General features: G+C 43.1%; 2 protein-coding genes and 3 long non-coding RNA genes across 10 annotated transcripts; 2 read left to right on the forward strand and 3 right to left on the reverse strand.

Moving 5' to 3' along the window:
• Window positions 1–37665: 37665 nt before the first annotated feature.
• On the reverse strand, window positions 37666–48019 carry LOC307212274. 2 transcript variants are annotated; one of them, XR_013836927.1, is made up of 3 exons: window positions 47764–48019; window positions 47162–47304; window positions 37666–38033 (listed from the first exon to the last, which is right to left on the reverse strand). It is a non-coding gene; the product is annotated as an uncharacterized lncRNA (long non-coding RNA). The 2 variants fall into 2 exon arrangements; XR_013836928.1 differs by having other exon boundaries at window positions 37666–38041.
• Window positions 48020–48040: 21 nt separating this feature from the next.
• On the forward strand, window positions 48041–51280 carry LOC307212264. Its single transcript, XR_013836917.1, has 3 exons — window positions 48041–48243; window positions 48415–49067; window positions 51196–51280. It is a non-coding gene; the product is annotated as an uncharacterized lncRNA (long non-coding RNA).
• Window positions 51171–69951, reverse strand: LOC307212254. The gene is made up of 4 exons (XR_013836897.1): window positions 69850–69951; window positions 53443–53550; window positions 52417–52512; window positions 51171–51490 (listed from the first exon to the last, which is right to left on the reverse strand). It is a non-coding gene; the product is annotated as an uncharacterized lncRNA (long non-coding RNA).
• Window positions 69848–101704, forward strand: MRPS18A (mitochondrial ribosomal protein S18A). Of its 3 annotated transcripts, none has more exons than XM_079969367.1 (6): window positions 69848–69981; window positions 73300–73331; window positions 77745–77849; window positions 90081–90204; window positions 91262–91334; window positions 101287–101704. In XM_079969367.1, the coding sequence occupies exons 1-6, from the start codon at window positions 69882–69884 to the stop codon at window positions 101429–101431; spliced, it is 579 nt and encodes a 192-aa protein (XP_079825493.1). In that variant the 5' UTR covers window positions 69848–69881; the 3' UTR covers window positions 101432–101704. The 3 variants fall into 3 exon arrangements, with proteins under 3 accessions (XP_079825493.1, XP_079825491.1, XP_079825492.1); XM_079969365.1 differs by lacking the exon at window positions 69848–69981 and adding an exon at window positions 69982–70114; XM_079969366.1 differs by lacking the exon at window positions 69848–69981 and adding an exon at window positions 70993–71020.
• A 1567-nt stretch (window positions 101705–103271) lies between these two features.
• On the reverse strand, window positions 103272–121367 carry RSPH9 (radial spoke head component 9). 3 transcript variants are annotated; one of them, XR_013836873.1, is made up of 6 exons: window positions 121051–121367; window positions 119589–119748; window positions 118354–118483; window positions 117434–117580; window positions 105079–105187; window positions 103840–103947 (listed from the first exon to the last, which is right to left on the reverse strand). XR_013836873.1 is itself a non-coding variant. In XM_079969351.1 (5 exons), exons 1-5 carry the CDS (start codon window positions 121275–121277, stop codon window positions 103787–103789), a joined length of 825 nt encoding a protein of 274 aa, XP_079825477.1. In that variant the 5' UTR covers window positions 121278–121365; the 3' UTR covers window positions 103272–103786. The 3 variants fall into 3 exon arrangements, 2 of the variants coding, with proteins under 2 accessions (XP_079825477.1, XP_079825478.1); XM_079969351.1 differs by lacking the exon at window positions 105079–105187 and having other exon boundaries at window positions 103272–103947; window positions 121051–121365; XM_079969352.1 differs by lacking the exon at window positions 105079–105187 and having other exon boundaries at window positions 103840–103977.
• Between the last annotated feature and the right edge of the window lie 2941 nt (window positions 121368–124308).

Genomic DNA, 124308 nt, shown 5'->3' on the forward strand with positions numbered 1-124308 from the left:
CAACAAAGGCACAAGCAACTCCAGATAAGATCAGATTAGTAGTACTGAGGGTGTTTTACTCTTCTACCTGCACTGTTTCCCCAACCAATTTGCCCCCTGGAAGCTGCTATTTGCCTGGTAAGGGATAGGTGGAAAATACAACTATGCTGCCTTCCGTGTAGTTTGGCCCTCATTGCACACATCACTGACTCTTCCTAGAACAGGAGGTTTGTTTATTACTTAATCCAAGTTTTCCATATCTGCCTCTGCAATTGCATGGTAGCCTTACCTCAGTGAAAAGGAGGTGGGGAAGCCAGCTGTTATTCTTAGTGACAATGTTCAATAGTGTAAGGCCGTTATTACCATGTTCCCTAAGAAGGACACACATTTTCTTCAGCTTTTCCTAATATGGTTTACGGTGCTTTTAAACTCACATAATATTATATGGTATAGCACTGTTCTAAGGACCAGCTTGTACATGAGGATAGTCCCAAACAGCTTCAGGACCTCTGAAGGAGTCCAGTTGTGCTTCAGTGGCCGTACAATATTGGTGAAAAGGCAACTCCATGTGTGTGCTGTGTAATGTGCAGCCACAGTGATCTCCCTAAAAACAGCAGCTCCACAGTGCCACTGCCATTGCCGAAATGTTGGCAGCTTTGTGTGCAGAGCCCATGTGGAAGGGCCGCTCACACGGATGGTGCCTTGACATAATAATGGCCTAGCCTTGAGTCCAACAGCAGCCCTGCATGCTTGTGAGAGTGTCGTATGGAGTGCCCTAGATGTAGTCATGACTATGGGTGAAATGGTCTGATCTAGAACCCTCTTGCACCACTTCTTCACAGACACACTGTTCAGCTTGGTGAAAGGGCTCTTTTCACTTCTTTGCCTGCCTTGTTTAAAAAGGTAAAGGCTAAAGGGACCCCGACCATTAGGTCCAGTCGTGGCCGACTCTGGAGTTGCAGCGCTCATCTCGCTTTATTGGCCGAGGGAGCCGGCGTACAGCTTCTGGCTCATGTGACCAGCATGACTAAGCCGCTTCTGGCAAACCAGAGCAGCACACGGAAACGCCGTTTACCTTCCCGCCGGAGCGGTACCTATTTATCTACTTGCACTTTGACGTGCTTTCAAACTACTAGGTTGGCAGGAGCTCGGACCAAACAACAGGAGCTCACCCTGTCACAGGGATTCGAACCGCTGACTTTCTGACCGGCAAGCCCTAGGCTCTGTGGTTTAACCCACAGCGCCACCCACGTCCCCTTCTCTTGTTTACATCTTTCATATATTGTACTTGTCCGCAGTGGGTGCTACATTCATCCATGCTGTTTCCCCTCCGGTAACAGATACCGAAGTCTGCCATTCCAGGTAAGTACTTTCATCTTTAGATAATATTCCCCATTCCTGGCTGCCTGTGATTTCCTTGGGTTCTCCGTGTTCATCTGACATCTCTGAAATTTCATCAGCCAATTCCTTAAGTACCTCAGGGTGTATGGCATCAGCTCCAAAGTGGCATGTCATCAGCTGCCACCGACTCCTGAATTACTCACATTAATATTCATTTCATTCTTCTTTTCTTCTGACTTGCATCATATCCTTCTTTTTGTTTGTACTAATTATGGTAACAGTGTGGTTACCATTAAATGCATTAAGAATGCAGGGCTGAGAGATTCCACCTTTGTGTTTTTGCCCTTGGGATGTCTCATAGAAATGGAGAAAAATCGTTTTCTTTTGCCTCAGAGCAAGGGGCTTGCCAGACGTTGTTGGAATACAACTCTCATCTCTCTGACCATTGGCCATGCTGGCTGGGGCTGATGGGAGTTGTAGTTTAACACCTAGAGGGCATCAGATTGGCTGCCCCTGCCCCAAAGGGTAGATCTTGAATCCATTGATTCCAAAATTACCCTCCAAAAAACAAATCTTGATTAAATATTAGGAGGAACAGGGGGTTATCAATCTTTTCGGGGGCCTTTGCAAACTAGAGAGACTGTGTGGGAACTGCACAAACACCAAGCATAGAGCGCAACCTTACTCTGATGGCTACAATAACATACTTATTTGAAGCTTAATTTCAATGGGGGAAGGAGACCCCATGGGCTCCAGGGCAGGTCTCTAAAAACAAATGCATGCCCACGGGTGCCTCACTAGCGCCTCCTGGTGTACAGGATCAGGAACCCTGATGTTCTAGAATCCTGGTATGAGGGAGCTTCCTATGCCATATACCCACTATTTTCCCTGGTCCTTCACACATAGCAGCTAAAAAAAGTGTAGGGTTCTGTGAGTTTTACATGAAAATGAAAATAAAATTTGTACCAAGGTAACCCAGTCTTTATGAAGGCATAAGTATTATGTGCGCCATGTGCATAACTTATTCTTACTGTAGAAAAATGGACTTGCTGGTCTCAAATTTTATGATTTGATGGAGTCCTCCTGTCTCGCTGCAGAGCCGGTACTGAACAGGTACCCTCACCAGGTCCTGAATCAGCTACACTAAAGCATTCACAACTCTTTTTTCCTCCCCTCCTTTTAGAAAAGGAAAGTAACACAAGGACAGCTAGAAGGAAAGGGTTGATTGACTCATGGCGTCTGTGTGAACTATCTAGGAAGTGATTTGGAAGCCAGTCAAACAGTGGCAAGATGTTTAGCATATACTGGGCAGCACTAGCTTGCAAAGATGGCATGGGATTGTCATGACCTCTACTGGCAGACTGAAAAGTGCTATTGAAATATACTCGGAGTCGAGAGTGGATTTCATGCTCTTTATTCAGCTCATAGTGGTGAGGAGGAATGGAAGTTCCCCCACAATATCTGCTTTATATACACTATTTACACAATCGCCTGCATGTGATTGGCTAATTCTGGGATTCTCCTGTAGGCCAATCAGGTTGTGGATTCACTTCCACCTGGAGCTGGATTGGGTTGCTCCTGCGGACCAATCATACTGCTGCATTGTTCTAGGACCAATCAGACTGCTGCATTCTGAATCCTATTGTTCTAGGACCAATCAGACTGCTGCATTTTGGCTCCTATTCAACTCAGTACATAACAGCTATTATTGGTCATTTGCTACAGTATCTACAAGGAAAATAGTTAGCTGCTGCTGACCTCCCAAGAGTGCCCAAAGTGTGTTCTGGAACATGTCTTTGGGAAGGAACTACTACCTTAAGGGCAGATGTCAGTTTCATTTGTGAAAACAATGCAATGCAATGAATTCACATCTTCTTTTCCCATCTATTGTGACCAAGAAAGGCTCCTCCAATGTCCCACTATATCTCTTTATAGGGCTTGTTAATCATTGCGGTTTAAACTAACATTTTGAAAAAGATATGACTTCCTGGAAAGAGATGCTATTTGAACAGGAGACCTTCAAAACCTGATGACTTACTGTGGGAAATGATTTGGGATCAATAGTTCTACCACAACTGATGGCAGATTAATCCAGTGTCCTCACAAATAAATCCAAAGGGCACTTTTCTGCAATTGGCTTCTGTAATTTTGGGATGTCCCACTTATATCAGCTAGGGTCAGTCTGATTCCATGACAATCCTCCACACTTAGACTGGGAACTGATAACAATAGATGACATTCTTTAAATCAACATTGTGTTCTCCAGATATCCTTGGACTACAATTTCTATTAGCCGCTGGTCAAGAGGATGATAGTTGCTGTAGTCAAGCAATGTTTGGAGGACCATCAAGTTGGTTATCACTGCTCTAAAGAAATAGGAGCTGTCTGGATTCATCCTGAGATTGTATGGTTCGCTTACAAAAATCTGGACTGAAATGAAAGCCTAGAAGAAAACCCGGGAGGGAGGGAGTGGGAGAGAGATGATGACAATGATTGATTGTGACACTAAGAAAACAAATCAATAGTGCTCTCCATGTAAAGCCCTGGGAGTGGGAAAGGAACATGAAAGAACCAGTGATAGGATTGTGTGAAGAGGCTCAAGGACAAATTGAAGAGAGACGGAACAAGGAAAGGAGCCACTGCCTTTAGAGAGGCCTACATGATTGATTCCCCGGGGCCTCCGATCCTGGCTGGAAATGACCCTCTGGTGTCCCGAAAAATATTTTGGAAACTTATTTTTAAACCTGTGCTTTTCTACTCATAATATATTTAGCTTTGACTGATGAAAGTGTGGCTTACACAGAAATTTCCCACACCAAGAAGTCTGCTATGCTATTCTATAAAGGGCATTTGAAGGGCTGCTTTTTTCTGATCGCAGACTTCCTGCCAGCAGAGATTTTCTCTTTTCTGTGTTCCCCTGCGGCTGCTGGGGCCAGGGCCTTTTCTCTAGTTGCACCTCGTTTTATGGAACTCCCTAATAGAGGCAAGATCACACACAATAGCCTGAACATATCATAAGCTATGTTTCCAAATCAGGTGAGATGCTAGGGCCATCCCAGAAGGGATTGTGCCACAACTGTGAAGGGATCTCCAAAAATCAGCTCTTTTAAAATAAAATAAAATAAAAGCAATGGGGTAACAAAACTGGCCTTCAACAATTTGAGAGACTGGAATGGTATTTCACCTGGCAAAATCATACGAGAAACAAATGAGTGGAGGGAATAGTGCCCATATCAGAGGGGAAAGCCTAGGGCCCCTCCAGGCTGGAATTTTATTGTGGGTAGATTCTGCAACATATTTGTGACCTAATAATGGTACATTAGTGGTGGGTTTAGTTTCTACTGCAATGCTTCTCCAAATGCTACCACTTTATTGCAGGGTTGTAGAGCAACAAAAAGGTAAAGGTAAAGGTACCCCTGACCGTTAGGTCCAGTGGTGAACCAGAGCAGTGCATGGGAACACCATTTACCTTCCCGCCGGAGTCGTACCTATTTATCTACTTGAACTTTGACGTGCTTTCGAACTGCTAGGTTGGCAGGAGCAGGGACCGAGCAATGGGAGCTCACCCCGTTGAAGGGATTCAAACCACCGACCTTCTGATCAGCAAGTCCTAGGCTCTGTGGTTTAGACCACAGTGCCACCCACATCCCTAGACCAACAAAGGTGGGACCAAAAATAAACCAGGACACTAGTGGTATGAAGTGATGGGATTTCAGCAGAAAGTTGCCGGTTATGCATTGTCTGGGAATGAAGCAGTGTGGCCACCCTCAGACTTTTGTAGGCACAAACAGTACTCAAAACTGAGTTCCGTGTGACTGCTCCAACAGTATCATGAGCATGATTCATCATGAATGCATAATAAAAAGACTGTCTGGAAGAGCCCCTAGAAGGGAAGCAAATAATGTTGAGATGGGATTAATTTTTACCCTGTGGACTGCAGTCCCAGCAAAAATACCTCCTCAGAAATTGTTATTAGCCTCGGGAAAGGGAAAGAATTTAAACTCCTCCACATGCATCACAATCCTGAACACACACCTCACCCTACAGACACACACACACAGTGTGGCTACTATTTTAAGAAGATGACACAAAAAGAATGGATGTTTCAATGCTTATTTAACATCACCAGGCCCTCACTCAGCCCACTATCTTTGTCTTTCTAATCCCACTACCAGCTCTTTGGGGCTACAAAATAGTAAACTAGTGCCAGTGTTCTACACACATTCTAAATATAGTTCCTGTATGCTGCAGCCGGGACGCAGGTGGCGCTGTGGGTTAAAGCCTCAGCGCCTAGGGCTTGCCGATCGAAAGGTCAGCGGTTCGAATCCCTGCGGCGGGGTGCGCTCCCGCTGCTCGGTCCCAGCGCCTGCCAACCTAGCAGTTTGAAAGCACCTCCGGGTGCAAGTAGATAAATAGGGACCGCTTACCAGCGGGAAGGTAAACGGCGTTTCCGTGTGCGGCTCTGGCTCTGGCTCTGGCCAGAGCAGCGATGTCACGCTGGCCACGTGACCCGGAAGTGTCTCTGCCCAGCGCTGGCCCCTGGCCTCTTAAGTGAGATGGGCGCACAACCCCAGAGTCTGTCAAGACTGGCCCGTACGGGCAGGGGTACCTTTACCTTTACCTTTACTATGCTGCAGCCATGATGACAATTCATAAATCCTAGATTCTAATGCCAGAAGTGACGGCTTTCATCATCTTATCTCTTACATAGCCCAGGCCAATAGGCTTCAGCCAATATTATTTACTGATATGTCCTTGAAGCAAGGTTCCTCTTTCCCGTTGGGCTTCAGCTGGCTAGAAAAGCTTGTGGAAGGATTTTTGAAGGCTTTCCACTGCTGTCAGAGGAGTTGAATTGATTTTCTGTTCAGTTCTAAGAAAAAGATATCTGGCGAAATCCCTTTCCAGGTCGCTGAATGTCTCTGTTCCCACTCCCGCCTCACTTCGGCAGAGGCTCCAGCTGGATCCACAGAACTGTATATGTTAGTTTAGAAATATGACCCAGTTCCCTTAATCCTTGCTGCCCACAGGAGTTCTCAGAGGGTCTGAAGTTAGTTTAAGATGCCAGCAGGACATCTGAAGATGTGGCTTTAAGAAGGCACTCTTGTAGGAAGGGAACCTTTTTTTTTAACCACTATTGCATTAAAAAGGGAAACGTGAGAGATAATATAGCTTAGCTTGCATCTTCAGTTTCTCAGGCAAGTGAATGGGAGCTTCATCCCCTATGACCCTGCCTGCATCATCAGCCTAAGCCTCCTACAGGGGACAACCAAAAGTGTTTGGGAAAGTTGTTTTTGTGTTTATAGAATGATGTGATACAGTACTTGCAGCAACCAAAAAGTTCACGAAGCATCCAGACTGTGGTCAAGAAAAGTCTCTATGCTGAGTGTAAGTTCAGCGGGACGGTACTTTCACCAGCCTTTTTACCAGGAAGAGGACTGATTCAAATGAACAAAAAGAGTAATGTTGCAATGGCTTCAGGATGCCCTACATGAAGATATTAGCCAAAAAATACCACACTAGAGAAAAGCACCCACCCAAAGATGGTGGTTTTCAGTGGCATGACTCCAATGGCGTAGTGTGCAGGGCACAGAAACTTGGGGCCATCCAATAAGCTGTATGACAGAGGACAAACAAAAGAAAATCCTTTTTTGCACAGTACATTCTTTAAATTTGATTTCATAAGTGATTGTGATGGTCACCGACTTGGATAGTAGTCAAAGTTGGGGAGGACTAGCCACAATGGTGCTAGCCACATAACTGGTGCTGGAGGAGACTCTGGAGAGTCCCATGGACTGCAAGAAGATCAAACCTATCCATTCTTAAGGAAATCAGCCCTGAGTGCTCACTGGAAGGACAGATCCTGAAGCTGAGACTCCAATACTTCGGCCACCTCATGAGAAGAGAAGACTCCCTGGAAAAGACCCTGATGTTGGGAAAGATGGAGGGCACAAGGAGAAGGGGACGACAGAGGACAAGATGGTTGGATAGTGTTCTCGAAGCTACCAGCATGAGTTTGACCAAACTGCGGGAGGCGGTGGAAGACAGGAGTGCCTGGCGTGCTCTGGTCCATGGGGTCACGAAGAGTCAGACATGGCTAAACGACTAAACAACAACAACAGCTACAATGGCTAAGTTCTGTCTCCACTTCAGAGACAATAAGCTTCTCAATATCAGCTGCTAGGCCCCATGCGTTGAGGGAGCACAGTTGCACTGAGATCATGCTTGCAGCCTTCCTGTAAGTATCTGCTTGCCACTGGGAGAACAAAATGCTGGACTAGGTGAGTCTGCGGTCAGATGCAAGGACTCTCCTTATGCATGGCATTGTCTGCGATTTCCGAGGTACGACATATTTCTGGTGAAGCCTTCCTTTTTCTGAGCAGCAAGGGGAGAAACAACATTACTTTGTTTGCCTCACCTTGTTTGAAAGTGCAAAGAGCGAAACCAGGGCAATCGACTGCCGTGAAGGGGAAGTGCTGTTCACAACTCGCACTGGGCAGCTTGTCTCTGCGTCCGTGTGCCGCCTCATCCTCCCATCCTTGTCTGCCTCGCTCACCCTTTCAAACAGCTTTCTTTGTTCTCTCCACCTCGAAAAGTCACTCCCATTCAGAGCAAATATTTCTCTAATCCCTAATGAGATCCTCGGCAGCCCCCACTCTTTTATTGGGGAGCCATCGCAGCAAGCCAAGCAAACATTACCTCAGGGACCCTTTGAATTAGGACTGGGGTGTGAATAGGTCCCATGCATTCCCCCCAGCTCCTGCCCTTTCCTATAGCAACCCTGTTGGGAGCGAGTGTGCCACACAGACCCTCCGTTGTACAGCGGACCTTGTCACCTGTCTCTGTTGGAGGGGGGAGGAGGAGCAAGCCATTGCTTCGCTGTCTCCCGGGGACAAAGCTAATTGCTCTGGGCAGGCAGAACAGAGGAATACCATGGAGTTTGGTGCTCCCAACTTTCCCTGGGTGGTGTGGAGTTCAAGGAAACAGGGCATACTTGCCTGGATTTGGTTTCCTTAATGATTTGCATTTATTTGGAAATATGCACGTTGAGCATAGGAGGATGTGGCCAAACATGCTATCAGCAAACAAACTGTCCCCCATCAGATCTCTGGAATGAGGCATCCTTGCAACCGCAGATGCAGAGAGTAATGTTGTGCTCAGGTCCTGTTTACAGGTTTCGCATGGGCATCTGGTTGGTCCCTGTGAGAGCAAAATGCTGGACCAGATGGGCCTTTGGCTGGACCCAGCAGCGTTCTTCTTATGTTCTTATGCTTTCAGTTTGCCGAAGCCAAAAACTCAACTCAGCCTCCTCTCCAACTAACTTAAAAGCGGCCGTCCCTTTGTTCCTTTTCACACAAAAAAGGGCTAGATTACATCATCCTTAGCTAGAGTGTGGGGGAGAAAGTTATCACCCCATCCAGAACAGAACAGTTCAGGGCCTTCCAGCTGTTTTCTACAATCTCCACAATTTTCCAGCATCTCCCTTGTTAGATCTGGCCAATAGCTCTGACCAATTTTAAGCATCCCCTCTGGCGCCACTAACTCCCTCCTGTCCAAACCCCAAACTCTTGATCCAGCATCACTTCAAGGCAAACCCAACAATCAGATGGCAAACCCATAACAATATACAGATAGGTAGCCGTGTTGGTCTGCCATAGTGAAAACAAAATAAAAAAATTCCTTCCAGTAGCACCTTAAAGACCAACTAAGTTAGTTCTTGGTATGAGCTTTCGTGTGTATCTGAAGAAGTGTGCATGCACACGAAAGCTCATACCAAGAACTAACTTAGTTGGTCTTTAAGGTGCTACTGGAAGGAATTTTTTTATTTTGCTTTGACCATAACAATATAGTTAATGCTTACAATCATTAGTATTAATAATATTTCTAAGAGGTTCAACTAAGGGTTCCTGTGTGGGACAAAGTATATAGCTCTGGGGTCTGTGGAAGGTCTGCTTCAGAGGGCAGGAAGAAGTTGAGGTCTGATAGGAAGAGGGAGAGACTTGGAGGGAAAGGCACCCACTCCATCCTTCTCCTGCAATAGAAGCTGGCCAATAGGTCCTTCCTATTCACCGCTTCTCTTCTCTCACACCTGCCTCTGCTTCCTGTCTGCCCCCTGGCAGCCCCAGGGAGCTCGGGGGCTCTCAACCTGACTGCAGCAATCCAGGGGTGTCTCAACCCAACTCAACCCAGGCCCTAATTCCCCTGATTAAGCCCAATTTGGCTTTGGGTGTTGCCAAATCTGGTGCACAGCCCTACTGATTTCTGTCTTCTTCCCTACAGTCCCTATGACACAACAGGAGCCTTTTTCTAATGCTAGGTGCCACATGGGGAGTGGTTTTAATTAGGATCGCTGGGAAAGGAAGAGTTAAACCTCCACACATTGTAGCCCTGATGAAAACTACTGAAAGCTTTGTTTTGTTTGCTAACCATGCAATTAAAGTAACATCTAGTTTGGCTCTCAAGAGAGGGAAGAGATCCTATTGGTTATAGGGACTTGATGGGGATAGCTTTTTCATTGACAGGTCCTGACCCCATATGCATCTGAAGGAACTTATAATTGCTGCGACATCACTGGAGGATAGCTATATGCCGCTGTCGTGTTTCCTGAGATTCTGTTTCTCAGAAAGCAACAGAATTCGGTAAGCTAATATTACAGTGTACCCTGGCACAAATGTTATAAAAGGGGGATATGCTACAGCTCTAGTGTCCTGAAATATGGAGCTCACTGTGGTTTCGAAAAACACATTCCTTGCAATACAAGTTATTTGGCAACTACACAGAAACAGAAAAGCTTTTACTGGAAGGACTTGCCAAAAGGTCTATGAAACCTAAGGGCTTCTCCAGACAATGTATTTGTTGAGGATTCATCTTGATTCTCTAATGTGGTAGGATTGTAGCGGGTCTTTATTGAGCAGTCATTCTGATTTGTTTGTGTGGAGGTTGTACAACGACGAGTCTGCATTTATCCTGATTTGCTTGTGGTGTGTTTATATGTCTTTCTGTTCAGCACTGGATCATTCCACATTTTTCAAGGCATTTCTCCATCACTTTCCTAACTGCAAAAAGGCAGTGTCTTTCTTTTTTTAATGATTTGTTGCACCAAGGCGACTGAGTGCTTTAATCTACTTTAATTGCGCCAAACCTTTCCCAGTATGCACTTGAGTCCCTCCTACAAAATACTGATAGTCTGGAGGCACCCTGAGTATAGGCATTGTAGAGACCCAGGCAGGATTCCAAATGCCTGTTGGACAGCATTGCAAATTGTGAATTGAAAAAGCTTTTAGGCAAGCAGATTTCTGAGGAAAGGGTAAATGGGATGATTATACCCGATACCTGAGCTAATCAGCATGCAGGTAATGAAGTGGATAAGCACAAGCTTCTCAAACTGAAATTATTGCTATTAAAATTTATATCCTGCCCTTCCTCTCAAAGAAGTAGATGCAAAGAGCAGTATTGTATCAAGGAGCACAAAGGCCATGTTAGAAGTTGATCACTGAATTATTCTGGTACAAAGAAAATGAGCATAAGAACATCTATAAGACAAATGGTACTGTAACCCAGGATTAAATGTGACTGCAGTGAATTCTGGTTATTTCTTTGGAAGCATATGAGGGCATAGGGTATTAATCTTTAGCCTTATGTGCCAAAATAAGTACAGAAAGTATTTGAATAGTGGACTCTTTCTGCAATTTATAATTCTCTGCTGAGATTTCTGCCTCATTTCTTTGGCATTTGTTAGACCTGATGAAAGCTGCTTCTCAGTTTGGGAAGGCTTCTTGATGTTAACATCTCTAACTGAGGATTCCCCTTCCAAGACAAACCGTGTCTCTCAAATATTAACTTAGTCATGACATAACCATCCAAACTGTGGTTCTTTAGCATGTCAAAGGCCTGCTAGAGAGGTTTCCTTCCTAACCTAGCAGGAGATCACTGTCTGTGGATGTGGGCTATAGAGATACATAAATGTTAGCATGGCAGCAAGACAAAAGAATGGGTACGAGAAGGGAGATCTTGTCATGACAGAGGGTCCATCATGGGCCCTTAAATTGAGAAAGAACTTCACACAAATCTCTATAGAGGTGGAATCTACACACATATAAAAAACATAGTGAAAATGCTTTTTTAAAAAATGTTTTGAAAAATACATTGAATTTTGCATAGCTCACTGTCACCATCTAATATCGTATTTGTATATTGCACTTTACAACACATTTAAAACATCCTGTTTGCAGCTGTGCAAATGAGTCCAGAGTGACTGGTAGTGTTGGGTTTCTTAAAGCTGTTCTTGGTAGATTCCAGTAATGGCTGGCAAAGTGGCCCAAGTGGGGCAGCATTGCTCTCCTAGCTTCCCAACACAGTTGGTCACTGACACTTACCAGGAAGTGTGCAGCAGGAGCCTCAGCTTGGCTCTGCCGCCATGCATGGCACTGCACCAAGTTCCTGTGCCTCACCCTTCCCTCCTGGTAAGCACAATGCCATCTCATCTAGTAGATTCTCAGAAAACAAAATGCAGATAGAAGAACTTCCAGTGGCCAGCAATGCACTTGTCGGAAATTGGTGTTCAGTCAGTGCCCCTTGTCACTCCCCCATGTTGAATAATTATGCAAATAATCACATTGCCTAACTTATTCAAGTCAAGGAACTTACATTACTTAGTGCATAATGAGTTCCAATTCTCAGGAGCCCAATTTTTTTCAATTATGGATAGAACAGAGAGTGTGCTTGTTTGTATTGCTCCCATGTCCACTCCCAACAGATTCAGCTCTAAAACAATCTCATCCAACAATATGCTTGCCAGGTATCAAAGTTTGACTGCTCCAGTTTAGACAATTCATCCATTTTGCCAGGAATGGATTTCTGTCTGTTACAGGACTTTGAACTCAGTTCTGGTACTAAAACTAATTCCTGAGCTAAGCATTAATTCTAAAAGTATGTGTTCTTTCTATCTGTTTCACACCCGTCTCCAGTTAGTAGAACTTGGAATTCTAGTTTAAAAAACACGCGTGCACACGCACACAATGTAGGTGCCACAAGCTTAAAGTTTGCCTGCGACTGTTTTAAAATTTACTTTCATAGTAACACAGATTAGTTACACCTGTTGAACTATCCTGCTGATCTGTATTCTCAGTTGGAGTTCTTGAAAAGTTATGAAAGGACAGCTATTGCTGAACTTCTCTATAAAGGTGTGTGCCTGAAGTGGCTGTGAATATGAAACTCGAAGGTTAAAGCCAGGGATAAGGAACCTATTGCTGGACATCAACTCCCATCATCTGCAGCCAGCATAGCCAGTGGTTAGGGGAGACAGGAGTTGGAAATACAACAGCAACTGAAGAACCACAGCTAGGTTTCCCATCTTGTCATGGACTGGGTGGATGCAGTGGAGTGCAGGGAGGCACCAGCTGGGGAACCCCCAAGGGAAGAAGGCTCAGAATTAAGAGTTAACTTCCCTGACACCTTGTGAGTTATTGCTGACCTGCTCCCAACACCCACCCTGACACATCTCCGGTTTAAGGATGGATCTTAAACCAGATCTTTTGCAAGCAGCGTAGGATCTGCTGTCATAATTAGGCTAGCTGAAAACTACCTGCCCGTTTGAGACCATCCTTCACTCTCAATTGTCATTGATACATGAACTTCTCTGACCTATAAGAGGCAGACCCCATACCAAAAAGTGCATACTTTCCCATCAATCCAAGAGGAGCCAGGGGCCAGAGATTTCACTGCCCAGCAACCGGCCGTATAATTTGCAGTTAGGCTCTAAGCCAAGATGGGTGACTCTGCATGTCTACCATGCAGCAGTTTATAATGCCCATTTTCACTGAATGGAAAACATGCTCCTAATCTCCTTTATAGTCAGGGTAAAAGGGGGGAAGGAAGTGAGAATATAATTTGGAGAGTGACTGTTCTGCCTATCCATGTCACTAAACATGGGCCATAGTAGGACTTCTTTCATCACCAAACTCACTGCTGTTTGGTTAGAGGCAGCTAGGTTCTTCACTTGCTTTCATCCTTCCACTGCCCCAAAATGCAGCCTGAGAGCACTCAGGCCTGGAATGAGGCTCTGGTAAACTTCCCTGTTTTTTACACCCGTTAGCTCAGGTGTCAACTTTGAAGTCCCCTCCAAACCTGGTGCAACTTCCAGCACCAGAGGAACCCTCAACTCTCAGGAATGAATTTTCAGAGGTGCGACGGGTTGCCGGGGGTGGGGTGGGGATGGCTGACTATTGCCCTCCTCCCTGCCTTCTGTTCCTGCAAACAGAAGGGGGGTAGCAAAGACAATATTTTTCAATTCCCCGCTCCCTTGTTTACAGCAGCATTCTGTGAACAGAGTTCAGCTCACAGATCTCTGGATTCGACCCTTAGAAAATAGCAAAATTTCCACTGTTTGTTTTCTAAATCTTTGAACAGTACACCAAATTCAGGGCTAAAACTATAGTCCTCCCTTCCTTTCCATTGTGCCCAGAGGAAGGACATGAGTATTATTTGGGAACTGGTATCTTAAGCGTTCCCTGCAATGTATCTATTTTGATGTTAATAAATACTATTTAAAATTCTTTTTCGTGTGTTGCTATTGAGGAAAAGATAGACGAATACACTGTGTTGTTAAATTAAATTAAACTCCCTGTAGGAGAACAATAAGGGCACCTTTGTTAAAAGGTCCCCTTTCCCTGTGGCTACCTGTGCCAAGGTGAGTTCCAAGCAACACACCTCTTGAAGAAGAAGACAGCCTGTTATTGTGTGGTGGTTTGAAACCCAGTCATTTCAAATAGCTTCCTGACCCGGACACCATTATTACCTGTATCTGTGAAGCAAAGCAACCCCATCTCTCCTTTAAGGCCAGTTCCCTTTTTTTGTTAACATCCAGAGATTTCTGTTTTTGCCAAGAGGTCCATCGATACAAGTGTCTTGGGAACAGAGAGATCACTTAGTCCTCCTCCAGGGATTTTATTTTCCAGTCTCTGCCCTCAGTTCACTCCCACCATTGGCCAAAGTGGGGAATTTCCAAACAACTTCCATCCCAGAAGGATGAGTCCTGTGATCTGTCAGCCAAGTCTCATTTTAACCTTTTTGGCCTTGATGAGATCCAGGCCTTAATTTGAAGTGCTTTATATCCAGTAATTCAAGAGCACTGGGTATTCTAGTAGAAATAATGAATCTGTCTGTCCTTTTTCCCTATAGGCCTTTCCCTTTCCAGCTTAGTTTCTCTTTTAAATTACTGAAAATATCTTTTCTGGTTGCTTTTTCTTTCAACTTACTAGCAAAGCCAAGAAGGCAACTGACCCAAGATGCCAAAGTGATCCAGTACTAGTCCGTACCCTCCAACATTTCTCTGATAAAAACAGGGGTGTCCCATTCCATAATGATAATTTTTCTATTTATACCCCACACATCTTATTGGGTTGCCCCAGCACTCTGGGCAGCTTCCAACATATATACAGTAGTACCTCGGGTTACATACGCTTCAGGTTACAGACTCCACTAACCCAGAAATAGTACCTCGGGTTAAGAACTTTGCTTCAGGATGAGAACAGAAATCGTGCGGCAGCGGGGTGACCCCATTAGCTAAAGTGGTGCTTCAGGTTAAGAACAGTTGCAGGTTAAGAACGGACCTCCGGAACGAATTAAGTACTTTACCTGAGGTACCACTGTAAAATCATAATAAAATATTAAACTTTTTTTTAAAAAAACTTCCCTATACAGGATTGTCTTCAGATGACTCTGGGGTTGGAGAACTCCATACCCTCCAACATTTCTCCAATGAAAATAGGGACATCCTAAGGAATAGCGGGACATTCCGGGATCAAATCAGAAACCGGGACAGCTTCTCCAAATCACGGACGTCCCAGGAAAATAGGGACACTTAGAGGGTCTGCTAGTCAGAAGCAGGCCATGATAAAATTATTGTGAGGTCCTTTTTCGGACATGAAATCATACAATCCTATTTTACTCAGAAGCAGAAAGTTCTCTGTTTACCATGGCAGGTTTGAAGTATATGATTGGATGGAGCAGGCACAGAGGGTCAGCCTGTATGTCGGTCTGTGAGACTACAAACTGAACAATATGGTTTGTGGATCAGAGAAATGCAGGGCCCCAGAATGTGCCTTTGCAGCAGGGCCCCCCGTTCTTTAATCCAGCCTGGCTGGTGTCCTGACCCTAACCCCCTCTCCTGAGAAGTTGTTCTCCATTCCCCTCTGTCCTTTCGCAGATCTGAGTGGTCTTGGAATTCACTCAGAATGACAGAGAAGAGGAAATGAATTCCCAGACCCCTCAGACTACACAAAGCCTTAGAAGCTAATGAGGAAACTTTATTAAAAAATAATAATGTTGATAAAAAGAAACACTTGGAGCCTGTTCAAACTGTGTGCGTGACGCAGCCGCAGGAGACCCTTTCAAAAGCAAATGAGAATAAGCCTCATCTGAAGTCCGCCTCACAACGCCTCAGGCAGCAGGTCACATTAACCACGACTGCTAGTGTTGAGAGCCAGGTCCAAATCATTTCTCAACAAAGCCAGCTGCAAGCTTCTCATCCCCATAGCCTGCAAAGTGTGCACCCCCCCCCCCACTGCCAACAGCCTTCTTTCTCATCAGGACTGGTTCTTCCCTAGATGAAAACGAAAGTTTCACAGCATTTGGCCATGTTTCTTCCCAGCAATTCCTCTTCAAGGAAATTCCCTGATGCTATAATTAGGGTTTCCCCTTATCCTCTTGCACCATCCTGCATAGATAGGGAGGGAATCTCATAAATCTTATTTCAGTCACAGTTTACAAAAACAGATACTCTTCCTTAGAGTCACACTGATGAGTGCATAGCTGGTTCAAAGGGATTCGAGTCTGTGCCACTCTTTAAACCTCCCATGGCCCTCCAGATGTTATTGGAATACAGCTGCCAGTATCTCTGGCCGTAGGCTATGATGGCTGAGGCTGACTGGAGTTGGGGGTCCAGCAATACCTGGAGGGCTATAGGTACCCCATCCCTGCCCCCTCGTGTCCTCATCATGCCATACTCCCTGTACCTTTTGTCATGACCCACAGTTCCTTCATCTGCACTCTTGTATACACTGCATGTGAGAGCAAAATTGAATATATTTTCTCTGGACTTTCTACCCATCTCACCTGCCTAGTTTTAAATGTAGCAGACAAGTGGCCTTCTCACTGTCATATCACCTGACTCAAGAATTTTCTGAGATTCTCTGCTCCACACGTGAATGCTTGCTGGCATTCCCTTTGTGTACGGAGATAATGAAATCTTATTCGGCAATAAATCTGCTAAGTCTTTAAAGGTACCGCAGGACTCCTTGCTGTTTTTGCTGCAAGAAACTAACACGGCTACCCCTCTAGAAATGGATACGGCCCTGTTATTAAAGAAAGACCGTGTGCCTCATGCAACGGGAACTACGTACACACCCCTAAGGTAATAAGAACTATGACTACATTTGGTCTTCTGGCATCCTGCCAAAAGTAAGAAAAATAAAACAAAATTCCAGCTGAGTTCCCTGGTATTGAGGGTTTATTGATCTTCTAATGAAATGCCTGTCACCATAATGCAGGGAGGAAAGACCTGTATATCGTAGAGACCCCAAACAAGTGCAATACATCTCTATGTACTTTACACATAGAAATGCGCTGCATCCATGCCCCTGTCAGGTCTTTGTCAACAAAGGCTGAAGCCTGCATCCCAATCATCTCCCTGAGTGTTGCCCTTTATTTTATATTCCATATACATGAATTGCTCCCTATATTGTCTGGGTGCCTCTGTGAATATGCAGAGCAAAACGTCTGGCTTCTTTGTCTGGCTGCTTTGTTTACCATGTCTAGTCCCACTAACACTATGCTGTCTTACCTTCACAGAGCAAATATGTCACCCCCCCCCCCCGGGTAAAATGCACCTGCAATCTGTGCTACCACTTTGGTCCATTGCAAAGTCTAGGGGAAGACATTTGCACTAATGCATGTTCAACCACGCTTTAGGTTTCTAGACGTCATACTAGAACAATTATGTAACTGCTCCCTTCCTCCCCGCTTGACTTTTTCAAAATGAAAAAGGCTGACCAACTTCATGGGCTTGGAGAGTCTTTGGGAACCTTCAGTTTGTTGGTTTCTGCCTTGTGGGAGTTCCACAGTATCCCCATATATTACATCACATATGTGAAAAGAGCATAAATCCCAGGAGTGGAAAACAAACAGCCCCAGGGTGCATCAGGAAGCGGGACTGCTGTAGCTAGGGATGGGCCAATTTGGCCATTTTTGTTTAACTCAGTTTCTTATTTTCCTATCTTAAATTTAGTTCTCCATATTTCCACATCAATTTGCAATTAAGAAAAGTCCACCTGAAAATTCATCAGCATATGTCAGGGCTGCCCTAGGTCCCAGCTCATAAAGGACCAACGCCAGTCCGTTGTTATATACAAAAGTCTTTATTGAAACGCAGTTTCGATTTCAAAGCCGCGGCGTGCAGTCCTACGTCTTAAACCCTAGACCGCTGAAGCTCCGTCTGAATCTTCACCCCCCAGACACCAGTTTAAGACTCTAGCCTTGCTCCACCTCCTCCTCTGCTCTTTCCTCCTCTGGGTCCGCCTGTCCGCTGGGGTGTTGCCCTTTCTGGACTCTTCTGATGCTGAGTCCCCGGATTCTTCCCCCTGCCTCCGGCGTGCTTTAGGACCTGGCTCCCAATCCGTGCTTCCTGCTGTCCCGCGCGCCTGTACATTTGAACTTGGCGCGCGCGCCCAGCCAGCAACCTTTCTCCTGACCGTTACACTGCTCCTGTCACTGCTTCCCCCCTCGGGGGGGCTAGCTGGACCTGACTTCCCCTCCGTTCCCTCACTCTGCGATGGAGGCGTGGCCAGCTCTGACTCATCTTCTCTCCCTACTGGAGGAGACATTGGCCCTGATTCATGGGACTCTTCCCCCCCACTCCGCTCTGGTGGGGGAACTGGTCCTGATCTCCCGCTGCTGCTTTGGGAGTCCCCGCTGGCCCCTTGCTTCTGGTGTGTCCCCCCTGGGACCCCCCTTGCCCTGGCCATTGGCGCCCCCCTCTGGGAATCTTCTGAATCGCTGGAGAAGCTCATGGAATCTCTCGGGCCACTGTCATACTCCCCTACGCTGCCCTCAGATTCTTCCCCTTCGCTCTCCGTTTCCTCTCTCCCCTGTGTCTCTGCTCCTGAACCCCTGACAGCATATTATTCTGAATTTCTCTGAATAGACACACTATTGCATCCAATTTTGCCCAATACACACATTTTTCCAAAGCAATTTCTCCTGATATAATTCATTTTTGTATGCCATTTCACTGTTTCTATGCATACTTCGCTGTATATATTTTTCTACACATTTATTGAATGGAGAAGTGAATTGCAAAATTCAGAGAAAAGTGACTTCTGAAGGATGGTTGTGTTTTGGTTTGCATCTTGTTTCTGAAAGGGCATATTAGGTAGATTCGTCTTTTAATGAGAACTGAATTTCTTCCCCACCCCCTGCTAGTCAATGACTAGGGGAAAAACAATGCAAGCAAGCAAATGAATTGGAGCCCAATGCCTCAGGCTCCCACAGTATGATAGTATTCCATGCCACAACTGAATCACATAAAGGAGAATAGCACCATTTCTCGCATATATGTAAAACAGGATAGAGAACCTCACCCGCCAAAAGTCAACTCCCTCCATATGTACTACCATACATTTGTTTAATTCTTCCCAAAAGCTGCTGAAACTAGCATGAGAGAAGAATTTCAGATTATTCTGAGGCTTTCTCAACTGAGGCTTGTTTTAAGTATCACTTGAATCTAGTGCTGGGTTAAAAGAGATGAGCAATCTTGTGCCGAATCTCTACCTTATACTTTTTGAATTGACCCTGACCCTGTCAGGGTCAGCCTGAGGTACAGCAGCAACTAGTCTTCCACCACCCTCAAGTCAAGACGCATAAAGCTGGCCAAGTTCTATGGGCAAAGTTCCACAAATACCTCTCTCCCTCCTAAAAATCTAACAATAATTAAAGTAACTTAACCATTTGCTGTCCTTTCATGGCACCTAAAATCAGTCGCCTGGGATCAAGCTGCCTCACTCTGTTGAACAGTAGGGCTGTCCATGGTGCCTGTGCAGAGGGCCACACGCTGGCAGAATGGCAGCTTCCGGGTGCCCTGCCAATCCCACCAAGATTCTGTTGCAACATGAAAAGGTACCATTGTTCCACTTCTCCTGCTCGGCAGGCAACTAGTGCTCTAAATTTTGACACAGCTAGGGACGTGGCTATTGATCCTCTTGTCATGTAAATGGTGGCATTGTTCTCTACTGTCATCTCAGCCAGACAGAACAGGGAACTCTCCCCTGAGGTAATCACCCAAAGGCATGGTGAGCACCCACATTAACTGAGAAAGGCATTGTGCCATATACCTGTCACAATGGTTCGTTCCCTCTGGAAAGGATGTAAACCCTCTGTTCTTCCTACAGTAATGTTTTTTGCCCAAGCGTTCCAATTCTTGCTACTTCCACTGACAGAAGTTCTAGTGATATAGGTGACCAGCGCTGAATCTCTACAAGGTGCAAATTTGCATTTTATTCACAATAAGGTACAGAGCACAGAAAAGGGTTCTCTGTCCTCCCCAAATATTACACTATGAAACTACATCAGATGGAGAGTTTTATTATAGGTTTTGTGTTGTTGTTTTTCAATCATAGCAGAAACTGGGGTTAGAATCATTGATAGCTATTTTTTTTTCATAAAATGTATAAGCCACTTGACTGTAAAAAAAACACACAATAAAATCATTTGTAAAAAAAAGTTAAAACAAGTATTTAAAACCTAAAAAATAATTAAAATCGACAATAAACTAAAACTCAGATTAAAACACGTGTCAATATTCCAAATGTCTACTAAAATGTTTTTAGTAGGTGCCAACAAAAAAGTACAGTGAAAGCATCTTTCCGGTGTCAATAGGCAGGGAGTTCCAAAGAACAAAAATATCGTTTTCTTATATATGGTTTTAGTATACAGTATTGTAAATCACTTCAAAATGCCACATGGGATACAATTCATTAATGAAATAAGAAGAGTAAAAAGAATGTCACTCCTCTGGGCTTGCACTTTGGAAACTTTAGTAAGGTTTTTAATGTCTTTTCCCCCTGACTATTTAAAAAGCTGAATTACCATGTCACCAACATCGTAAATGTTAAATCAATCCCTGGCAAAGCAACTTCATAACTTCAGGAAACCCCCGTTATTTTATTTCCTGCTTCTGCCCTCCACTATTAGGTCTGTCTCAGCTGGGTTATCCCCTTTCCCCAGCCCTAGAATTCACATCTGCTTTGTTTAGTTTTATTAAAAATGTCATGTGGGTGATTCGCCCTCAGTGTGTCTGCACACTTCTATGGAAATAATCTTGTGGGTGGCCTAGATATCGTGCAACTAACCCTGGGTCTGGGCTAGCACGACTTCATCACCAAAAATATCAATAAATAACAGGTTCTGCATCATCGTCTGGAATGGTTCTGACTCTGCCATTAATACAGGACATGATGAAAAGTGGGCTGAGCCTACCCCTGCATCACCGCTGCTAGACGCAGACCAGCATCTGATTCGTCAGAGGGTCCAGATGATGGTGGAGCCACTGTGCTTAGTCAATGGTGTGCTGAGAACCAGACCCAGCTGCAATTTGTTCAGGGATATATATCAGCCTGAGTCACATCCTGGGTTGAACCTATCAGCTTCTTGTCATCTTCTCTGGTCCAATCAGCCCATTGGCAGAGAAAGGCAAGAGATTGCATCTACACTGCACTCATATTTGACAGGGGCAGGAAGGATATCCGGGGAATGTGGTGCTGCTGACGGGGTTTCCACAGCCCTCACTCTCTTCTTTCTCTGCATTTCTCTGTTTGTCATGTGTTCCAATTATTGGTATTCGATAGCCACAATGACATCACCCACCCCACCTTCTTTTACGCCTGTTTGCTCTCCACCTTCCGCCGGCTGCAGTCTTTACACGCAACCAAACAAGCTGCCAACTCAGGCTCTGGTGTTTGTTCCAATCTTCCTCTGACTGGAGCAGCTCATGTCAGGCGGGGCTAACCTCTCCCTCTCCTGACAGGAAGAACAGCTGTGCATTCAACTTTCTTACAGTTAAGGAGCATTATGAATCTATTTTACAATTAGTAAATTGTTTGTTTGTTTGTTTGTTTGTTTGTTTGTTTGTTTGTTTGTTTGTTTAAAAGAACACTAAATAGACAAGCAAGAAGGCTGTGAGGCCTGGGTAGTGCTCCCCTTCAGAAAACTACAGTGGTACCTCGGGTTACATACGCTTCAGGTTACAGACACTTCAGGTTACAGACGCTTCAGGTTACATACGCTTCAGGTTACAGACTCCGCTAACCCAGAAATAGTGCTTCAGGTTAAGAACTTTGCCTCAGGATGAGAACAGAAATCATGCACTGGCGGCACGGCAGCAGCGGGAGGCCCCATTAGCTAAAGTGGTGCTTCAGGTTAAGAACAGTTTCAGGTTAAGTACGGACCTCCGGAATGAATTAAGTTCTTAACCCGAGGTACCACTGTACTGTGATATTTACCAGTGTTGTGACAAGAGTTACATAAGCCCAATAAGGAAACCCAGAGCAATCTTTCACATGACACAAAATGAAATTGGTATATTTCATGCTGCACATACTAAGTAACCACAAAAAGCATTGGTGGGGGAGAGGGGTTGAAAAGAACGCTGGACCAGCCTGAGCATGCATATGTTTGATACCTAAAATCATGTGCACATCACCAGGTGGGAACAGCGCAATGCTTACTTATTTGTTGTTTGCTTATCTGAAGCATTTTTGCCCTACTCTTCACCCAAAGAAGGCTCCCAGAACACCTTACAAGACTGTTTCTGTATATCAGGGGTGGGCAAACTGTGACCCAAAGACTCATGCTTCCCTTCATCTAATTCCATGCAGGGGGGGACCCCAGAGGTGCCTTCAGACCCGGGGATAATGCTAGAATTAGCTGACTCTCTCTTGTCGTTGGCTTTGGCTCCCTTTACTGCCTCCCAGCTTACCATTCCCAAGAGGCAGCAGGCACCACCACATATATAGGTTTTTCACAGTATCTAATCCAGTGGTGTTCCCTTTTCCAGAGAGGCCCACCTGGCATCAACATTCTTGTTTTCGTATTCTTATTTTCTCAGCCTTTCTTTTTCTCTGGCTTTACTTCCTGCCCTAATTCACATTATAATTATTATAAACAAACTCAAAAGTTACACAAAGCACAGTGTTCAATCATCATCAGATACACTCCTCTCGACAAGTCACAAGTTTCTATATTCAACAAAATATTTCAATTTTTCAGCAACCATTATTGCTATGTATTATAGCAGTTAACTTCTCCAGCCCTGCGAGTGCTAGGCATTTCAGGAACTACTGTATACCCATACTGTTGGGAGTTGTGGGCTCTTCCACTTCCAGTGATACAGTTTTTGCCACTTTCTAATGTATTTTTAATGTATAAATATTTTTTTATGCCATGTTTATGTTTTATCTTGTTTCGTAAGCTGCTCCGGAAGCTCTGCTGATGGATGGTAAAAGAGTCTCTTAACATACATAAAGTAAGCACTTGCTGCTCATAGAAACCAATATGCTGAGAGAGAGAGAGAGAGAGAGATAGAGAGAGAGAGAGAGAAAGAGAGAGATTTTCTGAGCAGACTTGCCACATGGTATACGGTTCCTACAGATCTTTGTACCGTGTGAAGCTGAGATCTGTTTGAATTAGACCTCCCTTCCCCCCAAAAGAAGTTCCTGCTTTGCAAAAAGTCCTTTGGCCCTCATTTTTGCCGTGTTAATACACATTCCTGTTGCCTCCCTCTTGAGTGGGAGTCCCTTTTCAGTCTTTTTATTTGTATTAATCTCTTCTGCTCATAAGCTACATTTATAGCACGAACATGTCACTGTTTAAGTTCTTTCTACAATCCTAGTTATTACACAGCTGGACATTTCAATGATAAAAAGCATTTCCTGCAGATAATTCGAACAAACTGTCACATAGCTTCATTAAGCTTTTGCACTTTTCAGTTTGAGGACTGGAAGAGAATTACTGCCCTCTGAACATGAAATGGCAGCTCATTTTAATTATTTAGAGAACTTTTCTAGAAAAGTCTAATTTTTGGGTTCTCCTAGTTGTTACAGGCCGGATTGTCACAGCAAGACAAGGAAATAATCTCTTTGGAAGGAAACATGAAAAATTACTACATTGCTAAATCTGGAGAAAGAAGGTGGCCCTCAACAGGAACACTCCATTCTAATGCAAAACTGAAAGCAAGGAAGAAGTGGGGGGAGGGGAACAAGCATGACATGATCCCAAAGTGCAGGACTAGTGTCACTCCAGCTAAATATGTAGACAGTACCTGCCTATCAATGCCCTTATGCTAACTCCACAATTTCCTACATCTGGGAACTTCATTTGCAATGGGTGCCATGTGACTTGCTTAGGTGTGTACTATGTACTTTAAAAGGGACACGGGTGGTGCTGTGGGTTAAACCACAGAGCCTAGGACTTGCCGATCAGAAGGTCGGCGGTTCAAATCCCCGCGACGGGGTAGCTCCTGTTGCTCGGTCCCTGCTCCTGCAAACCTAGCAGTTCGAAAGCATGTCAAAGTGCAAGTAGATAAATAGGCGGGAAGGTAAACAGCGTTTCCGTGCGCTGCTCTGGTTTGCCAGAAGTGCCTTAGTCATGCTGGCCACATGACCTGGAAGCTTTACGCCGGCTCCCTCAGCCAATAAAGCGAGATGAGCGCCGCAACCCCAGAGTCGGTCACGACTGGACCTAATGGTCAGGGGTCCCTTTACCTTTTGTACTTTAAAGAAAAGAAAAGAAATCAAAATTAGACTGAGCTGTGGTCTATGGCAGGTGTCCAGTGATACTAACCTTTGGTGCCAGCCCTGCCTCTGCCTTGTACACGTGGCTGTCTGTCCACGCCCATTTTACACCAATGTTGCCTTTCTTCTTGTGAGCTCACCCTTTCTCACAATCAGGCTATTAATTGTGAGGAGGCTTCTCTATACCTTTGTGCACACCATAAATTTAAAACACCCTCCCTAAAGAATCCTGGGAACAGTAGTTTGTTAAGGGTGCTGGGCACTGTAGCTCTGTGAGGGATAAACTACAGTTCCCAGGATTCTTTGGGTGGCTGCTTTAAATGTATGGTGTGTATATGTATGCAGCCTAAGGTTGACGGGAACTGGCTGTAATGTTCTCCGTCTAAATGGTGAGCAGGCAGAGGAGTTCTGTTAAAGAACTATGTACAACAGGTCTTCTCTCCTTTAGCTACTTTCCCACTCTGCTTCTAGCCTTGCCTCCTGCTTGGGCCCAGTCTTCTAAACTAGATATGTGAGGTGCCCTTGAAGGCATCTATCCTTACACTGCCCAACTAGGGGAGCTGACTGGCTGCATCTCTCATGACTCCTCCTTCACTTATGCCTCCATCTCCTATGCCTCCATCAATCATGGGCCCACCTCCTGCATTTTATTACTTTTACAAGGTGATGTGTCCTCCCCAACTCCCTGACCTGATCAACCATACGGGAGCACAACATACAATCAGAAGGGGGAAATGTACAAAAAATGTCTTTTGAATCTGGGAGAGACCAAGATCTTATCTACACTTCTTCTTGTCCTGCTGCTTCCCCCAACCCCACCCAAGGAAAACCACTCATTAGCACTCATACAGAGCAAACAGCTATCTGTATTTTCCCTGGATTACCATTTGTTCCCATTTATCTCCAAAGAGCGGGTTTTCCCTTGGAAAGGAGTGGGGCAGGGGAAACCACTCGGATCTGGGTCAAGTGGAAAACAGCTCAGCCCCATGCAAGGGGAAGTGTGGATGAGCCCTAAATTGCTTCCTATGCAAGAATATACACAGCTTGCCGACTTAACATATAGAATAACAGAACGAGAAGAACATACGTTTAGAGAAGATTGGAAAATGTTTGTTGAATATGGGGGGGGGGGAATTGTGTACACTTGAAAATGTTGGCAGCATTGCGATAAATTCCACAGTGTAAATAAGTTTTGATGGATGTAATAATGGAATACTGAATGGTTTAGTTTATGTAAAATATGCAGGAATTTATGATATGCAAAATGAACCATGGAAGGAGGCAAAGGGAAGCAAGCAGGATGCATGTTGCATAATCCTCCAGGCTTGCAATCAATGGAGATTGCCCGGTCAGCCTTGTGTTATCTGTTTGTTTATTTTCCTTTTTTAACTAGCCTCCCCCAGGTCGCGTTAAAATTTACAAAGCAAAAAAAATGTAGATAATTTAGCATCTCAAAGCAGTTCCGTATTCATTCATTCGCTCACCACTCCTTCACACGCTCTGCTTGTGGTTGGCCCTCTGCTTCCGGTTGCCAGAGCATCCACAGTGTGTTCCGAGGAGAAGCAGGAAACAGCTGGTTGGATCAGCCCTGGTTAGAACATTTGGAGGCAGGCGGGGGGCGGGGCATGGAAGGCAATCTTTTGGCAGCCAGATCAACGGTAAAATTGGTAGCAGCAGGGGGTGTTCGGGAGGCTGCAGGGGTCCAACGAGGGATGCATGCAGTTGACAGGCTGCCAATGTGTTATTTAAGCCATAACTAATCTGTACTAAGTGATCCTGAGTATACTTTCATCCTTAAGAACATAAGAAGGTCCTTACTGAATCCAAACCAAGGCGCATCTAATCCAGCATTGTTTTCAAGAAACCCAGCAACTGACAGGTACTACCTGGTGACCAGAAATTGTCCAGTGGAACAGCAGTGAGCCAGGTGGTACCTTCTGTGAACACCTTCAATTAATAAAGTAACAAGGATAGCCATGTCTTTACTAAACTTTACTGGTGTATATCGCTTGCAACATGCTATATCAGATATAGTAACCTTTATTCTTCTGTTAACATGGATAAATATGTTGCTTTTGATATTCTGGCTGTCTTGGATGGATCCTCAGGGCTGCAGTTTGGCCTGGATGGCTTTTGTGTTTGCTTCCAACCCTTCAGTTCCCTGCTTCATCATCTTACTTTTGCGTGCAATTATCCACTGGAGTATTAGAAATAACCTCTGTTTCTTCCCACCTCTCCCTTTCCTCTCATTGTTTGGCCTTCATCTGGCTTCGAGATTGTAAACTTGGGTCTGTTTTAATTTATTTCATACAGTCTTGGTCCTTCATAAAAAAAAAATGATTAAAGTGTCCCTATTGTTTTCTCCCACCCTGCAAGAGGCATGTCAGGCAGAAATTCAACAGCTAGAGCCTTAGCCCATCTGATCATTTTCATGCACAGAAAAGCTACCTCTTGTGCCAGTCCCTCTGTGGCAACCCTGTGTTCTGAGACCCCACCACATAAGTGTCTTGCAATGACGCCCACAGGAAAACAAAGCTTGGGCTCCCTCTCAAGCCCATTATGCCTGGAATGTGATAAGAGAAAATACGTCTGGCTATACTGAGAAGGCCACTGGAATTTTAAATGTTCCCACATCCAGGGAATGTGGTCACAATAACCCTGTCCCATGTGACTACCGGCCTCTACCATGTCCTCTAGGGTGTGCCTAATTGCAGAGAGGGCAAGACAGAAAGGCTCTTGGGCACCGTGGGTCTCTCAGCCCCTTTTACCATGGTGTCATGCCACAGGCTCATTTAATTCACTTGATAGCAAGCCCCAATAACTTCCGTCCAATGCTGTGAAAGTATGTGCTCATTGGAGCCATACACCATGCACCAATTAAACTTCCTTCATCACTCGTGGCAGCAGCTAGAGTTAAACTGGCTCCAGCGGAGGCAGACAGTCAAAGAGACCTTCCCCAGTGAATCACCTCACCGTAAGAGTTGAATCTGACAATGACAACAGTTCCAAGACAGTGGATGTCATTTATCCATCTGTAAGCCCATCCTGGGGGAATCCTCCATTAACACCACATGTATGAAACTCTAGCATGTGACCCCACATCTGGAATGCATTAGGCAATGAGAATGCTTCCAGCTGTGTTAGCCTTATTCTGCTTTAGAAGGACTGAGTGAAGTGAAGTTTCTCTGACTGAAATGAAGCAGGGGTTTCCTTCGAGGGGTTTCCACACAGGGTGGTAACCGGTATATTTCATCTCATGAGCGGCTAGGACGTTGAATGCGTATGGTTAAATAGCAATGCCTGCTGTGCCCCCGTATATATTTAGGAGACATATGGCATAGTCAGTGGCTAATTTTCTTCATGTGAGAACATGGCAGCCTCAACTGAGATGCTGTCTGGGGGAAGCAAGTTAATGTGATTTTGGCAACACGAGCAAAAATGACAGCCCTTGGTTCTTTCTTTATTATTAGCCCCCAATGAGAGGGTGAAATAAATGTACAGAGAAATGAAGAAAACAGAAAAATATGAAACCTGCTTTTTACCTGAGGGGACATCCCTACCATACATTTAAAGCACTATTATATCATTTTAACAGTCACAGCTTCCTGCAAAGAATCCTGGGAAATGTAGTTTGTTAAGGACGCTGAGAATTGCTATTAGACGTCTGTTCCCCTCATAAAGCTATAATTACCAGAGCGGTTTAACAATCAATCTCTCCTCCCAGGAAACTCTAGGGATTCTGGCTCTATAAGGGGAATAGGGGTGTCCTAACAGCTCTCAGCACCCTTAACAACTACAGTCCCCAAAAATGGGAGTGGGGGGAGAGAACCACGATTTTTAAAGTGGTATAGTTTCGCTTTAAAGGTATAGTGCTGAAGGGGCCTCAATTGGTGTTCATAACTAAACTCCAGCAAACTACACTCCTTAATGGTGTTCTAAAATGGGATAAATAAAAATATGATGTCCAGTTTTAGTAAAGGTAATCCTTCAGTGTACCCCATCTTCAGGCTTCCCCAATCTGGTGCCCTCCACATGCTTTGCATTACCATTTTGCATCAGCTCCTGTCAGAATGACTAAATTTAAATACAATTTCTCTGTTGTTGTTTTTACTGACTTCACCCATATGTGCCCCTCTGTGATACTCAGATGCAAAAAGATTTTGTGTACCTGCCCCCAAATTGCCCAGTGAAATAACAACAATTATACTTTTTAACAAAAAATACCGACCACTCTCAAAGAGTCCCCTGCTGTGTTCCATAACTTACCCCCCAAAATTTTACCTTTGCTCAAGATAGAAAAATGTGTCCCTTTTAACAAAAAACCAAAAAACTGACCATGACCACTTTGACCTGCAGCTCCCAGAACGTTGGGTTTGAGTTAATGCAGCCATCAGCCCTGAAAGGTTTAGGTACTCCTGCTCGAAACCTACTTGGGTTTTAGAGGAAAATGTAGGCATTTTGAGAGAGTGTGGAATTCAGTTCCTTGAAAGAACTGAATCAGAGTTGCCACTAAGGAAGAGTTATTACTACTTGAAATGCACTGGGCAGTAAATTGTCTTCTGTGTACCTGTGAGGTCTTCTGTTTTCATTCTTTTAGGATGAAGCATTCACATAGTTTCAGCTTACAAAAACGGTGTGTTGCAACTATCAGTGGTTTGGCAATGGGAGGCCTTAAGTTTGTATATATTTTACTAAATTAGCACATGCTAATGAGGAGTGGCTGCCCTCTAGAGGATGCCATGTAAAATCCCCATCAAAATGTGTCAATGGAGCTTCTTGATGAACCTAGGAAACTCAGAAAATAATGGGTCTAACTACACAATACACATCAATGCAGTGCTTTTCTTCTTAAAAAAAATGTTTAGGGGTACTCTCATTTTCCTACTCATGTTGAAATACTGCCCTTCAATGAGGCCAAACTTAGATTCACAAAATGTTTAGGCCGGGGTATTCATACCCCTGCGTCCCCTCCCCCCCGAAAAAAGCACTGCATCAATGTATCTAACAATACCCTGACAAGCCATATTGGGAGGGGGTAAATTGGAGTTGAGAAGCAGGTGTGGAGAAGATATCCCTAACATTTTACCCACCCATAGCTTTTCCACTCCAAGTTGCCTCCAAAGTGGTTTTCCACATTGTTGTTGTTTAGTCATTTAGTCGTGTCCGACTCTTCGTGACCCCATGGACCAGAGAACGCCAGGCACTCCCTGCCTCTTCCACTGCCTCCCGCAGTTTGGTCAAACTCATGCTGGTAACTTCAAGAACACTGTCCAACCATCTCGTCCTCTGTCGTCCCCTTCTCCTTGTGCCCTCCATCTTTACCAACATCAGGGTCTTTTCCAGGGAGTCTTCTCTTCTCATGAGGTGGCCAAAGTATTGGAGCCTCAACTTCACGATCTGTCCTTCTAGTGAGTACTCAGCACTGATTTCCTTCAGAATAGATAGGTTTGATTTTCTTGCAGTCCATGGGACTCTCAAGAGTCTCCTCCAGCACCATAATTCAAAAGCATCAATTCTTTGGCCATCAGCCTTCTTTATGGTCCAGCTCTCACTTCCATACATCACTACTGGGAAAACCATAGCTTTAACTATACGGACCTTTGTTGGCAAGGTGATGTTTCTGCTTTTTAAGATGCTGTCTAGGTTTGTCATTGCTTTTCTCCCAAGAAGCAGGTGTCTTTTAATTTCGTGGCTTCATGGTTTTCCACATTACAGGATTCCAAATGATGGGGTGGCATTACAGTGGTGCCCCGCAAGACGAATGCCTCGCAAGACGGAAAACCCGCTAGACGAAAGGGTTTTCCATTTTGGAGGTGCTTCGCAAAACGAATTTCCTATGGGTTTGCTTCGCAAGACGAAAATGTCTTGCAAGTTCCTGCGGGGTTTTTTTCCTTCCCCCCCTTTTTCTAAGCCGCTAAGCCGCTTATCAGCTGATCCGCTAAGCCGCTTATCAGCTGATCCGCTAAGCCGCTTATCAGCTGATCCGCTAAGCCGCTTATCAGCTGATCCGCTAAGCCGCTAAGCCGCTAATAGCGCTAATCCGCTAAGCCGCTAATGGGCTTGCTTTGCAAGACGAAAAAACCGCAAGACGAAGAGACTCGCGGAACGGATTCTTTTCGTCTTGTGGGGCACCACTGTATTGATGTTGTTTGACTCTGGCTCACAGCAGCCTCATCTGGCACAGACAGCAATCCGAGATAATAGGAATTCCACTGAAACAATATCTGGGGGGCCAAAGGTTAGCCAGCCCTGAAAACAGGGGAACTACTTGTTGCTAGCCTGGATGTAGGAACTCTTAACATTTCATCCAAATTCATGGATTCCTGAATGATGATCCAAGAGTGTTTACCAGGTTTTTGATTCTAAACTGCCTTTCTGACTTGGAAAACATTTTGGGTTGGTTGGGAAGGGATGGAATGGAATGTGCTCCTATGCACATTTACTCGGGAGTAAAGTTCAGCAGAACTCAGTGGGATTTATGTTTGAGTAAATATACAGTAATGAAGATGGGGGCTGGATTAGATGGGGTTTTGCCCCACCAACCCAGCGCTACTACTCTGGTTGAAGAAAGTTATAAAAGAGTTCAAATCAGGAGGACAAGCTTTACATGGCAGAGATCTTGGTGTAGGGAGAATGGGTCTTTAGATAACTAAAGAGATCACCAAGTATAGATTATGTGTTGCTACAAAAACTAAATAGCCAGAGATCTTTCTGTTTTGTTACCACTATTGTGTAAGTATTTTGTTTCTCTTTTGCCTGCCTTGTTTATTTGCCTTCCCTTTTTACTCTTTATCTGTTTCCCCCATTCCTTTTTTTCTTTCTTTTTATTCTCCCAACTTCCACCATTCACTCAGTATAGCCTTTTCATAAACTGGTAACTAGAGTGCAGTTCAATGCAAGCCTAATCAAAAATCACCCCAGTTGATTTCAATGGAAGTTATGCCCTGAGTAAACATGCACAGGACTGCAGCTTTAGCTTCCTCATGTTACAGCTTCTTCTCCTGAGAACTCACTCTTTGTGATTCAGAGCACAAGTGGTGTGGCCAGAAAGCACGTTTACACCGGCCCAGACAGCATGACTCAGCTCCGCCTCACCCCTTGTGGAACCATTGTTACAGCAAAAGGAAGATGCAGCTTGTGACACTACAGCTTTTGGAAATAGCAGGGTGTCTGGCCAAACCACACAGGGGAGCGTACAGTGATCCAAGAAATGCCACAACCAACGCAGTAGACTTCCTTCACCTGTCATGCTCATACATACGAAAAACAAACATTTCAGAGAAGCAGTAGGCAGAGAGATGCTATAAACATAAAAACAAAAGAGATTTGATTTCTGCAGCAAACTCCCCAATTAGACAATTGCAAATAAACAAGCAGGAGCTGGAGCAAAATGTTGCAGTAGAGCTGAGCATTATATAAAGTTCTGGAGAAAAGGAAAAGACCTCAAGTTTACTTTTCTCCTTTCTGAAACATCCCTTCCTGGTGCACAGAAAGGAGTTTTTAACCTCATAACATGTATCCGTCCCCCAACCCTAATCTATTTAGGGTTTGAGCAGGCCAACTGCCACTCCACTCCTGTCCTCCATCAGTGGCAGAACCTGGGGACTCAAATTTCAGCAGTGCCCTGTGCAACACCAAAATTTGGTGCTCCATGCCTCTCACACTCCATTCTAAAGGATAGTTGTGGCATCCCCTAAGGTGCTCCTGAGGCTCCACACCCAGTGCGGCCAAACTGGTTGTGCTCCCCTAAATCCACCTCAGCCTCCATGCTCCTTTGGGGAGTGGCTGTTTTTCAACCAATATAATTCTGCATCTCAATGAATCTCAACCACCCTCAACCATAAGCTCAATTCACCAAGCCCTATTCAGGCATGCTTTTTTAAAAAAGAATTCATTAAATGTGTGAGGAGAGGCCTATGGGGACTAGCTTTGTCCTCATCTCTGTTGTGGAGAGTGATCTTATGACACTGGGAGTGACATGTATTCATGGAGACCCCTCACATAGCTCTTAAACATGCAGAGAGCCTCCCTGAGCACATGCTGCTTCCCTGCTCATGGATGGTGGGAAGTTAGTCTGTGTCCATCGCCACAGCCCGACCCACCCACATTCATTGAACTCTTAAAGAGAGCATCTGAAAGGGCCTACAAGCTGTCTACCTGACTCTTGGTTTCTGTAGACACCTTTTCCTTTCTATCTCTCTCTAGGATAAACAGCCATCAGCATGATCTAAGCTCCCATTGTCCAAATGGTGGTCCTTTGTATGTCCAATTACATAGGGAGTGGTGTGCTGCTTCTTGCATCGTTTTTAAAAAGCAGTTCTACCCAGCGTGGTGGAAGCGCCACACTTTGAAGTAGTTCCAAACTGTTTCTAAAACAAGAAAATGAAAGGAAGTGGCCTTTGCTCCACCACATAAAGTACGAGTACAATGGTGAAACCAGTGCTCGAACACCGGTATTGGGGATCTGTGGTTTGTTCCAAGTAATGGTTTGATGGGTGATTAAGAGCAGGGTCAGGCCACCTCTGAGGCGGGCTGAGGCAGCTGCCTCGGCCAGCAGCACCTCCGCAGGAAACTGCCGCCCCACCACCACCAACTCTGCAACCAGTGGAGAAGCAGCGCCAGCTTGCAATGGTATCTCGCCAGAACCCACAGATGATGCCGCTTCACAGATGTCACCACACAACCCAGGTAAGGAAGGCTTCCATGGAACTATGACAGCTTGGGGCAGCACCTTCTCGTTTCACCTTAGGTGGAAAAACGGGATGTGCCACCCCTGATTAAGAGGATATCGCAACAAATTGTGGTCCAAACCCAAATCCTCTACCATCCCTAGATCAAGCCCAGCCTACGCAAGTCAGCCTATCCAGATCTAGGGCTCTATGACTAAGACATCTGCCTCTACCTAACTTGAAGCATGTTCCCTGAACAACACAGAAAGGAGCCAGAAGTGTCATCACTGACTTCATTTGAATGCATCACAGTGCTCCAGAACTATGGCTTACGCTTGATTCACATCTGTGACAAAATCATCCTGCGTTGTGTTGTTTTTGGCAAAGTAAAGGCTGGAGCAGTCAGCAGGCAGGGAACATAGTGCGCTTGAGAAATCTGAGACTGCAGTTACATCTTCTTTCCACTCAAGCCGCACGAGCACTCATGAGTTAAATGTGTCTTCCATGACCTTCCAGAGCTTCAAAGTGTATTGGCTGGCTTGAATTTTTTCATTTAAAAGTGTAGAAATAAATGGAAGATTTAAAAGACAAAATAAACCACTGAACACATATATACTGTGTATATATATATATACAGAGAGAGAGTGAGACATATCTCTCTCTCTCTCTCTCTCTCCAAATATGATTACCACACAGCTCAGGGTTTTTTCTTTTTCTAGAAATGAGTTTTGTTTTTTACTGCCATAGCCTCAGTGGCAGAGCATATGCCCGTGCTGCCCAGGGCAGGCTCACTCCCGAGGGGGGTGGGGTGCATAGTTCAGGGTAGGAGAGGGGTGAGGAAGCTGCTGCTCACTCTCCTCCTGCTCTCCGCAGCCGGGTCAAACATGACCCGGCAATGGAGCTGCAGCGGCTGGGTGCGCTTCTCCATGGCTGAGGAGGGCTGCTCTCTGCCACTGGGTCAGAAGAGCTGCTTCCGCCGGGCGTGAGGTGTGCTGCCCACTCACCTGCCATTTTGTCACCCCCCTCAGTCATGACATCCAGGGTGCACCTTTCCTATGCCACTGCATAGCCTCTAACATTTCTGTATCCCTGAATTTATTCATGCTTACTTGGAAGGACCATTTTGCTTAATGAGGCTTATTCCATTTTTAGGAAGCCTTATTCCAAAATTAGGAAGCCCTAACTCATAAACACCTGAAGTCTGAGAATAGATACATTTCCCCACCTCCTATGATCATCCCTTCTGCCAAAGGAAAAGGAAAACCAAAAACATGTGTATTTGAACTTTTCATTAACTCAACCAAAGTTCACTGAATAATAGCTGAATGAGCAAGCTGACTTCATTAATTTTGGTGGCATGCCCAAAGACAATTTCAAAATATACATCTATCTAGGCTCCCAAAGCAGGTTTTTGCTTTCCTTAGACATATTGTATTTATACAATTTAAATGCAATAATACATTGCCAGACTACTACCATGTTTCAGAATACAGTACACACTACCAAGATTGAGAAATCCAGTAAAGTAATGTGAGGGAGATTGTATTGTGACTGCCAAAGACAGTAAACTAACTGGTAAGCTCTAGTGTTGGGTATGCATTGAGCATGCATCAGCAACCAGAACTAACCAGGAGAAACAGATACTATTATACTATGTAACTGAAGGGATGGAGGACACAGAGGAATGTGAGGGTTGAAGCGTCAAGATGCTACCAAACGACTATCCCTGTGTTGAACATCAACATAAGCTTCAGTCCCAAGAGCTTGCATGGTAAGCATAGGGAGGTCACTTGCGTATAACACCAACAACTGGGAAACACTGGCCTGCAAGCGCACCTTTACCAAAGGTGTCATGGGTTTTGAAGACACTCGAACTCAGGACAAAAGGGGGAAATGCACAAAGAGGAAGGCACGCTTGGCAAACCCTCATCATGATCAACTTCTGCCTGGAAACCTATGTCCCCAATGTGGAAGGACAGTCACTTACGGACTCACTGTTAAGACCGTGCTCATGGAAGACAAACTTACTCAGCTACGAGTGATTGCCAAAGAAGAAGAAGAAGCCAAAATGTAGAAAGTGCATCACCAAAAAAGAGGCAGGTGAGGATGCAATTTGCATGCAATTTGCATATGTTGATTCATATGCATAGATGCAAACTTAGAAATAACCACAATGGTTTAAATAGAAATACAATGCACCTCGCTGTAGCTGTGGCCAGGTGATCTATTTGCCTTCTCAGGCTGCTGCCCAGGTGCCCAGATGTTGATGAGCAACTTCAAGGCTCCTGCTTTCCATTCTTATGACTCTTTATCATTAACCCAGACTTGGACTGGGCAGTGCTTCAGACAGATGACCCCTTAAAATAGATTCCTGTGCACTGTAAAATAGGACTCAAGCCATCCTAGCTAAGGAGGACTTATGAGACACTTCCTCCTAAACCGCAACATCCCACCCATCAAAAAAACCTCATAGGCCAGCTTCAGAAACATCCTCTGGCACAGTCCAAAGAGCACCCACTGGAGGTTTGGAGCAAGATGCCCTTTTGCAGAACCACCTTCTGCCCATGCCTATTGAAACTATTCTCAGCTGCTACTTCGGCTGGATGGGTAGGTAAAGTGTTGAGCAAGGCCTAGCAGCTGTAAGCGCAAGGACAGCTGGAATATTTAACAGACCTAGAGGCTGTCTGCGAAAGCTGCACATAACCAATCTGGGTTGTAGCTCAGTCTATAGCAACCAGACATGTGGGAGAGGAAGGAGGCTGTCTGGAGACATGGTGTGCTTGTAAGCAGAGACTGGACCTGAGTAGTTTCCAGGGCAGCAAGATCAACCTCCAGCCCCAGAGGATGGAAATTCACAGTTGCTCCGCATTTGACACAGCAGTTGTGTTACTTGCATGCTACAGCTGAGACAACAGAAAACTTGTTTCTGGGAATCTTAGTTTTGGGGCAGCCTCTGAACTGCTGGATAATTCCCGCCCCCCAATTTTCACTGTCTGAATATAGGAGGTAGGGAATTTCCAGTGCAATTCCAGCCCAATTTAGTACTACTCCATCCAGTCCACATTGCCTAGCCCATTGCTTATTTCATCCCACCAGTATAAACTGACAACATAATTTCATTTGGCATTAACTGAGCTGGAATATATCAGTTCTCCAGCGAAACAATGTGCAAGAATAGCACATACAAATGCATTATGGTTGGAAAAATGGCTTTGTAAAAATGTGTCGATTGTGCAAAATTGCACGCAAACCTATCTGCATTAGGATAAATTTACATTTAAACGCTGATGAATTTTCATGAGGACTTTTGATTTTTTTAAAAAAATGACAAACTGATGTGGAAATGTGGAGAGAACTGAATTTAACATTGGAAAAATGAGAAACAGATTAACAGATTTTCCCATCCCTATCTTTCATGTAGGCATCCTGTACTATGGACCTGCTCTAGGTGTTAGAAAAAAAGTATGCCAGAGAAACTGGATTGATGTACTCTAGGAATGTTTGGGAGTTTCCTAATTAAAACATGTGAACTATTACAACGCCCTCCAGTCCGCCTGCCACCACTTCTGGAGCTGAATCTGGAGGTTGTGCCAGTGCAGCCTTTGCCACCTTGATGTCCTCCAGATGTTCTGCAGCCTGGTCCCAGTCATTCCTAGCCTGCATGCTGTCTTGTATGCCACAAACTGTCCGGAGCAAAATTCTTGGTACGCAGTCAACACCTATCCTTTGGGCACCTCCTTCAACAGCCAAAGCACCATAAGGCAACTCATACCATTCCCCATGCAGCAGTCTCCAAAGACCCATAGCTCACCTCTTTTACAGTGTGTTGCATGCAAGGACTGTTGAGAAGGGTATGAAGTGGTCTACGGGTCAACCCAGGGTGGATCAACCTGATGCCCTCTAGATTGGAGCCACGGGGCAGGTGGAAGGGGCTGTCATTTGGCTATTGTGAGTGCATCTCCCTTGCAGCCATCTGCTCACAGGAGAACTGGAAGCAATAACAGCTGCCTCGATAGTTAGGTTTTGAAAACTTCTAGGAAAGCTTTGGGTGGAATTATTATTTCCCAGTGAATGTTACTTTCTCTCTAGTGAGTCAATAATGACTATCTGGGATTTATGACTTTTCTGCATCTACTCACGCAAGTCTGTAGGAGCAATTGGTTTAGGTCATCATCTGACCTCATTGGAAAGTAGACACCACCACCGTCTCAAACTACATTTGCTGGTTCATCAGAGTCCTATTTCAAGTGCTAGACCAGAAACCACAAGACAGTCAGTACTTACTAGTCTCAAGTGCAGAACAGATCCTGTCGGAAGTGACACCTGAACTTTGCCCAGGAATTGTCAATCCGGTATTAACAGGAAATCTGAAGCGAAGCAGATCAAATGAAGTCTTGAGGTTAGATTTATGGGTCAACTAAATAAATGTAATTCAGAAATGTGACTTGTTCAGGCCCTGAACCAAGGGGATGCCACAGTACATTATATTGATTAGACTTGGACTGTACCCCCTGTGACCTAGTTTTTGAAGCCTAGGGATGGAAATATGAGAACTGCTGACTTCGTCCTCCCAAGAAATATATGTATGGCAGCATTATTGGGGGTGGGTCCTTCTTGTTGGAATATCCACGGTTTTAGTAGGAAGCCAATTTCTCCACCCATCTTTTACGGTATTGTTATTGAATATTTTTGGTCCCTAGAACAGAGAGCCAGATATCTAACTAGTCCTACAGACCACTATTCCCCAAACATCTGCAACCAAGGAAATCATTTTTGAGGCTCAATTCTCCTTCCATATCAACTACCTGGCCAGATGCAAAGTGTGAGCAGATGCCAGCATGAATTAATCATGTTTCTCTCTATGGGCTTTAGTTACACATTTCCTCCTTTATCCTGGAGCCAGCAATGCAGCTGTCTCCTCCCTGCAGATGAGTGCACTTGGCTCTTTCCTCAAACTTATGTCTCTTCTTTGTCTCACTGAGTCTTGCGTACAGCTGATCCAACTGTTTAGATGCTGAAGATGACTGATAAGAAGCTTGCCTTCCCCTTACCACCCTTCTATGGTCATGATGCACTCTAAAGATTGCAGAATCTTTGAAATGTCAGGCAGTGCCCCCTCTGGTGCGCTTATTCTATTCTGTTACACTGGGTTTCTCTTCAGACTCTTCATTGCTTCATTTTCCTTGTTTAGTTTGGCTCTGAGCATCTTTAGAACTAAACATTACAGGGAATAAGGAGAGAGCAGTTTATTCCAGAAAGCAATGAAGAAAGTCTAACTTACATCTGTACTGGAGAGGGTAATGAGCTGGTTAAAATTAATTACAGGCAAGACTGTAAGTACAGTGAGTTCAGTTTGGTCAATATATTCCCTTGGATGAATTCTCTGAGCCACTTCACCCAGCAGCCTTCTAGCTTTGTAGTAAGAATAACTCCATCACGTTGATTCTTTTATCTACAATCTCTTTGCAAAGTATAAGCATCTATCAGCCAGAGCCGTAGCTATGTGATCTTGAGTCCCTGGCAGAACCATCGAGGTTGCACCCCCTAGCCACAAAAAATATGGAAAAACAGGGCCCCCGCATATCATACAAAGACCCTATACAGTGGTACCTCGGGTTAAGAACTTAATTTGTTCTGGAGGTCCGTTCTTAACCTGAAACTGTTCTTAACCTGAGGTACCACTTTAGCTAATGGGGCCTCCAGCTGCTGCTGTGCCACTGCCGCGCAATTTCTGTTCTCACCCTGAAGCAAAGTTCTTAACCCGAGGTACTATTTCTGGGTTAGGGGCGTCTGTAACCTGAAGCGTATGTAACCTGAAGCGTTTTTGGTTCTATTTTTTCAGGTCTGTAACCTGAAGTGTCTGTAACCTGAGGTACCACTGTATTTAAAACCTTTTTTATGAGGCAATAGTCAATATTTTTATTTATAGACATATTTATGGACATATTTTTTAGCTGGTTTTGCACCCCACCCCCTGCCTGCGCCCCTAATGGGGCCTTCCTCGCCACCCCCTAGCTACTGTCCTGTCTATCAGTCAACTACTACAGCACACCCAGAAAGAATATACAGGCCATATAGCATAAATGAACAACACTTCAGGCCCAACCACAAGTTACATGCAAGCACTCATAATATGTATTTGAAAGCTAATACAGAAAAAGCAAGTAGAAAGGGTTAAGCAGTTTCAGCCTGTCTATCCCTTCTCTGCTACCAGTCACCTTTTTAGAAGGTGGCTCTTCAAAAAGGAGCCATGGTACACTTACCCTCGTTTGATATATTATTGAGCTGAGCCCTTGTTAGCCCCTGTCTCAAATTAACTGGTGTTGTGAGTTAGGACTGTTCTGATTAATCTGAACAGTTTTGCAAAAAAAACAAACACAAAAAAACACACAAGTTCTTCTGATAGGGGCCAGGGATTTCACAAGATTATACTAATGTTCCTGGATAGCTTTTCCAGTTTTTGGAATGCAGTTTCCATCTAACCGGAATTGACAGGGCTAGGGCTGGAAACACACAGCTCTATGTACAAGGGCTACAGGGTGGGGTAGTTTTCTAGAAAATAACAAGATCCTGGATACTGGAGTAGCTCTGTCCAGTCAGGCTGGCCATTGGTTGATCTTACCAGGAAGGAGTCTTGGAGTCAGACTTGAAGTCTGCCTGGGCAATGACAATGTTCACTAGCTCAGGAGCAGCTTGTTCTCTCACCCATCTCCAGTCTCACTTTTCATGGCTGCCTTTGGCTCAGCTATGACACAATCAAGAGTCCAAGGAAGGTGACACTATCCAGCTAATGCAGGGGGTAACCTCAGGCCTGGGGGCCAAATATGGTTGGTTGAGCTCCTCTCCCTGACTCCCAGGACTTTCCACAGGCTGTGCCTCATCCCCTGTCCATACCCCTCACTGTGCTTCCTTCACACCTTCCTCTAAATTTTGCTTTTTGGCATGGCTAGAATGTGTCCTTGCACGGTAATAATGCCCTTGCTTGCCCAGTTGGACATAGATATAATAATAATTAATAATATTTTTTTTAATACCCCGCTCTTCCCCGGGCTCAGGGCGGCTAACAACAAATTTAAGACATTGATACAACAAAAACAGCATAAAATACAGTATAAAACATGAATAACAATAAATTGTATAGAAACTATACATAAATATGTATAGAAACCTCTGGTTTCTTTATGGCTGGGCTGTAACCTACTGTACAGTCACATCCATTGGGCCACCCCGTCAATGGCATGCACAATTATATTTCAAAAAGCAAACAAGAGACTTGAAGTTATATTCCTTTAACTAAGTGTGCAGGCAGAGAGTCCTGAGCAGCTGCAGCGCTGATGTATTCACAGCAACATGTTACTAAGCACACAGTGAAGCCATTTCGTTTTCTTTTGGCTTCCCCCCCCCCCCCCCGCAGCTGCAGTGAGTTGCCTGGAGGACATGATTTCACACATTGCACTCAGAGACCCACGTCTGATAAAGTGAGGTCAAAGCCTGGTCCTTAAAACTGTGATCCTCAGTGGGGTCTGGAAGGATCGTCACCAACTTCCCCCTTGCGTGTGTCAGAGATCTTTAGAATCTGAGTGAGCCGTTGAGCCTGACATCATTCTCCATGTGTAACTTGGCAGAAAGGCCCAGGGTGAGGCCTGGAGACGCTTTTGGGCTGAGGATAAACAGCCCTTGGAGAGTCTATAGGCTTCTGCATCATTTATCTGCTGGACGGGCTCTCTAGTCTGCTCTGGGAAAATCTCATATTTACACTGATCTGTTGAATCGGGTCAATCCAAGAACTCTGCACTAAGCATCCCTTCAATTATGTGACAAAGAAAGTTATATCTTTCAGCACTTTGGAATAAGCCCCTCACTGCTTCAGATAAAATATATTAAGTAATTTGACATGGGGATTCTTATGCTTTAATTGCTTAATTACTCGTTGGAGTAGCTGCATTTTAGGAACCGCCCAGCTGTCAGCATTCTCCAGTGAACAGGGTCCTTTTCTGGGTACCAGAACGGTAACTTGCTGGCATGCTTGGCACCCACAATTGTTAGTTGTGCCAGCTTCATGCTGACTGCAGCTAGTTCCAACAAACAAGCAAGATCAGCAGGTGAGAATAGCAACCGTCACAGAAAGCTTGCAATGGTAGAACCAATTCCTCTGATAACTTCTTTCATGAATGATCCCTGTGTCACCTCCAGTTTTGTTGCAACCATCAGTGGTCAAACGCAGTGTAAGGAAGCATCCTTACACTGCCTCTTGCCTCTTAGCTTCATCGATAATCATGTACTGACAGGCTTCATTGCATTTCCAATGCAAGGGTGAAGTGGATATTCAATTGCTTAACCATGCATCCAGATAGAGTGTCACCCTGTGAAGAGCAGAGTGTCAGGAGTGTGTCCAGGAGCCAGGCCCTGTGACTGGTAGGGCTTCGCAGGACTGGGGCTTTCCTAAGTTTGTTCTGAAGAGGCAAGAGGCACAAGTGAGGCCAATTGGTAACTCATAGCACTTGGTGGCAAGAGCCGGGAAGGGATATAAGGTCAGCATTTCCCTTTGGCTCTTTGCCACAGCAACACGCTTTCTGTCTCCTTGTGTTTGGGTTCTTGACTCCTTGTTCCTGACCCTCGGACCCTTGATTCCTTGACTCCCGGACCCTTGGCTTCCTGACTCCCATTCCTGCTCCCACCCCACTGTCTTGCCCCCAGTCCTGACATCCTCCGCGAGGACTTCGACCGCCCGTAAGCCGGACCGTGACACAGAGTAAAAGAAATGTACTCAGTTTGTTGCCAACTGACCATAAGAACGTAAGAAGAGCTTTCTGCGTCAGGCCAATGGTCCATCTAGTCCAGCATCCTGTTCTCACAGTGGCCAACCAGGTCCCTGTGGGAAACCCGCAAGCTGGACTTGAGCACAAGAGTTCCCTCCCCTCCTGTGGTTTCCAGCAACTGGTTTTCAGAAGCTTTTCTGCCTCCAACTGTGGAGATAGAGCACAACTATCATGGCAAGTAGCTGCTGATAGTCCTTCCCTCCATGAATTTGTTGAATCCTCCTTTAAAGCCATCCAAATTTGTGGCCATCACTACCTTCAGTGGGAGAGAGTTCCATAAGTTTAACTATGCACTGCATGAAGAAGTACAATGGTACCTCGGGTTACATACGCTTCAGGTTACAGACTCCGCTAACCCAGAAATAGTACCTCGGGTTAAGAACTTTACCTCAGGATGAGAACAGAAATTGTGCTGCGGCGGCAGCGGGAGGCCCCATTAGCTAAAGTGGTGCTTCAGGTTAAGAACAGTTTCAGGTTAAGAATGCACCTCCAGAACGAATTAAGCTCTTAACCCAAGGTACCACTGTACTTTATTTTATCTCTCCTGACTCTTCCATCATTCCACTGCACTGGATATCCACAAGTTTCTAGTGTGGAAGAAAAAGGTTTCTCTATTCTCTTTCTCTATGCTATATATAATTTTATAAAACTTCTATCATGTCACCTCTTACTCACCATTTCTCTAAACTAAAACATTTTCAAACACCGCAATCTTTCTTCATAGAGGAGTCACAGAGGGGGAAACCAAGCATTTTGGCTGATGTAATAATCAGCTGACAGTTTAACCACAATCTGGTGGTTGGTGTATAATCAGATAGCGGTTTAACCACAATCCGGTAAGCCTGCATGCCACTGTCAGCTCTTAAAGAAAACAACAAATACAGCAGCATTATTTGGGGCCACCATTTACAACATGGGTAGGCAAACTAAGGCCCAGGGGCCGGATCCGGCCCAATCGCCTTCTAAATCCGGCCTGCAGACAGTCCGGGAATCAGTGTGTTTTTACATGAGTAGAATGTGTGCTTTTATTTAAAATGCATCTCTGGGTTATTTGTGGGACATAGAAATTCATTCATTATTATTTTTTCAAATTACAGTCTAGCCCCCCACAAGGTCTGAGGGACAGTGGCCCCAACAGTCTAGCCCCCTGCTGAAAAAGTTTGCTGACCCCTGATTTACAATATTATATAGTGATATTGAAGGGGCTGAGAAACTTATTTAACTGAGAAATTTTGGCATATTGGATGAAATTTTAAGATGGAGGATATTTTTAAAACATTACACTTCCACAATGATATTCTGCTATGCTATAACCAGCATTATCTTACTCAGCATATGCCTTCAAACACCACGTTCAATATTTATATCCTGATTTCTGTAGGTGCTGTAGTAACATAGCAGTGAAGATCGAAGAGAATAAAGCAAAAGAAAACAGGCCCAATTTTAGAGAATAAAGGTAAATCTCACATGCAACTGAAAACTACAGAAGGGAAGCAATTAAAATAAACGTTGCCCAGGTTCCACACAGCACTGTCTAAACGCTACTTGGAATTTTACAACCAAATTTAAAAAAAAAGTAATGGCAATTCATCCCATTCAGAAGATGGTACCTCTTGTGCTTGGGTGCCCTCTATCTTGTTATGCCATTCTAGATGGATTCAGCAAGGGAAAGTACAAACTGTTGAATCACTAACTTCTCGTAACATGGAATCAAAGTTCAAAAATGATTCAGGAAAAAAAGTCTTAGTGGTTCATACCCATGAAAACCACCTACACCCCTCCTTTTGAAATCTCACTTTTCTCTGGAAATGTTAATTGACCAAGCAAATTTCTCAATTTTTCCATAATGTTGCGGTTTTTATGGAAGTAGGAAGGAATCTGCATCATTCTCTTGCTATAATCTGAATAACTGCTCCACCGATCTATCTTGGTATTTCCAGACTTGCATTCATTTGGTTCGGAAATTCCATTAAAAAAATATATCCCCCATCAATGGAACAGAAATCACATACTGAATTCACACCTGCACATTTCTTCTGTCAGCAATCTGACATGTAATTAAGATACAACAGAAATTCCCATGTCAAACTGCATACAGAAACAAAGGTGTCTTCCTGAGGTTTATGCACACTTATCCACATTTAGCTTTCCTCTGCTCTTTCCAGGCATGGTCCACACTTTAAACTTCTGTGTCTAAGCTCTTTTTTCCTTCTTCTGGAGCTTTCCCTGTGAAAAATCCACTCTTTGAAGCTGAATTGGAACAAATGGCAATCCTCTGAAAACCCTGACTGACGTTTGCTCTTCTTGAGCACTAAAGAGTAGGTTTCATGTATCAATAAGGTAAACTTACCACCTTGCTTCCAGAGCTACATGTGCTGTTGGGGAATAAGGAACACGCGGCTCTCTAGATGCTGCATGTATCCACCAATGTATTCACCACTTGTTCCCTGTTAAGTGGTGAATACATTGGTGGATACATACAGCATCTGGAGAGCCACGTGTTCCCTATTCCCCAACAGCACAAGTTCAGTAAAACCCAGTGTTACTTACTTCTGAGTAGACATGCAGTGGATAGCGGCCTAAACAATGTGTTTCTAGAGTAATTATTCCCCTCCCAGCACTATTCGACTGCAGCAAAATGTTTTTGTTTGAGAAACATCCATCTTTCCCAATGCTGACCCAGAAATGAAATCCATTCAGCTGCCTTTAGCTGCATGTTTCTTCAACAATCTTCCCTTATTTCCAGGCAACATGTCCACAGCGGCCTTTGACGTAGTGATATTCCCAAACAAAAGCCTGGGGATTGACTGAATTGGTGAATGACTTCCAGCTAGATGTGTCTCCCCACAAAGTTGCCCTGTGGACAGTCTGAACCCCCCAAGAGAGTCTGAGCAGCTAGAATGAATGAAGAGAATAAGAACCACACCACAGTGGTTTGGTCTTTGTTAGACAGAATCATAGTCAGCCCACAAGCCACATCCTTGCATTTCAGCCTTAGCGATTCTGGTTGGATCATCCTGTGTTCTGCCACAGATGGAGAAGGAGGACAGTACAACTCTGACATCAGACATAGCACAGTCAACGCAAAGAGATAGTTAACCTGATGAAATAAAAGATCACAAATCAGGCCTAAATCTTTCTGTTGCTTGTATTCCTGTTAAGTCATGTGCAAATCATGCCCATTTTGCCTCGTTTGTTAAGCCCATGGTGGCAAGTTTCCATAATGTGCATTCCTCTCAAATGACTTTGGAAAAGTGATAGTGTAGGACCTTTGCTATGCAATAAAGCAGTCCTCAATCTATTAATAATTTTATCCATTTTACACTGACTGCTCAGACAGCACTGCTTCCCAAATACAGGAAGTAAAGAGTTTTCTGCTTGGCAGTAGCCAGGGCTCTGCTGATGTTTTGTGGCCTTTTGTGGGCATTATGATCTAGGAATATTATGGATACTTCAAAGAAGAACAACCAATATGATAATGTTTTATTCCAAGTGAATGTGTATATCTAACACAGGTGGAAAGGCTGGACACAACATGAGTAATACCCTTTTAAACAAATAAAATGGTGCAAAAACCATAGATATGAATAGGGAGAATCAAGACTAGGTGTTGGTATTAGTTAGATGGTGTATGTTAGAAGTAATGGAGGAAGCAGCCAAGGGAATTTTGGAGTCTCATTTACTAGAGCGTACATAGAGAGTCCGAGACCTAGGAATTATTCCCTCTCCCAGAGCTACAATTCTCAGAGTGATTCAATAATCAATCCCTGTTCACAGGGAACTCTTAAAATTGTAGTTCTGTGAGCAAAATAGAGATCTTCTAACGACCCTGCTTGGCAGGGGGTTGGACTCGATGGCCCTTGTGGTCTCTTCCAACTCTATGATTCTATGATTCTATGACCCTTAGAACCCTTAACAAATTACAGTTCCCAGTATACTTTGAGGGGAAGCCATGACAGTAAAAGTGGTATATAAGAGTGCTTTAAATGTAAGCTGCTGGTGTGCCCTGAGAGGGTTTGGATTTCCCTCAGTAAATAACTAGGGATTTAATGGCACTACTCTAGCATTAATATTCTGTATTCCTCTCAGCATTTATCCCGCTCGTAAAATAACCTATTGGCCATGATTATATATGTATTACTGTACAGCAAGCCCACCTTACTGTTAGCTACTGGATCAAATTGTCCTGCTTATAATTTAAATTGAAAGAAGAATGTATCATTTTTCCCTCCAGGTCTTGGTATACTTGCCTCACTGCTATTAAACTCCAGGGCAGCCCAAGCTCTTTCGACTTTCAGAGACACAAGGGAGGAGGTTAGAAGGGCAAGCTGTCTTTGGGGAGCAGTTTTCACCACATCTGCCCTTCTCAGCCAGCCCAGATCCAACTCAAAATGTACCTCTGGCAAATTGCCCTCAGGCCACACAAAAAAAATTCCTTTGGGGCTACTCCTAATTGGTGGTTTCCTCCCTGCTTAACTGGATTGCTTCATCTTGTTCCTTCACTCCTAGTTTACGGGCTTCTTTTTTATGGGCCCTTGAGGATGTTGGGCTTGCCCCACATCTCTCATTTATTTAGAGGGCGGGGAGACACTCCACAATGCAGGTCCTGGTGTTTTCTCTCTCCCTCTTTCTCCACCTTAATTGGTACCCAGAGCATTGGAGCAACATAAACTCAATTATAAAAAGGAATCCAGGAGGAAACTGCAGACCGAATAGGAGGGATTATGCTTCTGAATACTAGCCGGTAGGGCAGGGATGGGGAATCTGTGGCCCTACAGATGTTGATGACCATGATCAATGGGCAGGGATGATGAGAGTTGCAGCTCAACAACCTCTGGAGAACCACCAGTTTCCCATCCCTTTGCTAGTTGAAGGGCAAACAATGGAGACAAGCCTCACTTGTTAGCTTCCCTGAAATAGCTGGCTGGTCACTCTTAGAAACAGGATGCTGGACTAGGTGGTTTATCTCTTAGCTAATGTTCTCATTTTAAAGCTGAAAATTAAATCATGGTGGCTGGAAGTGGTAGCAAAGTTGCAAGTATTCCATTATGCCATTTACAATGATGGGAACAATATTAAAAATTATAAGAACGGAATGTAACATTTTTGCCAGTATTTATTTGTGCAGCAGTTGCAAATTTGTGCTTCATGTGTGCGGAAGAAGTAATATACTTTAGATAATGGTTTTGGGTAAAGCAAGCCACAATTTTATTTGGTTATACATGAGGGAAATGGCATGGCAGAAGTGTAAAGGTTGGGTCAGCATTCAGGCAGCCTTTGTTATTGGAATGTTTGGGAAGCACCCAAAACACCCATGGGTATCGGATTTTGCCAAAAAGGTGTCTGTGCCACAGCTCTGCATGAGTTCCACCACCTTGCTGAAAGAGGTACATCTGATGGAGCAGTGCTCAAGATCGTTAATTGAAGAACCCTTTGGGTATGAATCAGTCAGATTCAAGTGCTACAAGATCCTTAATTGAAGAACCCTTTGGGTTGTGAATCAGTCAGAACCCACCTGGTGCCTCTTTGGATACTGTCTGGGATGATAGAGGTAGGAATCCTCAAGTCCAGAAAAGGGGCAGGGGAGTGAGAAGGGGCCAGTGATTCTGCCCATTGTGACTTCCTTTGCTATCATTTTGTCTGTGATATGAAGCATACCTGTCAGAGAACTGCCATCAGCTCAGGGGCGAGAGGGGAATAGCCGGATGGATTGCAGAGAGCCCCCAAAGATCGTGGGAAGCAGCACCTCCTAGCGGAGGACAGTAACCACGCCTCCAGTGGAGAGGAGCTGCAGGGCTTGGAGGAGCCGAGGCGGGGCCAGAACACCTTGCCTGAGCAAAGAGGGGAGGAGAGAGGTCCTCCGTTACCCATGGCCTCCTTGCGCAGTAGGCTTCCGCAGAGAGAGGGGAAGCGCAGACTGGGCGTCAAGAAACTACTCTGCTGGGGAAGGTTTAAGGACCGCCCACTCTCAGATTCTGCCAGTGAATGAGCGAGCCACGGAACAGTGGTGCTCTGCATGGTGAAGGTTTTTTTGGCACCAATAACAAGGCTTTACAACAGACCAGGGAGGCATTTGCCTGATTGCTCTCGAGCAACCCCCTGATACCCTTACAATACCCCTTCCTGATATTGGATTGGGAGCATCAATGGTGCAATGCTGACACATGGCTAGAATCTGGAAATCATGGGTGAAGCCTTCCCAGAGACAAACTGCTGTTTGACAGTGGATGTGAGCATCAAGGAGAGATCAATGGGTCCTTGGGATGTGGGCCAAGCCCAGGGAGCTCACACCATCCTGAAATGAGTCGTTTCTTGGTGGCAAAGGCAGAAGAGGGGCTGTCTTTTTTGTTACCTGGGAGTTGAGACTGCCCATAGTTATACGACTGGGGTGTGAGTCACAGTCATGACCATACTAGCAGCTAACTCTATGACACTTGCCCTGGTTGTACTCCCAGCGAACTATCTTGGAAGGGTTATGAAGTAGGGTCCTTCCATTTGGGGCAACCATGCTTTTATCCAACCTGCCTGGACTGAACAATTCAAGTCAAAGCCTGTCATTAATGAGATCCCAACATTCCAGTTCCAGAACCCTCTGAGGTAAAATGCATGTTTCTTATGACTACTCCAGCAGGAGGACCCGGCCCTGATCTCACAGCTCGTGGGAGCACATGGGGCAAAATAGCCCAGGTTTCTGTGCAGCTGAGACTTTTAAGCGCACAGCTGCTCAATTTCTTGCAAAATCCCGTGAAAGTTTCCATCCTCCCATAGGATTTGGCAAGGGTGCCGCAAGAAGCAGGAAGGCTGAAATTCCACCCACCACTATCCTGGTGCTGTCAGACGATGGTGCCCCTACTCACAGGACACGTTGAGTGGTGACTTCTCACTTGTTGAATTCTATTGAATCAGTAAAAGGAGGTGATTTCAAACACCATATTTCCTGCTAGGCGATAAATCAGCCTGCTAGAATACCAATATCATTGCTTATTCAAGATCAAAATGCCAAAGAGCAAAAAAATAAAAATAAAAATCATTCCCTCAGGATAGTCCCCCCCCCCCTTCTACTTGACATCAGCGTTTGTTGGGTGTGGATAGGCAATGGCGTCAAAACAGCACACAAAAACTTGGGGAAAACAATTGCGGAGGAGAGAAATGTAGATATTTGTGGCCAAGGAAACAGAATCATCTCTGAGCTTTTTCTGGGAAGGTCCTCAAACCTCACACCCTTCCAGGAGGTCAGATGCAACCAAATAATTCCCTCAGCCATGAGGCAAGCATGTAGGCACAAGGCTGGTGGGAGCTGATAGAGATTCCTGGTTAACCAGAATTTATTTGAAGCACTGGCTGAACTCTGTGGTCTTAGTTGCTGCCTCAGTCCCTGGAAGCAATTTGTAGTGAGAAGGGAGATGGAGCCTCAAACAAAGGTAAGAAATGTTTCCACACGGCTTCTGTTTTTCTAGGAACGTGGCCACGCTGCCATCAGCTGCTTCTTTTTTAAAACCTTGATTGGTCTCCATCAATCTGAACTAGGGATTCCTGAGGATTTTGTTCAGTTCTCATTTTTAAAATGAATGCAGTATTTCTGCAGCATCCACACAACATCATCGGCATTTAAATTCTAGCCTGTATCCCCACCCCACATTTAATCCAGATTTACGTTTCTCAGGGGAAATCCAAGAACGTAAACAATCTTGTTGCCAATTACCCACTGGCAATATCTGAATGGCCCATTTTCAAATTCTTTTGCTTTTAGTTTTTTAAACATTCTGTATTGATTTTTCAAACTTAAACAGAAATATTCTTATCGTATAATTCTGTTTAAGTTGGAAAAATCAAACCTATTTACAATACTTAGCCACCATTTGGTAGCACCCTAAGTCTGGCTAAAGCGATAGGGTCTTTCCCCCCCCCCCCCCAAGACTCTTCTTAGATTCTTACATGCCGGTAGGATCTCTTTCATGGTGTCAGCATTTCTGCAGTGGAATTCTTCCGGACCAAGCCTGAGGGAAGCCCCACCTAGAGTGAGTTGCTGTCACTGGCGGAGGAAGGGGGGTGCACTGGGTGTGGTCCACCCTGGGAGTCATCCTGGGGGGGGTGACATCTCCGCACTGCCCCCCTGGGATGCTCACCCCTCCCCCCAGGTGCCGGAGCAGCTAGCTCCGCCTCTGGTTGCAGTAATCCAGTTGAAGTTGAAGCTGAAGCTGAAGTTGAAGTTAATGTTACCAATGCCTGGACTACTAAGATCAAAGTATCCTAGTACAAGAACAGCCACATTTGTCATACCGGCTGAAGTTGGGGGAAAGCACCAAGGCCACCTGAGCCTCAGGTGTATCCAGGATCAGACTGTATACTTTCTCCTTCAGAGGAAGCAAAACCCAATCCAAAGATTTAAATTCTTCCCCCCCAAAAATTAATGTTAGATATTTTACTATGTTTTTATATGTACTGTAAGCTGCCCAGAGTGGCTGGGAAAACCCAGCCAGATGGAAGGGGTTGTAGTAATAATAATAATGATGATGATGATGATGATGATTCTCTGATGTCTCAAACACACAAACCTGATTCAGCTGTTATAGAGAAACAGAGATCCAGTTTGACCCTAAGTTAGGCTTGTCATATATCAGGAAAATTCCTGACATGTCCTGGTTTTCGGGTATAAAAATGGCGTCGGAGGGAATTTTGCCAAATTGGCAAAATGTCAGGGAAAAGCTGGATGTATGACAATGTGATGGGAAGAGCAGCGGAAACAGTTCCAAAAGCTTAAAATCACTATTTGGGGGGGAGGTTCCCCCCCCCAAAAGCTCAAGAACTTTGTGTGTTTCAGGAATTTTACTTTTTGAAATATGACAACCCCACCTAAGTAGAAACATCACAAACAAAATGAAGATGCAAACTGGACCTTCTACTACACAGTTTGCATTTGCTAATGTGTACAGGTGGCACTGTGGGTTAAAGCCTCAGCGCCTAGGGCTTGCCGATCGAAAGGTCGGCGGTTCGAATCCCTGCGGCGGGGTGCGCTCCCGCTGCTCGGTCCCAGCGCCTGCCAACCTAGCAGTTCGAAAGCACCTCTGGGTGCAAGTAGATAAATAGGGACCGCTTACCAGCGGGAAGGTAAACGGCGTTTCCGTGTGCGGCTCTGGCTCGCCAGAGCTGCGATGTCACGCTGGCCACGTGACCCGGAAGTGTCTCCGGACAGCGCTGGCCCTTGGCCTCTTAAGTGAGATGGGCGCACAACCCCAGAGTCTGTCAAGACTGGCCCGTACGGGCAGGGGTACCTTTACCTTTACCTTTTACATGGAACTATAAAGCTACATATTTGCAAAACTATGGAGAGAGAGAGAGAGAGAGAGAGAGAGAGAGAGAGAGAAGTGAATATTTTCGTGCTGTGCATGTTTCTGTGTGTATGCATACCCCTTTTGTGCTGTGTGTGTGTATGTATATATATGCATAATTTCATTGTGCATGTGTGTGTTTCTGTTTCTAATAGGCTTTTTGTTTAACCAGAGGAGATGAAGAGGAAATCCGCATGTAATGAATCTGTTTATTTTATAGAGCTCCCCTAGAGAAGGACGGTGGAGCAAGAGTTATGCAAAGCTCTGGTGGTGGCGAGGCAGCTGCTGCGAAGGGCATATCTGGTTTTCATTTCCATTAGTAAGTGGAAGTGGCTACATAAGGCAAGACCTTGTAAATTCCCTGCTGGGAGAGTAGCCCACTTGTGTGGACCTGTCAGACTTCATCTTGGCCATTAGTTCTGAGCAAATGAGTCTTCTTGCTCTGAGTAATCATAGCTTCATTCTCCTGCGTGGTTTGGACCTGTTCCTGGTCACTGCAGCTCGCGCCTTTACATCTCTTCAAAGTAGTTTTTATGTTACTACATAACAAAAATAGTGCAGGAACCATCATTAAGTGATGCTGAGCTCTGTTGGGGACTGAAGCCAAAACCATTAAAAATCTTCTAATTATGTGTTGGGCTTCATGAATGATAATGCTGTACTATCCCTGGCAAACCACAGATATGCATATACTAGGGCAAAGTTTGCACAAAATGCATATACAGTGGTGCCTCGCAAGACGAAAATAATCCGTTCCGCGAGTCTCTTCGTCTAGCGGTTTTTTCGTCTTGCGAAGCATCCCTATTAGCGGATTAGCGCTATTAGTGTCTTAGCAGCTTAGCGGCTATTAGCAGTTTAGTGGCTTAGCGGCTATTAGCGACTTAGCGGCTTAGAAAAAGGGGAAAAAAGGGGGAAAACTCGCAAGACGTTTTCGTCTTGCGAAGCAAGCCCATAGGGAAATTCGTCTTGCGAAGCGCCTCGAAAAACGGAAAACCCTTTTGTCTAGCGGGTTTTTCGTCTTGCGAGGCATTCGTCTTGTGGGGCACCACTGTACTATCAAAAATAACACACAAAATGCATTACATTATTCATTTTCACAGCTTTTTATGGGCCTTGATCATAGCTAAAAAGGAGCAGTGATTTGGTGCCCCGGTAGTTATGTTACTAGCACCGTGCTTCATTTCCCCCCCCCCCCTCAAAAAAAAATCCCCTGCAAGATTACAGAAATTATTTCCCCCCAAATTAGTGGAAGAAACAAAGGATGTCCCCTGAAACATAAAAGCCAAGAATGCATTGGCATAAAATTTGAAAATAGGACGTGGTGCTCAAAGCAGGTAGCCTTGTCCCAAATTCTGGAGGAGAATTCTGTGTCCTTTTTCTCACAAGACAAATGAGGACCTCACAGGTTCTGCTGAGCCAGCATGTTCTCAAATACACTCACATCTCAAAGCTGCTAGTCTCAAAGGAAGTTTGATGAGGGGAAATCCATACAAAGTACTCAAATGCAAGGAGCAGATTCTGGCTGGAAACCTCTTTTCTAGTGAAGTGTTTAGGAAGAAAGTATTCAACTGAAACAGGAACTTGTGTTTTAAAACATGATGAACAGAACAATCCATTGCATGTATATTCAGTAAGTACGATTAAGTTAAATGGGGCTTATTACTAGGTAAGTGTGCACAGGATTGCAGTCTAAGAGATTTCACAAGGCTCTACCGTTCCTTGAAAAGAATCCAGGAAAGTATATATTAGGGGTTTTTTGTATATATGTGCTAAATAGTTCAGAGTCTACAGAGGAGGGTGTTAACTTCCTTTCATGGAAGCAATTTCAAGTAACACTAGAGACAAATAATAGATTTTAAATGGTCCAACAGGATATTTAATTGTATAGAATATAAAAGCTAGGCTGCCTGTGCCATCCCACATCATAGGAATCTTTGCAGTTTCCAATGAGCTGGAGCAAAGCATAGGCTTCTCCTATCAGAGATGAGATCAACAGCCAAGTTTTTTTAAGTCTCGACGTCACTGATTTTAAAAGTTGCCACTCTGTCTGGCTCTCCCTTCCTTGATCTCCCAATAATCAACCCCATTCTGTTTTGCTTTGCTTTAAAAAATAAATAAATTTAAATTTTACTGTAAGGGTTCTGCCAAAATTTTGTAAAGGATTCCAACACTATAAAAACTTTGAGAACCACTGCATTGGTCCATGGGTAAACTTAAGCCATTCTTCAGCCCCTTATCTGCTGTACAGAGGTGATAATATTTTATCTTGCAGAGTTGTTGCAAAAGATTACATAAATTGATGGTCCAAGTCTACAGAAACAGATCCTTACAAACTATCAATAGCAAAAAATATTGAGAAGGTTAAGTAGGACTTTACAAACTGGATTTCATCTATCCATATGGTAGCTTATCGTGCCATTTTACGAATGGGGAACTAAGGCTGAGAGAAAGTGATGTTAAGTCAGACCTTTTGGCATTTGTTCCTACAGCTCCTTTGCCATGGAATACATATTTTCTGCAGCTTCTTCCCCATCCTAGGCCTACTCTTGCCAATGCTTTTTGGTGCTAGGAATGCCTGCAGAAAAAAATGCTTTCTGAAAGAGCTTTCCTTTCCTAAAACCATTTCATCTCTATTGTTAATGATACAGATGCAAGAAGGACACTCAAGAGAAAAGGCCACTGCTAAAACACCACTTTCAAACTCTCCAAGCATTTCCTTACAACCACTTCACTTTTAGCTTTTGTTTAGAATCTCAGTGACATGAACACAAAAAACCGAGTGGCCAACAAGAGTCTAAGTCTTAGACATATGTTCTTGCCCCCATTTCACAAGCCATGCATGAACTCAGACCAAGCTCATAATAATAATAAACTATGACGGCTGTGCATCTCTCCACCTACGTAAGCTTCAGCATCATGCTGATAGAGCCGCCCAGAGGTTGTTTATCTAACCTGTCCTCTTTTAAGAAAACTTTCCCAAGCTTGTTACTCTCTACTATGGCCAATTAACTTGGGAAAAAGCAGAAGAAATAAACAGTTATCAGACTGTTGCATTTGAGGGCCCCTGCAGACGTACTTTTTATCGAGCATTCATCATGGCCTGTGCTCACGTAATCAGGGCAGTTATATGCAATCACAATTCCAACACCGTTGGCACCTGCAAAAGTTTTCGGTTGGTCGTAATACTTCGTTTGCAGTAGGTGCATGTCCTTTTCATACCACTAATGTCCCAGGGGGTGGGGAGTGTTGTCCCACTTCTGCTGTGCACAAGAGTAGCCCTCCAGATGGCAATAATATGGTTACACTGGGGACTTCGGGGGATAAGCTCAGGGTCTCAGAACCTGGAGCAGACAATCCTTTAGATGCCCTGATCCAAAATCTTTTATAATCTTTAAAAGTTAATGATCAGCACTTTGAACTATGCCCAGAAATGAACCAGAAGTCATTGTGGCTCTTTTAATGAGACTTGCAAGCTTCCAAGGTGTAGTTCATATCAGCATCCTGACTGCCACACTATGGGCCTGCCACACCTCAGGCGTAGCTGCACATAGAGCACACTGCAGTCATCCAGTCTTGATGTAACTAAGACGTGTGTAGCCCCAACCAGACTGGACCACTCCAGGAATAGACACACTGACGTACCAGCCTAAGCTGGACAAAGTCACTCCTTAGCCACCACCTGAGCATCAAGGAATGAGGAGGCAGGATCCAGGAATACCTCACAAGTGCAAACCTGAGTCTTCAAGGAAGTGTTACCCCATCCAAGATGTGTTGGTTTCCTCTTTCCATATCAGCAGTCCTGACATTTGGGCACTTTCAGACAACCTGTTTATTGAGCATCCATCCTAGTTTGTTTCTGAGGTTAGGCAGCATTGCACCAAGAAAGGGCCGATATGTGATTGAATCCTACTGTAAAATAGTAATAGTCTAGCAGCCCCCATTGTCTTCTCTGGGTTAAATTTCAATTTATTAACATCCATCCAGTACATTACTACTTTCAGACAATGGCTCAGAACATTTACATGAACCAGATACCCTATGCCAGAGAAAGCAGGAAGAGTGGAAATGAGAAATGAGTTAGACAGGTGTAAAATGAGATAAACTGTGGTGGAGCAGTCCCCCGAGACTTAGAACCAGCAATAAACTTTGCTACGGGTCTCCAAGATCTGGGTTAAAAGATGACTATCCTTCCCTAGGATAGTCAATATTTCAAACATATTCTCATGAAACTTTGCTGGGAGATTAAACCCACCTGACTAAAAGGCGTATGATTTCTTGAGCAGAGAAGAACCAAAGAGTGCTGTATTTCATAGCAGTTCCCACCTCTCACAGGCCACAGGTCTCTGAGTAATGAAAATGTCTCCATCACAGTATCAACAAACATTCATTGGGAAATGTGTAATGCAGAGCAAAGGGTACACACATTGATTAGAAATGAAGTAAACTGGCTTGGATGACATAACTGTCAACATGAACCTTCACCTAAAATTTCTAATCCAACCAATTTGAATCTTTGTTTAAATCTCACATCCACCCATTAAGATTTTATAAAATCAAAAACATCAATATTTTTCTTCCAATTTTCTCTTTACTCAGTGCTTTATCCTTCCAGAGGTCACCCAAAAGTCACCTGCTCTGGCCAATTTAGAAGGATCAGAATAACATTGGGGAATTAATATCGGATCTTTTCCAAGCTGGCAACTATCAGTAACTGCCTGAAAACTTGAATCAAACTCTGTAAAGTGTGCAAAGGGAAGGCATCAGTAAAAAGATGTGCAATCGGTGAAGACACCCAAAACAGTGAAGTGAAAATTGTACATTGATTTCAGAAACTGGAAAGAGATCCAATTGGCCTGTTTTTGTTATTATTTGTTACTCAGTTTGCCAAATAATGTATACTGGTTTTCTTTTTTCAAAGAAACTAATAAATAAAATACTGTTGCTTCTTCCAGGCTTGAAAGGAAGGAAGAAGAAAGTGATAGTTCATTAGCAAGACAAGATGGTGAAAGGAGAAAGGGGAATCATAGAATCATAGAATCATAGAATCATAGAGTTGGAAGAGACCACAAGGGCCATCGAGTCCAACCCCCTGCCAAGCAGGAAACACCATCAGAGCACTCCTGACATATGGTTGTCAAGCCTCTGCTTAAAGACCTCCAAAGAAGGAGACTCCACCACACTCCTTGGCAGCAAATTCCACTGCCGAACAGCTCTTACTGTCAGGAAGTTCTTCCTAATCTTTAGGTGGAATCCTCTTTCTTGTAGTTTGGAACCATTGCTCCGTATCCGCTTCTCTGGAGCAGCAGAAAACAACCTTTCTCCCTCCTCTATGTGGCATCCTTTTATATATTTGAACATGGCTATCATATCACCCCTTAACCTCCTCTTCTCCAGGCTAAACATGCCCAGCTCCCTTAGCCGTTCCTCATAAGGCATCGTTTCCAGGCCTTTGACCATTTTGGTTGCCCTCCTCTGGGCACGTTCCAGTTTGTCAGTGTCCTTCTTGAACTGTGGTACCCAGAACTGGACACAGTACTCCAGGTGAGGTCTCTCTCTTCAGAGAGTGGGCTTGGCCATAAGCCACACACAAAGCACAAGAACTGGATAGAAGATTAAAGCCATCCAGCTGAAGCAGTCATAAGAAGGCCTAAAGAAGATCGTCGTGATGGTACTCACTGAAAAGTTGGGGGGGTGGACCCAGGGAGGGTCAGATTGGGTTGGGATAAGGGAAAGTCATACCCTGAGCAATCCTAGTCCAGGGATGAAGCTTGTTGGAGGAACTGCAGAGCTTCCCTAAACCTCCTTCATGAAGCATGGCTGAGAGAAGGCTGATTTCCTTACCCAACTCCTTAAGGAAATTGTACTTCTTGAATCCAGTCCCTATCTGTGGGGAAGTGGCTTTCTGAGCTCACTTTCCCCAGGGAGCTTTTCCAAACTGTCTCCAACTAAGAATTAGTCTAAGAATTAGTTCCCATGGTAACGTATCACCTATATTTCCTCAGGTGAAGACGTGCTGAGCCAGACCTGTCCTCAGGTTTCAGGCCCATTTTCCCTCTCTTGCCCACTCACACCAAGAATTCGATATTTTTAAATGCCTGTTTTCAACTGTCATTTACTGATACTTTTAATGTTGGGTTTTTGTAAAACACTTATTCTGACACTTATTACAAGCCATATATAATTGTTAAATAAGCAGATAAAAATAAGAAAATTTCCCAATGCTTAGTGGCAATCTTCATTTGAATGTCAATTTTTTTTCCCTTTTCCCTTCTTCCAAATATTCTGTTTTCATAGAGGAAGGACAGTTGAGGAACCAAGTTTTGTTGGCTGAAGGGATAGTGGTGAAGAATAGTGCTGAGGGGCTGCAAATGCCAGTTCTGGGCTTGCATATGAATGTAGGCATAAGGCTATGTCCTCCTGAGGAAAATGTGCTGCTACACAGTGAGAAGGAAATGAGATTTGTAGTAAGGCAGAAACTGTTGAAGGGAAAGGGGAGGTGACGGGAGGTTTCAGAGAGTTAAGGAATGTCTCAAAATAAAGGCAAGTACTAGCACAGTTGCTTTCTATTTAGGAGCAAATATCAGATATATTTAACTGCAGGATACTCTTGTTAGCTATCTGGCGTACCAAGTACACAAATAATTGCAATGCCAAAAATCATAATTGCAAAGATAGCTGCCAAAAAGCAAAAGAACTGAAAACTGAACCATTCCTGCCACCGTCCTACCCCACCCAAGTGGCCAGTGCAATAGCATTAAATCTGCACCAGTAAATGAGGTAAGCACAAAAGGAATAAGCAGAGGAAAGTGCAAAATAAGGAAGGTATACCTAATATACAGTGGTACCTCGGGTTACATACATTTCAGGTTACAGACTCCCCTAACCCAGAAATATTACCTCAGGTTAAGAACTTTGCTTCATGATGAGAACAGAAATCGTGCAGCGGCAACAGTGGGAGGCCCCATTAGCTGAAGTGATGCTTCAGGTTAAGAACAGTTTCATGTTAAGAACGGACCTCCGGAACGAATTACCGTAAGTACTTAACCCGAGGTACCACTGTATTCACAATCCATAAATTAATACTTTGTGGGAAATGTGAATAAATGAAACAACGTAACAACCGTTATTTTATTTGATATTTGTGAACTTCATTTAAAGTGTCCAATTATTTTGGTTTAAGTTGCTGTTTGTTTTAACACCTCTTTCACAATGCAAAGGAAAGGACATGTGCTAGCCCCCGAGGGAAGGAACTGTTTAATTTTGGATTTCTTTGCTTTCAAATGTTTGCTTTCTTAACCTTATTCTTTAAATCTTCACTTACTTTTCCTTTATTGAACAAACGTTGTAGTAGAATAAATCATTTTAGACTAGAATGTTGTTGCAAAATACATTTCAATTAATTTCCCCACTGGATTTGACTTGTTTACACTTAGCCTGAAGGAAATCTAATAAAATTATGACTTGGTTGTTTTACTATGAAAAATAGCCATGTCCACTGGGAAAACCAAGAAACCTTAGCGATATAAACATGTTGTTTTCAAGTCCACTTTTTCATCTTGAGGCCAGTTCCCCCTTTTCCCTATTCAGTGTGCCATCATCCTCTATTATTCATATTTTCCCACCGTTATGCCTTTTTGTGGGCTTTAAGGTCTTATCCTAAATCAAAGTGGCAGCAAAGATTCCCATTATATATTCTAAATGCATCATTTCCAGGAGAATGTTCTAATGGTCCATCCGGGCAAAACTACATATGCTGATTCCACCATGTGCCTTTAAATGCTGGCTGTTGCTTCACCTTTGCAAAGAAGTATCAGGAAGGTACAATTTCGAGCAAGAGGCAGGAAGCAGGAGGAGGGCACTCCCAGCACTTTCCTCATCCAACTTTAGCCTCATTGCACAAACTGCTTTTTACCAGCAAGGGTTCAAGATCCATGCTTACGAAGGAAATATACCCGAGTGGGTGAGCCTACTCCCATGTTGATAACATAATCTGATGACAATGAAATGTCATCAAGAACTCTACCTCCAAATCAGAATTCAAGGGTAATCTCCCAGATTGCATGCTGCTGAGTTTCCCCATGACCACAGAGGAGCAATAATTTTTTATGGGCATCACCAACCAACCGCCTCGCACATATGCACACACCTCCTCTGGCACACACAGAGGACTTGGGGAAGTCAGAGGTCTCCCACATTGCACTGGGCTTGGAGGAGGCAGGAGCAGCAGGGATGTCTCTGTTTCTGCCTGCTCCACCCCTTAAAAGGGCACAAGACATCAGCCCCCAAGTTCCCTAGCATGCAGAGGATTCAGGAGGAGGTCTCATATTGTGGTGGACTGTGCAACACATGTCAGCTCTTTCAGACGTCTTCTGAAAACTGTATAGTTTAGACAGGGCTTCACAACAGGAATTTATCTTTTACGCAACCAGTATTTCCTGATTTTTTGAATTATGTTTTAATGGATGCCTTTTTTTATTATATTTTGTGTGATGTGTCCCGCCTTTATATGCTGTTATCAAAGTGTGGATTATAAATATTCCAGTAAGTAAAGAGACAGGTGGAAACACCTCCGAAGCTCAGCAGGAATTGAGAGATCCCCACCTATCCCCCACGTTCACGCCAGAGAACTCAAAAGGGAGCTATTCTGCCTGTCCTAAAGGTGTGCATGAGACCTGCAAATTCTCTCCAATTTGCAAAATCGTGAAGGATCTGCGTGCTGCTCAGTATTCTTGTCAGGGCAGGTGCAGTTGATAGAAGCAGTTGCCAACGGCAATCAGATTTGTCAAGGCTTTTCAATGCAGGGAATAGAGTTTGTGCCAGAAAGTTGGTTTAGGATTATAGCCATGTCTTCCAGTTTCATTCTGTGAGAGGCTGTAGATCTATCTATAATGTGGGTGGTTTTTTTGCCCCAAGGTATCTCCCAGTGCCACAAAGAATTAATAGTTATGACTTCAAAAATGTAGACTATAATAACCCAGCAGCCAACTTCCTGCTGAAATTTCCTGAGGTTTCTTAAATCTGGGAGGACTGTTTAATAAAAATAGCACTGAGTCTGACCTGTAGTGCCCCCTCTGGAAAGAAGAAGAAAATGTCCTGTGGGGAGCAAACCTGAATAGGGCATTACTGTGTGGGAACTGGATGACCTAATAGGTTTTTCCATCTCCTTTCTCTAGTTCTTTAATTAGGAATTGTCTAAAACGCTACCAGCCCACCAGTGAAATAGATCTGCAGTTTGGATGGAGGTACCCTGCAAGGCAGACACATGCCATTCATTAGCATTGGCAGGCCACGGACAGGGAGGGGAATGGGAGCCTGAACATTTCATCTGTGACTGGAAGCAGGCAGGCATAACATGAAGTGACGAACAAGGAAAAGAGTAAGTCAGATGGAGAGAAAGCCCCTTTTCTTGAATATTCAAATCACAGTAATAATCGCTCCACTTTCCTTCTTCCAAAACAGGAGCCTGCCTACTCTATTATACCGGGGGGGGGGGGGGCGTATTGCAAGCAAGTGCTGCCTGTTTCCTTCAAGACACAGCCCCTATTTCCAAAGTTTCAGTTTGGCTTATAAAGCTAAAAATTGACCATCGTATATCAAGTGTTACATGAATCATGGTCAACCCTCACATTGAAATATCTTTGAACCATCTACAGTGGTACCTCGGGTTAAGAACTTAATTCGTTCTGGAGGTCCGTTCTTAACCTGAAACTGTTCTTAACCTGAGGTACCACTTTAGCTAATGGGGCCTCCTGCTGCCGCCGTGCGATTTCTGTTCTCATCCTAAAGCAAAGTTCTTAACCCGAGGTACTATTTCTGGGTTAGCGAAGTCTGTAACCTGAAGCATCTGTAACCTGAAGCGTCTGTAACCCGAGGTACCACTGTATTCTGCAATGGTCTGAGGGCCTCACAGCCCTTCTTACATTTGAAACCATTCTTTGTGTGGATGTATGAGAGTGTATCTTTCCTTTTTCTCTCTCTCCATCTCTCATATTCTCTTTATTCTTTTTTATTTAAATTTATTTAAAAATCAATATTAAAAATTCCCTTATGTCAAACTTTGCATGTCCAAAGTGTAAAAGTGAGTGTAGCCATTTCTGAAAAACACTTTGGGGGGGGGCGGTTACAAAAACTCTTTGGCAGCACATAATCGCAGCAGCGAACCCACAAGAGCGGTCAGCAGAAAGAGAGCAAAAAATCAAAGCAAATGAGGCACAAGAGGCCTTGGTGGATACAAAAACTATTTTGGCATCACAGTGGGGGAGCTATGGGAGCAATCAAGAAAAAATGTATTTTTTTTGAAACTTTTTTAAAAATTGGGGTGCTCTTGAGGGTCTACAAAAAAAACCTTTTGACATCATAGCATCACATCAAGGGATGAGAAATGACACATTTTGGAGGGGTCCTGGGGAAGCACCACAAAACCTATGGGGGGTCATATGCAGCCCATGGAACATGGGTTGTCCACCCCTTCCGTAGAGAGATGAACACTCTTTTCTTGCAACACACAAGTAGTTTCTAGCATTATTTTTCTCCCCTTTCTCCTTCAACGAAAAACTTTTGGACTAAATCTTATAATCTTTCCCAATACAGAAGAACAGGGAAGAATCAAAGATATGGTTGGCCTGCAAAAAAATATTAAGGCTTTCTGTCCAAGCTGGCACACAATTTGTAGCCTTGGGATTGAATTAGCTACACTTAACAATCACGACAGAAAATACTGTCCTATCAGATAAGAAAATAAAACATGAGAAACAAATGTTCAGGAAGTTCTCTGATTCCAATTTGCTTTGAGAACAGTTAATTTGCATTAAATCAGGTGGCATTACATAAGATATGGATCTAGATTAATTAATGCATCTTTAGGAGGGAAATGTTAATTATGTATAAAAGAAAAGAAATTACATTTTTGCATAGACTAGCCTGACAGGTTGCCATTTGCCTGGTCACCTCTGGAAAGTATGAATTGCCACTAGATGTCATTAAATCAAGAAGATTGGTGCTATTTTTTGGATTAGATCACAGGCCAATTTAGTTCATTGTCCTTTCTCCAAAGTGCCCAGCAAAGAATACTTCAGAGGAAACTTTACATTGCTCGAGTATTTGTAATATATGGACCTACCTTTGGTCCAAAGTCCTTCATGCTGGCTCACTAACAAGAGTTTAAACAATCTAGATTATTTCATTTCAGTGGATTGGTCATACTTAATGACAGAATAACTGCAGCTAAATAAAAACATTTAGCAACATAGATAGTAGGCGATTGTGAGGAGCTGGAAGGAAAGGAATGCACTGACATTTTGGTTGTGGACAGAAAGCTGAAAACTGTCCAACAGTCAGATGGCATTTTCTGGTGTGTACATTTATCCCACATTTCCATTTCATAAACTGGTTTTTGTATTGTTTTAAAAACCTGTTTGACTAGGGCAAAAGAACATGTGTTCAAATGGAGCATGAGGCCCTTTCTCAAACAGCTTTCAGCTATGTCAAAAACTGTTTTTTGTCTTCCTGTCCATGCCAGTCCACTGAGATAAAGATGCATTTGCCTTCTGTTCAAATATTTAATTTCATGATTTTCTGAGATGAAGGCTAGACCCTGAAGAATAGCCATTTTAATACTTCACACAGATAACTTTTTTTAAGTACAGTGGTACCTTGGGTTACAAACGCTTCGGGTTACAAACACTTCGGGTTACAAACTCCACTAACCCGGAAGTAGTACCTCGGGTTGAGAACTCTGCCCCAGGATGAGAACAGAAATCGCGCACCAACAGTACGCCGGCAGGAGTAAGCCCCGTTAGCAAAAGCGCGCCTCAGGTTAAGAACGGTTTCGGGTTAAGAACGGACCTCCGGAACGAATTGAGTTCGTAACCTGAGGTACCACTGTATTACAAAAGACAAAATAGAAGCAATGATCTGCTAGGTCCCAGATGCACTTCTAGTAGATGCATGGGGTGGTGTGTGTGTGTCCAGTGCTGATCTGCTTGTCTCCTATGAGCTGATGCTCCTCCTGTCGGAAAAGGTGGGGAGGTCCACTTTTCAGGACTAGTGTCATACAGCTGAGGTAGGGGTTAGGGGAAAGAAGGAAGTCACAGCATGGCACGGATGGGCTAAGTAGGGTGGATCCTGCAGCTGTGCTGAGATCAGGTGCTCTTCACAGCCTCCTGTCTTCCACCCACAGCTGCCATGACAGCTACAGCTGCATGCCTCACCAACTCCGCAGCAGGAAGGGGTCAAACTTGTCTGCACCGTCCAGAGCAATCTCACTGCAGTTGGTGAGCAGCAGCAGCAAACCTGCTTCACTGCAGGCCCCTTTCTCTACAAGGATGGCAGCAGTGGAAGATGCCACCACTGCCACTGCAGCAGCCACAGCAGTGGCACTTCCCTGTGCTATAGAGTAGCAACATCTACACTTCGGAACTTCCTGCCTATTGACATCAGGTCATCACCTTCTCTGTATTCCTTTTGGCGCCTGCTTGGAACATTTTTGTTTAGGCAAGGTGGCGCTGTGGTCTAAACCACTGAGCCTCTTGGGCTTGCCAATCAGGAGGGTCAGCGGTTTGAATCCCCGCGACAGGGTGAGCTCCCGTTGCTTGGTCCCAGCTCCTGCCAACCCAACAGTTCGAAAGCATGATCCAAGGAGAAAAAATTTTGATATTTGGAATATATGCACCAAATGAAGGGAAGGCAGAATTTTATAAGAAATTACATGAGACATTAACAAATTATCTGGATTACAAGGTGATTTTATTAGGCGATATGAACGGGGTTGTCTCTACAAACATGGACAAAGCGCAAAGACAGGTGATCTCCAAGGACGGGAGACTACCTAAGACTTTTTTTGAAATGACTGACAACTTGGACTTGATTGACATTTGGAGAATAAGAAATCCTCTCGAGAGGGAGGGAACATTCTTTTCAGAATCACAGATGACCTGGACAAGAATAGATCAAATATGGATTACTAGTGGGATGGCTCCTAAGATAAAGAAAGTGGAAATCTGCCCAAAGACATGCTCCGACCACAATGCAGTAAAGATGGAAATGAGAACAACAACAGCTGGCTCTTTCAGATGGAGAATGAATGACACCCTATTTAAAGATCCAGAGGTGTACCAAAAGGCCCAAAAGACTTTGAAGGACTATTTCGAGATAAATCTAAGGACAGAAGTGGAGAAACGAGTGATCTGGGACGCAAGCAAGGCCGTGATGAGGGGTTTCTTGATACAGCAGAACTCCTTGAAAAGGAGGAAACAACAGGAGAAGAAAGATAAAATTTTGGAAAGGATAAAAGACAGTGAAAAGAAACTGAGATCCAACCCAAAGTCATATGAGATCTTGAGACAAATCAAACTGTATCAGAAGCAATATATGGAATTGATGAATCAGGAGATTGAATGGAAAATTAAACGAATGAGACAAAAGACATTTGAATCGGCAGATAAATGTGGGAAACTCCTGTCATGGCAATTGAAGAAGAGATTGAAATTGAACACAGTTACAAGTTTGGAGGTAGATGGAAAGAATATTTCGAAACCAAATGAGATCAGCAACTGTTTTCAGAGCTATTTCAGAAGACTGTATGCACAAGGGCCGGAAAACGAAAGAGATATTGAAGAATTTCTTAAGAAATATGGATTACAAAAAATTTCGCAACAAAGTACAGCGTTTTTAAATGAGAAAATAACTGAACAAGAAATCGAGGGTGCCATTCAAAACATGCAATTGGGGAAATCTCCAGGGCCAGATGGACTAACCTCCAGATATTACAAAGTTTTGAAAGACTGGATAATTCAGCCACTTAAGGAGGTTTGCAACGAGATATTAGAGGGGAAAAGGGCACCTGAGACGTGGAAAGAAGCCTTCATCACACTTATACCAAAGACTGAGGTTGATAAAAAACAGATCAAGAACTACCGCCCTATATCACTACTTAATGTGGATTACAAAATCTTTGCAGACATTTTGGCAAAAAGACTAAAGAAGGTGCTGGTGGAGGAGATTCATAAAGACCAGGCAGGCTTTCTCCCGGGTAGGCATATATCTACTAATGTAAGGAACATAATTGACATTATAGAAATGCTGACAGTGAACATTAATACGAAGGCAGTTTTAATTTTTGTGGACGCGGAGAAAGCCTTTGACAATATATCTTGGAAATTTATGAAAAAGAATCTCCATGGGATGGGGGTAGGCCAAAGGTTTGAAAATGGTATAAGTGCAATTTATTCTGAGCAAAAGGCGAAGTTAATTGTAAATAATGTGGTTATGGATGAACTACCTATAGAAAAAGGGACACGTCAGGGGTGCCCAATATCCCCATTACTTTTTATATCGGTCCTGGAGGTCCTGTTAAATATGATTAGGGGAGATCAGCTGGTAAAAGGGATTCAGGTCGGAGCCAGACATTACAAATTAAAGGCTTTTGCAGATGACTTAGTACTGACCTTGCAAGAGCCAGACACTAGTACCAAAAGAGCTTTGGAATTAATTCAAGTATTTGGCCAGGTCGCAGGATTTAAGTTGAATAAACAAAAAACCAAGGTATTGGAAAAGAACTTAACAAATGTTGAAAGGGAAAGATTCCAAGAGGAAACTGGGTTAGTGGTGGCAAAGAGTGTAAAATACCTGGGGATTAACATGACATCTAAGAATGTGAACTTATTTAAGGACAACTATGACAAGTGCTGGACTGAGATAAAGAAAGATTTAGAAATATGGTCAAACCTGAAGCTTTCCTTGTTAGGTCGAATTGCTGTGATCAAAATGAATGTATTGCCTAGAATGTTATTTTTGTTTCAGACATTACAAATTGTTGATAAACTGGACTGTTTCAAGAAGTGGCAGAAAGACATATCTAAATTTGTCTGGCAGGGCAAAAAGCCCAGAATTAAGTTTAAGATACTTACCGACTCTAAAGAAAGAGGGGGGTTTGCCCTGCCGGACTTAAGACTTTACTATGAATCGGCAGCTTTCTGCTGGTTAAAAGATTGGCTACTTCTTGAAAATGCAGATATTCTAGATTTGGAAGGATTTGACAATAATTTTGGTTGGCATGCATATATCTGGTATGACAAGGTTAAAGTGTATAAGGGTTTCAAAAATCATATTGTCAGGAAAGCACTATATAATGTTTGGATACGGTATAAAGATTTACTGGAAAACAGAACTCCCAGGTGGCTTTCACCTATGGAGGCTAAGGAAGTAAAGAAACTTAATATGACAACCAATTGGCCGAAATACTCTGAGATTTTAGAACAAGAAGGTGGTGAATTTAAATTACAAAGTTATGAGAAAATAAAGTCCAAGGTACGAGATTGGCTCCATTATTTTCAAATAATGGAGGCTTTCAAACAAGACAGGAAAATTGGTTTCCAGGTGGAGAAATCGAAATTGGAAACAGAATTGTTAGAACCCAATACTAAGAATTTATCAAGAATGTACAACTTGCTGTTGAAGTGGAATACAATAGATGAGACAGTGAAGTCTGCTATGGTTAAATGGGCACAGGACATAGGTCATGACATTATGTTTGCTGACTGGGAGCAGTTATGGACCACAGGTATTAAATTTACGGCATGCAATGCCTTACGAGAAAACATTATGAAAATGATTTATAGGTGGTACATGACCCCAGTCAAGCTTGCGAAGATTTACCATTTGCCCAATAACAAATGCTGGAAATGTAAAGAGACTGAGGGTACCTTTTTCCACCTTTGGTGGACCTGCCCAAAGATTAAGGCCTTCTGGGAAATGATTTATAATGAAATTAAGAAAGTGCTTAAGTGCACCTTTAACAAGAAACCAGAGGCATTTCTCTTGGGTATGGTCGGCCAGTTGGTGTCGAAGAAGGATAAGAATTTCTTTTTGTACGCTACTACGGCAGCAAGGATTCTTCTAGCAAAGTATTGGAAGACGCAAGAGTTACCCACGCTGGAGGAATGGCAGGCGAAAGTGATTGACTTTATGGGACTGGCAGAAATGACCGGCAGAATCCGCGACCAAGAGAAAGAGACTGTGGAAGAAGATTGGAAGAAATTTAAGATGTATCTTAAGAATTATTATAAAACTGAGGAGTGTTAAAATGCTGAGGGAAAAGAAGACGTAGAATTGCAGCGATAATTGGGTTTAAAATTTAGGGTGGAATAGAGAAAGAGGACAAATTTTTATTTAATTGGGTAAGATAGGTTGCTGAATAATGGTACTAAACTAAGGATGCAAAAAGGGAAAGGTATGGGGAAGTCCGGGAAAAGAGGGTTATGAAAATAAGGTTATGAAAATATGAGTTTTTTGTTTGTTTGTTTTCTCTGTTGTTTTTTGTTTCTGTTAAAAATTGGAAATTAATAAAAATATTTAAAAAAAAAAAAAAACAGTTCGAAAGCATGCCAAAAGTGCAAGTAGATAAATAGGTACTGCTCTGGCAGGAAGGTAAATGCTGTTTCCGTGCACTGCTCTGGTTTCGTCAGAAGCGGCTTAGTCATGCTGGCCACATGACCCGGAAAAACTGTCACGGACAAACACTGGCTCCCTCGGCCTTTAAAAGCGAGATGAACTCCGCAACCCCAGAGTCGTCTGCGACTGGACTTAACTGTCAGGAGTCCTTTAACTATACCTTTTATACAGACATGTATTAATCTCTTTTTAGTTTACTGATTTTGTTTTTAAATGTTCTTCATTATTTGTTTTTAACTGTTTTCCTGATGATTTAATATTTCTTGTAAACTGCTTGGAGGTTTTGTTACAATCAAGCGGTGTATACATTTTGCTAAATAAACATGTATGTTCCAAGTAACAGCCTGTAAAAGGTTAGTGGTTGACAGTTCAATGAACTGTGTATTTGTATATGAATTTATGACAGTTCAGGGAACTCTGTATGAGTTCAATGGGACTTACTTCCTGCACTTAAGAGAAATTACACCGCAGCCTAAAAGGGTAAATGCCACAAGGTTGTTGCGGTAACGTCCGTGCAACATGAAACAAGTTCACTTGAGATACTTCATTCACAAATAGCAATGCAAATAACTTTGCACTCGTATTTTTCTACAAGGTTAGCTATTTCAGAGTGTCATTTCTTATGTGATTCATTAATTTATGAATCACTTCCCATAAAACCCCCCAGGATGATTTACAATAAAATCATCTGCAATAAAAACATTTTAAAAAATACAATAAAGAAAAAGGCTGGGATAAAAATCTTCTTTAAAGTCTTGTTGGAAGAGGAAGGTCTTCAATGAGCACCAAAAAGATAAAAGAGACAGCATCGGTCTGATGTGAAGCAAAAGGGAGTCCCAAAGGGCAGGTGCCACCACATTGCAGGCCTGATTCGTACATCATAGAGCTCTTGTTGTGGCAATACCTGTAAGAAGCTACAGCTCAGTTGGATATACAATGGCTGAAACAATATTTTAGGTATTCTGTTCCCAAGTTGCCCAGGGCTTTGCACACCCCTACCAACCCCCTGAATGCAGCAAAGTAGCTAACCAGCACAACTCAGATATTAGCTTTTTTTGATGTTGAACTTCAGACCATATTTTGTGCTCTCCTCTTTAAAAGGTTCTTTAATTTCTCCTCACTTTCTGCCATCAAGGTTGTGTCATCTGCACATCTGAGGTTGTTCATATTTCTTCCGGCAATCTTAATTCTGGCTTGGGATTCATCCAGCCCAGCCTTTCGCATGATGAATTCTGCATATAAGTTAAATAAACCAATCAGTTGTTCCATATCCAGTTCTAACTGTAGCTTCTTGTCCCACATAGAGATTTCTCAGGAGACAGATGAGGTGATCAGGCACTCCCATTTCTTTAAGAACTTGCCATAGTTTGCTGTGGTCGACATAGTCAAAGGCTTTTGCATAGTCAATGAAGCAGAAGTAGATGTTTTCTGGAACTCTCTAGCTTTCTCCATAATCTAGCGCATGTTTGCAATTTTGGTCTCTGGTTCCTCTGCTGCTTCAAAATCCAGCTTGCACTTCTGGGAGTTCTTGGTCCACATACTGCTTAAGCCTGCCTTGTAGAATTTTAAGCATAACCTTGCTAGCATGTGAAATGAGTGCAATTGTGCGGTAGTTGGAGCATTCTTTGGCACTGCCATTCTTTGGGATTGGGGTGTAGACTGATCCTTCACAAATCACTGCCTTGCCGTGGCGAAGGGACTTGAATAACTCAGAGAAGCTATGAGCCAAGCTGTGCAGGGCCACCCAAGATGGACAGGTTATAGTGGAGAGTTTTGACCAAACATGATCCACCTGGAGGAGGAACGGGCAAGCCACTCCAGTATCCCTGCCAAGAAAACTCCATGGACAAAGACAGCAGGCATATTAAAGCATTAGAAACCAGTATTAAAAACAGCTTATATAGCTCAGTGTATAAAATGACTTTTTTTAAAATCGGAAGAAAAATGCCAACCTAGCAGTTCAAAAGCACGTCCAAGTGCAAGTAGATAAATAGGTACTGCTCCGGCGGGAAGGTAAACGGCGTTTCCGTGCGCTGCTCTGGTTTGTCAGAAGCGAAGCTGTACGCCAGCTCCCTCAGCCAGTAAAGCAAGATGAGCACCGCAACCCCAGAGTTGGCCACGACTGGACCTAATGGCCAGCTGACAATGTCGGGTTTTTTCACAAGAAAAGTAATTACATTTATTACTAAAAGACAAAAGGAAAAATGAAGTTTCAAATCTGCCATAACAACCAATAACAAGTGTGTACCAGGCGTGGCGCAAGCATATCCCATCCTCGCGCCCCGGTCCCCCTCCCTCGCTTTGGATACCAAAATGGCGGCACTTCAACGCCTTTCGCTTTTTCCCGCCACAGGAGGCGAGGAAAGAAAGCGGCCTCCTCCCCCCCCCCCGCTCCCCCGCGCGCTCTCGCGGCAGCCAATGAAACCTGGAAGCGGAAGCCGTCGGAGGGCTGCCAAGATGGCTGCGTCCATGTCGCTATTCTCCGGCTGCAGGCGGCTGGTGTCTGGGTTCTTGTGGGGAGGCTGGGCTCGCGCCCCGTCTCGCGGATTGAGGCAGGGTGAGTGCCAACGGCTCCTGCTCTCTCTCTCCCGGCTGCAGCGGGGAGGGGAGCCGAGGGGCTGAGGTAGGGAGACGGCGAGAGGGGCGCCTTCCCGTCAGCTCCTGGATGGCCGGAGCCGGCTCGTTTTCCGGTAACCGCCGAGGAGGGGAAGAGTGAACAACTTGCGCCGCGGTGTTTCCCCCATCCGCATCCCCCGTTCCTCTCGCTCAAGTCGGGGCTACGAGGCCGGCTGGGAGTATAATAGCACGACAATAATAAAGGACTGTTACTTGGTTAGTCATCCTTTCGGAGGAGGTGGCCACGGTCCCTTGCCAGGTAGCAGGCGCTAAGGCTTGAAAGGGCAGCTCCTTCGGGCAAGCCTCCTTTGGACGTGGAAGGGGCAGAGTGAGGATCCACCTGTACCGTGCCGCTCTGTGCATGTTTGTTTGGAAGTAAGCCCCGCTTAAGTTCATAGAGTAAGAGTTGGAAGAGGGACCACGAGGGTCGTCTAGTCCAGCCCCCTGCAATGCATGAATCTTGCCCAACCTGGGGCTCGAACCCACAACCCTGAGATTAAGGGTCTAATGGTCTGGGTCTTACTCCCAGGTGGGTGCATTAGATGGCAGCTTTAGTCAAGCATCCTGTTTTTAGTTACTGTGGGTATCCTGTTTTTAGTTACTGTGGGTATCTGTTACTGTTATTGGTATCTGAAGAAGTGTGCATGCACACGAAAGTTCATACCTAGAACTAACTTAGTTGGTCTTTAAGGTGCTACTGGAAGGAATTTTTTTCTTTTATTTTGTTTTGATCCTGTTTTTAGTTTATCAACTCGGAATCCTTTCAGAGTCCCAAAATTCTAGTTTGCTGTTCAGAATTCTTATGTCCTGCACCCCTCATCTTTATCACAAGCACCAGTGACCCCAGGTAGATCATTTGTTAGTCTAGTGTTTCCCCTTTTTGTATCATTTTCTGCCCTTTGCTTTGGGGGGTTGGGAAAACCATTATTCTTCACTCCAGGTTTCATTTCAGGCTTATTCACCAGTTATGCCAAATACAGGTACAAACTGTCTACACATCTACAGGTATTTGTGTGAAAAAATGTACACTTGTTGATTTCTATAGTTCAGCTATTGTGTATGCAAGACTGTATGCTTCTTGTATACAGATTGCATATTTGTTGATTGTAGTGTGTATAGTATAATCCTTTCTGCCTAGGATGAGACAGAGGCAAGGGAGTCCCATTCTTCGCTGCTATGGGGCAGTTGCTGATGGTGCAATCAGAACTCTGTCTCTAGTTGGGGCAACAGCTAAACAGAAGCAAAATAATCCTTCTCCAGGTATCTCTCAGGAACTTGTTGGTTGCAGCAGGAACTATTACTATGTTGCACTGAGCAACACTGAATTGTTGTGTTCAAGAGTGCCAAGAGTCCTGTAAAAGAATAAAAGGCATATGAGAATATCTGTCACTTCTGTTAATCCTGGTTACTTGGTAGTAGTGTTTTCTAGCCTTGAATGAGAAATTTAGAGCCAGAGGTATGGTGGATTTGAGGGTGGGCTCCAGCATTTATTTTTATGGTGGGTCTATAAATGTAATGTAATACAAAACTATCTATTTGGTTAAAAGTGTACACCTTTTCTTTAAAAAAAAGAAAATAAAACAAGTGAGATAAAAGCAGCCTTGACCCTTACTTTTTGGCAATTAGCCTGGAAAAGTTGAAAGAATAATGAACTTGTTTTTCCCCCTGGTTAATAAGCAACCACACCTGCCAGATGATCTGGGAATCTCAAAAGCAAGACTTAAAGGCAATAGCTCTCCCACCACCAGAATTATTTGTCCCAGCTTCTGGTATTCAGTTGATTATTGCCTCTAAACCTGGAGGTTCTGTTTTAATATTGTGGCTATACTTAAAACCTGCATGACAAGCAACAGATTCCAAAAGGCCCTGAACAACCCAGCACTGTGAGGATGCAGTGGTTATGGAAAAGACCTGTTGCATTGCTGACATCACATCTACCATGCAGGCTCAAATATGAGCACTCAGTTAGTGTTCAGCCAGATTCCCAGTGAATCGCTTCCTGCTTGCACTATAGATACCTTCCTATTTGATTCAGTGTCCTCAACTCCCCAGAACCTTAACAAGTTGACATGGATCTGCTCAGCAGAAAATGGCACTTAGGTGTGATTGTATCAGCTCCTGGCCCAAGTCATCTCTACTTTCCACAGAGTGACCAAAGCATTGACAGGAAAGTCAGTTATGCCAACAGAAAATACAGAAGCATCCTTGAGAATTATGTTTATTTCATTAACCTTTTGGAGTGGGCCACCAACTCCCTCATCCCTGCAGAGGGGAGTAGCTACTGTGAGTGAACCTTGATAGGAAGTGGTCCAAGCAAGACCAGGAAAGTTAGAATAAAAAGGTTAGGAAAAGCTAGGATATCTAGCAGTCAAGAGCACATGAACCATATTCGAAAAAGGCTCCAACTCTAGTATTAGGTTGCTTTTAGCTTCCTTGTCAGGGGGTATTTAGGGAGTTATGCACTAGAAGGTCCTCTGAAAGGAAGAGGTAAGGCCCTCTGATATTCGAGAGAGCACAAATACTAATGCTATCTCTGTGGTCCAAAGCCTTACAGAAGGACAACAGGGCTAGGCTGCTTTTTGCCATAAGCAGTTCTGAAATGGTTCCTGGTGAGAAGTTATAATGCATATGAAAACGTTATTTCAATAATCTGTAAAACAAGGCAGAATAATCCCTCAATACAGGCTAGTGTTATTTTTTATTGCACCATCCTTAAGAGTTAATAAGGTTTTCTGTAGTTTTTGGGAGCAGTATTAGGGAGATGATTTTATGACGACAGACAGTAAAAACAATTACCATATTTTTTGCTCTATAAGACTCACTTTTTCCTTCCTAAAAAGTAAGGGGAAATGTGTGTGCGTCTTATGGAGCAAATGCAGGCTGCGCAGCTATCCCAGAAGCCAGAACAGCAAGAGGGATTGCTGCTTTCACTGCGCAGCGATCCCTCTTGCTGTCCTGGCTTCTGAGATTCAGAATATTTTTTTCTTGTTTTCCTCCTCCAAAAACTAGGTGCGTCTTGTGGTCTGGTGCATCTTATAGAGCGAAAAATACGGTACTTCATGTCATCTGTCTCTACCTGCACTAAGTGAAATACCTCTATCTCAGTTTTGGTGAAATGCTTATTTGCTGTCAGTGTCATAGCAGTTTTTAAACAGCATTCCTCTCACTGTTTAATAGGTACAATTTCTGTACTGAACAAGAATGCATATAATTGTATTTGAATGAATCTGACATCCTGTCTTTTTTTCTGTACCTGCAGTTGTAGAAACTACTGAAGGAAACACCACTATTGTAAGTACAATAACTGACTTATTTTCTAAGTCTCAAATCCTTGTCTTTGTAACGCAGCAACTGTGTTTGTACAGAAAAATGCAATTGAATAATTTCCATCATGTAACCAATGTAAGTTTAGGCCTCTTTACTTGAATACAGTGATTCTCCTGAAGAGAGTGAACCTGAACCCTGAACCCTATTCAAAATTTTCTAGTGCCCATTGCATCAGTGAAAGAAATTTATGAGAAATTAGAGGTGTATGCAGAGGTTAGGAATGCCTGTAGTTATGCATACTCAAAAGAGCCCAAAGTTACCATAACAGTACGTGGAAGCTACTGCTTCAGCTTTTGACTTCATGGTGCAGGAAGAAGTCATGCCGCAGTGGCTCCCACACCATGAAGTAATATGAAAAGGGTTTAAGAAATCTCTCCATTCATTGATATTTTTGAAACTTTTCTTTTTATTCTGAATGGAAATTAAGCACTCACAATATAGTGTCTATATGTGCCCATATAAGTCTTACTGTGCTTTAATTTATTGGAATTTCCTTTAATTTTTTTTCCCAAAGAGACAAGTTGCACCCGACTTGAATATCAACCAAATGTGATATGAATAAAAGCCAAAACGTAGGAGTTTAGTTTAATAAGCACAGTGGCATCAAATTTTTAATTCTGAAAGCTATATGAGACTATAAATATGGTATTCACTAGGCTGAGCCTTACTGCTTAATAAACACTGTCTTGGAAGAGTGAACAAGTGTGTTAGAAGGCCTACCATAGTGACTATTAGTAGGAGAAATATTAATAACAAAAGCAACAGCCTTGTACCCAGCATTGCTCAGGAATTGTAACAAACGAACAAACAAATTAGTGTAGCTTTGAAAGTTTTAGTCCATTATCTTGATTCAAAATGGCATTCAGTTGTATCCAAACATAGGTGAAAACCTGCTTCTTGATTTCAGGAACCTTAATGCAAAAATTGGTTACGATACCTTCAGAGGTGTACAAATGCATAGCAAACAAATAGACAACCTTCCAAAATATGTAGTAGATTATCAAGTTGTATTTTACTTCTCCCCAAAAATGTGCCCAAAGCTCAAAAATGACTTACGTACTAGTGCTGTGGCCTCTCTTCCTAGTCGCCTCTTCTGTTTCATTTCTTCATCTGGTCTCATCCCAGATCTCTTTCCAAAAGTTAAATACCAGGTTATCCCTACAGTGATTATATTGCCCAAAGTATGTTATCTCTATAGATTATTTTTACTCCTCTGGTAGTATATATTATCCGGTTGGAATTTGAATGGTCTACCAGATGTTTGTCATGATTAGGCCCCAAGAAAGCAATGGAATGGAGCTTGGTTTGGTTCCATTGCTTTCAAGGGACTAAGTCAGAACAAATGTTTGCTGAACTGTGGTTTTTATTATTAAATATAAAGATACTAATAGGAGAATACAGGCTTCTAGCGTTAGCATACCACAGCCTTGAGAGTTCTTTAGGCATCAGGAAAACCTCCTTTTATTTTCCCAGACACTTACAGATTTTTAAATCTCAGTCTGCTGCTTTTCATTAGTGTTTTGATTTTTTTTAATGCTGATTTGTACTTTAGGTTTTTATTGATTCTTTTCTACAAATCACAGAATCTTTTTCTGGTGAAGGGCAATGTATAAAATTCTTCACAAGTAAATTGGTGGAGGAATGCTAGTTGAACTTGGAAATTTTAGGTTAATCCTAGCCCATGAGAATTCCTCAAACAAGTGAAAGTGGGAGGAATAACTTATGAAACTCTGCCTGTGATAATACAGCCAAGAAAAACCTAATCATTAGCTTTCCAGAATATCTTTGTAAGTTACAAGCAGAAATTAGACAGCCTTAAGTATCTTGTATACTTTGAGGTTTTGGGTGGGAGACATTTCCCTACATTCTCTGTCAGTAAACAGAAGGAATGAATTTCCCCACTTGAGGTGCACTTGGGGGAAAACACATCTTAAAATGTTTATGATATTATGATAATACTGCTTCATATGCTGACATCATTCCTGGGTATAGGGAGATTTTCTAACAGAGACATCTTCTCTGGGAAGAAACGGAGACCTCACAGCACTACAGAATAAAAATGCATCATGTGGTGCTTTGGGTGTTGGAATTTTGCTTAAAATGCAATGTTCTCTGCAAGCAAAGGTTATTTTGGGAGAAGGCAAGCAAAAACACTCTAGATATGAAGAATTCCCAAGACTGCTATAATTGATAGACCATCAATATTCAGTACTAAATGGTGAAGATTTCCCTAGCATCCTCAAGAATAATGAGGGATAGTTCACTGAAAAGCCCCATCTGTGCTTTGATGAAGGGTGAATGTTCTCATGGGGAAAAGAATACTCTGCGATGTTAAAGATGTAGCACAGATGAAATTAAATATGCTCAAAAAGTGAGGTCATTCGTTTGATTTTAATTTTCTCTTGATTTTATAAGTGTGATCTGAATATGCTTTCTGGAACATTTTGCTTTTCTCTTTAGCATCATAAATGTCTGGTTGGGGGAATAAATAAAGCCAAAATCTTGGGGGAGAAAGGTGCATGTACCTCTAGCCAGCACTTAGTGAAGCTCTGTGAAGATACTCATGGTGGGGGCATGAACATTAGCTTTGATCTTTGGGCCTTTCCAGAATAACTCATGTTACATTTTGAGTGGTGTAATAAAACATTTTGCTATCTGAATTGCTAGGCTGTTTTTGAGCCAGGTGATGTTAATATACATCTTTAATACACTTCTTGTGTACTACTAACCATGTTAAATCAATTTGGTGTACTTGTGACCCAGCTATATTCATTTCAAAATAATAAGTTACAGTAAAAGGATACAGGTTTTAACATCTCCAAAAAAGAATTATTCTTTTCCTTCACCGTAAATGATTTCAAGATGGCCATCCTTCTATAGAAGACTGAATTTGTTTGAGTATTGTTGATTCCCAAACTATGTACTTTTTTTGCTTTAAACATAGATATAAACAAGCTTTAGATTTATCATTACAAAAAATGACAGTTAACACGAGGAAATATTCCAAAAGGTGCTGTTGAAGAAAGACTTGCTCTGGTGTCACAGGTTTCAAGCTTTACCGTTCTCATTCAAAGAGACTCTAGAAAGAGTTGCAAATGGAAAATATTGAGATGTAACTGTCAGGCTAGTATCTAAAAGCCCATTTTTAAAGCATCTTCTGATATTTCTTTTGCCATAGATTGATGCAGCTCTCTGAATCGTTTCACATAATATACATGCTGCTCTTCAAATCTATGTAGATTTCTGTTGCGTGAATAATGATCTTATAGGAAAAACATTTAGTCGTGTTCCTTCCCTGACTGAAGGAGGAACGTCTATTCTGTCCCCCGCCCCAAATCACAATTATTTGAAACAGCATATACCATTTAGTGCTTTTACTGGTTGAGAATACTACCATAAATTGTGAATATGAATAATGGCTTTATATCATAGCATGTAAACATGAATAGTAAAGCCTGAACATTTACAAAATTGGCCATTTGGAATATGTATAGCCTACCCAAGTTTGTAGCTGTCAGGCCTACTGCATCTAAATTGAGTTTTCTTCAGGATAGTTTTAAATTGATGAGTTCTGACTGCAGCTGAATACTTACAAGAGAACTCCCTGGTTCTGGCTGTATCAGATGAGAGAGGTCTGGGGTTGGTTGGTTTTTAAAAACTTGCCGGGGTCTGCTTAAAGAAAAGGAATACATGAGCTGCTTGGCAGGAAATGCTTCTTGTCAGATAGGCTAAGTTGTTAAATACTTCCCCAAGGGAAATGCTATCAATTTCATCAGTTTGAGCAATTTAAAGCTAAATTCAGACTACACTTTAGGAAAGTGTGCTGTGGAGAGCCACCCCAGTTTTTATAAACATTCCTGCAGTTTTGACCAATGGAAGAAGTGTCTCTGTCCTGCAGCCAATTTTTAAAAAAGAGTCTACTCCAGGCTTATGCAACTTAAGAGCCCATGTTTGCTGATATCCTCAAAGTGGCAATTTCAAAAGTATGTCTTATTATTCATGGCCAGGGAGGTGCAGTTTGTGTCTTTTAGAGGGAGCCATGCCCATTTATGAATTTATTGCTACACAGTAAATTGGAATCTTCCTTGTAAGTAGTTGACTAATATTCTTGAGTTTGTTAACATTTGCAAAAGTGCTGAAATCTCGTGTGTGTGTGTGTGTGCTTGCTTAAACTGCGCTCTCTGCTGCGTTTGTCATCAAGTCCATTCTTTGTCGTATTCTGGATTGCCAGTAGCTAATACCAGTTAACCCTTTCCTTAAGTTTCCTTAAGGTTTTTTTTGGGGGGTGGGGGTGCACTTGTTGGAAATTAAGTAGTACAGTATATATTGGAAGTCTGAAATCTAAATCTTCCCCTCCATCTGCCCTCTCTTTGCTAGATTGAAGGTAAAATGCTGGAAGTTGAGGAAGCCCCGACTCCTCCAAATCCTTCTGGTCAATGTCCTATCTGTCGCTGGAACCTAAAGCACAAGTATTCTTACGAGGTGAGTACAGCTTCAGGACCCGTAGTGTATTTTCAAGGCTTAAAAATAGCATGTAGCTACCAGATACTACTATATGTTACTCTCTCAACTCTCCTGTTTCTTAGCGGAATAAATTACTCTTCAGAGTGGTTCAGAGGCTACAGGCTCCTGAGGGACTTTCCCTGGACCCTTTGGAGGCCCACTATGACATATTTCTTGAGGCAATTTGAGGGTGAAATTGCTTGGCTCTGTAGCAATCTTGATGCCATAGTTAGTGCAGAACTGTGTGAGATGTCCAACACCATGGCTAGCCAAGTTTTATGAGATCAGTTTCAGTTGATGTGGCCTGAGAGTGTTGACAAGGTGCTTAGAACTGTTTGTCCAACCACATGTTCTCTCAATCCCTGGTTGTTCATGTTTAATAAAATCTATGTGACAAAGCATGACTGGGTGGATCCAAGTGTGGTGAATGCGATGTTACACAGTGGTGGTGCCTTCTGCTGCCTTGAAAGAGGTGGTGGGACACTTGCTCATTTATTTATTTTTTAACACCCGGACTCACTCATTTAGGATAGTTACTGACCAGTTACTTTTCTTGGGAAGATGGGTGAGAGGGTCATGGCAGAGCAGCTGCGGGCATTCTGAATGAAACATTATCTAGACTAGGGTGGTCCATCAGGTATCTCTAGGTCTTTTTTTGGTAGCCCACAGCAACACTTAACCCTCCCCTCACAAGCCTTTGCACTGCTTTCTGAAAGCTGGATAAGTTAGGAACTGTGCTTTGGGAAGGAGGTGGGAAGGCTCTAGGACCCTGCCAGAGCCTCACACCTCCTTCCCAAAGCCTGTGCCTCGCTTAGCCAGCTTTGGGAAGGCAATGAGAGGGCTTAGGGGGACATCAAATTTTGGCTTTGCTCGCCCACCCCCCAAGCAGTGTGCGGCCCACAGGTACTTTGTCAAAGTACTCTTGCGGCCCACTTGGTATGCAAAATTGGGCTGCCCTGATCTAGACCAATTTAATTCTTGGTTCAGTCCTGGGTTTGGCATCAAACCGGCCTTGGTTACGCTGATAGATGACCTTTATTGGGAGAAGGACAAGGGAAGTGTGACCTTGCTAATTCTGCTTCATATCCCAGTGGCTTTTGGTACCATCAACCCTGTTCAGTCTGCTGTTCATAATATAGATAAAACTGGTATTCCACGTCCTTCCATGCCATTCACATACCAGTGGGACACTTGTTTTCCTGATTTGCAGCTATGCACACTTAAGTAGCTGTCATTGCTATGTTTGCACATCACCTTTCCACCAGTACTTTAACCAGTACTGGCTTGGGGTATAATAGACATAATACAAAAGGAGAGAAAAATAAGCAAATGAAAGTACCATTGAATATGAGCAACAATGTTTGCACTCTCAAAAGTTGCTTTTCCAAAGGTTATTCCAAGTCTGGAATAGACAAGGGTCAGGCAATACCATGCTGGAAATGGAAAGGAAGAGAACCAGACAAGAGCACACCATTAAAGATAAGGAAGCCATAGCTGCAGAATAAGCTAATGTCAATTGGATTAATAGACTAGAGACAAAAATGCATCTGGAGGAAAATAAATGGTTTGTGAATGGCTGGCTGGCTCACTAATAAAGAGGGGAAACAAGAAAAATAAGGAATTGAAAAGGAGCGATAAACAATTTAGTGGTGATGGCCTTGTTGAATGAGCTTTCAAGAAAGCAGGTAAGGAAACAGTAGAGACATGGAGTTAATTAGCAGGTCTGGAATACATGCATCCCAAGGGGTTTTGCTAAGATACTGCTCCACTGAGTCATTTTTAGAAACTCAAAGGGCTGAGGAGGCTTGTGTGGAAATAATGGAAAATGACAGGCCAAAATCAAAAGTTTAGGAAGTGATCATGACATTTGCCACATGGAAAGTGTTAAGGCCAGGCACTATATGACCTTAAACACATGGCTTAATGTCACATGTATTTTGTTTTAAGCTCAAATAGTAGTTGTATGGAGTTATGTCAGCACTGGGGCTGTTGCGGGTGGGGAAAATTTACCCTCTTCTTCCCCTGTCATAGGCCCAACAAAAATAGCTTCTCTGAAGCTGCTATTTGCTTTTGAGAAGCTCAGATCAAGTGTATTATCTCGAGGAACATAATGTTAAATGAACAGATAATTCAAAACAATTGTAAAGCAAAGTACACAAACATCACTGCAGAGCAGCCGATCTGATATTGTAGGCCATAGTTAGTTCCAAAAAATTCTTTGCCTCCTACTGCACTTACAGGTTAGTAAGACAAAAATAAGGGAGAAGTGTCTGTCCTAAGAGAACCCATTATTTTTTATGTCTGTGCATTCTGATAATACAGGGCATTCCCTTAAAACAAGAGACATCTGGCAGGCCTGCTTTTTACCCAGTACTGTCAAGCTATTTTTTGGCATCCACTGTTATTAAGAACGGTATACAGTTCTTAACTCATCCTCACAACAATCCTGTAAGGCACTTTTAGGCTGCGATAATGAATTGGCCAAGGTTGTCTGGTGAGCTTCATCTCATGTCCAGACACATAACTCCCGTCTATTTTGTCAAATCGGCCTGCCTTACATGGAAAAATAATATTAGGGAAGGTGATCTTCTTGTCTTTAATAATTAATATAGGCTTGAACAATAGAAGATGGCTGTGTCATTGCTAAGGGTGACTGAGAGGATCCCAAAGTAACCATCAGTCTGCTGAGTTGACAACTAGGGTATATTAGGAAGCATTGTTGATTGACCCTCAACAACTGCTGAACCTCCTTTGCTGGCCAAACATTTTTTCAGAAGTTTTGTAATACTCTATTTGTACTGATTAAGGCAGCAGTTACTCTGAAGATTTAGTATTGGAACCAGGCTTTCATGTTGAGTGTGCTGCTTTATGGAAGTGAGTCGTGAGCAACTTACAACTATTGGGAGTGGCAGCTCAATGCCTTCCACATGCGCTACAGCAGGGGGATATGGGGTGTCACATGACAGGACAGAATTCCAGACAAAGATGTGCTTGCCCAAGCCCACATGTTCATATTCCCGTCTCGGCAACATATACGTTGGCTTGGTCATGTCCACAGAATGGAAGATGGCAGGATCCACAAGGATGTGTCTCTACAAGGAGCTGGCTTCAGGCACTAAGCGCATTGGCAGACCAACACAAAGATGTCTGCAAATGTGACTTAAAGGCTGGCAACATCAACCCTGCCATGTGGGAATCCCTTTCAGGTGACTGCAGTGCCTGGAGAAGGGCAGTCAAATTGTGTATCCATAGCAGTGACCAGAGGAGGAATGACCACTGGGAGGAGTGCAGAGAGAAGAAATGCCATGGTGTATCTGCAATAGCACAACTGGACGCCTTCATCTCCCCCACCTGCAACAAAACATGTCTCTCACACATTGGTCTCTACAGCCACAGCAGGCTCTGCAACCTTCCAACAGCTTGACCTCACTCCCAAAGGCACACTCCTCCATTGTCTCCTAAGACAGACAGATGCCAACAACAGTATAGGATCTCTTATACCTGAATTTTCAGTAGATTCCATCTTAGCATGGAATACCAGCTCTTGCCCATGTTAATTAATGCTGCTGAATCCTCAAAGATTATGGCTTTAAACATAATTCTTTTTGTAAAATCCTAAATACCTAACTGGTTATGTATAGAAAAGTTTTTGTGTTTGCATCTGTCGTGTGTGTTCCTCCTGTTAGTTTCCCATTCAGGGGCTAGATTGTATTTGGACCAAACTTCACAGGCTGACAAATACTATTTCCTCTACTTTCTGGGCTAAGGCATAAAGACTTGCTGCTTCTGCAGACATATGCCGTGATTCAGTAATATGTTTTTTGTTCAAAGTATTATCCTTTCCACTGAGGAGTCTCTTTGGATTACTGCCTTTTAATAAATCAGCCAGCCATGTCAAGGTTGATGTTCCATCCAGAAGTTCTTGGGTGGGGAAAGTGCTCTGCTGTACTTGCCTGAGCTGAACAGGGACAAGCCCACTGTAGTCGTGTTGCTTCCAAGGAATTGCAAATTCTCATCCTGATGCTGCAAACCATAGGAGAAGAGATTGCTCTTGTGCTGTGGTCCTGTTTGCATGTTTCTCACATGCATCTGGTTGGCCACTGTGAAAACAGGATGATGTACACCACCTTGAGCTCCTTGGAGGAAAAGGTGGTATATAAATGTAATGTAAAAAGGGGGGGGGGGTCTTCCTATGTTCTCATGTTGACAAGCAGCTGGTCCCCAATCCAAACCTTCATAGAGATCTGCAGAGATGTGACCTCCTAGTCTAACTCTTGAGTGCACTGCCATACTCCTCTCCAATTCATAGCATGTGCGGAGCAGGGTTAGTTTTAAGCTGATGGTGTGATTTTGACATTTCAGAACCCAGCTGGTGCTATTCTTCTGTTGAAAGGTGAAATAGATAGATTTGCAGGCTTAGAGTCAACATTACAAAACATGACCTTCTATGTTTTAACATACCTCCAGATATTCAAATTTTGCATTTCTCTGCAGTTTTTTTCCTCATTGGCTATTTGACATAACAGGCAATATATGTATCTGGTGTTGTAATGTGAATGCAATGACTTGGGATTGCAAACTAAATTTGGGGTGAAAATTTAGAGTTCATTCCAGGCATAACTGTTTTGACAAGCTGCTAATGACCTCTGGTGAATCTCCCTTTTGCCATAAATTTACTGGGTAGCCTTTAATGAAGCCACTCTTTCAGCTTCCACTGGATAGTAATACTAATCACCTTTATAGGGTGATTGTAAGGGTTACAGTAAAAAGACTTTGAAGGGCTATATTGGTGTTAAATTTTTGCTTCTTTTAGGTTTGTTATTTATTTCACTCTTACAGGATTGGAAATAAAAACAGATTTTTTTTCACTGGGAAATTGGGAGATTTAGAATGTGGAAACCTTAGACAGCAAAAACCCTTTAAATTGATAGCTTGAAGTACCAGAGGAGAACTTGGAGGCAGCAGATCTTTTGCAACCCAAGGGGATAGGATAGTATGTGTTCTAAGATAAGAGTATGTTGGCTGTATAAACAGACCCTGGCTCAGATTCTGATGGTGTTCAGTCAGATTATTAACACTTGTCAGTTCTCCAGGTGGCCTCAGGTATTGGTTCCGTCCACTGTTCCAGCGAACCTCTTAATCCAGAAAATGTGTTGTTCACTTTGGAGTTTGTTTACCTAGTGGGAGAAATCAAATACCCTATGGAGGTGAAGGCAAAACATGTTTCCTCTTTTCTTCCTTGGAACATGATTAGTCTGATCATGCAGTAAATGTCATCTCACTTTGGCAGCACAAAGCAGAGACAGAACTGCAGTATTTGCTTATTAGCCTCGAATTAATTCAATCCAAGTTGTTTTCATCAGATCCTACAGATTACAGGGGTGGGAATCTGGGTTCAGCCTCTCCCAGGAGCTGTCCAGTGATTAAAGCAAATCTGTGGTTGCAGTCTTGGCTGCCCACTAGCACAAAATGTTAATTTCATGGAACATGACGGCAGTGTGCAAATCTGCCAGAATTCTCTTTCTCTCCTTTAACCCTTTTACATTCTTGTTTGTTTCTCCTGTGCCCTAAAACCTGACTGTATCTTTCTGCATTGTCCCTGTTGCTTAGATAAATCCATGTGATGATTCTAGTGGGAGAGTCCCTGTTGCACTTGGGACTTTTCTGAAGTTGCTGTGACCTTTTGCTAACAAGCAGCCTTCTTAAGCCAAATGGCTTAGGGTACAATTTTCATGGCTGGAAATGGGTGGGACCTAATTGATTTGTTTTGAAATGACATTTTGCAAGTGAGAAGCAGATTAGTTGCTGCCTCTATTTGGTCAAACAGAAACTGGAAACGAGCCCAATCTGTTGATGACAACTGAGATAAAGAAACAGCGCCTTTTTCTGCTCCCTATTTTTAAAATGTCACATGAGCAGTGTTGCATTTTAGAAAGGCACAGGAACATTAAGGAACCTGAACATAATTGGCATAGGACTTACTAAAATCTTCTCATATTTCATGTAAATTATGCTAGCTGCTCTGAGCAGCATGAAATTTGCCACTGACTTCTGCTGCTCCCAAACAGTTTGTGTAACTGAACTGAGGCCTGTGCCTCTGAGGCACCCTGTACTGAACTCTTCTTTAAGTTCCCTCCATGGAAGTGAGTTCACTTTACATGCAATCATTGGGGTGTAGCACTGTCAGCACCGCCTCTCAAAACAAACTGGTAACTATACACCCACTAGTTAAGTTGGTCTCTTAAGATGTTTGCTGATGGGACCTTGCAGATTACAATCCATCTCTGGCAGGCTGAATCCATCTCTTGCTGCTGAAACTTTCAGGTAAAGGCCAAAGTAACTAGGAAATTTTCAAACTACTAGTTACATTGTTCTGAAGAAAGATACTTGATTGATAAAATGAGCAGTGCAACAAGTTTCTAAGCAATTCTATAGAGATTTTTTTTCAAGTAGGGGGTAAGTATGACTATCTTTATCATCTATCTATCTATCTATCTATTTCCCCCCTTTTCTCCATGGTGGCATACCTCGTTCTCCCCTTCCTCATCTTTTCTTCACAGCAGTCCTATGAGGTAGTTTAGGCTGAGCGGTGGTGACTGGCCTGAGGTCACCTAGTGAGCTTCGTGGACGTGGGGATTTGTACCCTGGTTTCCCAGATCCTAGTCCCAACACTACATCACACTTGCATTTCACTGTTTTAACATTTTGATGATTGCTACCCTGGGCTCTTTTCAGAAGAAAGTTAGGATACAGGGGGCCACCAGGTGGCGCATTGGAAGATGGCCGACAATAACATCTCTCCGACCCACACGAGGTAATAAAGAGGCTGCTATGGGAAGTATGCAGTCTTCCTACACCCCCAAGGAGATGGGGGGGACAGCCTTGCCAGCGACGTCCATAATGCACCCCCGGATTCGAAAGAAGGGGGTGCAGGACATTTGGCATCAGCCCTCGGTGGGTTCGGTGCTTCCTGACGCTGTCTCCAATCAGTGCCCTGGTTCACTTCAGCTCGAAAATATAATTGGAAATATATAATTGGAATGAAGCTGAAGCACTTACATCAAGCAAAGTTCGAGAGATAAGGCTGCTGATTAATGCATCTCTGGGTTTGGAGCGACGGGAGGAGACAAATAAATCAAGCGATGAACCACCATTACGAGACTGGTATGTGCGGAGCGAAAAAAGAGGGGGGGGTGGAGGAAAAAACTTTTATTTTCTTTGCCTCATGTGAGTATTTATAAACCTCCACCCCAGAGAGACGAATTGTCGCCTTTTACTAATCGCAAGCAAGAATTTAAGAGCTGTGTGGAGTGAATTATTGATTGAAGAGAGGACTGGTAAATATGGAGTGTGGAGGAAAATTCTATGACGCAGTTTTTAATGGCGTCTTGCTAAGACAGGCTTGTCAAAGAAAGACGAGGGGAGGAGGACCAGGGTCATTGGAATGTAAATGATGGATTGAATGTGATAACCTGGCAGAGCCCCTTTGTGATATACGTGGCAAGCTTGGGAAAATTAATAAGACGGACCGAGGATAAATTTTTGAAGAAGGGGAGGAATGGCAGCTGTCCTTATGAGATATGACTTTTGGAGTGTGCAAAACCCACGCAGATGTTGTTTGTTCCTAACCTGCTTGTGAAGACTATCAGAGATTGCAAAGAAAGGAATACATGATAACAACAAGAAGATGAAGAAGTAATAAAGAGACTATCTGGACAGATCTGGATAGAACCGTTTGATAAAAGCAGTAACAGAAGTGATGTTTTGATTCTCGTTCGGAGCTTGATGTAAGGGTACCCCCAACAAAATTTAAAAATCTGGCTGTATAATTTGGAAGTAATATGATTTGGAAATAATGTGATTGGATTGGCCTGTTAATAAAAATTATGTTTAAAAAAAAAAGAAGAAAGTCAGGATACTAGTTTAATAAATAAAATTAAATATTGAAGGAGGGCAGGTGGTTTTTGGCTCTCTGAATAGCCTGATAGCAGTGCTACAAAAGTCATCTTGGCAAGTGTTCTAAAACTTCTGTTGATGTGCTTTTTAAGAGTGCTAGCTTGCACATCTTATCTTACGTCTGGACAATGTCTTATTCTATATATTGATATGCCTCTCATAATGCCAAATATGCATGCAGTCCAGCTTCCATTTTTAAGAGAAATGTGCAGGCACTGATCTACTAAAGATTGAGAAGCCAGAGGGCATGTTGAGGAGAGCAGCAGCATGACTAAACCCCATAGTGATCCCATTTACCTGACAGAGTTTCTGCCTTCGTATTCTTTTTTTAAGTACCCTATTTTTCACCCTATAGGACACATTTTTCCCCTCCAAAAATGAAGGGGAAATGTGTGTGCGTCCTATAGGGCAAATGCAGGCTTTCGCTGAAGCCTGGAGAGCGAGAGGGGTCGGTGACTTCGCGCCGGGCTCCCAAGGGTTGCGCAGAGCTGCCTGCATTTCAAAGCCTGGGGCACGCTGAAGAGCGCGCCCGAGCTTCGCACAGCTCTCCGCAAGCCTGGGGAGACCGGCGCGGCTCCCTAGGCTTCTGGACAGCAGGCTGTTCTAGGGACTGGGGTCGGGTGAAGCTCGGGCTTCCCCCGCGCCAGCCCCGTGCCTGGAGGGAAAATATTTTTTTTTTATTTCCCCCCCCCCCAAGAAAAAAAAACTAGGTGCGTCCTATGAGGCGAAAAATACAGTACTTCGCTCTACATACAGTTGGCACAGGACCCAGGTACTTAAGGGCCCCCTTCTCCCACATGACCCTTTCTCACAGGTCTGCTTTAGAGGCTCTTCATCAGATTCTGCTACTGCCAAGGTGCTGTGACTGGTGAGGACCACAGAGCCTTTACAGTGATGCTGCCCCAACTTCACCATTCTCTCCCCTGGAAGGTTCGTCTGGTGCCAAGTTTCTCTCATCAGCACCCAAAGGAATCTATTTCCCCAGGCCTTTTGTCAATGAGATTGAATTCTGCTCTTTGTCCGTTATGTGTTTATCTCATTGTTTAGTGCTATGGATTGTAATCTTGCAAGTTGTTCTGATGATTCTCTGGATTTGAAGAATGGGGTACAAATGTTAATTAAAAAAAATTAAAAGAGAGAAATTGGGTGGTATAAAATTTGTGGAGTTTTCAGCCACTTGCTGCACCACCTGGCTTAACAGAATTTGGTTGGCATATGTCTGCCTCGAGAGGCAATGAAAGTATATGCCTTTGCGGGTGAAGTCAAACTGTTGAAGCGTCACAGTGCCTGCTGTGGCTGTAGAGACAGGAGAGACATTTTTTGTTGCAGCTGGGGAAGATGAAGGTGTCTGCTGATGCAGATACACCATGGCGTTTTTTCTTTCTGTGCACCTTCAAGTGGTCATTTCTCCTCTGGTCACTGCTATGGAAATACAATTTGACTGCCTGTCTCCAGGCACTGCGGTTGTCTGCAAGGGATTCCCACATGGCGGGGTTGATGTTGCCAGCCTTCATGTCACATTGCCAGCTTTTATGTCACATTTGCAGACATCTTTGTAATGCAGAGTTGGTCTGCCAATGGCCTGGTGCCTGAAGCCAGCTCCGTGTAGAGCATGTTCTTGGGGATGCTTCCACCTTCCATTCTGTGGACATGACCAAGCCAGCATAGATTATCTGCCAACCTGCTGGGAATGTGGGCTTGGGAGGACTTATATTTGTTTGTCTGTCCTGCCACATGATGCCCACAATCTTCCTGACACTGTGCATGTGGGAGGCATTGAGGCATCATGTCTGATGGGTGTAAGTTGCCCATGTCTCACTACCATAAAGCAGTGTGCTCCACATGCAAGCCTGGTAGACCTTCATCTTGGTGTTGGTCATTAGCATCACATTCTCCTGTGCCCTTTTGGAGAGGCAAGACATTGCTGTAGCCACCTTGCCAATATGCTTGTCCAGCTCAACATCGATGGAGAGGTTGCTGGTTATGGTGGAGCCGAGATAGACAAAATTGTCTACCACCTTAAGCAAGTAGTCACCAATTCTGATGCGTGGAGTACTGGCAATTTCCTGACCCAAGATGTTGGTCTTCATCAGGGTGATGCTAAGGCTGAACTCCGTGTGGGTTTGGGCAAAACAGTTGATGAGACTCTGTAGAGCTTCCTCAGAGTGCCCTGTCAAAGTTGTGTCATCTACAAACAACATCTCTCCAATAGGACATAGTTCCATTAATGCAAGGATTTCCATTTCCACAGTGGAACTTTCCTTTTTTCTCTCCCCACTACACCCCTCATGCCCTAAATCTGCTGCAGAGCATGGGGGGACCCAGAGCAGATTAAAGGGGTGCAGGGAGTGGAAATTCAGTTGTGCAGCCAAACGTGTTTGCACTAACAGAAGTCCTTGTTTGGCACCCTTTTTTTATTTTTGTATTTAAAACCATTGTATTAAATATTTTTTCATAAGGAGATGCTTATTGAATTAAACTTGGCAAATACACCAACTAGGTCCAAATGAATACCCAGATCACAAATCTTTTAAAACAACCTTCATTTACATAGCTCAGAGTTACTGTTGCTGTTAGGTAGTTCTCCAACTCCAGTTAAATTTATTTATTTATTTAATTCTTGTAAACCAGACAGTGTGTAAGACAGAAGGGGGGGAAATAGCTATCATTTTGCAAAAAACACAAGATTTGGAATTCGCATTACAAGCTAATACAGTTCAAAAATAATACATGTAAGAGCGTGTGCTGTAATCCTAGATCTTTGAAAGCTTCATCCTGGTCCCCAAATGCCAGGTCATTTGAGGTGGCCCAGGGCTGTTTCATACATTACACTGTTGCAAAACTTTGTAACAAGGAGTCAATCCAATGATATTAAACAGCTTACTTGGGCAAAGTGACTGCTCATGTGGGTGGTGCGCATATTATTTGAGCTGACTGTTGGCTTTTCAAGCAGCTTCCACTCCCATCCCAGTTCCCTAAGAAGTAAACTTGTTTACAGTGTTTATTTTATTTAAAAATATTTATTTCCCACCCTTCATTGCGGAGGCAGTTTTGGTGCAGGGTACATTAAAATTCAATCAACAACATAAAAGGAAACATAGCAATGATAAAAAGAATACCGCATCTTAATGAGCAAGAGCAAGAGAAAAATACAAAATCCACCGAAGTGCTAATGTTTAGCAAATGCCTAAGGAAACAGATGGGCCTTCAATGGGTGCAGAAAACCTCAAGAATTGATGCCAACTGTGTAGTGGTAGCTCCTCATATGTGTAGCTGCCTCCCTACGGAGGTGCATCTGGCCCTGTTTCTCTATATATTTTAGGTGACTAGTTAAGAAGCATATTTTTCAGCTGGCATTTGGAGGAGGAGAGACTCTATCACTGCTATTAGTAACTTTATAAAGAGTGATTTGTTGTCTGTTTTTAAGGATATTGTTATTTTATGCATTTCTATCTATTAGCCTGTAGTAGACTTCCCTTTGGCTTGAATAAATAAAAAAAATTATTGTGTGCAGCATGGGAAGAATTCATGGGGAAACAGCTCCCATGCTGATGTAGTTATGTGCAAGTTAGCCTTTTAAGTTACCTAAATCCTGCTCTTTCATCTCAACTCAACATAGCTTTTAAAATAATGTTCCTCTTAGCAAAATTTCTATCTATTATTCCAGCTCCACTAAAGAAATACTGTATGTTATTCATTTTGCCACAAGATATTGGTTGAAAGCTCTGGAATGTCCTCTGAGGTAGGGTTGCAATATTGCTCCATGGATATATTTCCAAAAAAGGTGCAAAACATTTTTCTTCTGGAGGGTATTGTGATGTTTTGGATTCTTCATTTTATAGAGGCACAAATAACACTAAGCAGGCAGGTTTAACTTTTATAAATAAGAAATAAAAAATGCCATGTTTCAGGATGAAAACCAATTTGTAACTGACATGGGCATGCTCAGGCTCAGATTATTTTATGATTCCTCTTTTGCAGTGTTACTTGCACTACTGAAATGACACTGTCTTTCCCTTTTTCCATCCTCTGCATTCCATGGCAAGTTAGAGGGAGTGGTTTTTAGTCCAGTAGATAGAGCAAAGCGCCTTGGAAACGCCTGATAGTGTTGTAGGAGCTGTTTGTGCAGAAACATCAAAGACTGCTAATCTCTCTTGCTTTTCGGAAGCTTTGGCTCAAACATCACTTTGCAGGTATTATGTCATTCATGCTCTGGTGTTGATTGGGTTTTTTCCCTTCTCTTTGCTTCTAAAGGATGTTTTATTGCTCAGTCAATTCATAACCTCTGAGGGAAGGATGCTGCCCAGGAGAGTCACAGGCCTCTGTACGGAAGAGCACAGAAAGGTTGAAGTGTGTGTGAAAATGGCTCATCGAGCAGGTAACTCGTTTTGTTTGGGAGCTAATTTCAGTTTTTGAGGCTTCCTTGTGTTGGAATGCATTACATGCAAAAACTGGGCTGCCAAAGATAACTGGGACTCAGCGACCCTATAACGTTATGATCAGAAGGATTTGCCCATCCTGGTTTCCTTGCTTCTTAAGAATGCTTCCCAGACTACTACTTTGCAATGCCACAGAGTGTCAGTCCAACTATGATTTTCTGAGTAGTTAATGGCTACCTGTTACTGGTTAATTAAACCCTTCTTTTGATGCATATGACAACTCACAATGAGTTAGGCTAGCTAGGCAGTGGTGTAACATTGTAGAGCCCATTGATTGTTTGGATTTTGAATCCTGTTAGTGCTCCAGGTATAACAGAGCAAAACAGCAGCAGAGCTGCCAGGAGCCTCCCCACTGCCCCTTTTTTCCTGATGTTCTTTGACCTTAATACTAGGCAGGCTCCCATATGCTGTGTGTGAAATAAACCATTCAGGAGGACACAGAGGAAACAGACTCCTGTTTTCTATATTGGAATGTTGCCCGGTATGGCTAGAGATTTACCATCGGCAGCATTTTGATACATACAGGGAGTCTAGAAACCAGTTAGGTTGCAGTTATTTTGCAGTATGTCAAACAGATCTCTTTTTTGAGGAAAAAGAAAAACATTGCTACAGTGAGATGTTGAGGCTTTTAGTTTTGGACTAAGAGAGAAACTTGAAAATTCTGGTCAGTTTTGGTGACGTACTTTGGTGAATAGATGGAATCTGAGTGAGGTATCTATTAATAAATGTGTTAGTGACTTTTTTGCTATGGCAACTCAAAGCAACTTACAATATTTTAAGCAAAAACAAACACATGCATACATTAAAACTAGCATTTTAAAAATATAATTCTATTTAAATAATAATAATAATTTGGAGGTTAGTATGTAACGTAGAATAGCCTATGGCATCCCACTCTGGGGTGGGTGTGTATGTACTTTAGCTGTGATCTTATGCATACATTTTCTACTCAAACTGATATCTCAATCTCTCCCCCTCCCCGACCCCAATTTTCAGGTTTGCTGCCAAATCATAAACCTAAACTTCCCGAAGGTTTTGTTCCAAAAAACAAGAAACCAAAGCTCAACAGGTCAGTTTTCCTCTGAAAACAGGGGTGGTGTTGTTGTTTTCAGAATTAGAATGCATGGAGTGAAGGCCACAAAATTATTCATGAGCCAGACCTTAAAATGTAACATCTCTCAAAATGGGGAGCAGACCTTTCTAGCCCTGGGGAGGAGAGAGTGCAAGCAGCCTCTTTATGCTATGTTGGTGATAATGTGACTGGATTTGTTGAATGAAAAGAGTGGAATTGCCAATTGCTGACTGGTGCAGGCCTGGTTGTCAAGTGCTTGAGGTGAACTGGAGCAGACAAATGAGATATTGAATGCTTAAGACATGGGCAGGGGATAGGTTTGAGAAATGCTGCAGACAGGTTGATATTTCCATTCTTCATTTTTTTCACTCAAATGAACCTGCTTATATTGACCTTGTAAAGTGTGTGTGTGTGTGTGTGAGAGAGAGAGAGAGAGAGAGAGAGAGAGAGAAGGTGCCTTCTTTATCTTTCCTCCCTCTCCCATTAATTCTCTTGCCTACTGTCAACTTTGAAGGAGCTGAGTGCCATTTAAGAAAAATGGAGCTGGGGAAAACAGTCGCTGCCGTCTTCTGTGCTGGTGTGAGCTTTGAAATAGACAGGCTGTCTAGGTATTGGCAGTGGGTGGTGGACGGGACAGGAAGGAGGAGCTCATTAGATTTGTTGCCCTCTTTGTCCTGTGCCTGTTCCTCTTTTGTCTCCAGTTTGTAGTTCACCCGCGGTTTGCCCTTCCTCTGTCGCACTCTTCCTTCTCCATCCTGCCCTCCCTCCTTGCCAAGCAGCCCCTTGCCCCTTAATGGGGGAACTTAAACCCCCTGTTGCCTCTTTTGCTTTGCTCTGTGTTAAGAGGTGCTAATCCCCTATTTATGACCTCGCCTTCTGTTTCCATGGGGATGTCAAAGCAGTTTATGAAGTTCATATTAGCAAGCTGTGGGGTTACTAAAGGCCACAGGCACGTTGCTTGAGAAATCAGAGGCTCCAGGCTTTCAGCACAAGATGCCTCTTGCAGTGTGGGCCTAGCCCTTGGTAATCCATTTCTCTTAAGATGTTGTGCCATAGGCCAGTGTTTCTCTCTGAAGATCATGTTCTGTGCAAATATTGGGGAAGAGTCTAAATGTGGCACATGCCTGAGGTTTGAAAAGGAAGACTCCTGCCGCTCCACAGCTTTGCTTTCAGAATATCAAATCTGTATCTTGCGGGTTTCACACATTGATTTATTAACTCCAGGGTGACTCACAGCAGCTGTGAAATAATGCCTACTAGATGAAGGCAGGAAGTGATGAATTCTAGTCCCCTGCCCCCCTCCAAAATTGAATAGGCAAAAGGAGTAGTCGCTCTGTCTGGCATCACATCTACAACGTTAGTTTTGGTATCCCTGCTTCATCTTCTGTCCTTGCTTTCCTTTGCTTTTCCCACCACCCAGAAGGAATCTGGGAGAGATGGGGGTGAGTGGCGAGCTCAAGGAGAAAGCCAGAAATGGATCTGGCAACAGAGCCAGGCAGCCAGGGAGGAACAAGGGCTGATCTTTGAGTGTGCAGACGGCATTATTAGGGTGGGATAGTAAAGGAAAGTAGGTACTAATATTTAAGGGGGCTGCTTGGAGTTCTGCTTTTTAGGAATGCTACTCCAGTTCATCAGGGTATTGTCTCTGTCGGCTGGAGGTAGAAAATTCTGCATTTTTGGAGTCTTGCCATGTCTCAACCGCTACAGCAGTGTTGAGGGGTTTGGCTCTGTGCCTACCCCCACCTGTGCCTCCCACGTTGATCTCTGGAACAGCCAGTGATGCAAAGGACAGGAGACTTTTTAACCACTTCCTTTCTACAGCCCTAGGGGGGTTAGGTCATGACACTCTGTCCAAACTGCCATGTCCCATTTTCTTTAGAGCAGCTTCAAAAGAAGCAATTGTGTTTAAGGTACAGGCCCCAAGCTTGAAAGTTGCCGTGTTCAGCTCTGCCGCAGTCTTGTTTAAGTACCTCCAACTTCGGTGCTTCTTGCTTCCACCTGTAAGACTTACGTAATTTGCAATGTCATAAATCACAGTGTTTAAAAGGGGGAAGTGACAGGATCTTCAGTAGGAAATAGAGACACATTTTCCTGCTGTGAAGAAAGATCAATATTTTGGGGATTTTGATTTCTCTACTCCTCTTGGTCATCTCATCTGCCATTCCTGCTTTGGGCTCCTCAGTCTTGAAGTGCCATCTTCGAGCAATTGGGCAGACCACTGAAGGTCTTTAGTATAGGAGAAATAATGTTTTTTCTTTGGAAACACCAGATCTCTTAGCTCAAGGCTTCCTTTAGCATAGCTTGTTCAGACTTTTCAGTTTGCTTCCCTTCTCCAAGCAAAAGACAAAGGAAACAAAAGATGGATACATCTGTTCCCTCCACAGGTGGCTTTGCCTCACACATTGAGCCTGTTCTGTCCATGGTGATCAAAGTAGCTCCTTGAAAATGCAGCAGGGTCCTCATGCTTGCTTGAGTTAGCAAGCAGGTCCTTCATCTGAAATACCACCATAGAGTTCTGAATATTTCTCCAAGGAAGAATTGGAAAAGTGACAGAAAAGCTGTGCAGTGGCTCTGACTTGACTGATGGAGTCCTACTGGTTACAGCTTGACTAGATTGCCTTCACACAAACACAAGAAAATAACCTTGGATACTTTTCCAAAAGAGTGGTCTTATTGTGGTTCCATTGACACACTTTTAATATACAGGAATATATTTCCCAAAATAAAGTTAATTAAAGTTGAAAGGGGGTAAAGTAAGCAAATCCCTGATTAGTGTGTGTGTGTCCCCCACCCAATCATTCCTTTCAACAACACCCCCCAATGATCTCACCATACATTAAAACGAATTGACCCAGAAAGCTGTTTCCTTAATAAAATTGCCCTCCTGTGTCTGATAGGCAGAGTTTCTGCGATGTCCTTATTTGCAATATGAACAAGTTGTTCAGTAGGAAGATGTATTCCTGCTCCCTTTTCTTTATATGTACTGAGAGAAGAATGCATAAAAAGCTTAATCAGAAATAACAGTTCATGAGAAATTGTTGTCTAAAAACGTTATAGACTGTATAATGAACATGTTCAGATCTTGTGAGAGCAGCTTGCAGTGCTACCTTAAAAATATCAGAACTGAGAAACTTCTCCACTAGAGTTTGTGTGTCTCAGATCTTTTCTTTCATTCACACAAGCATTCAGAATTTTGCATCTTACCACCTCATAATAGGACAGGAAGAGGTTTCTTCTTTTCTTTTTTAATTTTCTCAGAATGGAAAGTCAGGCATACAGAGTGTGTGACTTCATGGGAAATTCTGCTTTACATGTAATGGTTAAATGGTTACTTTAACCTGAAGGCCACTTTCCATGCCCATTTCCCCCTCAAAATTCTTTTCATTGTTCCCCCTAAGCAAAGAGATAAGTAACCCATTGAGCTGTCTTTGTCTGGCCTGGTGCCCTGACTGTACAAAGGCTTGGAGTTCTCTCTCATGAGACAGTGGGAAGAAGCTGGCTGATATCAGATGGCACTGACCAACCAACTGGTCTTGGGGGTAAATGATCTGCTTGAAAACAAGAAAAGTGATTCTGAAATGGAAAGGACCAAATGACGAAAAGTTCAGGCTGTATCTATAATGCAAGCTATATCGTTCAAGCACCAGCCCCCAAACCAGAACTCCCAAACCACACACATCTTGCAGCCAGATGCTCACAGAGAATTACCATCTACATGAAACCTCAGACTGAGGTCATTTAAAGTTTTGTAGTGAGATACCTTAAGTTTATTTTATATCACACCTTACTTCCAAGGAGCTCAGCATACAGCTCTGCTTCTCACTTTCATGGGGTTTGACAGTCTCCCTCACCATTCACAATGCTGAGTGTTTAACCAGGCTCTGGAGACTGAGATGAGTCCAAGGTTTCCTCTAGTGAAGGTTGATGAATTCCATCCCCTCCCCAATCGAAAGTTGTGGCAGAAGCCTGAGATTGTTTTTGCTCTGCACTTGGCAGGTGCAAGTACACAGCAGTAACAAGCCTCTGCCTACCATCCTCGGCTCCAGGCTGGAGAGGACGGTGTGTCGGTTTGCACTATGGGCTCAGAGCATTCTCCCTATTACACACTTTCAGGAATGGAGGTAGAGCAAGCCAACATGCCTATAGCTCAGAGCTATAGATGGGAGGCAGAGGGATGGGGTTTCCCTCTGATCCCTACAAGTGCTCATCATCCCTTGCTGGTGCTCTGGTGGCAAAAATGGATGAACCTAAAGTGTTGAGATTCAGGACTCACAAAAAGAAGGACTTCTTTGCACAACAAATCATTAACTACAGAATCTGCTACCTCAAGTTATAGTGATTGCCATCCACTTGAGCAACTTTAAAATGGATTAGGCAGATTCATAAAGGATAAAACTGACAATGGCTAGCCACAATGGCTCTGTACTACCTCCAGCGTTGGAAATAGTATGCCTTTGGATACCAGTTTCTGGGAACATGAGTGGGGAGAGCGCTGTTGCGTTCATGTACTGCTTATGAGCTTGCAGTGAGTGACCAGATACCTATGGCAACAGAATGCTGGACTGCCCTTCTCCTTTCATTGTTTGTCCCAGAATGGGAATGGCTAAGGTTAATAGCAAACTTTTTAAAAGATGTGATTTCTGTGTAGAAACTCCTATAGTTCCATAAACCAAATGTTAATATGTGCATTTGCACATTCCAAGGATTTCTATAAGTTTCTAGGTTAATGATTCCCAAACCTTTTTCTCCATAGACCATTTGAAAATTGCTGAGAATCTTGACAGGCCACTTAGGGGTTTTTTTGCCTGTTGTAGCAATTTTAATGCACTGTGATAGGTGCTTTATGATTTTAAATTGTATTTTTACAGACAGGCTGTGGGTCACCTGAATGAAAGCTCAGACCACCAGTGGTTCACAAATCGCAGTTTGGAAACCGCTGTTCTCGGCCCCTGAAATTGTTTTTGTTGTGTTCATCTACGTTGGTGCAGACCAACTATATGTTAATGCCATTATAATGTTTCAAGCCTTGTTGAACCATTCATAAAAATGGGCACGGGGGGTGGGGGGTTAGACACTTTTGTATCAGAATCAATTTGGCAAGCATTAGCATGCTTTCACATGTTTATGCTCTTGAGTTTAGACATAGTATCTGATCAGTTGTAGTTGTATTATGATGGGCTTATAACTGAGATATGGTGACTGGTCCAAGAATAGCCTGTGAGCTTCATAGGCAAGTGGAAGTTTGAACCCTGGTCTTCCAGGTCTTAGTCCAACATTCTAACAATTGTTGCCTAGCTATTTTACTTGCATGAAGTTAAATTCATAATTGCTGTAGATGGTAAAAGTAATACTCATTGTATCAGTGGATGTACTAAGACCATATTTGTATCTTGTGCTGTGCTTCTCTGAAAACAATAGAAAGTAATTGCAGCATGCTTTTTGAAGGTCAATGGATGCTGGACAATTTAGGATCAACAGGATCACAATCTTGACTACTGTCATTGATATTTATTTATTTATTTATACATACATACATACATACATACATACATACCCCACCCATCTGTTTGGGTTTCCGCAGCCACTCTGGGGAGCTCCCAACAGAATATTAAAAACATGATCAAACATTTAAAATTTCCCTAAGAGGGGTTGCCTTCAGATGTCTTCTAAAAGTCAGATACAGTGGTACCTCTAGTTACAAACTTAATTTGTTCTAGAGGTCCGTTCTTAACCTGAAACTGTTCTTAACTAGAGGCGGGCTTTCGCTAATGGGTCCTCTTGCTGCCGCTGCGCTGCCAGCATACGATTTCCCTTCTCATCCTGGGACAAAGTTCTCAACTTGAGGTAACCCTTCCAGGTTAGCAGAGTTAGTAACCTGAAGTGTTTGTAACCTGAGGCGTTTGTAACTCGAGGTACCACTCTAGTTGTTTATTTCCTTGACATCTGATGGGAGGGCCTTCCACAGGGCAGGCGCCACTACCGAGAAGGCCCTCTGCCTGGTTCCCTGTAACCTCACCTTTCCCTGTAGCAGGAAAACCTCACCTTGGGATTTTGTCCAAAATTTATGCCCACAAGTATCAACCTGGATTTTTCTGGTGTTGCTTGGTTTAAACTTTTGAAAAGAAGAGATAAAGGAACTGTAGTATCTCTCTTATTGCCAAGTGTACCACTGATTACTGTATTTGGAAATCAGGGACATGTGGAAACCCTATTCCTCTGCAGAAAATTAGTTTCACCAAAGTGAAATGGGGTTAGGCAAAGAGGGAATGTTTGGCGTAGCAGAGACTGCCTCCAGCCTGAGGGAAATGCTTGTTTTTCTCCCATGCCAAATCATCAATGTTAAAAGAAGTAAATAAACAGGGGCATTTTTTAGTTTTGGACAAAGCATGTTTGAAGTAGTAAAAGTAAAGTGTGTTCCGTGAAGGGCATATGTCCAAAAGTCTGTTTCAGCTAACAGTGAAAAGCCCCCAGTCGGCTTGCTGTTCACAAAAGAAGCCACAGGCCTGGACCAGAGAGTTGGATTAACCTGCTTAAGAAAAACAATAAAAGCTTTAAAATTTGGCCTTTGCTAAATCCCTTTTCCTTCCCAGAATTGGAGTGTGTGCCTCCCAAGGCTCTAATTGAAAATGGAGGGATGTCTTAAGCTATTGACTTCAACATAACTACCTCTCATTGCTTGTGTACCTCCAGATTTCCTCTTCCAGTGAGATCATTTATTATCAAACAGCCTCCTTTCCTCCATTAAATGCCTATAAAAGTTTGGCAGGTTACATTGGTATCCTCCTCAACTGTTAAAGTGAACAGGCAGTGTCTCCACTGGATTTTATTTATAATCCAGTGGAGAGCCAGTGTTGTGTAGTGGTTAGTGTATTGGGTTTATGACCATGGGGGATCAGGATTCAAATCCCCACTCAGCCATGAAGCTCACTGGGTGACCTTGGGCCAGTCACTCACTCTCAGCATAATCTACCTACGGGGTTGTTGCAGCAATAAATGGGAGAGAGAACTGTGTATGCCACCTTGATTGCCTTTGGGGGAAATAAATTGATGTTTGGCCTTCAGGTAAAACCAATTTACCCACTTTCAATGAAATACCAGTAGAGCATTTCCAGAATGAACTAGAGTTTTTAAATTTCAGTTGTCCTTCCTAGATTGACCCCACAGACCCAGCTTTCTCCTTTTCTGCCCAGAATTAAACACAAAGGCTGGTTTGAGTTAATGCGTTGGGCTGATTAAAAAAAAAAATTAATTGGTGCTCCTTTTGCATAAAGCATAATATACTTCTGCTAATTCCTTGCTGCTGATCTTTTTGACTTGTACCTGAAGTGGCTTCTGTACTAATGGACCTGTAATACTAGCTACTGCCATGTGCTGAGGATAGAGGGTTATTGCTGAGCTTCACTTTGGAAGCTGTTTTGTTTCTGAAGCTTGATAGTGTTGAATGCAGAATGCAGTCTGTTTTTTCACTTGGTTTGAAAAGCTCTTTGGGATCCTTTGTTGTGAAAAATGCTGGATTAATGTGAGAGGTTTTTGCATGTTCCATAACTGCTTGGTGTTGTTGAGATTTCATTACCATTTTACAGGCCCCAATGCTTGCTCGGCACTTCACTGATCAAATAAATTACACTAGGATCTGCCCAGAGCACTTAACATCTAAATTTGCATGGTGCAACGAAGACAGGATGACCAAACCACAGGGATGGAGGGGGCATACTGGGGTCATAAGACCATGTTACTGCTCACCAGAGAGTTGTGTGCTCAGCAGTGTTGCATTTTTTTCAGAGAAGAAGCAGATCTCGTCCAGTTTTGGACTGAGCCAAGGTCTAGTGGTGCAGATTACACTGTGGTCATGTTTTTAGTGCTTTAGTGCTCTTGCAAGACTACATAAGAACCTAGCCTGCTTCCTCTCCTCCCCCAATCCCAACTGCTTGCACTGAAGAACAGTAGTTCTCCACCACCATGCTGATAGACCAACACCCCTAAACCATTTACAGAATGGCTTCCCCTGCTGTTTTGATGCATTTGGCTGATCTATTGATTAAGGAAGTATTCTGTATTTTATCAATGCAATTTTATTGTTGACTTTCATGTTGTTTACCACCTTTTTAAAAGGTTGGTGGTATCTGAAGAAGTGTGCATGCACACGAAAGCTCATACCAAGAACTAACTTAGTTGGTCTTTAAGGTGCTACTGGAAGGAATTTTTTTATTTTGTTTTGGTGGTATAGAATGTTTTGCAAACAAATAAATGACAATTGTGTTAATGTAGATTGAAAACCAAAATACTAGTTGCTTATGGTAAAAATGATCTCTGTGAGAATGTGGGAAAGCTGCTTGAATGTATTTGCCTTGCCAATCAAGACTAATAAAAGCTAGCCAGAGGGTGGGTCCTGGGAGTGGTAAATGCCTCCTGAGTTGGTGTGTCAGGCTGTTTTAAATGGTTGGGCAGGGGTTGTTCCCTGCTTAAGAGGCCCTTTCTGCACCCTGAAGTGTTGGACAACTCACCCAGTTGCTAACATCCCCTTTTGTGGCAGGGTTCTGGAGACGGTGGTGGTGGTGGCTCAGCTTCACACATGCTTGGAGGACACATTTTCTAGACCCATTTCAGTCTGGATTGGATTCACAACTAGAATTAGTGCCAAGACTTTCTTGGTAGCTAATTCACCTTTGTTGGGGAAGAGACAAGGGGAGTGCAACCCTGTTGATTCTCTTTGATCTCTCAGCAGCCTTTGATACAATTGACCTCTTGAAACAGCTCTAAGGGTTGGGCATTGGAGGCTCAGTATTACAGTAGTAATGTTCCAGGACAATTTCCAATAGCAATGGGAGACTTCGGTTCTGGGGTCCAGAAGTTGTAAAGACAATCTGTTCTGGATAGGGTTACACTCCCCTTGAAAGAGTAAGTGGGGTACTCCTTGATCTACCTTTATACTTGGAGGCCAGGTGGCTACAATGACTAGGAGTGCCTGCATTCAGCTATATGGCTGACTTGCCAACTGTGTCCATTCCTGAGCAGAGAAAGCATGGCTGCAATAATCCACCCTTTGTTAACCTCCAGGTTTGGCTATTGCAATATACTTTATGTGGGACTGCCCTTGAAAATGGAGGCTGAAATTGGTGCAGAATACTGCTTCCAGGGTGTTGACAGACACTGCCAACCAGACTCACATAACATCAGTTTTCGAGCTGTACCTCTTTGTTTTGCAGATTCTGTTTCCAACTAGCAAATCAAACGGAATCCTACAAGAGCCTCACTATAGTCTCTTATAGGCATGTGTGAAAATATGTTCTCCTGCCAAATTCTTATTCCCAAGCAGAAAGAAAACTTAACCTAGTTTCTTAGGAAAATAGACTTAATTCCTTTGGAGACTCTCTAATGAATCTGGCCTATTATGTAGTTGTCTTGTGCCTGCAGCTTATGACTCTGTAGAGCTTGGGGTCTTCCCAAAAAGATGAAACGGGAGGAATACATTTGAAACTGGCCTTTGATGCAGTCAAAAAAAAAACCTGACATCCAGCTATAGCCAGTCAGAATTGGAACCTGCCAGAGGCTTAAGTCAGTATCTGTGTCTATTTTAAATATTGAAATGGAGAAGAGGGTGAGTGATCATGATTCAGAAACACTGTACATGCCCCAAGCCGGTCTTGTACAACAACAGCTAGTAGGGAAGGGGAACAGGAGCTGCATTTATCCTGTCAAGCAGCTCTGGGTAGGTGCAGCTTCAGTGAGTTGCACCCACTGTCACAACTATGAGATGCAGCCCACTTGCTCCAAGATGTTCAGTTTCTTTTTGTCAAAAACCCATTAGAATAAGACACCAAGATTATTGCACTATCCTTCACAGTGCCCCAGCATTCACTCTTGTACAAATGAAACTGAGAACCCCTGAATGTCAGACCTTTTCTCAATTGTGAGTCACTCATGACCTCTTTTCTGCTTCTTTTCACAGGTACCTTACCAGATACTCTATCAAATCTGTGCGGCCCATTTGGAACAAGGGACACAAGTGGTGCAAGGTTCCCATGCCTATATCGCACCCTATACTCCGTGATAATGTTACTTATGGGTCAAAACCTCTTCGTTTTAACCACTAGGATGGTATAGAGCTAGTGTTGACAGCAAATTACAATAGTTGTGGCTCAGTATTTGTCAATCCATTACAGGTATTTTTATGTCTGGTGCTCTGGAAAGAGCCAAATGAACATTTTTCCTCTGGAAGCATACAGGAATTTTCAGAAAAGAGGGAATTTAATGGCTAAGTAGAATTGTCATTTAACTGAAAGATAATGCAATAGATGTTGCTTCAGGATAACAAAACTTTATCTTCCTTTATTTAAATCCCAATTAAACTCTTGGGTCAACTCCTAGTGCTGTGTACTGTTTCAGTTCTTTGGGTAGCTTCAACCTCTTGCATGCATACAATAGAGAAATAATTTGTAACTTCCTGCTCAAGTGGATTTCCCCCCTTCCATAGTGATGTCCTTAATTGACATCAATAGCTGGTGTCTATTACTGCTCATGATGTTGATGGGAGGAAGACAATTAAAGCAGAATAAAAATCCCATTGTCCTGACCCCGTCCCCCCACAAAATCCTACAGGAGTGCATGTGTAAACTTAGGAAGAATATTTACCGCAAAGTAGTTCCCCACAGATGCAATAAATACACATTCAGCTTCAGTCTTCTGATCAGTTATATAGGTCCACTTTAGCCTTGAGAGAAAAACATGATTTTGAGGACAAAAATGAGATTAATATTTGTGAAACCAAAAGGAGATTCTGGGAACAGTACAGCCTGCAACCACTATAGACAAAATCAAACAACTTTGCTCAGTTGTGATTATTATTATTTATTTGTATGCCACCTTTCATCTGTAGCCTATGATTTGCATACTTTTTGTCCTGTAAAATTTTGAATATTTCAAGGTGATGGGGTAGACTGGGGGAGTATTGCTATAGCCAGGTTGCTGGGAAACATGCACAAGGGAGCCTTAAATGGTGATTATGGGGGAAAGCCTGGATAGAAGTGAGGCAGCTAGTATCACACAACTGTAGTTGTCACTTCCTCTACAGGCTACCTCAGTTTCTATGCTGGGGAAATGCTCTGGGTCAAAAAAATATGCTTAAGTCTTTCTGCTGCTCAGCTCTAATGCTTGTTTTATTGCAGCCGCTATTTTGAGGCCAGCAGTCTTTTTTAGATCTACCAGCTCACAGTAATCCCTCCCTACCTGAACCTATTAACCAAAGTCATCAGACACAGCAACATTCCTAAAAGAGCCACTGGAGAGAATGGTATTTTTGTAATGGCTTTTTATGCTGCATTGTAGGAAAGCAGTTATCCTGAGGTTCAAGAATAGCTTGTTAAGCAAGAGAATGCTTCTGTAAAGATAGGATTGATTACCTGAAGTGAAACCTTCTACAGAATACCTGTGCATTCTAAACTTCATTTTCACACACAATTACATCTCAGAAATACATGCAACTTATGGAATCTGTGAATATGTGCAGTCAGCCCAATATAATGTATACTTAAAGCAAAAATAATGTCCATAAAGTATCAAGTTCTGAAGTACTGTACATGAAGAATGATTGTACTACAGCCTGATTTTGTTGGTGCAATTGGAAAAGTGATGTGTGTTTAGAAAGTGTGCATAATTAAAGGAAATGTTGGAGTCCAGAGCAAATAGTCAAACCAGAAATCACTCGTGTGTCCTACTAGACTTGTAGACTATGCATAACTATCTGTAACACTTTATACCACAAAACAATTTCATTTTCTGTGTTTATATAGCTCATGTGCCTGGATAGCAAACCGACAATTAGGACTCCTGATTTCCTAATCCTAGGAGGTCTCTTATTTCCAGTTCCTCTGGTAAAGTAATGGAGACAGAATATGAGCCCTGCAGGGAATGAGTACATATGGCAAGTGCATATGGTAATTTATCAAAAGGTGTTTACTGATGATTTAGTTTACTTATATGCTGCTTTTCCACAATGAGCTGTGCAGCTCACACCAAACATTCAAAAAAATCAAAACATTCAAAATACAAACATACAAATTACAGAACATGTTAGTAAATTCAAATGACAAAAATCAACAATTCAACAAATGCAGAATAAATCAGTATTACCAAAACAAACAATCCCTGCCAAATCAATGTTTAAGTACATAAATACAAAGTAAAACCAAAGTGAACCAACAATAATGCTTCTGTGGTACTGGTCTTGCTGCACTCTAAGGAGACTGACATAATTTAGAGGGAAGGAGTAGACATACAACTGGCTTACAAGCTAGATGGCACACAGCTGATCTACTTAATATTTTAAAATATGGTCTCACTAACACATTAGACTGATTTCATGCTGATCTATTAAAGCAAAAATACATACCCAGTTTCAAATACAAAATTAGTACAAGGCATCTCTTCCATTTTCAGCCTTGTGCTGTTATTCATAGCATGAAGGGCAGGTCCAGGTTCTTCTCTGCGTTGCCAAAGTAGATGTAGCCATGTTGTTTAGTATTGGGGACATGGTAGAATGTGAGTCCAGGCCAGAGCAAACTTCGTAGTACTACCACTCTGCCTCCCCTCTCAAATTGGATGCTCCAGGACCCTGCATAAGAATAGGATGCTGGATTTCATCCTAATTGACAAAGACAGCTGTTCTGTGATAAGCCAAACTAGGATCATATGTGTTCAGTGAACACTGGCACTAGAACAAGCTTGACTTAGCTGTAGTACAGACTACTGTATTCTTGGCTCAGTTAATTACACAAGTAAACAGACCAATGTAATTGTGTATTACCCCCTCATGTAGCTGCTACCTTTGTATGCAGCATGAGGTCCCAGGTCCACAAAATAACAAGCAAATAATGCTAGTAAGATCCAGTTATCATACGATAACCTTTTTATCATTAAGTCCTGAGGCTGAAGACATAAGCAGGGTCTGCTAATGAGCGATGTTCAGCTTCTCTATTATATTAGCATAGGTAAGTAACCTCTCTAGATGACTTAGTTTGCAATTCTAGGATTCTGTGCTCTGCCTTTTCATTCTAAGACTTGCCCTGATTCTCTCTTAGTAAGACTTAGTTGGATACAACCTAGAGTCTTTCCCAGCCTTACCTAGGGATGTCTGATTGAAGGCGGGACCGTCTGCTAAGGCCCTTCCCATAATATCAGGAAGGTGTACAGTAATCAGATTTATTCCAAAGAGAAGCTCCAAAAGGACAAGCATTGCACCTTACAGCCTATTTGATTTCTAGTGGCAAAAGCCTTCAGGGCCAACCACCGACAGCATGAGGTGCACATTGGCTTAATAATAATAATAATTTATTTGTACCCCACCCATCTGACTGGGTTGCCCCAGCCACTCTGGGCAGCTTCCAGCATGTATAAAAACATAGTAAAAATAAATAAATTAATAAATGAAAGTTTCTACATGCAAAGTTGCTGATACTCAGAACTATGTGCAGCTCCAGTCAGATTGAGAATACCAAATTGTTTAGGGAATGGGAGCGAATAGCTGTTCATTTCCCCCCCGGCTCCATTGATAAGTGTGAGCCGCAGCTACTGCATGAGGCATTTTAGGGGCAGTGACTAAGCATGCAGCTCTTCATCCTGGTTTTTTTTGGGGGGGAGGGTGCGCTCCACCTAACGCAAGACTACATGTGGGCTAGCTATCCTAATTGTCAATAGCCAACATTAGTCATACACTGCATAGATCAACTGAAATCAATGCACCTACTATGTTTTGATTTGGGACTTGAGAGACTATTATCCTGAGGCTAAAATGCAACTTTGGGACACATTTTCCGATTGCCTGTATCAGGAAGGAAATTTGGCCAATGGACAAGCTAAGGAAAAGAAAGCAAGAGGAAAGTGAATGACAGAGAAACTTTACAGAGCTTCCAGCTTGGAAGTAGTTTATAGAAGAGTTAATTTTCCTTGGGAGTCTTAATTTGCCTCCACCTTTGGAGGAAGTGTGCACTGGGGCAGTAAAGGGATTACCTTCAATATTAATTATGCTTTGGTGCTGCTGAGAAGGTTAAGAGACAATGTGAAAATGAACTTTCTACTATAATCAGCTGCTCAATGGCTTGCTGAGTATTTTAGTTCCTGAAATGACAGCCTGAGAAGCAAGAGTATTAAAGCAGATTTGGTTCCATGAGGCTAGAAGATGTTTGGGGGAGACAGTAACCTAAAACCATCAAAATACTGCAATGAAAGGAAAAAGACTCACAGATGATAATCCTCACTTGATGACAGAGCTAATTCAGAAAAGCTGCTTGTCATGTAGTTCATATAGCAAAAGAAATGTTCAGGAAGCAAGAAGACTGAAAGGTGTGTTAGCTACATACATTATCCCAACTTAGCTTTAGGATAAATATCAGAGACACTTGGAAGAGCAGCAGTGGGTAGGGGTGCTCTCCTTTCTTTTCTGAAGGCCAATTTCATGCATCTTCTCCAGCACAACCCCAGCCAGCAAGCCATATTTTCCTATATTGATTTCCTTGACACACTTTCCTTGGGACATCCTCTTTGGGACTGCCATTAAAGGCCATTCAGAAATTGCAGCTGTTGCACAAAGCAGCTGCCTTTCCAACAAGAGGACTGCGTAAAAGAGCACAGCTTTTCCCCTTGTTACCTGCCAATCAAACATCAGACCTACCACAATGTCCCATTTCTCCTGTTTTGAGCAGCCGAATTGAGACTCAGACTATCCCAAATGAGTCACTCTCTGCGCACACCACCATTTTAGTTTTAATCAACATATTGCTTCACACAACTGAGACGGAGGCGAAATTGGGAACATTTGTGCTACGTTCTCAATTCTATAAAATTTCTTCCATGAAGAGATCAGGCTGTGAATTAAGGTGCAATTTATTCACGGAACCTCTTACCTATTTTGTTACACAAAATTACATAGCAAAACACAAAGTTGGGGTGCTAAAAACACTAAATGCCTCAATTCAATTCAACTCCTGGAAGACAATCATTTTTTGAGTTCTTGTCTGTTTGTAATTTTGCAAGGCAGGATTATTGTTTTTAATACAGAATTGTATTACCCATTCATCCGATCACCATTGGCGCCCAGGAATTTCACAGAGGCAAATGCATGGATTTTTTTCAAGGCAAGTGATCAGGCTGATGAAGCAGGGGCCCTGCTTCGCCAGTCCGGTCAGCTTCTGCACAAGGATCATTGAGCCAGCTCTGTCTGTGCCTGCTGTTTGAGGCCAAGATATGCTCCAGCAAATGGAAACAGAAGCTGGAGCTGGCTCCAATTGCCCTTTCCTGTGCAAAAGAAAAAGGAGCCCTTCCCTATGAGGATCTCTAGTAATGGAGCAGGGGAGAAGATGGACAGACCAATGGGGAGTAGAGGAGGAAGTATAGTAGCTGCTATGCTTCCTCTAGCCTGCTAGTTGTTATTATTTTTTACTTGCTTTTTATTCACAAGAGGACTTTAGTAAAAAAAAGCAGGCAGGTAAAAAACAACCGTGCAGCGTAGTACAGTAAATGACTAGGGGTTTAGTAGCATGGCTGTTCTAACAGAATAAGTGGGAGATCTATCTGATGGCCTTTTTTAGGGCAGAAGGTGCAGGACATAAATTATCCTATAAGAAAACGAAGTATTAAATTCAGATTCAAAATTATGTTCCATTACATACAGTAGAATCTCAAGTAGCTTTTATGGTGTTATGTACAATAGAAACTCATACCCTAGGATGTAACAGAATTGTCAACTAATGCTACATAATGTATCTTGTTCTCATAATGAGTTAACAAAAAAAATTAAGCATGACTGAGAGCATAATGCTATGCATGTTTTTGCAGGATTAAGCTCCACTGCATTCAGTGAGGTTTACTCCCTAGTATGTTTAGGATTGGGACGCGGGTGGCGCTGTGGATAAAACCTCAGCACCTAGGGCTTGCCAATCGCATGGTCGGCGGTTCGAATCCCCGCGGCGGGGTGAGCTCCCGTCTTTCGGTCCCAGCTCCTGCCCACCTAGCAGTTCAAAAGCACCCCTAAGTGCAAGTAGATAAATAGGTACCGCTTTATAGCGGGAAGGTAAACGGCGTTTCCGTGTGCTGCGCTGGTGTTGGCTCACCAGAGCAGCTTCGTCACGCTGACCACGTGACCCAGAAGTGTCTCCGGACAGCGCTGGCCCCCGGCCTCTTAAGTGAGATGGGCGCACAACCCTAGAGTCTGACACGACTGGCCCGTACGGGCAGGGGTACCTTTACCTTTTACCTTTATGTTTAGGATTGGGCTTAATCAGGAGGAAACCTCACTGAACACAGTGGGGCTTACTTCCAAATAAACATTTGTAAGATTGTACTGCATTTCCAATGAAACCAAAGGAACGAGTGAGTTGAAAAAGACTTAATCACAATTTAGCTGGATTATGACCAAAATTAATGCTTCCTTTATTTCCTGGAGCCGCACAACTTTTACTTTAAATAAGCACATAAATGTTATCTATGGTTGAAGGAGATACTTTTCTTGCCTCTGTTGTCAATATCCCAGTCAGAAACTTTGGTGGGCAGAGCTCAGCACGTAGCAGCAAGCACAAGACACCAGCTGAGGCAGTGAAGAAGGAGGTGTGGCTCCAACAGTATTTCAGCAGCAGTGAAGATGACATTCACTAAGGATCAGAGATCCGGCATATGGCACGTTCATGAGAAAAGCTTTGCACAGTTACTGTGTTATTTTTTCAAATAACTATAAACCCCATAATTTGCTTTTTAAGCTGTACCCGCCAGAACTAGCTTAAGCCAAATACTGTCTGGACTGAAAAAAATTGCCTGTCAGGTCTGTGTGGGAGGAAAGAGCCTGGGAAAAATATCCTTTGGATGAAGATCTGGAGCTTCCCATTCCCCCTCTGGAGCAGGCTGCAACCTTCACCCTGCCAAATACGGGTGGGAATGCTGAGGAGGAGCTTAACCATTTTCCAAACAAGACACTGCTCCGAAAGCTTGTCTGCTCTGCCAGCCACTGACTCCTCGATGGCCCTCTGTCAACTGCCAGGACCCTAGTGCCTGTGTTTTAAACGTCAACCTCCCTCCCCTCGGCTTCTGCTTTCTCTCCAGCCTGCCACTGTATCCACTCTCATCCCCCGTGTCTGTCTGGACTCTGACCTGGGCCCTCTGTGATATGCAGGCAGTGGAGACGCTTGATCTACTAACTGTAAAATGAGAGGCCCTTAAAACAACAGAGCTGATCCACTTCAAATCTACTCTTCCATAACACTCCTGTTTTGGATGTATTTCAAAGAACAGGGGTGCGGATGGGAAGAAGCAGTTTTCAATGCTGGTAAAAGCTGCCTGTTCCAAAAGGCCGCATTAGGGAAACAAAAACAGTGACACCTCTATTATATCTAGGTGATACTATTCACAAAGCATCGTATGGCTATGGCTGTGTTCGCATACATCCTTTTCTGCTCCTTGTTCTCCAGCTAAAACTACTGCAACAGAATTAACTACGTCACTTCTCTCGCATCCATATATACAGTTGCACTTTGATTTTTAACTACTCCCATTTCCCCCAAGATGTTCTTGCCAACATTAAACATTAGGCAAGCATTTTGACTTGCCAGTTGGAATGATCCCCTCTTTGCTCCCCTTGTGCAGTTCCAACCCACTCTTTTGTCCCCACAAGAAGGGGATCGGTGGCTTTCCCTTCTGAGGGTACCTCCAGACTATCACTGTTTTGTGGGAGGGATTCAGAGGTATACCAGAACTTTAGGTTTGAACAGTTAAGAGTGGATTAAAGTTATTTGCCCTAGCACAACTAATACACTTAAAAAAAACTAATGAGACTTTTTGTGGTTTGAAAAGTGATTGGGGGGGATGCACTGAGAAGTTTGGGATAAACAGATGACTAACAGGGTGGAGAAGAATCCCTGGCATCTCTAGGCACAGCTGGGAATGTCCCTCACCTGAAACCATAGAGACCAGCTATGAGTCAGTGTAGACCAGGGTTTACCAAAGTTGGGTCTCCAGCTGTTTTTGGACTACAACGCCCATCATCCCTAGCTAGCAGAACCAGTGGTCAGGGATGATGGGAACTGTAGTCCAAAAACAGCTAGAGATCCAAGTTTGGAAACCCTGGTGTAGATAATACTGTGGAAAATAAACCAGTGGTCTGACTCAGTGTAAGATGGCTTCTTATGTTCCTCACACCCATGGGCTGAATGCAGCCTTCCAGTCCTCTTTATTCAGCCCTCCAGCAGTTGCTTGCCTACTCCAAGCCCCATCCCTCTGCAAGTGCTTGTCCCTGTTCTTGAACTGTGGTGATACATCTTGCTTCCTGGATGAAGGAGGGAGGGGTACCTATACAAGCCATTCACACGTGGCCCTCAGGCTGAAAATGGATTCCCACCCCAGTTTAGGCAAATCAGTTACCCCAACTGTGGACACTGCAGAAAACTGGTTAGTTTAAAATTAGAAGTTGCAACTTCTGTCCCCTTCTGGCATGCAAGAGGAGAAGGGAGCACACAGCTCAAGGCTTGCTGCAGCTCATGGGAGTTATCCCGTTACATCTGAATCAGACATATGATAGATTTTGTTGAGATGAGTATGGATAGAATTGTACAAATTCAGTATTTATTAAGAAAGGAATATTTTTTAAAAAAACAAAAACAGCAGTTCTGGTAGGAGGAAGTGCACATGTATGGGAAACATATAAAGATTAGTTCCAGAACTACAGGGATCAAAACTGAAATGAGATGAAATGTGACAAGAGTGCTGGGGCAGAAGCACCTTAATTGGCCACACTCCAAAAAAGCTGGGGCAGGAGGCAAACCTGAACAAGGGCAATTAGTCCTCCAACTAATAATTCAACACACACAGCAGGGAGAAGGATGTGGATTGAGAACCTTTTCCCACAACAAGGGGAAAGAGATGCCCTAGGTCAATGTGGGTAGGCTTTTGATGGGAATTTCATTACAGCTTATCCGGTTTGTATCATGTACATAAACTTGACCCCAACCTCTCCTTTCTCACCATCAGAAATAAAAAAGGAGGGGCAGGGTGGTGGTATGGCAGCCCCGTCCAGAAAGCATAGACCTGTGCTCATAAGATGGCTGCTTCTTTTATTTCCTTTACATCATGCCAGAGTACATGATTAATTTTTATTATTCATTTCAGATGTATAGAATGACTTACTTCAAAGCATTTACTTTCATCCTGTTAAGTAGATTATTATTTTTCCTACTTTGTGGATAGAAACTGATGCATGAGTCCATGGCTGAACTTTGATTTGAAACAAGGTCTTCCATGTCTATATCTAAAAATTACCCAAGGAGTCACACTGAAGCTCTCTTTTGCATTACTGTTCTCCATGTACTCATCTCTTATCTCTCATCTCAGCTTTCCAATCTAGTAACAGTGATCTCTGTCAGGTACTATTGCAATAGAATAATACGTTGCTGAATACAATGCCAAAACAACTTGCAAATATGTTAGATATAAACTGAAATTTTCATGCTGACCTCAAAGACTAAGGCACACATGTTCTGTTGGTACAATAAATGTTTGCTTGTTGCCATAGGTCATTGCATACAGTACAAATAAGAGGGGCATGTCTGAAACAGACATACAATGTGCAAATTAAGCTACCAATTCATAAATAGCATACAAAGCAAGACAAAAATAACAAATAAAAAACCCTCATGACAGCCTCCAAAGGCTTCTCTTACTTAGTTGTTCAAATTAGTGAATCTCTTTTACAATCCACTGGCAGTTTATTGTCTGCACTTATTTTTGTTGCTGCAGTTTTAAATAATGCAACTTGATAACATCTGTATTTGGATTCAAAACCACTATATCCTGTACTGACCATGGCATGCATTGGGACACATGGTAGGATAACAATTTAATTCTGGGATAGGCATCATGCTCTGACAGTGACAATGAAAAATTCTTCCAACATTTGCACAAATTGTGCAGGGTTCAGACTGGCAGACTCTGCATCAGGTCAGGTAATTAAAAAAAAGTTCTTCAGCATGCAAGAAGAGCACTGGCAGTTCTGAGGATGACCATCACTGAGATCTCAACATCTGGCTCAACTATAAGAGTTCTTCATCACAAATACTAAGAACAGCCAAGGAGAAACTACTTTCTAAAAATCAATCAGTGGGTATTCAGAAATATTCAGACCATCCACTACTAAATGGAGCACACAGGTAGCTAGCTGGGAGCTATGAAACAGTGAATCCCTAATGTCAACTTTAAAAAGGATTAGCTATGAAAACATGGAGGCTTTATATCCTTATTTCTCAGCTTACATGAAAATTTCACTGTCATGCTTTGAAGTTGTTTTTGCATACAGTTCATTCATAAAGAAGACCTATACATTTACCTTTCCTCCCCTCATTTACAAAGGGAAGCTGGGATAGGTCTCCTTTCCCAAAGCAACCTCCACCAGATAGTTGCAGATAGAGCTTTACGAAGTCTGACTATACTGAATTTTCTTCTGGTTTCCTAAAAATGGCCTCTTGCGGTAGGGTTTTACTTTCATTAAGGCTCATCAGTCCCTAGAACAAGATTTAGACCATATCTGATTTATGTATTAAATATAACCTGGTTCTGTCTCAAGGCTTCAGCAGCTATTAACGCAGAATCAAGAGCCCTATAACAAAACTGAAAGAAAAGATATGAAGCAGGAACTAAGTCACATATTGAAGGGAAAAAATATTTTTCTCCCTTTCAAAAAGTAAAATTAAAAGCCTATAATTGCATGCCCTGGAATGACACTCTCGGACAGTAAAACCACCTCAGAAACAATGAACAGTCTCCTTCACAACGATACACCAGACCCCTGAAGTACTTGACAGTTTGAACCCAAAAACCCAGTATGACAGTTTATTACATACAGAGGCAAAGCTTAAGAGATATAGGCATAGTTCCAATAATTTGGGCAAATTGTGGGTGGTCAGAAAGTCAAAAGCAGCAATTCTAACTGGCTCTTGTTCATGTTACAATTGTCTCATAAGGATCAGTTCCAAAGAAAAGGTCACACCTTGAGGGAACACCCTATGATCAGTGTAGGAGTAGCAACATCAGACTCCAAAAGTGTCAATACAGACACACATTCTTGGCACGTACAGGCCTAGTGTGTGGCCTTTGATAGGGAAAATCATGGGAGACCCTGAGCTGAACACACATAAGATGCTGGTACTAAGGGAAAGCAATATAGTCTCCTGAAAGTTGTGTGAACTCTAGCAGGGCTGATAGTCTCCTCTCCATATCCACAGTTCAAGAGGTCAGCATATACCACACACAGTCTGGTTTCTCTGTCTTCACTTCACTAAAGAGTCCAAACTTTTCTCATATTACTTGATTAGGGTTTCTGTTCTTCCTATTGAGGCTGACCCCACAGTGTCTCCTACTGGAAGGTGACTGGTACAACAGCCCAATGCTAAAATAGTATTAACGCACAAGCAAATTACCTGCTAACTTGGCCATTTGACCAGATCAACTTATCCACACAGTCTGGGGAGTCATTTATCCTCCAGAAGGTTAAGCATATACTCCAGCAACTCATTTCACTGCATGGCTGCTTCCTGGATTGTTCTACCACAGACATGGGCAACCTTCGGACTACAATTTTGGACTACAATTCCCATGACCTCTGACCACTGGTCCTGTTAGCTAGGGATCATGGGAGTTGTAGGCCAAAACATCTGGGGGGCCAAATGTTGCCTATGCCTGTTCTACCATGTTGCATAAGCTCCAAAGGCTGCACTGCTGTTATCTTTTGAACCCGCAAGTTCTCAAAGCTGCCCTTCCCCACTGAAGAACAGACTAGAGAAGCACCACCAGACTTCCCCCCTCTCTCTGTGCCTTCTTTGTAACACCATTTTCTCTCCAACACCATTACTTCCCCCTCATCCATTATAAACTTCTTAGTTTGGATTTCAGAAAAGCAGCTTGAAAGGTCTTGTCCCCATGTGGCTCTTGGCAGGCTGCGAGGTAAAGTGCTCTCGGGCTCAGAGTTTTCACAAGGCTGTGGAGGTGCTGCTTAGTGTTAAGCTATGAAAGAGGAGGGCTCAGGTCACATCTGTGAAACGTTAGCAGGGAGAGGAGGCTGGGGGAAAGTAGGTGGCCAGCACAGCATAGCACTTTGTTGGGTTTTGCAAGGCCACTTGGGAGATAGGCAGCCATTTGTCTTCAAACCACCTCCACCACACACCGATAACAGGCTGCCTTACAGTCTGCTTGCTGGCGAGGGGCTGTTAAAAAAAACCCCCAAAAACCCTACAGACTCAGGCTTCTTGAATAGCTGGAGACAGAGCTTGATAGGGGATTAATCACTTCAGGGGGAGCAGGGGGACTGTGAAAGGGAATAAATTAGTTGTGCTAATGCCTGGATATAAAACAGGTTCATGTCTCTTAGCTTCAATCTTCCCAGCACCTGGGGCTTTTGCATCTATTAAAGCACTAACATAAAACCTGGAGGATTTTCTCCAAGCACTTGCACAAAGAGGCCCCATCGCCCAATACTAAAGCCCCATTAAATGCTGTACCGATAAAGTTCAACCCTACAAAGGAAACAAGTGTTGGATAATTCTGATACAGATAGTTCTCAGAAGCAGTGGGGGAAGTATAATATAGTATAATAAGACCTAATAGTAACTCCTGGTAATCAGACACAATGAGCACCATCGTCAAGTTATTTTGGCGAGGGAGTTGGAAGAAGTTGGGGCTCTGGCTCATGATATACATTTCGTAGCTGTGGTATATTATAGTCATAATATGAGCTATATTTCTGTTCATCTTAAATACCCATAAATGTGTGAGGCCCAGTTAGGGGCCAATTCAAGAATCACACAACTCAACATAATTTCTATAAATGAAAGATTGAGAGCTCAAGATTAAAATCAGATCTCGGTTCTAGAATCAGACAAAGAGAGCGGCCCGGGAGCACAAGGCAACGGTGCACAGCCTGCCCGCCACTCCCAAACCTTTTCAGGGCTTCAAGGGAAAGGGGAGGCTGCCAGCAACTGAGGAGCGCAGGGCAACGGCGTGCGCCACACTCGGGCGATTTGCCTCCAGGGACCACACATTCACTCCATAAGACACACAGACATTTCCCTTACTTTTTAGGAAGAAAAAAGTGCATCTGATGGAGCGAAAAATATGGTATACCACACAAAACTAGAGCAACTGCTTAGGCTCAGATGAAGTGATCTGCTGTATCTGAAAAATAATAAGATTTATAGCAAACCTGTTTGTTAAAATCTCTTCTAATATTTCAGAGTTCATAGCTCTACAGTCGTACCTCGGGTTGAAGTAGCTTCAGGATAAGTATTTTCCGGTTGCGCGCTACGGCGACCCAGAAGTAACGGAGCGTGTTACTTCCGGGTTTCGTCGCTCGTGCATGCTCAGACGGTCAAAATGACATCACACACATGCACGGAAGCGGCGAATCGCGACCCGCAGACGCCTCTGATGTGTTTGCTTCTGGATGTGAACAGGGCTCCAGAACGGATCCCGTTCGCATCCAGAGGTACCAGTGTATTGTGAGGCATGCCTTACACATTTTCACATACATATGAGTGCCTTTACCATTGTCACTTGCTTCAAAGTCCTCTCTTTTGCAGCTGCTTCTAATCTAATGTCATACCTATACTTTCCTGTCACTTCTGTAGAGTGAGCATGAGCAGAATTGTGATATTGGGGGGATATTTTCATGCAGTTATGTGGAATTTATTCAGACATTTCTGTATTTGGATGCCACCTTGTGTTACAAATTTATAAAACTCTGTATTTAGCAGGATGAATACCTGCTGTTCTGAATGCAGTAATGCAGATCACAGCACAAATATTCCCCCTCTCTCACTCCAGCTTCCCATTCTCAAATTCTGTACAATTCTTCATCAAATTCAGCAATTCCCAAACATTTTTTGATAGGAACCGCTTGGAAGCCATATCAAATTTATAGCATTTACTGACAAGCCAAGCTGCTTCAAGTGCTATTGCTACTTTCTGGCACTGGAATAGGAAGCTCATTCACCATTCTCAAACATTGCTATTTATATAAAATATTGAGTGTAGAAGCCCTTACTTTGCAGCTTCCATGTTGGTTCCCCATGTCATGGAACCACAGAGTTAGAGAAGTACAATAGCCACTTATGCATTGCCAAAATAAAGGTGGCACCATAGATTTGCATATAGCAATTTAAAAGTATGATGCAGATTTAGAAACAGAAATACAAGACCTCTCACCAGAGAGCATGACTGTGACCAGGTAACCTGTCTGCATGCTGGGTCTACTGAATGCAGATGAGCAACTTCAAAGACCCTGCTGTCTCCTCTTAAAGCTCTTTATCTTTATTCAGGACTTGTACTTTACAGCCCTACAAACAGAGGACTACACTCTGTAAAGTAGGACAAATGGCCACCCTACTGATAGGAAGGAGCCATGCCACATGCTACTCTGCTCATGAAGTAAAGGTAACAGATTAATGACTTTGAAAAGCAAATTTGTTGTGAGAAGTTCACTAATACTGGCCATAAAGGGGGGGGGCATTAAATACAAAAGCTAACTCATGTAATTTTTGTTGTTCCCTTTTGACTTCTTGTTTGAAATAATGGCTGAGCACAAACAACGTTAGCCCTAACTACAGTAACAAAATCAGCAAAGATTTTTATGTGAGAGATATAAAAAATCATGATAAAAAAACGTCCTAAGCTACAAACCAAATTCTAGCCTGAGCACCACAGCCTCTAAAACACCCTTTTCTAGACAAACTCTGTTGGAAGTATTTAATGAGTAGCTAGAGGTGAAGGAGATGCATTGGATACACAACATGGAATAGTTTAATTCAACATACTGAGCAGTGTGGAATGGGCTCTGGAGAAAAGATTAAGAGGATGAGAACTCAAGAACAGCATATAGGAAGCAAAAGAAATGTGTGAAAGTGGGAGAGGTAATAAGGTTTGTGTTGATGAGGGGTTAGGAAACTTCAGAAGGGCTGACATGTTCAATTTGCAGATAATAAAGGGTCATATATGTACAAAAGAGCAATCTGCATTCAGTTCTGGTAGTTTTGTTATGTTTATATGGAAGCAAAAAGTATTTTAAGGAGGGAGCTCTAAAACAGCATAAATTAGAAAACAATAAGAGCTACATTAATTGTTTTCATTGCACTTAGGGGCTAAGATATTCACATTTAATAATGAGTGTATTCCTCCATTTCCTAAACTGTTACATTTTCTCCTGCCAAGGTAAGAGATTTATCAAAGAAAAGTTTGAACTTAGACTGCCCAGGATACAAGGTTAGAGTTAACAAGACCCCATTTAGATAAGAGGCAATATTGGGTGGAAATGGTCTTGCAAAATACTTCAAACCACATAAAAATGTTCCTATCTCTAAGTAGCCTTATCTCGCCCACCAGGACACTGGCTGCTGCAAGCCCCTTTTAATGAAGAGAAAACACAGAAAGTTCAAGCAGAACAGGGTGCTGACACAAGACCCACACAAAGCTACCCAGTGAAAGGATGCAACAGCTCATTTTGTTTTCATGTGTTTTATCCTGCCACTGGAAAGGTAGGTATATCTGAAGAACCAGACCATGCACAAATTATATGTATCATGTTTTGTTATGAGAAATAATGTGGCATGTTAGTTTTGGGGCAGCCTTTGCTATTTGGTGTGCCTAATCTGATTTTATTTCGGTTTAGCAGCTCTGCTTATGGGGTTCATGCTTTTGTGTGCGTGTGCTTTATTGCACTATTTAGATTGTTCTCCACTTTGAAAATTACTGTATTGAAAGGAAGGCCATACATCTTTTTTTTATGCACACACACCAACAAGAGTGGAAACTGTGAGCTCAGTTTAGTCATGAAAAAGCTACATGGCCTTAGGTAAACTGCCATCATGCTCAGAGTCCTTCCCGCAGTCTACAATATGGAAATTGTAGACCTACAAACCTGCAGTGGGTTGAAACAAGAGTTCTCTAAGCACTAAAAAGCTCCATATAAATGCTTATCGTTATTATTACACAGTGAAAAAGCAGATAGCACTTCTTAAGTGGATATGAAAGCTTCACAACACTGTTTTCATTTTGCATTTGGAATGTCACATCTTCCCTACCTTTAGGAATATCATGTTCAAGTGAATCCAGGAAGTCAATGGCAGGGTCCAGGTCAGCTTTCTCCAGAAGAGTTTTGTTCTTCAAATTTACAGGCTCAGTGAAATGGAAATAGGAGCTTAATTTTTTAGCCTCCACCAAAGACAGACCTGTTGGGTTAATAAGAACTTTGCCATCTTTCAATTTACTACAAGCTCACTATCTAATAGACTTATGAAGCATCTATGTGCTGATGACACTAAATGAACCCACAGAGGTAGACAGAGACCTCTAGAAATAGGTAGTCTTGCAGTACCATGGAAAATCAGTTACTTTTATGCAGCCCACTTTGAACCAAGGGAAATATATTGGTAGCTGCTGCAATCTAAACTGAGCCCAGAAATCAAAGAAAGCATTATTCAAACCAGCACCATAACCAAAAGCGCTACAGGATCATGAGATAGGTAGCTCCAAAATCAAAGTCATTCCAGATAGGCCTATGTTGCCAAATGTACAAGGCTTGTCATACATCTACTATAATTAAGGTCCTCCACATGAGGGACAGGATGCTTTACACTGTCATGCATAGTAACATTTCCTCGCATGGCTAGCAAGACTAAAGAGCATGAGTGCAACAAATGAACTGAAATATGGTTTACTTTAGTGCTGTTGTTGCCCCAAAAAGGAACAAATAGTTCTAGTTGTGCATCCATGGGCATAGCCAGGATTTGGGGGCGGAGGCAGGACTTGGTTAGGGAGGGCAGAACCGAAGTGATTGGTCAGTTAGTTAAGTATTTCTATTGTTTTAATTTATGCCGATGTGTGCATCCCCTTATTTCCCCACAGCTCACTGTAGCAGCAGAGACCCTTGCCACCAAGTCAAACATGGAAGAAATAACTGTTTGTGGCGACTTTTGCGTTCAAAGACACAGTTATGACTTACCTTCAAAGTTTCTATTTTCATGCACAGGTCCCAGTGGTGACTTTATATAGGCACCCCGTGGAACAATACCCACTGCTTTATCTATCTGATCTATTGCAGATACAAGACGAACTTCTTCCTTGATCAAATTCTTTAGAAAAAAGCAAACATTAAGAAAAGCCACCTTAGTTTTACATACTAGAATGAGAACTGGAACAGAATCATGCACCTACAAACTTAATATATATATTAGGAGAAACGTACGCCAATACATTTATTTTCATCACATGGCATTGGGGCTTAAGACAGATGCTGTTTTAACACACACACAATAAGTCAGCTGCGTCAAAACAGGAACCACAGCCTGCAGTTAGGTTACAGCAAGATTAGGAAAAGAGGGACCAGCTGAAGGAGTACAGGAAAGTGAAATTGGGTTCAACTGAGAAGGTACTCAGCACATGTATGTATGTGTTCCACATGAGACACACCCACAGAGAAGTGGGAAATAAGTATATAGAGGCTTGCTGGAATATTCAACTCATACATATGGAATACACCTGGGGTGTAGGCCAAAGTCAAATGTGGAGGGAAAGGGAAGGCTAGATTACTAGCAGGGTAGTGGAGTGGGGTACATTACTTTTTATAGAACCTCAGTGTTTTACAAGAACTGTATAAAAAGGGATAGAGGGAGAAGTTGTTTGGCATGAATCTCTTGACAAACTCTAGTGAATATGTAGCTGGATTGCTGGGGTGGATAAAGGATAGCAGGTCATCACTGCTACTTCTAACTTCTACCTTTCCATTCCAACCTTGGAACATAGGAATTAGCTCTTTTGTATCTTTTCTTTATATGCCTGTGTGATATCTGTATGAAACTGAGTGCAGGTGTGTTTGTGTGTGTGTTTATAAAAAGCTTCTGTTAAGCCTTTTAACTTAGCATTTTGCCTGCACCAAGCTCAGTGAGCTCCAAGGACCAGATATGTTAAATGGATAAGAAAGGTTTATAAGAAATTCCAGTTAAAATCTGTGGTACCTAATTAAAAAAAATTCCAAATATTAAATTCCTACACTAGCAAAACAAAAATGAAGCAACACAAAAATGTTAGTAGTCCGATGTCATAATTATATCATATTGCTCTGCATTCCTAGAAAATTAGGAAAAATGATTTACTTCAAAAAAGCACAAGTGCAAATTGTGAAAAAATATCTTGTGAGCATTAGGTGACGGGATGCCAGGGGTGCTGCAATATACTCACTGTTGCTTCCTCTTCAAATGGTCTCTCACCTTCTTCTTTCTTCTCATAGTGTTCATATTCATAGGATGGGTCCCCTTGGAAACGTCCCTTTAGCACTGAAGTCAGTGCAGTAAATTCCTCATTAGGAGGTGGCAGAAGGCTCCATTCAACACAATTCAAGCTGTCATTCACACATACATAATAAAAGGGTAAAGCATATTTTTACTGGCAAAAAAACTAATGTTTTCAGACATTTGGAGGTCTACTAAAAGATCTCACAGAAACAAGCAAGAGAACATGTGGCAAGCAGAGATAAAAACCAACTGCCCCCTCATGGCACCACAACGTGTGAAGGAGGAGTGGGAAAGCCACTTGAGATAGTTAGGTAGGAGGAAAGGCAGAATGGCTTCTAAATCTGAGGGCCAAACTAAAACAGATAGTAGGAAATTCATAAAGGATCAGGTCAGAATTCCTACCAAACTACGGTGCTATATAAATCAGGGACACGCAAGAGACAGAAGATGAACCTCTCCCTGAATATGCCCCTTGCCTTGCAAAATAAAGCTTTTTTTAAAAAAAAAAAACAACAACAACAACAACAGCTTCCTCGTGTTGTGGCTCCATGCCCCAAAGTGGCCCCTGCCAGTAAGAAAATGGCTTTAAATAGTGACTAAGACTACAATCCAGTACAAACATACCTGGAAGTATGACACACTGAACTTAATGAGACTAGTTTCTAAATAGGAATGTGCTGTTAAGGGACTGCGCTGTGAAGTTCATGGGCCACCTCTTGCCTATGCCATTAACTCATTAGATGGCCTTAGGCAAGTCTACTCTTTCAGCCTCAGTCGCCCTGTCTGCAATATGGAGATAATAGATAATGCCTGCAAAGTGCTCTGAACACTCAGAAGTGCTCCACAAGTGTTAACTTTCATTTAAAGTTTAACTTGCCCTCTCTGCCTATGTTGCCATTTAAAATTAACCTCACTCCCTCTCTCACACACATTTTTTAATAAGGCATCAGGAGGATGTTGCTTCTAGACATTACTGCCCCCTTGCAACCACTGATTTGAACTTAATGTTTTGACTGGGTTTGAAAACGTAGCTGTGATTAACTAAGGCTCACCATTAGAATCACAGAATTGTAGAGTAGGACCACGAGGATCATCTAGTCCAACCTCTTGCAATGTGGGGAATCTTTCACCCATTGTGGGGTTTGAACCAATGACTGTGTGATTAGGGTTTCTAGCGCGGTGCTGCGCTGCTGGGAAAAGCTTGGCCTGCTGAAAAGTCTGACAGCTGACACTTTGAGGGCATCTCGCAACCCTTCTCAGAAAACTGCGCACCTGTGCAAACCTCTACCTGGGAAGCAGCTATTAAAGGCACAGGAGTAAAGTGGAGGCAGGGACGGCCAACCTGCTGGAGCCATGTCTCCCCCCGCTATTTCACCTGCGCTACATCTTCTGCCAGCCCAGCTGCCCACCTGTAGAGGCGGCTTCTGGCCCCCGCCCTGTCGGGCCCCACGCCCTCGGCGATGTAGTAGGCTCCTCGGGTGCCCTGGATGCGGCCCCACAGGCGGACTTGCTCGAAGCGGTAGTCCCGGCGCACCAGCAGCAGCGAGTTCCGCAGGGCCGCTCGCTTCTCCGGGCTCAGGCACACGCCGCTGCCCGCCACCAGGTCCAGCGCGTAGGGCAGCGTCTCAGCATCCATGGCCGCCGGGCTTGGGTGGCGGTGGGGACCAGAGAGCACAGGCCCCGGCGCTTGCGTCCCGTTGCCGGGCAACCGTCTCCAAGGCGCCGCGCCGGACGTGAGGTCAGAGGTCGGCCTCGGCCCCCTCTCGGCGTTCGAAGGCAGCTTCTCATCTTGCCACGCCCCGCCCCCCTCGCAGCCGGCCAAAAACCTTTCATAGTCAGCGAGCCGAATGCCCTAGAAACGGGGCCTGCAGTGAAAGCTGAAGCTGTTGCTACGCTTCCCCCCTTCGACTTGGCGTCCTCCCCTTTAAACAGTAGCGCGGCGGACAAAAGTTCAACAGGCGCAGCTTTTCCGATCTCGCCGCGGCGACGCCGGGTTGCCAGAAAGCTTTGCTTGAGGAATTGCTGCCTGGTTAAAAAGCAACTATCCAGGGCACCCAGAATAATAACGGTGAAGAAGCACCGTCCCATGCACACTTGCTCCAGAGGAAGCCCTGCATGGAACTTCTGAACAAATATGATGCATTTGGATTGTCTTTTTACTGGCAAGGGTTGCAGTGGTGAACAAACAAATGTTCTTCACTTTGGGGAACATAGGAAATGTACGAGGTTTTCCATGGAGGGGGATTAATGGATCAGTAATTGATTCCCCTCCCCCTTTTTGGAAAAACGACAATTTACTTATTCTGTACAAACAAACCAAAATACTGTATTTGAATAAATGGTGATACGACAGAACTCTGTTTTGTATGGCTGTGCAAAATATGTGTAACTTAATAGCTAAATGCACATTGTTTAAAATGGTTATTTGTTTTATTCATATCCTACCTTTTCTCCAGTTAGCTCAAGGTGGCATACATGGTTTTCTCCCTCCTCATATAATCCCCACAACAACCTTTTGAGGTTAGGTTGAGAGTCAGTGGCTCACCCATGGTCACCTAGTGAGCTTCATGGCCAAGTGAGCCCTAGTATTCCAAATCTTAGTCTTGACACTTTAACCACTACACCACACTACAGCTGTTGCTTACCTAATTATTATTTTTATTATTTTATTTTATTTATTACAGTGGTACCTCGGGTTAAGAACTTAATTCGTTCTGGAGGTCCGTTCTTAACCTGAAACTGTTCTTAACCTGAGACACCACTTTAGCTAATGGGGCCTCCAGCTGCCGCCATGCGATTTCTGTTCTCATCCTGAAGCAAAGTTCTTAACCCGAGGTACTATTTCTGGGTTAGTGGAGTCTGTAACCTGAAGCGTCTGTAACCCGAGTTACCACTGTATTTATTAAATTAGTTGCTTTATCTTGCCTAAGGCAACCCAAAGCAACTTACAACCAACAAACCTACCAACAGACAAACCCAAGAAGAGAAATACATTAAAAACAACTCGCCTACTTCTAAAAGACCACAGATAGTTAAAGACCAAAGACCTGGTTATGATGACACCAGGCATGTCTCCTTAGGGAGAGCATTCTACATGTACTGCAAAAAAGACCCATTCTAATGTTGCCACCCTCCAAACCTCTTGTGGTGAGGGCACAGGAAGAAGGGCCTCACATGATGAGCAGATGGTCTGAGTTGGTTCATATGGGGAGAGGTGGTCCTTGAGGGGTTGTGGTCCTGGGCTGTTTTAATGTTTTATCGGTCAAATCCAGTACCTTGAATTGGGCCCAGAAACTGGTTGAAAGCCAATGCAGTCGGACCAGACTTCCTTTATTTTAAAAAAAGATTATTTAATAGTATTTGTATTTATTAGCTTTACTATTCTGATTTCATTGAAAAGGTTTGCAGACCTTTATTTCCATGTAGCTGAATTCTACAAAAGCACACAGAGAAGACACAGAGGCACAGAGCTGGAAGGGATCTCGAGGGCCAGTGAAATGAAGCTACAAAGAGAGGCATGAGCCGTGCAGGGTTCATGTTGAAGTTTATCCAAGAGACTCACCCCAGGAAATGGCTTTGTAAAACTCAGCCATGTGTTGCTTTCCTAAGCCCTCTGTCTTTGGTGTGTCAGCCTCTGAGGGTGCCAGTTAGAATAAATGGTGGCTGTAAATTTTATTGCATGAACACCTATCCAGTTTGAACTGGCCTAGGACCCCAGATTATATGAGCAAGGTCAACTAATCAATCTCAGGTGTTAATGAATTTTCCACTGTTGAGCACAAACCGGATTCAAAGCAGATGTCAGAGTTGAAAGCTCATTATTCCATAACTGATTTTACAAGCTACTCAGTCTCCACTTCCCACCCATCGTGGCTGAGCTTTCTTTTTTCAAAAAACAACAAAATCTGTTGCTTAATACAAATTCTTCTACGTTCAATAGAGCTCGGTGGTAAGTGTTCTCTGCTGGCTTTGTCCTGACCCCCAATTACCAAACACTGATAAAAATCAGAAAGTAAGTGGCTGGTATTATTTAACAAACGGAAGGTCAGAAGCACTGTCTTTCATCAAGGTCAGAGGTTACCATCACTGTCATTAAACAATATGAAAGTGATCTCTCCTGTGGGATTGCTAGATCTTTCCCAGGATTAGACTCCAGTATCTCAAGAAACATGGTCTTGGAGAAACTTATTGCCCCCCCCCCCCCCCCCCGATTTGGTCCTTGTTGCTGCTTCTCTTTCTCTTGTCTGTTTTTACACTTTGGCTCTCAGTAGGCTGAGAAAGATATGAATGAGCCAACTACTGTAGGACCATGGCAAATTGCAATGGGACATTCAGGTCCACTTCCCATCTTAAGAGTACTATGGAAAGCCTGTCCATGATTAGCAACCATGCTTTATTAATGCTGTGTGCTTAGCCCAGTATCTAGTTGTTCTGTGTTAACTGCTTTGAGAGTACTTTTGTTGAAAGATGGTCTAGAAATATTATGAATTAGTGAGAAACTGGACCAAATCAAGGATTCATCTGGTAAACTGTGAACATGAGAAGCAAATAGCCATAAATGTTTTTTTGGGGGGGAGAAATGAGCATAGAAAGCAATATTCAGAAGTGACGTGGGCTTGGTTTATATCATGGTTTGTCTGTATAAAATGGTTTTATGGGACAGCTAG

The sequence above is a fragment of the Podarcis cretensis genome (assembly GCF_951804945.1).
Source record: "Podarcis cretensis genome assembly, chromosome: 3".
Classification (NCBI taxonomy): domain Eukaryota; kingdom Metazoa; phylum Chordata; class Lepidosauria; order Squamata; family Lacertidae; genus Podarcis; species Podarcis cretensis.

What these genes read in the sequence shown, in the direction of transcription:
- MRPS18A (XM_079969367.1), top strand. Translation starts at nt 69,882, where the DNA reads ATGGCTGCGTCCATGTCGCTATTCTCCGGCTGCAGGCGGCTGGTGTCT. An exon ending in CTGAAGGAAACACCACTATT is followed by an intron (nt 73,332 to 77,744) that starts GTAAGTACAATA and finishes TCTCTTTGCTAG; the next exon opens with ATTGAAGGTAAAATGCTGGA. An exon ending in GAAAATGGCTCATCGAGCAG is followed by an intron (nt 90,205 to 91,261) that starts GTAACTCGTTTT and finishes CCCAATTTTCAG; the next exon opens with GTTTGCTGCCAAATCATAAA.
- RSPH9 (XM_079969351.1), bottom strand. Translation starts at nt 121,277, where the DNA reads ATGGATGCTGAGACGCTGCCCTACGCGCTGGACCTGGTGGCGGGCAGC. An exon ending in GCCAGAAGCCGCCTCTACAG is followed by an intron (nt 119,749 to 121,050) that starts GTGGGCAGCTGG and finishes TGTGAATGACAG; the next exon opens with CTTGAATTGTGTTGAATGGA. An exon ending in CATTTGAAGAGGAAGCAACA is followed by an intron (nt 118,484 to 119,588) that starts GTGAGTATATTG and finishes TTTTTTCTAAAG; the next exon opens with AATTTGATCAAGGAAGAAGT.